The following is a 144,179-nucleotide window of genomic DNA, read 5'->3' as shown; positions in this document are numbered from 1 at the left end:
TAGTTGAATATATCCCTCGAAATTTTATTACATGAGCACTTGCTTCCAACTGCCCCGCCTGGCCAAACAACATGACCTGAATTTTACATTTGGGTTGCTCCGGAGGTTGACGTTGGTGAGAGCAGATATGGAACCTGCTCCTGTCTGAGATAAGACCATAAGAAATAGGAACAAGAGTAAGCTATATAGCCTTTCCAGCCTGCTCCGCCATTTCATAAGATCATGGCTGCTCTAACACTCACTAAGTCCACTTCTCTCCATAACCCTTAATTACCCTAATGATTTTAGTCTTGAAAACGTTGAAGGACTTGGCTTCTACAGCTTCCTGTGGTAAAGAATTCCAAAGATTCACCACTTTTTAAGAGAAGAAACTCTTCCTCGAGTGCATTTAGGACAATTTATTTGTCATGATGATGGAGAAATCCTTTAATTACGTACGATGTACCACTCTTAAATAAATCCTGTGGTTTTTTGAAAAAATGGACATACAAGCCAAAGATGGCTGAAGATGTAAATTCGGTTACTTCAGAATTGTTGGTGGATGATACTGAGAGAGAGACAATGGAATCACATCCTGTTTCCAGACAAGGATACATTAAAAGCATGAAAGTTACAAAGAAACTAATTGCCATCTCCTGTGGAGATAATGACAGTGTATTATCATCTCAGCAGGAATTGTATCCTGTGAGCAATATCCTAGTTTGGATTGTGGACTTTTGCCTTCCAGGAATATACACACACTGGGATTAAGGCCAGCTGCAAAACTTGGTCAGTGTCGACTAGTGGCGGGTGTATCAGTGTGTGACACAGGAGGAAAACCAGCAGCAGACCCTGACAAATTTTACAGGTTAATCTCTCTTTCTCTCTCTGATTGCTAAAGCAATCCAAGTCAACAAAGCCACAGCTAAAAAGGAAACAGGATAGCTTTTCAGAACACTAGAATCTCAAAACCAACTATTCGCCTGCTGAAGTCACCGCTACTGGAATCACAAATAACAACGGCCACAACATTCCACCATCTACTTTTCACTGATTTGTATATTTTTTCAACTTATTTTTGGACTTAATTCTCATTTTTAAGAATATTTTTAATGCCGACAGGTTTCTAAGTTCCAATCTTCCAGCCCCCTCGCTGGTGGCGTAGTGTGAAACACACCGTAGGACACCAGGAATCTCATTTAAATACATAAGCATGTCATTAACGAGCTCTATCTCCGGAACATCCCCCTTGATCGGATATTCAGCTGCTGTCAGCGTAATGTCATGCCAACGCCATTTACAACAGATTCACCGTGGCATGATTCTGTCATGGGGGTCTCCCTGGGGGGTGTAAAATGAGTATAGTCCCCAGAGGAGAGGGATATGGTCAGGCAGGTGGCTGGCACTGGCCCCTGGCACTGCTCCTGACACAGGTTGGCACTGCCAGGTTGGCACCATGCCCATGTAAACCTACGTTGCAACCTGTCCCAAGGGGCAAAATCCAGTGGAAGCCTCATGAGGAGGAGGGGATTCATTTAGATTTGCTTGTGGGCTGGGAGCAGATGGAGGAAGAGAGGATGCCGGCGATGGCCGATTGGGGGTGGTTCATGGCTCTGGGAGGATGGGCCGATGATAGAGGCGTGGAGGAGAAAAGTGCCAACTCTGATTGGGGGTGGTTGGGTGGCCTCTGAGAACTCCATGGTGAGCTGAGAGGGTGAGGGGGTGGGTTATTCCTGTTATGCTTGAGGCATCCTTTAAATATAACGCCCCTTATCAGAGCAGCCGCATTTTGCTGGCATTTTAAGGCCCTGTCCCTGCATGATGGCGTGAAACACGCTGCCATTTTTTGGTAAGAATCCCCCCTGTGTTTTTGTAAGGCCCACAGCACCCTTTCAAAACATTTGCAGTTATTATAAAGTCATCAAGTCTATAATTTATTCTACCTTTAATCCGATAGGAATTCATCAATTTTCTTTTGAAAGATAACAGGACACAGGGCACTCTATAAAGAAGTCAATGATAATAATACACCCCTTCCTTGAGTTAATACAGTGGAGCAGCGTTGTAACGCGATGGTTGGAGTCCATAAAATGTTATCGCGAATGTTATCGGGGTCATGCTAAATCGGGGTCGTGCTAAATCACTAAACCGGAAATAGCAAAAAAAAAGGGTCCATCGCGTCATAACCGATTTCGCGTTACAACGGGGCTCCACTGTAATTAGATATTGTTTGACACTGTCAACTAAAACAGTCCTTTGATAAGCTTGTTAAAGAGCATGCACTGGGTTTTATTTTCTTCTATTTCCTAATATCCTTACAATTCTGCTGCAAACAAATTCATGCAGTATGATCTATTAATAAAAATGAAAGAAAAACTGCCAATCATTGCACAGCAGTGATGATATTCCTTTCACACTTTTCAAGCAGCTAAATTGCTACAACCTGTGCGAATAACATATTTTATTCATTCAGCTGCAACACTATTCAAAAATTATACAACCAAACCTTAGGAAAGTATAGGTTTAACTGGAAGGGACAATGAAGGCAGGTTAGCAATGTTTTTCAGCAGAACACAATTAAGGATTTGGACTACTGGAAGGCCGACAACTTGCATTAGGGTATCAGTGTCAAGAAAATAGTGGTGACGTGAAAATATCTGGGAATCCAAGAAATTGGAATATTGTGTTGGTTCTATATTTTCAAAACTGGGAAAATGTAAGTTGCTTAAGGCAGGGATAGCTTAGCTATGTTAATTGAACGAGTGCCTTCGATATGTTGATAAGCCTCGCAACGCTGCAAACAGATGTTTACCTAAGGCAAGCAGATAACAATGGGCAACAGAATATGAAGGGATTTGAACAAAGGTTAAAGATGCAAAAGAAGGGACAAGGTGTAAAGAGTGGGTCATAAAGTGAGTGCACTTGCATTTACACCTCAACAGCCAGACTCAAGAAATAAAGGTAATTAAGTTTGACTTCTGAAGAAGTTAGCTCAGATAAGGGAAGATCAAAGAGGAAAAAACATATATAAGGAGATAATTGGTGGCACAGTGATTAGCACTACTGCCTCATAGTGTCAGGGACCTGGGTTCAATTCCTGGCTTAGGTCACTGTGTGGAGTCTGCATATTCTCACTGTGTCTGTGTGGGTTTCCTCCGGGTGCTCCAGTTTCCTCCCACAGTCCGAAGGATGTGCTGGTTAGGTGCAATGGCCATGCTAAATTCTCCCTCAGTGTACCCGAACAGGTGCCGGAATGTGGCGACCAAGGGATTTTCACAATAACGTCATTGCAGTGTTAATGTAAGCCTACTTGTGTCATTAATAAGTAAACTTTAAAACTTTAAATTGAACTTATGAAAGGAAGCTGTCATTTAGGACTCAGCAAACAGCGGGAATAGCTGCTAACTCCCAGCATGCAGTATCTGTGAAGAAAGCCTGTCTCAAAAAGCCAGTTGTTTGTTCTACCTTCGAAGCAACCCCAAAGAGGTGTAACTGCCTGGTGTGGTAACTGCTACCGTATTGTTTTTTAAAAAACTCATAAGGTGTTGAGAAACACTTTAGCTCTGAGGGTAGTTTTAAAAAATTCATTCATGGGACATGGGCATCGCTGGCTGATCAGCATTTATTTCCCATCCCTGGTTGCCCTTGGAGGGCAGTTGAGAGTCAACCACATTGTTGTGGTTCTGGAGTCACATATAGGCCAGACCAGGAGAAGATAGCAGATTTCCTTCCCTAAAGGACATTAGAGAACCAGATGGGCTTTTCTGACAATCGACAAAAGTTTCATGGTCATCAGCAGATTCTTAATTCCAGATATTTTTTATTGAATTCAAATTCCACCATCTGCCATGGCAGGATTCGAACCCAGGTCCCCAGAATATTAGCTGAGTTGTTGGATTAATAGTCTGGCAATAATGCCACTAGGCCATCGCATCCTCCAAATAAGGTTGGTTTGGAACTGTATAAGAACATAAGAACATAAGAAATAGGAGCAGGAGTAGGCCATCTGGCCCTTCGAGCCTGCCCCGCCATTCAACAAGATCATGGCTGATCTGAAGCGAATCAGTTCCACTTACCCACCTGCTCCCCATATCCCCTAATTCCCTTATCGATCAGAAAACTATCTACCCGTGATTTAAACATATTCAACGAGGAAGCCTCCACCACTTCAATGGGCAGAGAATTCCAGAGATTCACTACCCTCTGAGAGAAGAAGTTCCCCCTCAACTCTGTTCTGAACTGGCCCCCCCTTATTTTGAGGCTGTGCCCTCTAGTTCTGGTTTCCCTTCTAAGTGGAAAGAATCTCTCCACCTCTAAGGTTCTGGAGTATAAAATTAGTCATTGTCATTCTCTTTGTTAAGTATACTCCTAGTTTACTTTATTGTTCTTATTTTATTCCTTAATTAATATTTATTTTATTTAAAATCATCACAAAACATCTGGGACATAATTCTCTGGATTTCAAACATTTTCTCACATTATGCCAAATTGCAAAAAATACAGTTGAGGGAATTGTTTCAATTTTCCCTTGTGGGATTTGGAATAAATCAGTGTTTATCAGCTATGTCCTTAACAAAACTGGGTCTCTTGGGGGATATTAAAATAATAATTATTTGATTGGTTTGAAATTGATGAATTTAATGGTGACCAGAGTGAAGGGAGAACAAAAACTGAAAACGTTGGAAACTCTCTGGAGGTCTGACAGCATCTATGGAGAGAGAACAGAGCCAACATTTTGAGTCTGGATGAGTAATCTACTCTGCTCTGATGAAGAGTCATCCAGACTCAATGTTTATAAGGGAAAAGTCTTTTCAAGGATTTAAATTGTGAATACGATTGGACATTTGAAAGTAGAAAAAAACTGCGATGGATTTTATTTGTAATGAAGCTTTGGTGTACATCTTCATGTGAATGCATGTATTTTGTAATATAATTATACATAATAAGTAGGAAATGGTTGAAAAATGAAGCCCATTTTTAAAAAATTATGTTTGTTCTGCTGGTTATGTATTTTAAAAACTGTTGTTTATTTTATTGCTTAATAAATATTTGTTTTATTTAAAATCATCACAAAATGTCTGGGACATCAATTTCTGGATTTCATACCTCTCCTCACATTACACCATATTACAGCTGAGGTCAGTTGTTTCAAGTTTTTCTTCCATTCGCAAGACTGCCACCTGCTACTGTCCAGCTTCCGAGTATCATTCTAACTTTTGTATCTTTCGGCTTTCCGTTAGGTCCTGTCAGCAGTAAGAGATTTCTGAAAAAGATTGAAGGAAGACAATCTCCTGATTGCAATGTTGTCCTATAGGTATAGTGTAATTGAGTGTCACAGAAGACAACCCTCCTTGTAAGCATCCCACGTAGCACCACAATCACTTTAGCAGCAGTCAGTGTCAGCTGTTCAGCTGTTCCATTACCTACCTGTACACCTGAGTTCTATTCTCCTTCATTCTTGCTATGATGTGGAGATGCCGCTGTTGGACTGGGGTGGGCACAGTAAGAACTCTTACAACTCCAGGTTAAAGTCCAACAGGTTCATTTGGTAGCATGAGCTTTTGGAGTGCTGATCCTTCATCAGGTGAGTGAAGAGTTGGGTTCACAAACAGGGTATATAGAGACACAGACTCAATTGCAAGATAATGGTTGGAATGCGAGTCTTAACAGGTGATCAAGTCTTTACAGGTCCAGACAATGCGAGTGGAGAGAGGGTTAAGCACAGGTTAAAGAGGTGTGAATTGTCTCAAGCCAGGACAGTTAGTAAGATTTTGCAAGCCCAGGCAAGTTGTGGGGGTTACAGGTAGTGTGACATGAACCTAAGATCCCGGTTGACGCCATCCTCATGTGTGCGGAACTTGACTATCAGTTTCTGCTCGGCGATTCTGCATTGTCGTGTCTTGAAGGCTGCCTTGGAGAACGCTTACCCGAAGATCAGAGGCTGAATCTCCTCGACTATTGAAGTGTTCCCCAACAGGAAGGGAACATTCCTGCCTGGTGATTGTCGAGTGATGTCCATTCATCCGTTGTCATAGCGTCTGCATGGTCTTGCTGATGTACCATGCCTCGGGACATCCTTTCCTGCAGCGTATCAGGTAGACAACATTGGCCGAGTTGCAAGAGTATGTACCGTGTACCTGGTGGATGGTGTTCTCACGTGAGATAATGGCATCCGTGTCGATGATCTGGCATGTTTTGCAGAGGTTGCTGTGGCAGGGTTGTGTGGTATCGTGGTCGCTGTTCTCCTGAAGGCTGGGTAGTTTGCTGTGAACAATGGTCTGCTTGAGCTTGCATGGTTGTTTGAAGGCAACTAGTGGGGATGTCGGGATGGCCTTGGTGAGATGTTTGTCTTCATCGATGACATGTTGAAGGCTCTGAAAAAGATGTTGTAGCTTCTCCGCTCCAGGGAAGTACTGGACAACGAAGGGTACTCTTTCCGCCGTGCCCCGTGTTTGTCTTCTGAGGAGGTTGGTGCGGTTTTTCGCTGTGGCGTGCCAGAACTGTCGATCGATGAGTCGAGCGCCATATCCTGTTCTTACGAGGGCGTCTTTCAGTGTCTGTTGTGTTCCTTTTCATCTGAGCAGATCCTGTGTATACGGAGGGCTTATCCGTAGGGGATGGCTTCTTTAATATGTTTAGGGTGGAAGCTGGAGAACTGGAGCATTGTGAGTTTATCTGTGGGCTTGCAGTACAGTGAAGTGCTGAGGTGACCATCTTGATGGAGATGCATGTGTCCAAGAATGCAACCGATTCTGGAGAATAGTCCATGGTGAGTCTGATGATGGGATGGAACTTGTTGATGTCATCATGTAGTTGTTTCAGTGATTCTTTGCCATGAGTCCAAAGGAAGAAAACGTCATCAATGTAACTAGTGTATAGCATCAATTGAAGGTCCTGTGCAGTGAAGAAGTCTTGTTCGAACCTGTGCAAGTTGGCATATTATTGGCATGTCACTCTTGCTAGCCACTGCTTAGTCCCATCATCATTTCAGACATTGCAAAATGCTGAGAGGTTCAGAATCTGCACCCTCCTTCTCTGATTTGATTATCTTTTTCCTTTGAATTTCACTAGCATGCAATTTTCCATTCCTTGCTGAGTTTTCGTCCTGTACCAAAAGCTATGCAAATGCATTATTCCCAGAAATTGTGTAAAAAGTGCACACTTGAGTCTGTTTAGATATTTGCAAAACCATCAGGTATAAACTACATTGATGTTGGGAAGGCGAAGATTTCTGAAAGGAGGAAAAATTAACAATGACTTTACCTTGCTATTAGTATACGTCCTTTAACCATTATATAATAATAATGCTACTTGCAGATAAACCTGGGCCCAGATTATCTTGCCTTCCATTTTAAAATGAAAATAAATGGTTGCAACTGTAAAATAAAGTGAAAGTAATGTTTAAAAACATACAAAATTAAATAGGGGAACTAAATGCCACATTATAGAGATACAAAAGAAGATTTTCCATTTTCAGGATGCATTACAGAATCAATATTTTATTTAAAATGTAAAAGTTTATTTATTAGTTTCACAAGTAGGCTTACATTAACACCGCAATGAAGTTACTGTAAAAATTCCCTAGTCACCACACTCCGGTGCCTGTTCGGATACACTGAGGGAGAATTTAGCATGGCCAATGCACCTAACCAACACATTTTTCGGACTGCGGGAGGAAACTGGAACACCCGGGAGAAACCCACACAGACACAGGGAGAACATGCAAACTCCACACAGACAATGACCCATGCTGGGAATCGAACCCGGGTCCCTGGCGCTGTGAGGCAGCAGTGCTAACCACTGTGCTGCCGTCATACATGGTAACACGTGAAACTGAACGAATTGAACGAAAGGTTCACTTCTGAACCTTTATTTAAATCTAATGCCATTAAAATCCTTCTCATGACTCAAATTGTAATTTTTTTCTTTGAATGTCATCAACTCAAATGTTAATTCTGTTTTTCTATCTTTACACATGCTGCCTGACCTGCTGGGTGTTTCCAACATTTTCTCTTTTGCTTTAAGTACAGTTGGGGTTGCTGTTCTAGACATGGTGTTCAGGCTCATCCTGAGGATGGAATGGGAGGGCGCTTTACTCTTCAGTTGATTTTGCTCACTTCACTAAAAGTGTTTGATGCTTATATGTACCCAAAACACAAACAACCTCAGTAAAAGAAATTACTCAAAGTTTTAGCTTAAGAAGTTGAAACAAATGTGTAAAAACTCTAGCGTTATAAATGTTATATTTTGAGGAATGCATTTCCTTCATCATGAAAAAGATTTTCCTCTGCTTAAGTTTTTAATGTTACCTCAAACAAAAATTGAGCAAAATATTCAATGTTTCAGGTACAGGTAAAATTTTCACTTTAACACAATTCTTGAAGGTTTTTTTATAGCCATCTGACTATGATGTAAACCGATTGTACTCAGTCACATCCTTCCATGTTTCTACTGTCAACATCTTTTATGTTGTGATTCGTTCAGTTTGATATGTTACCATTTATGCTTTCATTACTATAAGATATTGATCCCATAATGCATCATGATAAGGTGCCCCATAAAAGACTGCTGAAGAAGATTAGGGCACACGGAGTTGGGGGTAGTGTGTTAAAGTGGATTGGGGACTGGCTATCCGACAGGAAGCAAAGAGTCAGAATAAATGGGTGTTTTTCCGGTTGGAGGAAGGTAACTAGTGGCGTGCCGCAGGGATCGGTACTCGGGCCGCAACTATTTACCATTTATATAGATGATCTGGAGGAGGGGACGGAGTGTAGGGTAACGAAGTTTGCAGACGACACAAAGATAAGTGGAAAAGTGAATCGTGTGGAGGACGGAGAAGATCTGCAGAGAGATTTGGACAGGCTGAGTGAGTGGGCGAGGATATGGCAAATGGAGTATAACGTTGAGAAATGCGAGGTTATACACTTTGGAGGAAATAATAACAAATGGGATTACTATCTCAATGGAAACAAATTAAAACATGCTACCGTGCAAAGGGACCTGGGGGTCCTTGTGCATGAGACGCAAAAGCCCAGTCTGCAGGTACAACAGGTGATCAAGAAGGCAAATGGGATGTTGGCCTATATTGCGAGGGGGATAGAATATAAAAGCAGGGATGTCTTGATGCACCTGTACAGGGCATTGGTGAGGCCGCAGCTGGAATACTGTGTGCAGTATTGGTCCCCTTATATGAGGAAGGATATATTGGCATTGGAGGGAGTGCAGAGAAGGTTCACCAGGTTGATACCGGAGATGAGGGGTTTGGATTATGAGGAGAGGCTGAGGAGATTGGGTTTGTACTCGTTGGAGTTTAGAAGGATGAGGGGGGATCTTATGGAGACTTATAAGATAATGCGGGGGCTGGATAGGGTGGAGGCGGAGAGATTCTTTCCACTTAGTAAGGAAGTTAAAACTAGAGGACACAGCCTCAAAATAAAGGGGGGTCGGTTTAAGACAGAGTTGAGGAGGAACTTCTTCTCCCAGAGGGTGGTGAATCTCTGGAATTCTCTGCCCACTGAGGTGGTGGAGGCTACCTCGCTGAACATGTTTAAAGCGCGGATGGATGGATTCCTGATCGGTAAGGGAATTAAGGGTTATGGGGATCAGGCGGGTAAGTGGTACTGATCCACGTCAGATCAGCCATGATCTTATTGAATGGCGGGGCAGGCTCGAGGGGCTAGATGGCCTACTCCTGCTCCTATTTCTTATGTTCTTATGAAAATCTTCTCCCATCCAGACTTGCTATTCAAGGAAGCCCATTATGTTCTGCTTCCCTTCCCCTGAGATATTTTCCCCCGGCAGTACTTCAGTTACTATTGCAAATTGTATGAATTACCAGCAGGTCATACACGCAAACTATTTATCCTCCTCATCAATAACCCTTAGTCTTACAGGATATAAATCACCTCTTTTGGTTAGGTTGCTTGCATTTATCCATTATTGCAGTAGATATTCTTTTGTGACTGAAAGCCATTAACAAATCTACTTCAGCAAAGCAATAGTAGTATCTTGTTAGGTTTCAAAGACTATGATGGGCCTTTTCTGGTCATGCTTTCACATTGGTCTTCACTGGATTTCTTCCTGGTGTAGCAAACCAACAAAATAAAGTAACAGTTGAAATGCAGCCTGACTTCTTCCTCCAGAACCTCAGGTGGTCTGGTGCATAGTCATTGAAGTTTGGATTATGATGTGTCATTGATCCTTTGAATGTACATTAGCTAGACTCTTGGAGTAGATATGTGCTTGACTAAATGGATGGGATTTTCCTCTTCTGCACTCACCAGCCCACAATTTCAACAGTTCCCACTGCAGCAATCTTTTTCCCACAGCTTCCCTTTGAGAGACAGCCTGCCGTTATGAAAGAGCAGGCTGCTTCTGCTGTGTAATCTGTAGCAACACTGCCCTGGCTTCCTGCTGTATGCAGAGTTCACCAGCAGCATCGAAGAGAGAGAGCAGTCAGGAAGTGCAGGAACTGGCACTTAAGTCATTCAGATAAGTGGTGTAGATGAATTTTGTATCTTACCCACTTCAATCCAAAAGTTATAGATAAGACATGAATCATCCCCATCCCCACCCCCACCCTGCTCCCTCCCATCTAGAAATTGGAAGACATGAATTTCATGCACCAGATGTGTTGGGGATAAAAGCTACAGAGTATTAAAAGTTCCAAAAAGGAAGAAATCATACACTCAGAACACAAAGCATTGAGGATAAAATTTGTTTTGACCAACTATTCCTTCAAAAGATCACACTGAATCCACTCATAGAGTCATAGAGGTTTACAGCATGGAAACAGGTCCTTTGGCCCAACTTGTCCATGCTGCCCTTTTTTTTTAAACCCCTAAGCTATTCCCAATTGCCCGCATTAGGCCCATTTCCCTCTATACCCATCTTATCCATGTAACTATCCAAATGCTTTTTAAAAGACAAAATTGTACCCGTCTTTACTACTACCTTTGGCAGCTTGTTCCAGACACTCACCACCCTCTGTGTGAAAAATTTGCCCCTCTGGACACTTTTGTATCTCTCCAGTCTCACCTTAAACCTAAGCCCTCTAGTTTTAGACTCCCCTACCTTTGGGAAAAGATATTGACTATCTAGCTGATCTGTGACCCTCATTATTTTATAGACCTCTATAAGATCACCCCTCAGCCTCCTACGCTCCAGAGAAAAAAGTCCCAGTCTATCCAACCTCTCCTTATAACTCAAACCATCAAGTCCAGGTAGCATCCTAGTAAATCTTTTCTGTACTCTTTCTAATTTAATTCACTCAACCATGGATTCTATTACACCACTTTAATTTCCTGAGAGAAAATTTCGCCCTGCCCTCAAATAAATCAAGCACAATTTTAGAATATCTCCCCTGTCTTCCATCCTACATTATTTGACACACACCAATTCCTGAACATGAGGATTCCATTGGCCCAGTTTTTGCAATTAGTGGTGTTGACGGTGCTCACCTCTGACCTAGGGAGTTAGAGTGAGTTCTGTGGCATAGGTTTCAGCTTTCCCAATGTTACTTTGATTCTGGCACCAACTATAGAAGATCTCTGCTGTGCTGACATCAGGCAGGCTAACCATCCAGCCACACTGAAGAATTCTCACAGAGACCGAGGAAAAATAAATTGTAGTGACTTTTAAAATCAATTTTAGATATCATTTTACGGAGAACAAAATAAAGATTGGGATATACACATGGGATTAAGGATGAAGCTGAAATATCATAAACTTTTAAAATTATGATCTTCAAAGTAATTGAAACGGCACACTTAATTGGGGTGGCATGGTAGCACAATGGTTAGCACTGCTGCCTCACAGCGCCAGGGATCCAGGTTTGATTCCCGGCTTGGGTTACTGCCTGTGTGGAGTTTGAACATTCTCCCTGTGTCTGCGTGGGTTTCCTCCGGGTGCTCTGGTTTCCTCCCACCGTCCAAAGATGTTCGGGTTAGGTGTACTGGCCATGCTAAATTGCCTCTTAGCGTCAGGGGGACGAGCTAGGGTAAATGCATGGGGTTGTGGGGATAGGGTCTGGGTGGGATTGTGGTCGCTGCAGACCCGATGGGCCGAATAACATCCTTCTGCACTGTAGGATTCTATGATAATTAAAAAATGTTAATCAAGATGGAGAAATTTGGTGTTTTACAAATATAACATTAGTTTCTTGGGGCTCGAATGGTTGTTCTGTAATTATGACCCAGTGCGCTGTTGCAAACCCAGTTGTACCTCATTCAACAAGGCATAACTTTGGATGGGATTTTCCAGCCTCCCCATCCACCAGTGGGAAATTTTCTGGCGGCGGACGTGGCTTGCCACTGGTTGCCGTTGATATCTTCCAGTCCCACTGATGTCTATGGCTTTTTGCGTGCCTCACCAACCACACCGTTGGGGAACCCGCTGTGGCTTCAGCAGGACTGGAAGATACCGCAGGCAGGAAGGCTGGTAAATCCCATCTTTTCTCTGGGGTTTTAAAAGTGAGATTAGAGTATAAGAGTGGAAGTTCCCATCAATTCAAGTTATATCTAAAGTGTTCCATTTACAGGGATTTCAACAGTGCACCCTGTAGAGGAGCTGGGAATCACGGACAGCAACTTCTGGTTTAACACATTTAACTGCGCACATGTGGATGCCAAATGTCACTGCTAATCTCACGGTTGTAACGATGGTGAATGTTGACAGGTTCACCATCATTATGACAGCAAAAACACGAGCCAATAACTATAATAATGATTCTGAAAAATGTAACTTGCTTATTGTCAAAAATCCAAATGCCCACATTTTACCATCATTTAAAACCTATAAAGCAAATTGCAAAAGTATTTTTTGCTGACAGCATAATAATGTTAGCAGTATGTTCTCGACCACCACATCATCCATACTAACCAGGGACAGCCGTCTATCTATATTGGCTAAGTGGCCCTAGCCTTTTCCAATGGAGTCAATTACAAAAGCATTGCTTAAAATGTATTAAATGTGCTGGGGTATTTTGGGCAGACACCTTGTTGCTTTCCTTTCTTGTTGTGCCATGTCTGTTCACTCCCATTCAGTTGCATATTCTCTTCTATGCATCAAATACAGTTGGGGGGATCTTAAACTGCACAACGGAAGTCAGGGTCAGGAAATTGCAGGTCTGTAATCTGTCACCTCGAAAGGCCTCCAGTTTTCCTGTTACATGTCATAATGTGCATTGACTCTAGTGGACAAATCACTTAGACGCCAATGTATCTGCTAATATGCTATGTCAACAGGATTGGGTGAATTTGCATCATTTCCTGATTCGCTGACTTGAGACGTAACCAAGTAGTCCATCCAGTTTCATTCCTGTTTTACTTGACTAGCTTTTTAAAAAACCATGTGGTTTGCTATACTATTTCAGAGGGCAGTTAATTGTCAACCATTAGTGTGAGTCTGGAGTCACATCTGAACAAGATCAGGTAAGAATGGTCGGGTTTCTTTTGTAAAATAAGTGGATAGCCAGTTGGGTTTTCACTATAATCTGCCACTTCATGGCCACTTCTACTGGTACCAGCTTTTCATTTCTAAATCTTTTTAAAAATTCTCGAACAGCTTTGGTGGGATCTGTGTCCAAATTTCCTGGATTTTTAATCCCACCCTCTGGATTATTAGTCCAGTAACAACCAGTGCACTGCCATATGCGATGGTGATGTCAGAATACCTGAGTCTCAGCCTCATGACGGCCCATATATTAAAGTGCTAAAGGCTTTGGAGATCGCACTAGCAACTTCAGATTGTTAAATTTGAGAAACATAGAAACTAGAAGCAGCAGTAGGCCATTCGGCCCTTCGGACCTGCTCCGCCATTCATTTTGATCATGGCTGATCATCGAATTCAATATCTTGATCCCCCTTCCTCCCATATCCCTTGATCCCGTTAGCCCCAAGAGCTATATCTAATTTCTTCTTGAAATCAGACAACGTTTTGGCCTCATCTACATTTTGCGATAGTGAATTCCACACATTCACCACCCTCTGGATGAAGACATTTCTCCTCACCTCAGTTCTAAAAGGTTTACCCCTTATCCTCCAACTATGACCCCTAGTTCTGGACTCCCCCACCATTGGGAACATTCTTTCTGAATCTACTCTGTTTAACCCTGTTTGAATTTTATAAGTTTCTATGAGATCCCCTCTCACTCATCTAAATTCCAGTGAATATAATCCTAACTGACCTAGTCTCTCCTCATATGACAAACCTGCCACTCCAGGAATCAGCCAGGTAAACCTTTGCTGTACTCCCTCGATAGCAAGGACATCCTTCCTCAGATAAGGACACCAAAACTGCACACAATACTCCAGGTGTGGCCTCACCAGTGCCCTATACAATTGCAGCAAAACATCCGTATCCCTAAACTCAAATCCTCTGCCATGAAAGCCAACATACCATTTGCCTTTTTTACTGCCCGCTGTACCTGCGTGCTTACGTTCAGCAACTGATGCACAAGGACTCCAAGGTCTCGTCGAGAATCCACCTCCCTCAATATACACCCATTCAAGTAATAATCTGTCTTTCTATTATTGCTACCAAAGTGGGATAACCTCACATTTATCCACATTATACTGCGCCTGCCATGCAAATGCCCACATCCTCAGCCTGTCCAAATCACGCTGAAGTATCTCTGCATCCTCCTCACAGCTCACCCTCCCACCTAACTTTGTATCATCTGCAAATCTGGAAATAACACATTCAGTTCCCTCTTCCAAATTATTAATATATAATTGAACAGCAGGGGTCCTAGCACATGGTTGACAACGACCTCCCTGCACTGCCAAATTGTTATGTGATTTCTTTCTTCAAGGCTAGCAAGGAGGGCTAAAGTTCTTCTGGCTGCTTTTTATGAATAGCGTGGGCAGTATATCATCAGGGTCAAAATGCTTGATAACAAGCCTAACTGACCCTGAATTATTCACTTAAATATAGCAAGCAGGCTGCTGATGTTGGCACCCACCACCCACATTGAGGGGGTGAGCTCAGGGGTGGGCAGGAAGGAGGTGGATGGGCACCCACTCCACTTAACATGCACCCCTCCCCCACCAACCGACAGGTAACACACCCACCGGGGCATGTAAAATTCAGCACAGAGTTTCAAGTCCAGGATCGTTCTTCAGAATTAGGAAGAAAGGTCTTTGACTTGAAACATTAACAGTTTCTCTCTCCACAGCTGTTGCCAGATCTGTTGAGCATTTCCAGCGCTTTCTGTTTTTATTTCAGATTTCCAGCATTCATAATATTTTGCTTTTGTGACTCCCTGTCAGTGTTTGCTTTCCATGTGAACGAATAGTCCCAATTATGTTTACTCACTCTTTCCCTTATCCCTTCAACCCTCTCCCTTCATCCACCTATTTAATCCAATCTTGAATGTTGTATGTTCAACCTCAAATAGTTTGGAAATGATTTCCAGAGTCTCACAACACTCTGTAAAGACACGTCTCCTGTCTTCTGTCCTAAATCTCTTACAGTTAAGCTTGTACAAAAAGAGCAATGCAAAAAATATTTTAGAATAAATTTAGAGCATGTGTGTGTGTGAGAGAGAGGCTAACAGCAAATGTGGTAAATAGTCTAAAATAGTTGATGTGAAGAGCCACAAGTTAGGGGAGATAGGAAATTGATTATGAAGCAGTATGAAGAAAAAAAATCAAAGGAAACAAGATAAATAGGAAGGTGAATGTCTTAGGGTTGTAGTATTTGTATGAAAATGTGCGAAGCATTGGAAATACTTTCACAGAACTGGAACAACTAGTTAGAATGGGGGCATGCAATGTAACTTTTACATAAATAGTATTAGATAAGCATAGTCTGCTTTTTACAAATCCATGCTAACTGTTCCTGATAACCTCAGATCTTTGTAAGTGTTCAATAATTTCAATCTTAGTAATAGCCATTATTTGGCCAAAAATCCATGGCCCTTTCAACATGCTCATATCATTGTTTCAAAGGAAATGAGGGATAGGGCCACGACTCAGCTGGATATGGTAGGTCCCATCCATCCCCGACAGCTTCATTGGGGTTTTGTTTGAGGGAGAGTCTGTCTGTCCCAAACATGGCCCTTCATGTCAGATGGGGCATGGCTGGCAGAGGAGGCTGGCCCAACTCAGCAGCAGTGGGCAATAGAAATCCACTACTGGGGAAGCAGTTGTAGGCAGCACGTCTTACCCGTAGCTGTCCACTTACTGCTGCATGAGGGGCCTATCTGAGGAGCCATACCTAAGCCATGGAATAGTCTCAGAAGACCAAGGAATTATAGGTGGCCTTAGAAAGAACAACAGTTATGTTTTTCTTGGGGGGGGGGGGAAGGTCAAGCAGCACCACACATACTCTGGTAGGATGTACGCCAGAAATCACAGACACCTAATCTCCCAAGAGGCTTAATGGACAGCTCATGCAATGTTGGTTCCTAAAAGCTTGCCTGTAGCAAGGGGAGGGGAAGTGAAATATTTATTGCTGAGCATACAGAATGGCCGATATTCTCCTTCTAATGGTGATATTCTGGTAGGGTGGGATCACCAACTTCTTTGGCACCACTGCATTCGCGTCCCAGTTTCCTAGGTTCCTCAACCATGTGTCATGGCGGAGTTCCTCCTGTCAAGAGCGAGCTCGCCAAGGACTGACTTCAAAATCATGTTGCAGCACAATTGCTGTGGCAGCGCTACAGGAGGCAGGCAGGCATTTAAAAAGATATAGAAGAGCCTAATATGAATCAGCTCATTCGTTTGCTCATCCTTCAGGTTGAAAATGGCCATGTCCATCATTCGGGTGTTTGGTAGGGTTCTGGTGGGTATGTAGGTCACTGCTCAGGTCAAACTATGCCTAGAAGATCCTACTGTAAGTAGGACTGGATGTGACAAACAACTGTGATGATACTGTGCCTTTAAGAAATGTATTTTAAGCATGTTTCTCTGCAGTTTTTCAAGCAGGTCCTCGCACCTTATTGGCACCATTTTGTCTGTAACTGGTGTCCTCTAATTGTTAATGAAGCAATATAATGGACATCATGCTGACTTTAATCTGGACTAATGCAATGTTCTGTGGTTTAATGGTCCTTTGGGGATTGCTGGGTGGAGTTTGATTTGGGGATGATTGACTGGTCAGGTGATATGCCTGGGGACAGTTTCTTTCCACAGAAAAGTCCAGTTTTTAGTTTTGATTCTTAGTTGCTGCTAGAAGCTGGTAGAAGAAGGCAATGGGGGGAGTTTTCCCATCCCACCCACCACAAGATTCATAGCGGGCTGTGGGTGGACCATGCAAAGATCCATTGACCTCAGGCAGGACTTTCTAGTTTTGGGGCAGGTGTGGCCGGAAAGTCCCGAGGCTTGCTGAAAGTTTCAGGACTGGGAAGCCTCAGAGAATTGATCCAACATTCAAAGGACCAATTCAGAGCAGGTGTTAAAATGCTGAAGATCCAGCATCACGTGAGCATACTTTTTTTTGTACCAAGTCTAAAGAAGGTTGTATGTCTGTGGGATGGTGTTTGACTTGGAACAACATAGATAGGAGTTATACTGTGTCATGTTTGAATCTTGTGATTGGTAAAAGTTATGCTAATTCTTTTTGTTATATTTTAACTGTGTACTTAAATAAACTTTGCTTGATAAAGTGAATCACTTGAATCATAGCTGGAGTGAAACACCTTATGCTCACCCATGCCAAAATCAAATGTAAAACTTAGGGTCTAGGCTATCTTCATAAAATACCTAGGAGTTTCTGGTCTGGGTCTTAACACAACTGAATTTTGGAGGTGTTGTTGGCTCGGGATTTCCTCTCCTTGCGATTTCCTCTGGCTCTGACATGCCCTTTCTTTTGAAGGAGGCCACATTGTTTTTATTTGGTTAAGCCAGGTGCTGTGATCATGGGCAAGTTTCTCCCAGGACTCAAAGTTGATGTCAAAACTCCTAAGTTAAACTTTCAGAATGTCCTTGTACCACTTCCTGTGACCGTTATGAGTGCACACTGTTCAAGCACCCCATAGAAGATATGTTTTGGTAAGTGAGCATCAGGAATTCCGTCTACATGACCAGTCAGCTCAGTTGTGACCATCTTAATATGGTTTGAATGTCTGGCACACCAGCTTAGGTGAGCACCTCAATGTCTAATATTTTGTCCTTCTACCTGACCTTCAAAAGCTTCTGAAGGCAGCCCAAATGAAAGCGGTTGGTGTGACACTGGTACACAGTCCAAGTCTCAGAGTGGACAGGATTATTACTCTGTGAACTTTCAGTTTGAAAGGCAGACTTACTTATCTTCATTCCCAGACTGATGTTGGAAGTCTGCTGAAGGCTACACTTGCTTTGGAAATTCTCGCACGTGTTTTGCTTCAATATAGGCAGCTCAAGAGAGTGTGCCATTGATAAAGATGAATGTATCCACTGTTGACAGGTTCTGGTCATGGACTGAAACCTTGGGCTCAAGATAGAGTTTTCCTGGATCAGGCTGGTACATGATTTTTTTTCTTTCTGTTGACTGTAAGGCTGAAGTTGCTGCATGCATTGGAGAACAAGTCCACACTACATTGCATGTACAGATCTGAACTGGCAGCTAGTGCACAGTCATAGATAAACAGGTGGAGATGCCGGTGTTGGACTGTGGTGGGCACAGTAAGAAGTCTCACAACACCAGGTTATTCGGGATCTTGTCTGCTTGGTGTTGTGAGACTTCTTACCATAAACAAACAGGAAATTGCAAAGTATGTCCTTGGAAGTATGTCCTGATGGGTGGCATGGTGGCACAGTGGTTAGCACTGTTGCCTAACAGCGCCAGGAAGCCGGGTTCAATTCCTGGCTTGGGTCACTGTCTGTGCGGAGTTTGCATATTCTCCCAGCGTCTGCGTGGGTTTCCTCCGGGTACTCCGGTTTCCTCCTACAGTCTGAAAGATGTGCTGGTTAGGTGCATTGACCCAAACAGGCGCCGGAGTGTGGCAACTAGGGGAATTTCACAGTAACTTCACTTCAAAGTTAATGTAAGCCTTACTTGTGACAGATAAATAAACTTTAACTTTGGAGATCTTGATCTTTGCCGAGAGTGGTTTCAAATTGAACATCTTCCTGTCCATACAATATCCGATTTTGTTGGCAGAGCCACCATCACAGAAAGCATCGGAGAGCATGGCAGAGAAAAAATGCTGAAGAAGGTTGACACTAGTGCGTAGTCCTGTTTAACTTCATTAAAGACTGGGAATGGGTCAGAAGACATGCACGAGCATAACATCATGGAACAGGCAAATCATTGCGATGAATTTCTGAGGGCATTTCTCCTTCTCTGATGGTCCTCTTGGCTGACTGTGTCAAAGACCTTGGTCAGGTCAACAAATGTGGTGTTCTGTTCTTAGGATTTATCATGGAGCTGTCTAACTGCAAACACCATGGACGAGATTCTCCAGCCTCCCAACCGTGTGTTTCTCGCCGGTGGGAGGTGTCACACTGTTTGCTAGCGGTGGAATTCTCTAGTCCTGCCACTGTCATTGGGAATTTTCATTGACGTCACCCCACGCCATTGGGAAACCCGCGGGCAGGGGTGCGCTGCCAGCAGGACCGGAGAATCCCACCGGCGTGAATGGTTGGAGAATTCCGGCCCATATCAGTGGTTCTACAATTTTTTTCTGAAAGTGCACTGACTCTCTGGAAGCATATAGGAGCATAGAAACATAGGAGGTAGGAACAGGAGTAGGTATTCAGCCCTTCGAGTCTGATCTACCACTCAGTAAGATCATGGCTGATCTGGTTGTGGTTTCAGTTCCACTCTCCTGTCTGCACCGCATAATCCCTTGACTCCCTTGTCTAACAAAAATTAATCTAACTCAGCCTTGAATATATTTAAAGGCCCAGTGTCCACAGTCATCTGGGAAAGGGAATTCCACACTCAAATCACCCTCTGAGAGAAAACATTTCTCCTCATCACTGTTTTAAAATGGAGACCCCTTATTCGTAAACTATGCCTCCAAGTTCTAGTTTCCCACACATATTCACCAGCTCCAGTCCCTTCAAGATTGTATATGTTTTGATCAGATCATCTCTCATTTTTTTAAACTCCAGTGGGTATAGGCCTAACCTTTCTTCATAAGTTAAGGACTTCATCGCAGGACTGAGTCGAGTGAACTTTCTCTGAATTGCTTCTAACGCAATTATACATTTTTTCAAATAAGAAGACTAAAGCTAAACACAGCACTCCAGATTTGACTCACCAATGCCCTGTACACCTGCAGTAAAATGCTCCTACTTACATATTCTATTCTGTAAGTTGAGAGTCCCTTTCAGAGTCTCACTTAGATTCGAAGGCATACTCTGAACGTAACAGAAATGAGTGACTCTGACAAGTATTATGTTAAAACAACAATTTTATTGAACATTGAATAGTGATAATAAGAATTTGACAATTATATTTGATAATGTATATAAAATATATAAGAAAGATAATATATACATATATATATAAAGGAAGAAAGATAGCATTATTGAAAGGAGAAAGCACTTTGGATATATCTGAAGAAGAGAGACAGATGTTTATTTAAACACAAACAATAACCCCCAATTTGGTTTGTTCCATGACAGCTCCCCCAAATTGGCACACACGTTACTGTCCCCTTGATACATACGTTACCAGGTCAGTGAGTAACCCCAACGGATGGGCACTATGGGTCAATCACTCTGTTTCAGATCCTTCCTCCCGTTGTCCGTAACTGACCATCCCACCTTGGCTGTAGTACTGGAACCCTGAAGCATTGTCTCTTGTGAGCTTAATTTCTGGCTCCATTCAAGTCTCTTGTAGCCTACTACAGTCTTTCCCAAAACAAATCTTAGCTCTTAGCAGTTCCATTCACAGGAACTACAAAGCTAAGCAGACTTTGCAATATCCAGATTGTTTATGTAGCTCCTAATGGTGTCTTCTCTTCTGCCATCCATCAGGTGATATGTCCAACAATCAAATTTCAACTTCTGATGCTTCAGGTGACCACACCAGATAAGATTACTCAACAACTTGGTCTGTTGTCATAGAATCATAGAATCCCTACAGTGCAGAAGGAGGCCATTCAGCTCATTGAGTCTGCACCCACCACAATCCCACCCAGGTCCTATTCCCATAACTCCACATATTTACCCCGCTAATCCCCCTGACACTAGGGTCAATTTTAACATGGCCAATCAACCTAATCTGCACATCTTTGGATTGTGGGAGGAAACCGGAGCACTCGGAGGAAACCCACACAGTCACGGGGAGAATGTGCAAACTCCACACAGACAGTGACCTGAGGCAGGAATTGAACTCGGGCCCCTGGAGCTGTGAGGCAGCAGTGCTGACCACTGTGCAAGGGTCACAGAATGCCGTTGAACAGTTCTTCTGATAAACAAAAAAGAACTTATTTTAATAGTCTAGCTTGAAAAAGCAGAAAAACAAAAAATTTGTCTAAACACCAGTTGGCTGGTATAGAAAGCAAACAAGGTTTAGGAAAACAGGTCGCTTATCTTATTATAGATCAATTAATCAAAGCACAAACATAACTGGGTTAAGATCAATGTCTACAAAAAAAATACAAAATGTATTCACCATAGCCTTAACATCAAATCAGAGCAGAAATAAAATACAAAATTGCAAAACGTAATGGCTGCATGCCTCAGACCTACAATTCCTCTTGCAATAAATGCCAACATTCCACTTGCCTTTCTAATCACTTGCTGTGCCTGACTGCTAATTCTATGTGGTTCATGCACCAGGACACCCAGATTCCTGTGTTCCATCGAGTTCTGCAATCTCTCATTTAAATAGTAGAATGCTTTTCTATTCTTCCTGCCAAAATGGACAGGTTCACATTTACCCACATTATACTGCATCCACCAACTTTTTGCCCTCACCTAACCAGTCTACATCCCTTTGCAGACTCCCTACATTCTCTTGACAACTTACTTACTATCTATCCTGGTGTCATCGGCAAATTCAGCTACCATATATTTGTTCCCTTCAACCAAGTAATTGATATAGATTGTAAATAGCTCAGGACAGAGCACTGATCCCTGTGGATCTCTGCTAGTCGTAGCTTGCTAATCTGAAAAAGATCCATTTATCTATACTTTCAGCTTCCCATTAGCTAACCAATCCTTTATCCATGCTAATGTGTACCGTCTACACTATGTTTTCTTATCTTGTATAGTAACCTTTGATGGGGGACCTTATCAGCCTTTTGGAAATCCATGTACATCATATCACCATAAAGCTTCCACTTTATCCGCCTCGAATGTTAACTTCATAAAAAATTCTAATAGATTAGTTAAATAAAATTTCCCTTCCACAAAGCCATATTTGGTTTTCCTAATCACACTGTGACTTTCTAAGTGTCCTGCTATAACCTCCTGAATAATGAATTCTAGCACTTTCCCTATGACAAATGTTAGACTAACTGGCCTATAGTTTTCTGCTTTCTGCCTCCCTCCTTTCTTAAATAAGGGAGTTACATTTGCTATTTTTTCAACCTGCTGGGGCCGTTCCAGAATCTAAGGAATTTTGGAAGATTATAACAAATGCATCTACTATCTGTGCTGCCACTTTTTTTAAGACCCAATGATACAGGTCATCTGGTACTGGGGACTTGTCAGTCTTTAAGTCTAATAGTTTTCCTGGCGATGGTGATAATGTTTTTAAGTTTTCTATCATTTCTTGATTTTCAATTATCTTTGTTCTTTGTTCTTTGTCTTCTACCATGAAAACAGGTGCAAAATATCTGTTTAAGGCCCTTCCATTTCTTTGTTTGCCATTATCAATTCCCCAGACTCACTTTCCAGAGCTTTAGCTACTCTTTTCCTATTCAAATACTTGTAAAAACTCTTACTATCTGTTTTTATATTACTTGAAAGCTTTCTCTCAGACTCTGCTTTCTATTTGTTTATTATCTTTTTAGTCACAATCTCAGTTAAGATATTGCACTGAACAGTTCAGAAGGATTCTGGCAAAGATTTTGTCCGCAATGGAGATTCCTCTATGATTTTTGCAAGATTGATGAGTTCCTTTCTGCTTGTACAATGCTGGACAATGGAGGCATATTTGTATTCTTGCAGAAGCATAGCATCCCTACAGTGCAGAAGGAGGCCATTCGGTCCATCAAATCGTTCCTTTCTCCCACATAGACTGAATGTGCTGAGTGAGCTTTTTGACCATCACTGATCTCCAGCTTTGTAGACCTCAGCTGGGGTAGCATCAGTTATTGGAACTTTGCCATTAGACTGGAGTTTGATTGTGGTCATTGTTTTTAACAGGGTGGGAGGGTGATCAAGAGATCAGTTGATGGCAACCTGTGGTAGCCGATTGATTGTTTTTTCATTGTTGGATGAAGGACAATTGAGGATGTAGTTAAAGTGCTTTGCCCATCTTTCTAGAATTTGGGAGCGGTGTTGAATCAGTGGCACTGAGGATTAGTGATGAACCAGTAGATTGTGGTCCAGACAGATTTCGGAGTGTCATTGAATCTCTACTAGTCTTTGTGGTCTGCATATGTATGAAGTTCATCTGCTTTCTGATTCAGCCAAGCATCTTGCATCTCTCTGAGCTTGCATTGGACAATCCTGCAGATGCTTTGGTAGGCACCATGCTTAAGTATTGATAACTTGTCATTGAGGTAAACCCTGTGGAAGTGATGTTTCTCCTCAGATAGTTTCTGGATACCTCATTGTTTTCATCAAACCAATTTTGATAATTACAAGAGGTAGGGCAAAAAGCTTCTAGAGCGATGGAGTACATTATATCCCTGAAGGTTGTTCAGTTATTCTCAATGGAGTGTGTCAATTTTTGCTGTACACAGGCGACTATTGAGATTTTCTGAGAGATTTCTTCATGACCATCAGTTTAAGCCTTGAGACATTGAGATGCTTGCGGACACACCATGCCCTGGTGGTGTCGAGGGAGATAGATCTTGATTCTTAGTTTTGAAATGACAAGATGGTTTTTGTTACACATACATCCTGTCTGTCCCTCTGCCTGGGAATGACACAGTCGATCAGATGCCAATGAATAAAATGGGAACGCATCCAAGGCATCTTGTTGTGATTAGGGAGGTGGGAAACTGTTGGTGATTAAGAGTTTATGCTCAGCACATATCTTCAACAAGAGGAGACCATTGTTGTTACAACTACAAACCTCATTTTTTTCTGATATCACTTCCATGCCTGGTGATCTGCACTATCTGTGAGTGACAGGAATGAGTTGAGTTGATATTTTAACTGCTTGATAACCCTCATCTGATCTCAACAATGCAAATATTGCAATGTACATGCGTTTAGATTGGGGTTAAAGATCTTGAAATAGGCTTAGGGTGGAATTTTGTTTTTGCCTCAGGATAGTTATATGGAAATTAAGCAAATATTGGATCCTCTTTGATCTTGCACCTGCTAGGAATTTCACTGAGACCGCCTAAAATTGTACAGTTTCTTTCAGTAAGTCAATTCACAGCTTGAGTTGCGATTCTACAATGGGCTTCATGGTTTTGATGAGGGGGAGAGGGGGAGTGACTAGGATCCGAGGGCACAGATTCAGACTCAAGGGAACCGAGATGAGGAGGAATTTCTTCAGCCAGAGAGTGGTGAATCTGTGGAATTTGTTGCCACAGAAGGCTGTGGAGGCCAAGTCATTGAATGTATTTAAGACAGAGATAGATATGTTCTTGAATGGTAAGGGGATCAAAGGTTACAGAGTAAAGGCGGGAGAATGGGGTTGAGAAGCTTATCAGCCATGAATGAATGGCAGAGCAGACTCGATGGACCTAATTCTGCTCTTATATCTTGTGGTCTTATGATGTTTTACCTACTATCTCTTGTGCTGAAGTCACCGAGTCATCAAGCTTGTCTGACTATAGCACAGGGCAATCAAGGGATAGAGGTTGTCATTTATCCTTGACTTCATCAGGGTTGAACATTGTAGGGGCGTACATATTGATGAAAGTTGCTTGATTGTTGCCATGCAGGGGGAGTTTAAACATTAGCATACGATCATTAACACCCAAGATAAGACAAGTCAACTTACTGATGAGATGGTTCATGACAGTAAAGAGGAACATTTATTCTCTGAAGTTTAATTCACACCAAAAACAAGACTGCTTGCTTTCTAAATTGCTGTCTTTTTCCCATCTTTTTTGAATGAGGTTAATGTTTGTTATCCTTGGTCCTTTTCCAAGATTTAGGATAAAATATTGTTACTGTCTGTTCCGATTCTTAGCACTGTTAATCTCCCCTTTTGTTTCTTTTTCAGTTGCCATTTCCCTCTATTTCTCATATGCCTATTTTACAAAATATAACTTCTGTTTTATAGTCTAACCCATCTATTTATCCATGGAGTCTCGATCTTTGATGCAGTCCCTTTACTCTGAGAGTATTTAACTTGTACCTCATCCGTTTCATACTTCCGCACAGTCTGCTGTTTGATATGCCGATTATTTTTTCAAACCAATTAATTTGGGATAGCTCCCCTTTCATGTTACTGAAATTAGTTAATTTCCATTCAAACACCTTTATCTTTGTCTCCTCTTTTCTATTTTCAATGTGAACCTAATTAGACTGTTTCCCAAGAGTTCTCCTATCTTCAGGTCACATATTTGCCCTGTTTCATTAAGCAGAACTAGTTGCAGCACTGTATCATTAATTGTTGGACTGGCAATATTTTTATTGAGAAAATAGTCCTGCATGATTCTGAGAACCCTCTCATAGTTTGACCACAAACACTTGTCTTATCCTATCCATATTAGGATACACTCCCCTATAATTAAAACTCTTACCATTGCAAATCTCTAAATTACCCATCAATCCTATCCTCAATTTCTTTCTCACCTTCTAATGGTTATAAGGTATTCCCACTGCAATTACAGATGCCTTATTATTTATTAACTGCACTGAGACTGACTGGGCTGGATTTCAATTGGCTCTTAGGAAATCAGACAGTGTAGTGATAGAAAAGGGGGAAAATCAGATGGCGAGGTCATATTGCCACCTCCCCATTCCAGCCTCAATTACTCTCCCCCTGCTTCATGGCGATGGTCACTGGCTCTCCTTCCTCCCCCCACAAAAGGTAAGTGGCAAGTGCGATGTGAAGCTCACATCCTGGAATTAACTGTGTTACAACTCTAGTCTGGCCTCTACTGATGTAACTGTGTATTTGCAATCTCTTCTGGGCTGTAAGGGAGGGCTAGCACCTCTCTCAGACGGGCTCACTGCACACTTTGGAGTGGCTCACCGTCTCTTAGTCCTAACCGTCACCCAGCTCTCACCTATGGCTCCAAATAGTTGTGAGCATGTGACAATGGCCACACCTTGGTAAACCACTTTGACAGGCAGGCCAAACCAGATGAAGGGAGCTCAGCGACTTTGAAATTTGTCAACTCTGGCATACGAAGGCTGATTATGACGGCCTGAATGGTTGAGACCAATTTAACGTCCAGTGGTCCTAGAGTGGGGTCAGCATTGTGCTGTGGAAGGTGTAGAGCTGAACAAGACAGAGAAGACATCATCAACCAGTGTATCTGGATCTATCTCCAGTGGTCTAGACTCCTCTTGTCTCTGGACCAAAATAGGTCAGGACAATAGAGGCTGATGATAGATAACTCTGCCTCAGTATAATCCAATTCACACACTAGTCATATTCATCATCTTTCTATTATTTGTCATCCACCATTTATCTGTCACAAGTCCTGTAATGATAGATGAATGACATAGCAGCTGATATGGATTCACTGGGAGCTGTAGCTACAAATCTGCACACGTAGCTGAGGCTATGGCATCATTTTTCATTGACCCTCCGCCTCCCCATGTAAGCCGACAGTGGTTGCCACTCCTCTGAAGATTTGGCCAATTGTTTCCCTATTTGATGAATTGATAACATGTGGCCAGGCACCTCCCCTGCAGTGTCCATTTCAAATGGGAACTGAGCTTATGGAGTGTTGCTCAGGCATTCCACTCACATTAATGTAACTGCTCCTCATTCACGCTGAAACGTTTCAAGCTCTGTATTTGAAAGTTGTGTGTATCAGCTGTTCTGTGATTCTTGGTGCCCCATAATGCACATCAGCATTACGGAGAGCAAAGATTCCTATTGTGCTCCTCACATGATAAAAGACTGGAATTGGAGAAAGAAAAACAAAGAGAAAGGATCACAAACCCTCCAGCAGTATTCATGGAATTTGCTAGGAACATTGATCTTAATAACTCATTTTTAGTTTTCACTAATTCTGCAACAAGAATAGGATTGGGAATATCATTTTTATGCAACATAAGTAGAACAATTTAGAAAACAACAGTATTGTAGATATGACTTGGCATCCCACAACTGAACCGTATGGTGAATGAACAGGCAATTTATTCCCTTTTTTCTTGAAGCCACTTTGTGTAAGTGGCAATGTCTATACCTTTTGGCTGACAAGTGTCATGGTCTAGGGTGTAGCTATACCACCAACTATCAACAGTGACATGACACTCGAATTTGTTGATAGTTCTGCATATCTAAGCTCCACAATCACCAGCAATCTGTCACTTTATGCTGAAATGAATATGTACATCGCAAAATCTTCAGCTGTAATGTCCAAGGGAGTGTGGAACAGCAACAACCTGATTGAGAACACCAAATTGCGAGTCTACTAAGACTGCTTCCTCAGTCACTTCTCACTTCTCTACGGTAGTGAGATCTGGACAACAAATGTTATGTAGGAGAAAAGAACAAAACATTTCCAGCTTCGCTGTCTCAGATACATTCTCAGCATCTCTTGGTCGGACAAGGTTACGAATCCACAGGTCCTGGAATGTGCTAATCCATTCAACATATTACTCATTACTAAGCCAAGTATGTCTGTACAGGCCCAGCTCCATTCATTGGTTGAATGATTGCTGTATACTCAAAGACCTTCTGTAGGTCTGTGAGCTGACGCCTAGTTCAGGACCTGCTGGGTGTTCATACCTCTACAAAGATGCCTACAAGCGAGATATGAAGTTTGTGGACATCGACTGGACATTGACACAGACAACTGGGAGACAATAGCCAACTGCCATGAGCATGCAATTCATTGTAACGGGATTCAAAAATAGCAGATTCCCTTCTTTCTTAAAGAAAATACTGTACACTTTTACAGATTTGAAAAAAAACTAAAGAAATAAATAAATCATACTTTCTCAAGATTCACATGATGAGTTGACCTTCTTCTAATACTCCCAATAGCTTCTTACTGGAAACATTCCTTTCGGCAAAACAGTCAGATAATTGATGGTTTGTATCTACCGATTTTAGTCTGGAAATTTCCTTTTACTTCACCATTTGCTTCAGACTCGCGAAAACAATTCTTAATCTCTTCTCATCCACATTATCCCAAAGGGAACGATTGTCTATGTAACATTTTATTGGTAGTTTCTTTGGCAGCTCCCTGTTGTAGAATTTCCCCTAGTATTTTTAATAAAAAGAATGCCATGTCAATTGCCTTGGCAAGTGCAAGAATTTCAGCAGTCAGGGTACTCTTTACTATTCTCCTTATTTTCTTGACTTCCCAAACCAAGGGGCAACATTTCCCACTTTCTCCCACAAGAAATATTATAAAACCAGCTGTGCTCGAAAACCTATCAGAAAGGTTTGCATGAGAGGAATTATTAAAAACAATCAATTTTATATTCTTAGGATCTTCCAATGGTGGAAATTTCAGCACACATTTCTCCATCTTTAATTTATAAAATGTTTGCTTACCCATAAAATGTCCTCAATTTTTGGATGTTTCATCACTGTACTCAGTTCTACGACATCAGAACTTGCCTTGTATGTTGGCCCAGTCAATTCAGTTGTCCAATTAAACTTTGCAGCTGCTCCACCTCAGCTTTGGAGGCATCTTTTTACTCTTTTTTTTCTTATGATAAACCAAATCACTGGAAATAGAGTCTATCTCCGATGGTTTCTGCAATGTCGCAAAGCTCTCCGAATTTTTTCTGGAACTTCAGCCATAATAGCTTGCCTGTCTGCATGCAATGTATTCAAATGGGCAGAGAAAACAGAAATTCCTCCTAATGTCCGTCTTGAAAAGGAGACCCTTTGAAACTATGCCCCTTAGTTCTAGGTTTTCCCATGAGGGCATCATTCTCTCAGCATCTACATTGTCAAGTACCCTCAGAATCTCATTTGTTTCAATAAGATCACCTCTCATTCTTCTAAACACCAATGAGTATAGGCTCAACCTGCTCAATCTCCCCTCATAAGACAACCCTTTCATTCCTGGAATCGGACTAGTGAACATTCTGTGAACTGCCTTTAATACACGTATATTTCTCCTTAAATAAGGAGACCAAAACTGTATGCAGTATTCTGGATGCAGTCTCACAAATGCCGGGTACAGTAACAAGACTTCCCTACTTTTATACTCTTCCAGCCCCTTGCAATAAAGGCATTTTTCTTCCTTATTATTTGCTGTACCTGTATGCTAACATTTTGTGATTATTGTACAAGGGCACCCAGATTCCTGTGTACCGCAGTATTCTGCAGTCTTTCACCTTTTAAGTAATGTCTTTTCTATTCTTCCCATCAAAATGGGCAACCTCCAGCTGCTAATTTTTTGCCCACTTATTTAACCTACTACATCGATTTAGTGACTCTTTGGGCCCGATTTTACCATTGCGTTGAGCCCGTTTTCGGGCATGAAAACTTGGTAAAGTCAGGCGTGAGGCGAATAGCGCGACGCACGCCCACGTCCGTGCTGATTCCCCCTTTACCAAGGCCCAAAAATGAACGTGATCGGGACTGCGCCTGAAACAGGCGCGACGTCAATTTAAATGCATTTGCATGCATTTAAATTGACTTAATGAGCTGGATGCCCAAACTTACCTGCCTTTCCCCCTTTACCATCGCGTTCGCCTGTCCAGATTCGGCACGAAACAGACATGCTCAGCAAAGATCCGTTTTAGGTGCTCCAGCTTCTGAAGAGGTAACTTCAGAGCTTCCGGCAGCTCTCTAACTGCAGATTGGTGGTGGGTGGATGGGGGTGAGGGGAGGAGGGAGGCCAGATCGTTCTGTGGTCGGGGGGGGGCAGATTGTTCTCTGGTGGGAGGGGCGGCGGAGGGAGGCCAGATCGTTCTCTGATGGGGCAGGCCAGATCGTTCTATGGTTGGGGGGGGAGGAGGACGGACGCCAGATCAGATCGTTTTCTGGTAGGGGGGAGGAGGAGGGCCAGATCGTTCTCTGGTTGGGGGGGGGGGGGGGGGGGAGGAGGAGGGAGGCCTGATCATTTTCTGGTGGGGCGGGGACGCGGGGGAGGCGCGGAGGTTGGAGGGAGGCCAGATCATTCTCTGGTGGGGTGGGGGGGGGCGTGGAGGCCTGATCGTTCTCCAGTGGAGGGGGAAGAAGGAGGGCCAGATCGTTCTCTGGTTGGGGGGGGGGGGGGGGGGGAGGCGGGTCAGATGTATCTCTGGTTGGGGGGGGGGGGGGCAGGGACAAAGAGAACAAAGAACAATACAGCACAGGAACAGGCCCTTCGGCCCTCCAAGCCTGCACTGATCATGTGTTCCTAACTAGACCATCCGTTTGTATCCCTCTATTCCCAGTCTGTTCGTGTGGCTATCTAGATAAGTCTTAAATGATCCCTAGCATGTCTGCCTCAACCACCTTGCTTGGTAGTTCATTCCAGGCCCCCACCACCCTCTGTGTAAAAAACGTTCCCCTCATATCTGTATTGAACCTTGCCCCCCTTACCTTGAACTTGTGACCCCTTGTGTTTGTCATTTCTGACCTGGGAAAAAGCTTCCAACTGTTCACCCTATCTATGCCCTTCATAATTTTATAAACTTCTATTAGGTCGCCCTTCAACCTCCGTCTTTCCAGGGAGAACAATCCTAGTTTACTCAATCTCATCTCATAGCTAATACCCTCCATACCAGGCAACATCCTGGTAAATCTTTTCTGCACTCTCTCCAAAGCCTCCATGTCCTTCTGGTAGTGTGGCGACCAGAACTGGACGCAGTATTCCAAATGTGGCCTAACCAACGTTCTATATAACTGCAACATCATATGCCAACTTTTATACTCTATGCCCTGTCCAATACAGGCAAGCATGCCATATGCCTTCTTCACCACCTTTTCCACCTGTGCTGCCACCTTTAAGGATCTGTGGACTTGCACACCCAAATCCCTCTGTGTGTCTATACTCCTGATGGTTCTGCCATTTATTGGATAGCTCCCTCCTGCATTAGATCTACCAAAATGCATCACTTCGCATTTATCTGGATTAAATTCCATCTGCCATTTCTCCGCCCAATTTTCCAGCCTATCTATATCCAGCTGTATTCTCTGACAATGTTTATCACTATCCGCAACTCCAGCAATCTTTGTGTCGTCCGCAAACTTACTAATCAGACCAGCTACATCTTCTTCCAAATCATTTATATATATCACTAACAGCAGAGGTCCCAGTACAGAGCCCTGCGGAACACCAATCAGACCTCCAATCAGAAAAAGACCCCTCCACTGCTACCCTCTGTCTTCTATGACCAAGCCAGTTCTGTCCCATCTAGCTAGTTCACCTTTGATCCCGTGAGATTTAACTTTTTGCACCAGCCTGCCATGAGGGACCTTGTCAAATGCTTACTAAAATCTATGTAGACGACGTCCACGGCCCTTCCCTCATCAATCATTTTTGTCACCTCCTCAAAAAACTCAACCAAATTTGTGAGGCATGACCTCCCTCGTACAAAACCATGTTGTCTATCGCTAATGAGACTATTCAGTTCTAAATGTGTATAGATCCTATCTCTAAGAATCTTCTCCAACAATTTCCCTACCACGGACGTCAAGCTCACTGGCCTATAATTACCCGGGTTATCCTTGCTACCCTTCTTAAACAACGGGACCACATTTGCTATCCTCCAATCCTCTGGGACCTCACCTGTGTCCAATGAAGAAACAAAGATTTCTGTTAGAGGCCCAGCAATTTCATCTCTTGTCTCACTCAGTAATCTAGGACAGATGCCATCTGGCCCTGGGGATTTGTCTACCTTAATGCTTCCTAAAACACCTAACACTTCCTCCCTTGTAATTGCGATTTGTTCTAACGGGTCTACACATCCCTCTGAGACACTACCAATCAATGTGTCCCTCTCCTTTGTGAATACTGATGCAAAGTATTCATTTAGGATCTCACCTACTTCCTTGGGTTCAAAACATAATTTCCCTCCTTTGTTCTTGAGAGGTCCAACTCTTTCTCTGACAACCCTCTTGTTCCTAACGTATGTATAAAATGCCTTGGGATTCTCCTTAATCCTGTCTGCCGAGGACATTTCGTGACCCCTTTTTGCCCTTCTAACTCCCTGTTTTTGAGTTCTTTTCTACTTTCTCTGTATTCCTCCAGTGCTTCATCTGTTTTTAGCTGCCTGGACTTTATGTATGCCTCTTTTTTCTTTTTGAAGGAGGACGGCCAGATCGTTCTCTGGGAGGGGGGGGAAGGAATGAGAAGGGCCAGATGGATCTCTGGTGGGGGCATGGGAGGCAATCAGTGGAGGGAAAGTGGGGCAGGGGGTCACAATCGTAGTGGAGGGGGGGGGGGGGTGGGTGGATAAGGGAGACAGTTATGTTGTGGGGGTGAGGCAATGTCTATGGGGGCCATTGCTCCCGGGCTGCTTTTTGCGGTCCGGGAGCGATGTGGCAGGGGAGAATTTTTCAAATTTTTTTTTTACTGCGCGTGCGCAGTTGAAGGTTCCAATCGGAGCAGAGCGGTTTGGGCGTGATAAATCCTGCCCACAGCACAATTCAGATTCGTGACTTTTATTTCGGGCAGAGTGCTTACGAGAGTGCCTGAGAACAGGGTTTACAAGTCGGATCTGAATCATGCCCAAATTCAGCACTTAGAATCAAAATGGTAAAATCGGGCCCTTTGTGTGATCCTAACAACTTGCTTTCCTACTTACCTTAGTATCACCAACAATACGCTCTGTCCCTTAATCCAACTCATTAACAGAAGTCATAAATTGTTGAGGGTCAAGCACAGATCCCTGTGGCACTCCAGTAGTTAGTTTCCCAACCTGAAAATGATCCATTTGTCTACGAGCTCTTACCTTGTCTAATAACCTTTTAGGTGGCACCTTATCAAGTGCTGTTTGGAAATCCACATGCACTATATCTACCGGTTCCTTTTTATCCATCCTGCTTGTTACATCCTCATAGAACTCTTAATAAGTTTGTCAAAAATAATTCCCCTTTTATAAAACCACATTGACTTCCTTGATTATTTTATGATTTTCTGAATGCCCTGTTATTACCTCCTGTTAGCAAACCAAAGGTAGTTTTAAGGGATTATTTTTTATGGGTAAACATTGGAAATAAGATAAACTTTTAGGTGGATTTAATTTAATATTCTGTGCCTGAAAGGGATCTGTAGTTAGATTCATGTTGGACAAACGTGTTTGGATGTGTGGGAGTTGGTTTCAATTCCAACAGGGATTCTATTGTGATAGAGAGAGCTAAGGCGTGAACAACTAATAGACGAACAGAGATATGCAGGCATTGTTAGCAACTAGAGGCACTTGTAAGGGAAAAATGCTTCCCTTTGTTCTTAGTTTAACTAGAAGCTAGGGCAGTTGCAGACAGACAGCCGGAGAGGGATCAGCTCCCACAGCTACGTTAAAGGGAGTTGGTGACAGGCAGCTAGAGAGGGAGCATCTAGAAGAAAAGCCATACAATAGAGTAATGTGCAAGACAGCAAGCTCCAAAGGAACTAAAGGACGGTTGGTTCTGGAAACCTGTAAATAGAACAGGATACTGTCCATGGGTATCCCAAAGCTGAGAAGCAATCCGTTGTGGAAAATTAGGAGAAAGGTTTCTAAACTAATCCTAAAATTTGGAATGTCTTACTACTGTCTGTGAAGCAAATTTTAAAGTAATTGGGAGGGTAGTATTGGTTGGATATCAGAATTTGTGTAACAGTGGAAATCAGTCAAGGCAAAGAAATCCTAAAAGGGGTTTGTGTAAAACCTAGAGTGGATTCACTGGTAGAAGTGGAGCGGAGATTCTGTTCAAAAGAGTCCTTACGTGAAGTGGATTTCAGAATGCCACCTGCTAATAGAAAGTGTTATAATGAGAGAAGATTTTAAAGCATGTTTTGGAAGTGGACTTTGGAATCTCTCATATGACAATCATCTGGGGGGAATCTGGGAAGAAAACAGCAAACACTCACTTGGGTTCAAAGTGGAGGGTGTATTTGACCACAGCCATCTAGTGTGTTTAAAAGGGACTTTTGTGTTATTGAGACCATTGTAGTTTCAAAGGTACTTTGTAATCCGTGTTAATCTTAAAATCTGTGTGTATTTGTTAAACTAATTGGGGAGTAAATATGATACATTTTTTCATGTTTACTAAATGTTTTTTTCTTGTTGTTAAAACGAATTGGTGGTCCTGTGATTCTGTTCCTCCACATTTCATGAAAGTAAGAGTTACAGCCTTATGAGCCAGTGTTCCATTCTGGGATCTTCCCGTCCAGTTACAACATCAACTGGGATTGGAACTAAAGTTGGAGCCTGTCCAGAATTTCAAAATGTGGAGAAAAGGTTATTGGTGCTTATTAGTAATAATTTGTTGGGATAATTTGAAACATGGAAAGGAAGTTACTGGATGCTGAACAGTAAAACCTGTTCTAAGATTTATTGTTAAATGGTGGGATCTGTGAATTCTTAAAAACAGTCAGTGGAGTGCTAAAGTACTGGACAAAAACATAATTGGAATTACTGTGAGGTATATTGCATAGGTTAGAATCCAAAATGGCATTGCAAATTGCTAAGACTTTTAAAAGATGCAAGATGTAACTTTAACTGGTTTACAGAAAGTAACCAAGAGTCAGTTAATTGAATTGGCAGATAAACTGGTATTAAGATTGCCTGCAGGGGTAAGGAAAGCTGAGATTATTGAAAGCATAGCGAAACATTTAAAATTACCAGGGTTGCCTGATAGACCAAGTTTTCCAAAAAGTGAGGAAATCAAATTAGCTAAAATTCAATTTCAAATAAACGATTAGAAAGAGAAAAAGAAATGAAAAAACTTGAACTGGAGATGCAAGAAAAAGAAGAAAGGGAAAGAGAAAGAGAAGAAAGAGAGAGCTTTTCAAAAGGAAATTGAAATGAGGAACTTGATGTGGACATGGAAGATTAGCAAGTGAAGACAAAGAAAAGGAGAGAGAGAGAGAATTCCAGCTTAAACTGTGGGAGAAAGAGACACAAGAGGAAGGAAGTAGTTCTAGACATGAACCTAGTGGTAAATATTTAAATTTACACAAGCTCTTCCAAAATTTGAGGGAAAGGATGTGGAAACATTCTTTATTTCTTTTGAAAAGGTAACTAAAAAGATGGAATAGCCAAAATAAATTTGGACTTTATTTTACAAAGTAAACTGGTAGGTAGAGCAGGTAAGGTGTATGCATCATTGTTGCAAGAGTTATCTGTAGACTATGATGTAGTGAAGAAAGTTATCCTTCGTGCAAATGAGTTGGTCCCTGAGACATACAGGCAGAGATTTCTCAATGCAAGAAAACAGCCAGGACAAACTCATATTGACTTTGAGGGAGTAATCCAAAATAATTTTGACCATTGGATACGGATATTAAAGATAAATTCAACGTTTATTTATTAATCACAGTAGGCTTACATTAACACTGCAATGAAGTCACTGTGAAAATCACTGTGATAGAGAGAAACTTGAATACAGGAATTGGGATGTCTTGTTGAAGTTGTACAAGACATTGGTAAGGCCACACTTGGAATACTGTGTGCAATTCTGGTCACCCTATTATAGAAAGGATATTATTAAACTAGAAAGAGTGCAGAAAAGATTTATTAGGATGCGACCAGGACTTGATGGATTGGGTTATAAGGAGAGGCTGGATAGACTGGGACTTTTTTCTCTGGAGCGTAGGAGGCTGAGGGGTGATCTTATAGAGGCCTATAAAATAATGAGGGGCACAGATCAGCTAGATAGTCAATATCTTTTCCCAAAGGTAGGGGAGTCTAAAACTAGAGGGCATAGGTTTAAGGTGAGAGGGGAGAGATATGAAAGTGTCCAGAGGGGCAATTTTTTCACACAGAGGGTGGTGAGTGTCTGGAACAACCTGCCAGAGGTAGCAGAAGTGGTGGGTACAATTTTGCCTTTTACAAAGCATTTAGATAGTTACATGGATACGATGGGTATAGAGGGATATGGGCCAAATGCAGGCAATTGGGATTAGCTTAGGAGTTTAAAAAAAAGAAAGGACGGCATGGACAAGTTGGGCCAAAGGGCCTGTTTCCATGCTGTAAACCTCTATGACTCAATGACTCAACTTAGAGACGTGATTCTTTTAGAATAATTTAAAGATTCGCTTCTTTTAGTTATTAGGACACATATTGAGGAACAAAAGATTAAAACTGCTAATTAGGCAGCAGAGTTAGCTGATGATTACGAACTGGTCCATTGAACTAAATCTTTTCTTTTAAGCATGGGAAGGATAGAAAGTGAGAAGAAAGAAAACAAATAGTCAAGAAGGAGATGGCACAGTTGGGAATGGTCAGGAAATTTTACCTCAGATCAAAAAGTAAGGTGCTAAGGGTGGAGGCATTCAGAGGTCTAAGTGTTTCCATTTGATTGTTGGAAATTAAATGGAAGAATAGTTGCATTAGTAGGAAAGGAAGCACCTGAAAAGAAATGGCTGTTAAAACTGTAGCAGTGGTGCAGGTGAAATGTGCTCTTTCAGAATCAATGAAAAAGGGGAATAGATCTCAAGGTAGCTCAGATAATTATTTGAGGACTAGTGAAAGAAGTCAAGGTATTAGAGATTATGGATGTTTTGTTTCAAAGGGAGAAATATTCCCTTATTTGCCTAACAAAATAAGTAAACAAATTAAAATTTTGAAAAATACAACAGATCAATCATTGATGATAGCTGATGATACAATTTGTACTCCAGGAAATTTTATGAAGGAAACAGTATCAGTAAGGTGTATTAATGGAAGAGATTAACCTTTTTTTTGTGTAAAGTTAATTTAAGAAGTATTTTTGTAAATGAAATTGTTACAGTGGGAATTATTCCTAAATTTCCTTTTGGAGGAATAGATTTCATCCTAGATAATGATTTGACTTGTGATGACAACTGTATTACAACAGGCTGTTGATCATGGTGGTCTTGACAAACCTTTCGAAACTACTGTGGAGAAAAATGAAACACTTATTGAACAAAACAGGCAATTGTAGGAAAACCTGATTAAATTCCACGCATGAAAGAGGAGTTTGTGAATGAGAAAAAGAGAACAATTGAGAATCAGTCAGGGAAAGTGGAACATTTGGCTGAGGATTTGAATTGCCTAATGGATAAACTTGAAAAAGCAAACTTGGCAAAGGTTGATTTTCAGTTAAAACTTGGCAAACTTCAAGAATCAGAAGTATTTGTGAAGTATCCTGGAAAATGCCTTGGACAAAATTTGATTTGATTTATTAATGTCACATGTAATAGTATACAGTGAAAAGTATTGTTTCTTGCGCTGTACAGGCAAAGCATACCATTCATAGAGAAGGAAAGGAGAGGGTGCAGAATATAGTGTTACAGTCATAGCTAAGGTGTAGAGTACAGTTTTAAAAGCATAGAACGAGAGTAAAAGATAGAATTAGAGGGTATGCTGGGCATTGCTAGCCAGAAATTGCCACATTCCGGTGCCATCTTGGCTAATATAAGGGTTCTGGTAAACCACAATAATTGGTTAAATGCAGAATTTTAAAAAAACTAATGAACTGTTAGAACTTTGTCATGAGAACAACAGTGAGGTTTTTGAACTTCAAAGTAAAATGGAGGAAATGAAGAAGAAGATGGATGGTATGGAGTGTCCATATTCAAAAGTTGTTCCTGTGACTAAAAATCTCATGTTGAACGGTGATTGAGTTGAACAAAGAAGTGATACAAGTAATAGTACTGATGTATCAAAGTCAGTAATGGACAATAAGAAAACAACTGAAGTACCTGCAGAATTGGAAATTACGAATTGTCAACCAGAATTACTGAAATTGCAAATTGATCTTTCTGAGTCACTGACCCTTCGTCAGAGCTGACGATGGGACACCCTGACTTGAAATGTTGGCTCTATTCTCTCTCACAAATGCTGTCAAACCTGCTGAGATTTTGCAGCATTTTCTGTTTTTGTTTGAAATGGGACTGGGAGAAACACAAAAAGTTCACAAAAGATTCAAAGAACAAACAAAGCAAGAATACAATATTATTTTGAGTGAATATAAGAAGGATTTAACAACATTCTTGAAACAACTAAAATAGATTTTGTCAAGAGAAGAAATTGTTAATGCACAAAAATTGTATTTTGATTGTGTTAAAGTAAAATGCAAATTTGTCACAAATTTGTGAACTTGGGAAGTGGACTTCAGAATGAAACTATGCCTAGAAATGGCAAAAAGGACAATTGCATTTTAGATTTAAATGAACCATTCTTTTCAGAGCTGACAACTGGAAATCAGAAGGAAAAGAAACACAAGACTTGAGTTATGATAATCTTACTATGTATAGATTCCGATAGTGCTGTTAAAGTTATTGCCTTTGGTTTGGTTAACTCATTGTAATTATATAATGTGACGTGTAATTATGAACGAAGAAAATTGTACTTGTATGATGTCATAAATGATGTGGTTGGATATTTATTGTGCTAAGTTTGTGTAAAGTGGATATAACGCCAGTGTAAAAAAATCTTCATAATTATGAAGATTTCTTTCTTTCAAAGGGGGAGGTGTTAGGAAACCAAGGGTAGTTTTAAGGGATTTTTATTTGTATGGGTAAACATTAGAAATAAAGTATAGATTTAGGGGGGGGGGGGGTTTAATTTAATGTTTCTGCGCCTGGAAGGGATATATAGTTAAATTCATGCTGGATCAAGTGTTTGTATCTGTGGGGTTGGTTTCAATTCCAACTGGAATTCTATTGTGATAGAGAGAGCTATGGCATGAAAGGTATTAGGGCATTAGACATATGCAGGCATTGTTAGCAACTAGAGGCCCTTGAAAGGGAAAAACACTTCCTTTTGTTCTCAGTTTAACTGGAAGCAGGGAAGTTGGAGATAGAAAGCCAAAGAGGGAACATCTCCCACAGTGCTGCTAAAGGCAGCTAGAGAGGGAACATCTCTCTCAGCTTTGCTAGAAGAAAAGCCATACAATGGAGTAATGTGCAAGAAAGCAAGCTTCAGAGGAACTAAAGGACGGTTGGTTCTGGTAAATAGAACAAGATTCTGTTCATGGGATCCCAGGCAAAGGTGTAAAGCAATTGGTTGGTGAGAGTGCTAGAGAAAAGTTTCTAAAGTTGGAATGTTTTACTGCCTTGAAGTACAAGCTCTGTTCAAAGGAATCTTTTGGAAAACGTGGAGTGGATTTTGGAATGCCACCAGCTATCAGAAAGCCTTATTATGAGGGAAGGTTTTAAAGTGTGCTTTGGGAGTGGAGTTTGGAAATTTTCATATGACAATCATCTGGGGGGAGAAAACCACAAACACTACTTGAGTTCAGCGTGTAGGGTATATTTGACCAAAGCCATCTAGTGTGTTTAAAAGGGATTTTTTGTGTTAGTGAGACCTTTGTGGTTTCAAAGGTACTTTGCAATCCATGTTAATCTTAAAATCTGTGTGTATTTGTTGAGCTAAGAGGGGAGTAAAGGAGTATTGTATTATAATCCATTTTTTCACTTTTGTTTTCTGGTCGTTAAAACAAATTAGTGGTCCTGTGACTCTGTTCCTCCATGATACGATCTTTTGAACCAAGGTTCCATTCTGGGATCTTCCTGTCCAGTTAAAAAATCAACTGGGACCGTAACATTCCTTAATAATGGATTCCAGTGACAGATGGTAAGCTACCATTCTTTATTGTTTCCTGTTCTGTCTCCCTCCTCCTTTGACTAGAGGTTACATTTTTGTGGTTTTCTGACCTGCTGGGACCTTTCTAGAATCGAGAGAATTTGGGAAAACTAAAACCAATGCATCCATTTGCAGTGACTTATTTTAAGACCATAGTGTGCAGGTCATCAGGTCCAGGGACTTGCCAGCTTTGGTTTTCCTCATTAACAAGGCTACAGGGAAAGGCAAGGAATGGAACCAGATGAATTTCTCTTGCAGAGCCGAGCACAAACACAATAGGCTGAATAGCCGCCTCCTATGCTCTAACCAACCTTTGATTTTACACATTAAATATGTCCAGATCTGTCTTTAATGTTACTCATTCATTCCTGTACTACTAAAAGTGGTACATGTAAAGTCTTACAGTAGGGACAATATATGAGCTATTCAAAGTACAATTAGATGCCATGGTGTGGCTGAGTTAATGTGATGGTAAGAAAGAATTATTTCTGTGGCCAGAATGAATGGTCTTCTCTCAGCATGGTAAACACATGACAAGGCTTGCATTTAGATGAAGAGGTCCAAATGGAACATGCATGCTACAATGGGCTAAATGATCTTTGCTTATATTAATTTATAGGATGTGGGTATCACTGGGAAAGCTGGTATTTAGCACCTATTGAGAAGCTGGATAAACTGAGTGAGACTTACCAGGATAGTTAAGAATCAACCATTTGTTGCGTGCCTGGAGTTACATGTAGAATGGAAGATTTCCTTCCCCAAAGAACATTTGTGAACTGCATGGATTTCATTGATAACCTAGTAGTTATGTAGTCATCTTTTTTATTCCAGATTCATCTAATTATCTGAATTTAAACTCTGCAGCTGCTATGGTGTTGTGATCATGGTGATTGTCCCTTAACAGTGCACAGCAGAAGAGGGTCACCTGGTTTGAGGGACCAACTGGGATAGAGAGTGCGTAATCACCCCAGGGGGTGGCTTCCTCTCTTGGGCAGAAGACTATTAGAAGACATGTAGAAAACATGTCGGGATTTGGGCAGCCAGTGGGTTGCTCAAGGGCTGTTGGTGAAGCTGCGGGCCTCTTCTCAGTTTTGCCTTGTGTTCCTACTGAAGTCTGTAGCGATGGGATTTGAACGTATACCTCGGGGTTACTGGTTTAATAACATAACCACTGCACTACCATTCCCACCATTATCAGTCTATGCTATGTGGATACTGTGCAACAGAGTACAGGAAAGATTTATGAAAATGTTTCCAGGAATTAGGCGCTTCAGTTACATGGATAAATAGGCTATTTTCTTTATAAAAGAGAAGGTTGAGAAGGGATTTGATAGACATGCTCAAATTCATAATGGTCTGGAAAGAGTAGATAGAACTGCTAATGTTGAAGTGATAATATGAGTTAAAAACAAGATGGATGACGCAAAGGTTGTCATTCCCCACCCCTGGAGCACTGGGAATGCATTGCAGGTTTCGACAAATGGCAGAATCTCTGAGCTCACACCAATGTCAGCAACAAAGATCTGGTGACTAATCCAACAGTAGGACCTCCAGGGTTCAGCCTCCTTTGAAAACGGTAAACAGTGCTCAACAGGATCCACATCTCTATGGAAGAACATTCTCCTCCTCTAAAGGAGTTTCAGGGACAGCCCAGCATAATCGAGATCATACTGTACACCACATTGCGAATAAAAGTGGCCTATGAAAATTAGATGCAGGATTCAAGGCAATCCACCTAACAAACACATAGTGCATGACTTGGTTGTCCAACCTGGACTTAGACTTGTAAAACTGCAAGATGTATGCACAAGAGCACATGGTGTAGGGGTAACATGTTAACATAGATAAAGGATTGGTTAGCTAACAGAAAGCAGACAGTAGGGATAAATGTCATTTTTTGTGTTGGCAAACTGTAACTAGTGGGGTGCAACCGGGATCAGTACTGGTGCCTCAACTATTTACAATTTATATCAACAACTTGGATGAAGCTAAATTTGCCAGTGACACTAAGATAGGTAGGAAAGTAAGTTGTCAAGACTCTGGTCAAGTATAGAGACTAGTTTGCAAAGGGATTTAGACAGGTTAAATGAGTGGGCAAAAATTTGGCAGATTGGGTATAATGTGGGAAAATGTGAACTTGTCCACTTTAGCAGGAAGAAATAGAAAAACAGTATACTATATAAATGGAGAGAGATTGCAGGACTCAGTGGTACAGGGAGACCTGGGTGTCCTGGTACACGAATCACAAAAAGTTAGTTTGCAGGTACAGCAAATGATTAGGAAGGCAAATGGAATGTTGGTATTTATTGCAAGTAGAACAGAATATAAAAGTAGGGAAGTTCTCCTGCAGCTGTACAGGATCTTGATGAGACCACATCTGATATATCGTGTAGTTTTGTTCTCCTTATTTGAAAAATAGATAATTGCATTAGAAGTAATACATAGAGGGTTCACTCGACTCATTCCTCAGATGAAGGGCTTATCTCATGAAGAAAGATTGAATAGGTTGGGCTTGTGTCCACTGGAGTTTAGAAGAATGAGAGGCAATCTTATTGAAACATATAAGATCTAGAGGGCACTTGATAAGGTAGATATCAGGAGAATGTTTTAACTTGTGGGAGTCTAGAACCAGGAGACACAGTATAATAATAAGAGTCTCCGTTCTAAGCCTGAGATTAGGAAAGTTTTCTTCTCTCAGAGGGCAGTGGAAACTGGATCATTGAATTAATTCAAGGAGAGTTTGACAGAAGTTTGATGGACAAGGGAGTCAAAAGTAATGGGGACAGATAGGAAAGTGGAGTTGAGGCCAGGGGCTAGGATTGTCATCTGTGATTAAATGTGTTCCTGGAGGTTTCATCACATGACTTGCCTGCACACTGCACCATCCAACCTTGTGGCGTACTGCCTTCCTACTCCAATTGGAAAGCAATGGATGATGGATGATGCTCGACTGTCAGCCAATCAGACTCCCCCTCCCTTTTCAATATTTTTATATCAGGTAGAGAAATGTTCAAAGAAAATGGAAATAAAAACACAATGTTTTAAAATGTCCTAGAATTGTACAATCTCTACAGCGCAGAATTGAATCTGCACTGACTCTCCAACATCGCATCCCACCCAGACCCTATCTCCAAAGCCCTACGTATTTACACCACTAATCCCACTAACCTACATATCTGTGGACACTAAGGGGAAATTTAGCACACTAAGGGGAAATTTAGCATGGCCAATGCACCTGGTGGTCCTGGTGATTTTTCTGCAGGTTGGTGCACAGCTGTGTCGTGGAGATTGATCTTCAATGCCGCTGCCTCAGAAAAGCAGCCAGGATAATCAAGGAACCCACGCATTCGAGACTAACTCTCTTCCACCTTCTGATTCATGCACGGAACTTGCATGTGATTGCGGTAATGGAGACTTGGTTAAAAGAGAGACAGGACTGACAGCTAAATCTTCCGGGATATAGGTGTTTTAGGTGAGACAGAGGGGAAGGCACAAGAGGTGGGGGAGTTGCATACTGGTTCGGGAACATATTACAGCTGTACTGAGGGAGGACATCTTAGAAGAATCATGTAACGAGACACTGTGGATAGAGCTCAGCAATAGGAAGGGGGCAGTCACTATGATGGGGGTGTACTACAGGCCTCCCAACAACCCACGGGAAGTTGAAGAATGGATATGTAAGCAGATTCTGGAGAGATGTAGAAATAATAGGGTTGTTGTAGTGGGAGACTTTAATTTTCCTCATATTGACTGGAAATCCCTTAGGGTTAGGGGTCCGGATGGTGAGGAATTTAAGTGTGTCCAGGGTTTTTGGACCAATATGTAGATAGTCTGGCTAGAGAGGGGGCTATACTGGACCTGGTACTAGTTAATCAGCCTGACCAGGTCATTAAAGTTGCAGTGGGAGAACATGTGGCGAACAGGGACCACAATTCTGTAAGTTTTCAGATACTCATGGAAAAGGACAAGTATTGTCCTAGGGTTGAGTGTAGTGAGGTACTGAGGAGGGTACCAAGGTTGCAGGAGTGTACCGGCAGACAGGAAGGTGGTTTGAAGTGTGTCTACTTCAATGCAAGGAGTATCCGGAATAAGGTAGGTGAACTTGGAGCGTGGATTGGTACTTGGGACTACGATGTTGTGGCCATTACGGAGACATGGTTAGAACAGGGACAGGAATGGTTGTTGGACGTTCCGGGGTATAGATGTTTCAGTAAGAGTAGGGAAGGTGGTAAAAGAGGTGGAGGAGTAGCATTGTTAATCAAGGATAGTTTAACGGCTGCATAAAGGCAGTTCGAGGGGGATCTGCCTACTGAGGTAATATGGGCTGAAGTTAGAAATAGGAAAGGAGCGGTCACGTTGTTAGGAGTTTTCTACAGGCCCCCAAATAGTAATAGAGATGTGGAGGTAGAAATTGCAAAGCAGATTATGGATAGGTGTGGAGGTCACAGGGTAGTTGTCATGGGGTGACTTTAACTTTCCAAATATTGATTGGAACATTTATAGGTCGAATAGTTTGGATGGGGCAGTTTTTGTACAGTGTGCGCAGGAGGGTTTCCTGACACAATATGTGGACAGGCCGACAAGAAGTGGGGCCACATTGGACTTGGTACTGGGTAATGAACTGGGCCAAGTGTTAGATTTGTTTGTGGGAGAGCACTTTGGAGATAGTGACCACAATTCGGTGTCTTTCATTATTGCAATGGAGAGGGATAGGGCCATACGGCAGGGCAAGGTTTATAATTGGGGGAGGGGTAATTATGATGCGATTAGGCAAGAATTAGGGAGCATAAGATGAGAACAGAAACTGTCAGGGAAAGGCACAAAAGAAAAGTGGAGCTTGTTCAAGGAACAAATACTGCATGTCCTTGATAGGTATGTCCCTGTCAGGCAGGGAGGAAATGACTGACCGAGGGAACCATGGTTCACAAAAGAGGTTGAATGTCATGTCAAGAGGAAAAAGGAAGCATATGTAAGGATGAAAAAACAAGGTTCAGTTGGGTCGCTTGAGGGTTACAAGGTAGCAAGGAATGAGCTACAAAAAGGGCTTAGGAGAGCTAGGAGGGGGCATGAGAAGTCCTTGGCGGGTCGGATCAAGGAAAACCCCAAGGCTTTTTACTCTTATGTGAGAAATAAAAGAATGACCAAGGTGAGGTTAGGGCTGGTCAAGGATAGTAGTGGGAACTTGTGCATGGAGTCAGAAGAGATAGGAGAGGCGATGAATGAATACTTTTCTTCAGTGTTCACCAAGGAGAGGGGCCATATTTTTGAGGATGAGAGTGTGATACAGGCTGATAGGCTGGAGGAGGTAGATGTTCTGAGGGAAGATGTATTAGCAATTTTGAAAAACCTGAGGGTCGATAAGTCCCCTGGGCCAGATGGGATATATCCTAGGATTCTTTGGGAGGCAAGGGATGAGATTGCAGAGCCTTTGGCTTTGATCTTTGGGTCCTCACTGTCCACGGGGATAGTGCCAGAGGACTGGAGAGTGGCGAATGTTGTTCCTCTGTTCAGGAAAGGAAATAGGAATGACCCTGGTAATTATAGGCCTGTTAGTCTTACTTGGGTGGTCGGTAAGTTAGTGGAAAAGGTCCTGAGGGATAGGATTTATGACCATTTGGAAAGGTGCAGCTTAATCCGGGATAGTCAACACGGATTCGTGAAGGATAAGTCTTGCCTCACAAATTTGATTGAATTCTTTGAGGAGGTAACTAAGTGTGTAGATGAAGGTAGAGCAGTTGATGTCGTATACATGGATTTTAGTAAGGCGTTTGATAAGGTTCCCCATGGTCAGCTCATGAAGAAAGTAAGGATGTGTGGGATAGAGGGAAATTTGGCCGATTGGTTAAGTAATTGGCTATCTCATAGAACAGTAAGAAGTCTCACAACACCAGGTTAAAGTCCAATAGGTTTATTTGGTAGCAAATACCATAAGCTTTCGGAGCAGAGCTCCTTCGTCAGATGGAGTGGATATCTGTTCTCAAACAGGGCACAGACACAGAAATCAAATTACAGAATACTGATTAGAATGCAAATCTCTACAGCCAGCCAGGTCTTAAATGTACAGACAATGTGGGTGGAGGGAGCATTCAACACAGGTTAAAGAGATGTGTATTGTCTCCAGACAGAACAGCTTGTGGAATTCTGCAAGTCCAGGAGGCAAGCTGTGGGGGTTACTGATAATGTGACATAAATCCAACATCCCGGTTTAGGCCGTCCTCATGTGTGCGGAACTTGGCTATCAGTTTCTGCTCAGCGACTCTGCGCTGTCGTGTGTCGTGAAGGCCGCCTTGGAGAACGCTTACCTGAAGATCCAAGGCTGAATGCCCGTGACTGCTGAAGTGCTCCCCCACAGGAAGAGAACAGTCTTGCCTGGTGATTGTTGAGCGGTGTTCATTCATCCGTTGTCGTAGCGTCTGCATGGTTTCCCCAATGTACCATGCCTCGGGACATCCTTTCTTGCAGCGTATCAGGTAGACAACGTTGGCCGAGTTGCAAGAGTAGGTACCGTGTACCTGGTCGATGGTGTTCTCACGTGAGATGATGGCATCCGTGTCGATGATCCGGCATGTCTTGCAGAGGCTGCTGTGGCAGGGTTCTGTGGTGTCGTGGTCACTGTTCTCCTGAAGGCTGGGTAGTTTGCTGCGGACAATGGTCTGTTTGAGGTTGCGTGGTTGTTTGAAGGCAAGAAGTGGGGGTGTGGGGATGGCCTTGGCGAGATGTTCGTCTTCATCAATGACATGTTGAAGGCTCCGGAGGAGATGCCGTAGCTTCTCCGCTCCGGGGAAGTACTGGACGACGAAGGGTACTCTGTCCACCGTGTCCCGTGTTTGTCTTCTGAGGAGGTCGGTGCGGTTTTTCGCTGTGGCGCGTCGGAACTGTTGATCGATGAGTCGAGCGCCATATCCTGTTCTTATGAGGGCATCTTTCAGCGTCTGGAGGTGTCTGTTGCGATCCTCCTCATCCGAGCAGATCCTGTGTATTCGGAGGGCTTGTCCGTAGGGGATGGCTTCTTTTACGTGTTTAGGGTGGAAGCTGGAGAAGTGGAGCATCATGAGGTTATCCGTGGGCTTGCGGCACAGTGAGGTGCTGAGGTGACCGCCCTTAATGGAGATACGTGTGTCCAAGAATGCAACCGATTCCGGAGAGTAGTCCATGGTGAGTCTGATGGTGGGATGCAACTTGTTGATGTCATCATATAGTTGTTTCAGTGATTGCTCACCATGACTCCAAAGGAAGAAAATGTCATCGATGTATCTATTGTATAGCATCGGTTGAAGGTCCTGTGCGGTGAAGAAGTCTTGTTCGAACCTGTGCATGAAGATGTTGGCATATTGAGGTGCGAATTTTGTCCCCATGGCTGTTCCATGTGTCTGGATGAAGAACTGGTTGTTGAAGGTGAAGATATTGTGGTCCAGGATGAAGCAGATGAGTTGTAAAATTGCATCTGGAAACTGGCAGTTGACGGCATTGAGTACTGAGGCCGTTGCAGCAATGCCATCATCGTGGGGGATGCTGGTGTAGAGTGCCGAGACATCCATTGTGACGAGGAGTGCTCCTGGTTCAACTGCTCCATGTGTGTTGCCCTCATAAGAACAGGATATGGCGCTCGACTCATCGATCAACAGTTCCGACGCACCACAGCGAAAAACCGCACCGACCTCCTCAGAAGACAAACACGGGACACGGTGGACAGAGTACCCTTCGTCGTCCAGTACTTCCCCGGAGCGGAGAAGCTACGGCATCTCCTCCGGAGCCTTCAACATGTCATTGATGAAGACGAACATCTCGCCAAGGCCATCCCCACACCCCCACTTCTTGCCTTCAAACAACCACGCAACCTCAAACAGACCATTGTCCGCAGCAAACTACCCAGCCTTCAGGAGAACAGTGACCACGACACCACAGAACCCTGCCACAGCAACCTCTGCAAGACATGCCGGATCATCGACACGGATGCCATCATCTCACGTGAGAACACCATCTACCAGGTACACGGTACCTACTCTTGCAACTCGGCCAACGTTGTCTACCTGATACGCTGCAAGAAAGGATGTCCCGAGGCATGGTACATTGGGGAAACCATGCAGACGCTACGACAACGGATGAATGAACACCGCTCAACAATCACCAGGCAAGACTGTTCTCTTCCTGTGGGGGAGCACTTCAGCAGTCACGGGCATTCAGCCTTGGATCTTCAGGTAAGCGTTCTCCAAGGCGGCCTTCACGACACACGACAGCGCAGAGTCGCTGAGCAGAAACTGATAGCCAAGTTCCGCACACATGAGGACGGCCTAAACCGGGATGTTGGATTTATGTCACATTATCAGTAACCCCCACAGCTTGCCTCCTGGACTTGCAGAATTCCACAAGCTGTTCTGTCTGGAGACAATACACATCTCTTTAACCTGTGTTGAATGCTCCCTCCACCCACATTGTCTGTACATTTAAGACCTGGCTGGCTGTAGAGATTTGCATTCTAATCAGTATTCTGTAATTTGATTTCTGTGTCTGTGCCCTGTTTGAGAACAGATATCCACTCCATCTGACGAAGGAGCTCTGCTCCGAAAGCTTATGGTATTTGCTACCAAATAAACCTGTTGGACTTTAACCTGGTGTTGTGAGACTTCTTACTGTGCTTACCCCAGTCCAACGTCGGCATCTCCACATCATATCTCATAGAAGACAGAGGGTGTTGGTGGATGGAAAATTTTCAGACTGGAGACCAGTTACCAGCAGTGTACTGCAGGGATCAGTGCTGGGTCCTCTGCTATTTGTGATTTGTATCAATGACTTGGAGGAGGGGGCTGAAGGGTGGGTCAGTAAATTTGCTGATGACACCAAGATTGGGGGAGTAGTGGATGAGGTGGAGGGCTGTTGTAGGCTGCAAAGAGACATTGATAGGATGCAGAGCTGGGCTGAAAAATGGCAGGTGGAGTTTAACCCTGATAAGTGCGAGGTGATTCATTCTGGTAGGACAAATTTGAATGCGGATTACAGGGTCAACGGCAGGGTTCTGAGGAATGTGGAGGAACAGAGAGATCTTGGGGTTCATATCCACAGATCTCTGAAGGTTGCCACTCAAGTGGATAGAGCCGTGAAGAAGGCCTATAGTGTGTTAGGTTTATTAACAGGGGGTTTGAGTTTAAGAGCTGTGGGGTTATGCTGCAATTGTACAGGACCTTGGTGAGACCACATTTGGAATATTGTGTGCAGTTCTGGTCACCTCACTATAAGAAGGATGTGGAAGCATTGGAGAGAGTGCAGAGGAGATTTACCAGGATGCTGCCTGGTTTGGAGGGTAGGTCTTATGAGGAAAGGTTGAGGGAGCTAGGGCTTTTCTCTTTAGAGCAGAGGAGGATGAGAGGCGACTTAATAGAGGTTTATAAGATGATGAGGGGGATAGATAGAGTGGACGTTCAGAGACTATTTCCTCAGGTGGATGTAGCTGTTACTAGGGGGCATAACTATAAGGTTCATGGTGGGAGATATAGGAGGGATGTCCGAGGTAGATTCTTTACTCAGAGAGTGGTTGGGGTGTGGAATGGACTGCCTTCTGTGATAGTGGAGTCGGACACTTTAGGAACTTTCAAGCGGTTATTGGATAGGCACATGGAGCACACCAGAATGATAGGGAGTGGGATAGCTTGATCTTGGTTTCGGACTAAGCTCGGCACAACATCGAGGGTCGAAGGGCCTGTACTGTGCTGTACTGTTCTATGTTAAGGTCTAAATTTGGGGGAAGGCTAACTACAACCAGATTAGGCAGGATTTGGAGGTTGTTGTTTGGGAGAGGCTGTTTGAGATTAAATCCACATCTGGCATGTGAGAGTCTTTAAGGAGCAGTTGATTGGAGTGCAGGATAGGCATGTGCCTGTGAAAAGAAAGGACAGGAAAGGCAGGATTCGGGAATCATGGATGACCAGGGAAATCGTGCGTCTAGTCAAAAAGAAATAGGATGCACACAAGGTCTAAGCAACAAAAAACCGATGAAGCACTTGAAAAATGCAGGGAAAGTAGAAAAGAACTAAAACAGGGAGTCAGGAGGGCAAAAAGGTGTCACGAAATGTCCTTGGCAGGCAGGATTAAGGAGAATCCCAAGGCATTTTATACATATATTAAGAACAAGAGGGTAGCTAAGGAAAGAGTTGATCCACTCAAGGACAAAAGAGGGAAATTATATGTGGAACCAAAGGAACTGGGTGAGATCCTTAATGAGTACTTTGCATCGATACTCACAGAGGAGAGGGACACGTTGATTGACGGTGTCTCGGAGGAATATGTAAACCCTCTAGAGCAAGTCATAATTACGAGGAAGTGTTAGGTGTATTAAAAAGCATTAAGGTAGACAAATCCCCAGGGCCAGATGACATCTATCCCAGATTACTGAGGGAGACAAAAGAGGAAATTGCTGGGCCTCTAACAGAAATCTTTGTTTCCTCGTTGGCCACAGGTGAGTCCCAGATGACTGGAGGATAGCCAATGTTGTCCCATTATTTAAGAAGGATGGCAAGGATAACCTGAGTAATTATAGACCAGTGAGCTTGACATCAGTGATAGTGAAATTGTTGGAGAAGATTCTTAGGGATAGGATCTATACACATTTGGAAATGAATGGTCTTATTAGCGACAGACAGCATTGTTTTGTCTCACTAATTTGATTGACTTTTTTGGGGAGGTGACAAAAATGATTGACGAGGGAAGGGCCAGGTCCCTCATGGCAGGCTAGTGTAAAAGGTTAAATCACATGGGATCAAGGGTGAACTAGCTAGGTGGATTCAACACTGGCTTTGGCCATAGAAGACAGAGGGTAGCAGTGGGAGAGTGTTTTTCTGAATGGAGGTCTGTAACTAGTGGTGTTCCGCAGGGATCAGTGCTGGAACTTCTGTCGTTTGTAATATATATAAATGACTTGGAAGAAAACGTAGCTGGTCTGATTAACAAGTTTGCGGATGATACTAAGATTGCTGCAGTTGCGGATAGTGATGAAGATTGTCAGAGAATACAGCAGGGTATAGATAGACTGGAAAACTGGGCGGAGAAATGGCAGATGGAATTTAATCCAGACAAATGCGGGGTGATGCATTTTGGTAGATCCAATTCAGGTGGGAGCTATAAAATAAATGGCAGAACCTTCAGGAGCATAGACACACAAGAGAGATCTGGGCGTACAGATCCACAGATCCTTACAAGTGGCAGCACTGGTGGAAAAGGTGGCAAAGAAAGCATATGGCATGCTTGCCTTCATCAGCCGGGACATCGAGTATAAAAGTTGCCAATTATGTTAGTTACATAAAACATTGGTTCGATCACATGTAGAATACTGTGTCCAATTCTGGTCACCACACTACCAGAAGGGAGTACAGAAAAGGTTTACCAGGATGTTGCCTGGTATGGACGGTATTAGCTATGAGGAGAGAATGAATAAACTGGGATTGTTCTCCCTGAAAGACAAAGGCTGAGGGGGCGACCTTACAGAAGTTTATAAAATTATGAGGGGCATAGATAAGGTGATGTGGAGATGCCGGCATTGGACTGGGGTAAACACAGTAAGAAGTTTAACAACACCAGGTTAAAGTCCAACAGGTTTATTTGGTAGCAAAAGCCACACCTTTGTGTGGCTTTTGCTACCAAATAAACCTGTTGGACTTTAACCTGGTGTTGTTAAACGTCTTACTATAGATAAGGTGAACAGTTGGAAGTTTTTTCCCAGGGCAGAACTGACAATTACAAGGGGGCATAAGTTCAAGGTAAGGGGGGGGGAAAGGTTCAGTAGAGATGTGCAGGGGAAGTTTTTTCCACAGAGGGTGGGGGGGCCTGGAATGCACTGCCAAGTGAGGTGGTTAAGTCAGACACGTTAGCGATGTTTAAGACTTATCTGGATAGACACATGAACAGGCGGGGATAGAGGGATACAGGAGGTTGGTCTAGATAAGACGCAATTGGCGCAGGGTTGGTGGGCCGAAGGATCTGTTCCTGTGCTATACTGTTCTGAGAATAAGTACCAACTGACTCAAGAACAGCTTCTTCCCTGCTCCCATTAGACTTCCTTATACTAAGTTGATCTTTCTATAACTGTAATACTATATTCTGCACCCTCTCCTTTCCTTCTCCCCTATGTACTCTATGAACGGTACATTTTGTCTGCATAGCGTGCAAGAAACAATAGTTTTCACTGTATCCCAGTACATGACAATAATAAATCAAATTAAAGAACCCCTACAGTGCAAAAGGAGACCATTTGGCCCATTGAGTCTGGACAACTCTCCAAAAGAGCATCCCACTCAAGCCCTATCCCCATAGCCCCAGATATTTAGTCCGGGAATTCCTCTAACCTACACATTTTGGGACACTAAGGGGCAATTTAGCCTGGCCAATTACCCTAACCTACACATCGTTGGACACTGAGGGGCAATTTACCATGACCAATCCACCTAACCTACACATCTTTGGACAATAAGGGGCAATTTAGCATGGCCAATCACATCTTTGGACACTAAGGGGCATTTTACCACGGCCAATCCCCCTTGCCTAAACACCTTTGAACACTAAGGGGGAACATAGGATGGTCAATCCACCTAATGTACACATCTTTGGACACCAAGGGGCAATTTAGCACGGTCAATCACATCTTTGGACACTAAGGGGCATTTTACCATGGCCGAACCCCCTCGCGTAAACACCTTTGGACACTAAGGGGGAACGTAGGATGGTCAATCCACCTAATGTACACATCTTTGGACACTAAGGGGCAATTTGGCATGGCCAACCCACCCAGTGATTTGTCTCCAGGTTGGCGCACAAGCAGCATCCTGGGGGACTGATCTTCAATCCCTGGGAGAGTGTGAGTAAGCACAGTAAGAAGTCTAACCACACCAGGTTAAATTCCAACAGGTTTATTTGGTAGCAAAAGCCACTAGTTTTCGGAACAGGCTGTTCCTTCGTCAGGTGGGTCAGACTCCTCATAATGCCCCTCATAATTTTAGAAACTTCTATAAAGTCGGCGCCTCAGCCTTCCCAGTTTATTCATTCTCTCCTCATAGCTAATACCCTCCATACCAGAGTAAGAGTGTGAGTAAGGCAATTCTTTGGAAGTGGGTCGTGGCATCCATCCCTAAGATGTCCTCCTCCTCACGCGCTCCAACCATTGCTCACCTTACCTTAGCCTCCAGAGCGTCCGCGTGGGCAACTGACAGTTGGAGCCGGGGGGAGGCGGGGCTGGTGGGCGAACGCCATGACGCGTAGGGCGGGGCGGGTCAGGATGTGACGTCATGACGTTCACCCCCCTCCCCCCACTTCCAGTTGGGTTCGGTTTGCGAAGGAGCGGACCGAAGAGAGAGAGTGAGAGGGCAATACACAGAACAGGCAGGCAGGGAGGGAAGGTGCTCGGTCCGGTACTTGCTGGTAAGCGGCACCTTTTATCCCCCTCCCCCCCCCCCTATATATATATATATATGCACACAAATTCCAGCCAAAACCCCATTAATTTCCAGGTTAATTCGAGGTGTGTTTTTGAAGGAAGGAGACATGGAGAGGGACAGAAATAAAAAGGGATTTCTCTTAAAATGGACGGTTTTTTTTGTGTGTGAGAGAGAGACTGCTGAGTGAAATCTGCGGCTGGGTTGCGGCAGGGCTGATCCCCCTCCCCTCCCCCCCCCCCTTTTCCAACTTGACTAATTAATTAATGGTTGAAGGGGGGAGAGAGAAGGGTTGCGGAGATTTATTTGTTTACTGGGATTGTTCCCGTGTGTGTGTGTGTTGGGGGAGAAAAATAACTATAATAAAATAAAATGGAGGTTTGCTGAGTTTGGCTGGCTGGCGCAGGAGCTTTACTTGGTCACTGACTCTCCATTCCCAGAGAGAAGATGAAGAGCTTTTTCTCCACCTCAGGAATGCAGTGAGGCGCGCAAATGCTCGCATTTTTTCCTTTTTTAAAACAAAAAGCAATGAATTTACACTTTTTTAAAAATTTCAACTAATTTTTCATTTTTAAAAAAATGTTAACTTTTTTAAAAAGAGAATTCAACTATTTAAAAAAATATTCTTTTCCACTCATTTAAGGCAGTAAGCTATTTCTTTCTCCACTATAGTACATGTTCTCTTCAACACCCCCCTTCCCTCTTCTCTCTGGCAAATGTTCTCTTCTCTTCCCCCTCATTCCTTATTCTGCCAAATGTTCTCCTGTTCCCCTCTTTCCTTTTCCCTCTGGCAAATGTTATCTTCTCTCTCCCTCCCCTCTGGCAAATGTTCTCTTCTCTTTCCCTCCCCCCTCTTTTTCCCTTTCTCTCTGTCTCCCTAGCAAGTCCAGCGAGAAGGGATAGTTGTATAATTTTTTTCTGTTTTATTTTAAAATGGACGTTGTTAGCTTACTTACAGACGCATGGTTGCATCTAATTAAAGTAAAAAGGCGATTCAACCAGTCCAGCGTCGATGAATGAATAGCTGCTGATCGGTCGGTCGGTTTGTTGGAATTGTTTTCTTTGTGATAGCTACAATATTTTTCTCCCCTCCTTCCCCCCCCCCCCCCCCCCCAATAAAAAAGCTACCTATGTGAAAATGGTCGGGATCCTTCTACTGAAACCCAGCTCTGCAGATGCATAACCATGTTTGGTTTTTTTTTAAAAGCTAAAATATATTGTCATTTTTAACATGAATGTTGTTGCATATAATCGTGTGGATTGATTGTAGAGGGGTGCCAGCACTTTCAAAATCCTCATTCCTGCTGTTTTGGCAGCATGATACGAATGCTCAAAATGGACGGGTTATGGCTGCTGCTTGTAAGAACTGAAAGACATTAAAATCTGATCGTTTTATGAACGATGTCAGTTATATTTTTGTGCCTCTGCCATTTGGTGCATTTAGTAGTTTCCCGCTAATTTGTCCCTTATTTAAGCATTGGGAATAGCTTTCCTAAACTCAAGAGACAGTTTGCATTGATCTTTCGATTCTCTTGGGTCTGAAAATTCCTTCAGTCCCCCCCCCCCCTTTCTCTGATGCAACTGCGTTAACTCGCACGTCAATCCGTTTTGTCTGAGTGTATATATACATGCATCGAAATGACACAAGTTTACCCCTAGTTTCTATTGTATAGATGCCTACTCGTTTCAAATGGAAGAAATTGACTTGGAATTTTTTTAGTCAGAGGAGGCTGCCGGAGAGGTTCTTTTGGCCTTGGTGTACTGTATATCCACTGTGTATGCAATGCCGCTGCCGGGCTTGGCACATTTACCATGCAATTTTTTTTTGCTTGGCCGTGGCTTTAATAAATGCGCTCACTTATTGATTCTGTATTTGAGTTGTCTGCCAAAATGATATTTTATTAAACAGATGTGAAGCTATTTGCTTCAATAAATTAATTTTTTGCTGCTGGTGATTTTCTTGCATCAATTAGATTTTTTTTAAGTGTACAAGAACGGCCTGTAGGGATTTTATGATTCTATTCCACAAGCTGCTGTATCTACCTTTGTATCCACACGGTTTGTTTTGGTCCGCTGGCCTCATTTTGTATACATCTGATTAAGAAGACAAATGGAATTTTGTCCTTCATTGCTAGAGGGATGGAGTTTAAAAACAGGGAGCTTTTGTTGCAGCTGTATAAGGTGCTGGTGAGGCCACACCTGGAGTACTGTACAGTTTTGGTCTCCTTACTTGAGAAAGGACATACCAGCACTGGAGGAGGTGCAGAGGAGATTCACTAGGTTGATTCCGGAGTTGAGAGGATTGGCTTATGAGGACAGACTGAGTAGACTGGGACTATACTCATTGGAATTTAGAAGAATGAGGGGATACCTTATAGAATCATATAAGATTATGAAGGGAATAGATAAGATAAGAGAAGCAGGGAGGTTGTTTACGCTGGCAAGTGAAACTAGAACTAGGGGGCATGGCCTCAAAATAAGGGGAAGCAGATTTAGGACTGAGTTGAGGAGGGACTTCATCATCCAAAGGGTTGTGAATCTGTGGAGTTCCAGTGAAGCAGTTGAGGCTCCCTCATTGAATCTTTTTAAGACAAGGGTAGATAAATTTTTGAACAGTAAAGGAATTAAGGGTTACGGTGAGTGGGCAGGTAAATGGAGCTGAGTCCACAAAGATCAGCAATGATGTTATTGAATGGCGGAACAGGCTTGAGGGGCCAGATGGCCTACTCCTAGTTCTTATGTTCTTAATATAGAACTTGCAGCATGAAAATGTAGATTGTCAGCTCTGTGGCTTGTCAGTTTTTTAAGATGGGGAGATGAGGCATGCACTATGACGATGGAACAGACTGATGCACTCAGATAGCACTTGCAGATACGACCAGCATTCTGAGAGATATTCATTGTTGCTCGAGTAAATGCTATCCATATTCTCTACCCTTCATCTAATTGTTGCAATTGGCCCATGCCTTAATCTGTAATTAATTGAATTTCGTGCATATTGCATTTCCCTTGAACATTTTTACACCATGGTAGTTAGAAGAGGGGAATGGTCAGTGTAACACTCATACAGATTTAAATTTGTTTATAGAATCAGAATTCTTTTTTGAACTAGTAGTTTTTAGTTTCACTGCAGGGTTCTCTGGGGTATGCTCTCGCTATCTGGGACAATTTAACATGTTGAAAACCTGACTTTTGAATCTAGCTCTTTAGTACCACAGATCAGACAGACATCAGCATGGTTGGTCTCTGACTAAAGGTCAGTATAATAAAAACAGTCGGATTTTGTTGCTTGGCTTGTCCTAGGCTTAGCTGGACACTCCTGTAGCTCTGAACTGAATGTTCCAACCTACATGGTTAATGTTCCATATCAAGAATGGGAGTGTTGGGTTGAATCTCAAGTTTTGACCGGAATAGAATCTGAACTACATTCGTTGAGAACTTAATATTATGAATGATATTTTTTGAAATTGGCAACATATAATAATGTACCCAGTTCTGTGTATACCTTTCCAATATTTGTATGCTCAGTTATCTGCATTATTTTAAAATTCCAATGTCACTCCTAACTGATCATAATATCCAAAGAATATTTAAGACCCCAACAGGCTACTTTAGGGTTAGAGAAGTTAGGATTATTGCCTTCATTGCATGTTTTCATAAGTAGAGCAGTGTAAGTGTAGATTGGTGAAGTTGAGTGTGTGTTATCTGCATCCGGAATTATGTAAGTAATTAAAATTGGGTGGGTACCACTACGGGTAACAGTAAAATCCATAATTAAATTAATTATTAAAATTGGGAGTCATATTGTAATTTGGTTAAATATTTATAACATTTTAACTGCTTGATCAGTAAATCCAGCTCCCGACATCAGATGTGCTGGCTTGCTTATTTTCAGTGCCATCCTCAGTACCACTTGCTATGGGCTGTGCAACAGAGTTACTAGAGCGACCTTTATCTCAAATTACCTGTTTAGTGGGGATTGGTTCGATATGGTTGTTCTTGCACAAGTGTGTAAATGCATGTGACTTGGTGTGCTGGCGAGCTTCCTTTTAAAATTTTATAAGAAGAATTTCATAAAAGTAGTTATGTTTACCTTTTAACTCCTAGAAACGTGTATTAAAGGGTCATGGTTTGATTGTAAGGCTTGACCTTTTAAATTTGTTCTCAAGACTGATGTGGTTGCTCAGGCGTGTTCTCAACTGAGATTTCATTATCTGGATGCTTTGGGTCTGCTTTAATCCAGTGCTCAAACTGGGGGGAAAAAATGAACACTGATTTGAGAAAATAGTTGTATTCTGTAGTTCAGGGAGTTCTAAATCAAATGAGATGAAATGAAGCTTTACTGATGTGTTGGATAAATAGCCTACCTGAGAACGTGTTTTAATGTTATCCATGTGGATCAAAGACACCTGAGGCTCAACATTAATGTTGAAGCTACAGATGCTGAACTAAACCCAGATAAGGGTACGGTCATGATTCTTGGTGTGTCCAGCTAGGGAAGCTATTGGAGCTCAGTCTCCAGGTCCCCCCCATGCATTTGGGAGCAAGGAGGAAATATTTATTGGACATTCCCAATTCTGATTTGTTGGAAAGCATATATACATTGGTGTCCACTGAGAAACGAATCTGGCATATAAAGAGGCATATTTAAGATATTTCCCAATGTATTTACATCTGCACAGACATGATGGACCAAATGGCCCATTATAAATATGCAGAACTTTTAGTTGTACAGCTGAGAATGTACCAATGGAGTCAGAGTTTTGATATTTAGAAATACTGAATGGTGGAACATTTAATTTTGAAAGAAAAACAGACTTGCTTAGCTTATCAAAAGGACTGATGATCAGGAGACAAATGTGTGATGATGTCATTTGAGGAAGATAAGTGAATTCTCAGGAACAAATCTCAAGGCATTGTGTGTTTGAATGACAAAAAGATACTTCTAAACCTTGGATGACCATGTCCCAGTTTCATGTTAGGCACATGTTGTCTCTTTCCCTCACTGCTAACAAACATCAGGAATCTACCTATCAGCTAAACCTCTCATTCCAGTCTCATTCAGCTGAATCTGAGGTGTGTCGTTTGAAGTTCAAACCAGTGAAATACCTCAACAGAGTGCTGTGAAACTTGAGGACCTGTAGTCCATTGGTACCAAAGTCCAGGACCACACTACTCCCCTTCATTTTTGGGTAAGTACCAAATGTTGAACTCCACTATTACACTGACCAAACTGATACATGATATCTGTGGTTATGTTTCTACTCCAGTACACCAAGAAATAATCCACTGCTATGACTTGGTGTACTATCTCTCCATCCTTTTAATTTCTCTGCAGCCTTTTATTGAGTTAAACACATCATCCTCCCAGCTTGGGACCTCCCCTGCTTCCTTCCACTTTTACTCATTCCTTTATAGCGATACTGTTGTGAGCAAAGATTCCTCTCCACATTCCTTCACTCTTCTCTGGTGTTCCCTAATGATCTGTTTTTGGCCCATTCCTCTTTCTCATTTACATGTTGCCTTCTGGCAAAATTACTCAGACATAAAGTCAGCATATGCTGGGTCTCTGCCTCCGCCACCAACTTGGACAGAGAATTCCAGTCACTCTGTACCCTCTAAAAAATATTCTTCCTCATGACCCCTCTACACCTTCTGCCACTTATCTTGAATTTGTATCCCCTGCTTCTAGAATTCTCCACCAAGGGAAACAATTTTATCCTGTCCACTCTAACTCTTCCCCTCATAATTTTGTACACCTCAATCAAGTCACCCCTCAGCTGCCTTTGTTCCAAAGAAAATAACCCCAACCTATTCAATATCTCCTCATAGCTACACTTTTCTAGTCCTGGCAACATTCTTGTATATCCCCTCTGCATTCTCGCCGAAGCAATTGCGTCCTTCTGTAATGTGGTGACCAGAACTGCACACACTACACCAGTGTTTTATACAATTCCGACATTATATCCTTACCTCTGTCAGTGAAAGAGAGCATTCCATATCCCTTCTTTACAACCTTGACTACTTAAACTGCTGCCTTTAGGGACCTGTGTACTTGTACGTCAAGATCTTTCACTTAATCTGTCCCTCTTAGTATATTTCCATTTATTGTGGATTTCCTGTACCTGTTTGACCTCCCTAAATGCATTGCCTCACACTTTGTTAAAATCCATCTGCCACTTTACGCCCACTCCACCAACCCATCTATATCATTTAGGAGATTAAAGCTATCCTCTGCACTCCACAACTCAGCAACCCTTTGTTTCCTGTTACTCAGCCAACTTTTTATCCAGTTTGCCACATTACTCTGTATCATCACCCCCCCCCCCCCCCCCCCGAAGCTTTTACTTTTTTGACCAATCTTTGTCAAATGCCTTGCTAAAATCCATGCACACAACATCAGCTCACTATCTTCATCAGTCCTTGTCACTTCAAAGAATTCAATAAAATATGAGGCAAGACCTTCCTTTAACAAATCCATGCTGACCATCCCTGACTGGTCCATGCCTTTCTACACAACAGTTAATCCTATCTCTCAGGATTGATTTTACTCATGCCCACTGATGTAAGACTAACTGATCTATAATTGTTTGGCATTTCTTTCGATCCCTTTTTAAACAATATAACTACATTTACATTTCTCCAGTCCTCCAGTACCTCCCCTGTATCTAGTGAGGATTGGAAAATCATCCTCAGAGCATCTATTATCTCCTTCCTGACCACCTTCAGCAGCCTCGGAAACAATCCATCTGACCCTGGCAACTTATCAACTTTCAATGATTCCAACTCTTCGAGTACTTCCTCTCTCTTTATGATTATCCCGTTCAATATCAGTATTCCTCCTGGACTGCTATATCTGCATCATTCTTTTCCTTTCTAAACATGGAGGCAAAATATTCATTTGAAACCCTTCTCACAGCATCTGCAGACAAGTTCCCTCCTTCAACTCTGATAGATCCCACTTTTTCCTTAACTTTTTACAATTAATATATTGGTAAAACATCTTTGGGCTTTCTTAACCTTGCTAATCTTTTTTCATGCCCTCTTTGATTTCCTTGTATCCATTTTTACTTCACACCTGCACCCCCCATATTCATCTGGGCTATCTGCAGTGCTTAGTTCTTTGTGCTCATTGCACGCTTTCTTTTTCTGTTTGTCCTTCCCCAGTATTCCTCCAGACAACCGCGAGGGGGTCTAGGTTTGACAGTACCACTCATTTTTAGAGGGGACATTTCTATTTTGTACATTAAGGATCTTGCTTTCCTAGTCCTTCCCACTGATTTTCCACTGATTTATCTTCTAGCAGTGCTGTGCTCCACCTTGCCAAGTCCCTTCTCATTCCTGAAAAAGTTCAAAACTCTTACTCCTGCTTTATCTCTGTCCTTTTCCATTGTAACGCTAAAGCTAACTGAATTGTGATCACTATCCCCAATATGCTCAGCAACTGTTACTTCACCCGCTTGCTCTTCTTTGTTCCCAAGATTAGAATTGCATTTCCTCTCGTTGGGTTTGTCACTAATTAGTTGAAAAAGTTTTCCTGGACACACTGCATTAATTTTTCAACCTCATATTGTTTGAATCCCAGTTAATAGTAGGACAGTTAAAGTCTCCTACTGTTGTCCTCTTGTTCTTACAGGCAAAAATTTGCCTCCATATACTTTTATCTCCCTTCCCCAATTTGGGGCCAGTAGTGTGATTGCCCCTTTCTTCTTTCTAAGCTCAACACAAAAAGCCTCGTTTGTTGATCTGTTTGGTATATCACCTCTTCTAACAACAGGAATTGATTCTTTAACCATTAGTGCTATTCCCCCTCCTTTTTTATCTCCCACTCTGTCGTGTCTGAAGATTGTATAACCGGGGATATTGAGCTGCCAATTTTGCTCCTACTTTAGCCAGGTTCTTGTTATAGCAATGTCATCCTGCTGCCATGTGTCTACCTGTGCCCTTAACTCATCTACCTTTTGTAATACTCCTTGCATTGAAGTATAAACAGCATTTAACCCTGTCCGTTTCTCTTGCTTGATACTTTTTAAACTTTGCTTCTATTGCTACATCTTCTCCATCACTAGCTAATGTTCTACCTCCATTTTCCTGATCTGAATCTGACCTCCTGATCCTACTCCTGGGTTCCCATTCCCCTGCCACACTAGTTTAAATACTCCCCAGTAGAACTTGCAAAAGCCCCTGCAAGGACATTGGTCCCAACTCCCTGTCTGGGTGTAGTCAGTCCGCTTTATACAGGTTCCACCTTCCCCAGAACTGGTCGCAGTTCCTCAAGAAAATGAATCCATCTTGGCTACACCATTTCTCCAGCCACATTCATTTGGTCTATCCTCTTATTCCTGCTCTCGCTGGCATGTAGAACTTAAAGTAATCCTGAATACTGTATTTGAGGTCCTGCATTTTAATTTATCTTCTAACTTCCTGTACTCAGCTTATAGATTCTCATCCATTAGTTAACCTATGTCATTAGTACCAATGTGTACCACGACCACTGTCTGTTCACCTTCCCTCCCCAGAGTGCCCTGCAGCTTGCCTCTTTGAGCAGCAGAGCCAACCACAGTGCTGCTTTCCCCTGAGCAGCCCCACCTCCCCCTGCCAACAGTATCCAATATCCTTTTGAGGGGGCGGTGACCACAGGGGACTCCAACACTACCTTCCTGTGTCTTTTACTGCCCCTGATGGTCACCTGTTTCCTTTCTGTCTGTGTAATCCTTACCTTCGGTGTGACCACCTCACTAAATGTGCTATCCACAACTTGCTCAGTATCGCAGGTGCTCCACAGTGAGTCCATCTGCAGCTCCAGCTCCAAAGTCCAGTCAGCTAACAGCTGCATTTGGACGGACTTTCTACACACATGGTCATCAGCATCCCTCATTTCCCACATTGTGCAGGAGGAGCATATCATGGATCTGATGTTTTCTGTCATGACATCCCTCTCGATTAAGCTAGTTATTCCCTTTTTAAAAACTTGTTAGCTAGGGGCCTTAATAATATTAATTAGGAACCTTGTTTCTTACCACTTAACACTTCAATTATAATTGTACAGCACTATAGTTTTTTTTAGATCCTATCTCCCCCTATTATGTATTAAGCAATGAATTGCTTTAGTGGATTGGAAATACCAGGACTTCCTTGCCAATCAGCTGCTTTGGTTGGTCCCACATTATTTTCTGGTGTTTGTTGACTGCTCTTCCTCCTATTGAGCACTAGGTCCTCTGCAATCTCCTCCTCGGTTATGGTGACCAAGCCGAATTTTTCCAGATACTTCTCAGTGACCTGGGATAAGAGGAGCATTTTCAGGATGGCAGCCTGTAACTAGTGGAATGCACAGCGCACAGATTTGGGGGTTCTTGTGCATAAATCACAAGGCTAGCAGGTAGATGGGAAGGCAAATGGGATGTTGGTCCACACTAGTTAGACCACACCTAGAATACTGTGAACAATTTTGGTCCCCTTTTCTCAGATATACTGGCATTGGGGGCAGTCCAGAGAAGGTTGACTCGGGTGTAGAGGGATTTTCTTAGGAGAGGTTGAGTAGGTTGGACCTATGCTCAGTGGGGCTTAGAATGAAAGGCGACCTTATTAAGACACACCGGATTCTCTGGGGCTTGGCAGGGTAATTGTTGAGAGTTGTTTCCCCTTGTGGGAAGACCTAGGACCAGAGGACATAATTTCAGGGTAAAGAGTGCTCATTTAAGACAGTGATGTGGAGAAATTTCTTCTCTCCAAGGGTAGTGAATCTGTGGAATTCATTACCGCCGAGGCTGGGTTGTTAAGTATGTTCAGCGCTGAGATGGACAAGATTTCTAACCAGTAAGGGAATCAAGGGTTATGGGGATAAGGTGGGGAAGTGGAGTTGAGGATGATTAGATCAGTCATGATCCCATTGAATGGGGAGCAGACTAGTTGGGCTGAATGGCCTACTTCTATGTCTTATGGTTTAGCCAAGATCTTCACTTTATTCTATAAATAATTGACTGTTTGCCTCCTGGCATGAAAGTATTGATTGTGTGCATAACACTCAGTAATCTGAATGGATTAAAATCTGTTGAATTCCTTATTCTAGTCCTAATACAATACCTTACCCCGAGCCCCAATAATGTAGGATTAGAACTAGTGTCTACAGGTGCTGGGCAAATACCCGGGAAGGGCATGAAAAAGCCCGTACTTCTGCAGTCTTGTAAAAATGTACTTACAAATCACTATTTCTTTTTTCAGACAAATTCTCACTTTATGGTTCTTACATTAAGGAACCAAGCACTAGAAATTCTTTCTAAACTAGCAGCAAGCAAATAAATCAAGGCTGTTGTCTTTAAATGTTTGCTCAGTTAATGTTGCTTGCTTCCAGTATTTTAGAAATGTGTAAAGTACTTTCATATATGTTCAGTAGAATGCATAGACTTTTTTCTCAAAGTAACAGGCTTTTAACTGTTGGCAATATAATTTTTTAACGTATGCTGTTTTGGTAAGTTGTAGTTTTTAATAACACAATACCGTATAAGGGCATGATCAGCTCTGTTTGGTGAAATTTTGCTGCTCATGACATTTTGGAGCAAGATTCTAATAAATACTCTTTTTTTGAGCAGCTTATGTGGCACTGAAGTTTTCCCAGTTGATATTAGAAAGGTACTGTTTTGCTTGATTAAGTTTAAGTTCAGGCAGATGGTGATTTTAAATCATTAAGGCTGGCTGTAATTTGCTAATCACTTTGTGGTTGAGTAATGCTAACCAATGAAGAGGAATAATTGTACGGTTTAGAAATCTGAAGTGAAAATATAAAATGGTAAATGAACAGGTCCAGCAGGTCAGTCAGCACATAAATGCTAGGTTATGTATGGCATTTGGTGAAGGGTACGTGTCCAAAATGCCACTATCTATTTAACTCGCCGTCCATAAAAATAATGAGAATTTCCAGCATTTTCTGGGCTCTTGTCCCAACACTGGTAGTTGTGCATTCAACCATCTCAGTCTGAAACATTAATCTTTTTCCTAAACCGTTGTCTTTCTGTTTTCTTCAAACCCTTCTCATTGATCATGTTGTACATTGCCCCCTTCCAATATCTCCTGCTTTTGATTTGTTAATTTTTACCTGATTATGCCAATGTGAGGCTTCTTGGAATGCTTTTCTACAAAGATATAATGCAAATACAACTTTATAAAATTTTTAGTTTATTGTAGTAACCTGGAAATAGACATTATATTCAGAACCAGTATTGTGAAATACTGATAAAAGCAAAATATGATGCTGGAATTTGAAACAAAAACAGAAATTGCTGGAAAATCTCAGCAGGTCTGACAGCATCTGTGGGGAGAGAATAGAGCCAACGTTTCGAGCTTAGATGATCCTTCATCAGGGCTCTGACAAAGGGTCACTGAGACTCGAAAAAATGGCTCTCCTCTCTCCCCACAGATGTTGTCAGACCTCCTGAGATTTTCCAGCATTTTCTGTTTTTGTTGTGAAATAGTGAATTGAGTGGCTGTTGCTGAGTAGCACTTTGGAAATTTGTTGTCAGTGTGGAAATTCAGTGTCATAGAAGGAAAGTTCTACCCAACATGTTTGTTCTTGAGCATCAAAGCATAGAACAGCAACAAGGTTGGGAAATGTTCATTTCAGATAGATTGATAAATAGTTGAAAGGCTATCGTTCACCTTTAAACTTTTTAAAGGTATCAACCTCTGCTTCAGTGGTAGCAATCTCACCTTGGAGGCAGATGGGTTTAAGATCATTTCTTACACTTAAATAGGTGATCTGACAGTGCAGAACCAACATTTATAGATTATTTGGTAATCGCTCATTTATTTTGTTGGGGCGTTGTGTAGATTGGTGTTGGTTAAGGGATAAATATTGGATGGGACACAGTTAACAGTTTGGACCTTGATCTAATGTATTACTTGTACGATAAACTCTCTAAATACTGTGCTGACCTATCAGCCTATTGTGGATTTGGGTCTGGAGTGGGGCTTGAATGAGTACGCCAGCGCGTGTAGATGTATTGATACTGAAATGTGATTTAAAAAAAATATATATAATTTTTTGCCAAAAAGATAGCTTGATTAAATTTGTTTTATAAGTTATCCAACTCTGTTAAATAAGTTTCGTTAGTGTCTGATTAATCTGATTATTAATCCATAAAATTGGGTATTTTAATAAACTAGCCATGAATGGGGGATATGGTATAGTCTTAGCATAATCTTACTGGGCTAGTAAAAATGTACCCTCTAATTTTCTTTTGGAATGTGGGGTAATTTATTTAGGGATGCGGCTAGATAAGTACTATTTAATAACTGAATTGAGTCCCATCTCTGTTATATGATGTATTTTAATCGGGGAAGACAATTGTGTTGAGGCACAGACGCCTTTTTCTGTGTCCTTATACTCAAGGTCAACAAACATCAAGTGAACTGGCAACCTGTTTTCATATTGTTACAACTTGGATGCATGCAAAAAGCAAACTGACAATCCCTCTGATTTTCCCAACTCTAATGATCTCTGTTCAATAATTGACCATGTGGTCAATTGCAGGTATCATCCTGCGCTTCCAGCTGTTATAAATGTTAAATTGATAGTTTTGTCATATGGACCTATTTCCTCTGCTGGGCGAATCAAGAACAAGGAAAAAATAATAACTGGAGCTAGGTTGGCTATTCAAAAGCACAATTGGGAAGCAGCCTTTCCGCACAAGCTAGTGTAAATCTGGGACTTGCTCCCAAAAGACTGAATGCTAGAACAATTGGAGTTTTCAGGCCAGTAATTTTAGGCGTACATATGAGTGGATATGGAACAATGGTGGTTGCATGGAGTTGAGGTGTCAATAAGGCCTGTTCCTAAATTATTGGCACTGTATTTGTGGTGTGTCACACTTGCCTATTGTGAATAAGATGTGGGTAGCAGTTTGTTAGATTGAGAAATGTAAGAATAATAGAAGATCAGTCTTGGGGAAAGATTTGGGGAAGGTGGAAGGGAGAAATGAGAGGGAGAGTTAGTAGGTATAGTAACTGAGATATGAATATGTTTTGAAGGAGGAATGGTGAGTATGGAAAATGATTGAGAATGCCTCTGCCCTCCTGCAGCAAAGGGAGGCTCATGCTGGGACAGTGAGCAAGCAACCACTCTTTACACTGTGTGGGGTATAATTTATGTAGCTTTGTATAGCTCATACACATTTTTGCCTCCATTTTAAAAGGTTACACAGTCTCAGGAGATGAAATTAGAGAATACACAGCTATATGCCTTTGATACAAGCTTCACACAGAGCATGTCTAACATATCTACCTTTATGAAGACCTAGCAGGATGATGGCATTTGAGTACTAATTCATTATTCAACATTTCCTTTTGCTGGTTAGTTGCCTAGGTGAATGCAGAAAGATTAAAGATCAGTCTTTTGTGTATAAAGGATCATTTCCTGAAATTAGAGGGTCAAGAGCTTGAACTGAACAATGGTATTTTGATGTACTGTACATTTTAAAAACATTGTTGTACATAGCTTAGAAAGAGGTGGGATGATGGTGATGAGAAAGCCACCCCAGGGTTTGAATACAAGGATGAAAAGAAAGAATTTATATTTATATATCCCCTTTTTGTGACATCAGGGTGTCCCAAAGCTCTTCATGACCAGTTAAATATTTTTGCAGTGTAGATGCCAAGTGAAGACTAGCAGCCAACTTGCACAATTAGGAATGAGAAAAACAACCAATAATCTGTTAATGTCGGTGGAGGGATAAATATTTGCCATGCTACTGGGAGAATTCTCCAGTTCTTCAGATAATGAGGTGGAATCTTTTGCATTTGCTCGAGAGGGCACACAAGGTTCTGGGCTTACTGTTTCATCCACAAGTTGACAACTCCACTGCCACATTCAACAATGATTTGTATAGCACCTTTAATGTAGTAAAACATTTAAAGCATTTTGTGGAGGCATTAAAAACAAAATATGATACCAAGCCACTAGGACAGATGACCAAAAACATGGTCATAGAGCTAGGTTTTGAGGAGCATCTTGAAGGAGGAAAGAGACTTGTATAAGGATGGAATTCCAGTGCTTAGGGCCTAGGCAGCTGAAGGCAAAACTGTTAATGGTGGAGCAATTAAATTCTAGGATGGTGGAGACAAGATTTCAAAGAGCACATGTATACCTGAATGTTGGAGGAGTTTAGATATAGGGTGGAGTGAGGCATGGAGGGCATTGAAAGCAAAAGTGAGAATTTTAACATTGAAGCGTTATTTTAACTGTGTGTAGGCCAACCAACGCAAGGATGATCAGTGAATGAGATTTAGTGAGAGTTAGTTCATGGGCAGTATAGTTTGGCTAACCAAGTTTACCAAGGGCAGAATGGAGGTGGCCCAGGAGTGCATTGGAATTGTAAGTCTATTTATTGATCACCGGGTATGGATTAGGGCTGCAATAGCAGATAAACTCATGCAGGGGGAGGAGTTGGGTGATATTGGAGGTGGAAACAGGCAGCCTTGGTGGCGTGGAAATGCGGTTGAAAGTTCATCTTGGGATTATATGTGGAAACCTAGATTGGACAGTCTGGTGGTTCAAGCTCAGACATTTGCCAGGGATAAAGATAGACCGGTGGCTATGGAGTAGAATTGTGTGATGGGGGCTGAAGGCAATGGTTGCAGTCTTCCCAGTATACGATTGGAGAAAATTTCTCATTCAGTGGTGGATAAGCAGTCAAACAATTTAGAGACAGTGAAGGGGTCAAAAGAGGTGGTGGTGTGGTGGTTTGGGTGTTGTCAGCACATGTTACTGTAGGACTGCACACATGTCTTATGTAGTACTGTATAGTGTCAGCCAGAATGGAGCTTTGAACTCACGACTTTCTGACTGAAGTGCTGTTGTGACCAGGTCGACCGAATACCTAATTCAAACCATAATTGTAATATTTCAGCTACACTTTGAGTATTGCATTCAGCTCTGGGCACCATAGCACAACATCCGGGCTCTAGAAGTGGTGCATAGCAGGACTGCGAGTTTGATCCCTTATGTCAGAACTAGATTAGGTGTTAGATAAATGAGGACTCCTTAGAATTATCTAGAATACATTAGTGGAATGGAAATCCAGAGCACTATTAAACTGAAACTGGAGCATAAGATGATATGAATAGAAAGTTTAAAAAAAATGAAGTTCAGGACTGATGTCAGAGAGCGGCTCTCTTGCTTGGAATGTTCTAATTCTGGAATCATTGAAATGAGTATTTGCTACTGTTACGATACTGTAAGGATGAGCTCAATTATAGTTTTGTTTATACTTGTTCTTTGGATAGCAATAAATGACAAATTTGCTAGACAATTAACAGGTCAGGACTGGCAAAGTGCACCTTGTTTCAGTAAGTTTGCGTTCATGAAGGAGAAGCACTGTTGCATTTAGGTTGCAGTCAGAAAACAGGAAACATCAAAAACAACACCCCAGTTCCTGGGTTAATCGAGCAGTGTTTTGTAATAAATTGTGTTGCAAGTAGCTCCCAACAGGTTTTTAAATATTTCATGGATTCACATTTTTGATTGACTTGACTTTTTCCTAATCAACAAAAAAAAACACTCTAAAGTTAAAGTTTATTTATTAGTCACAAGTAGGCTTACATTAACACTGCAATGTAGTTACTGTGAAAATCCCCTAATCGCCACAATCCAGCACCTGTTCGGGTACACTGAGGGAGAATCTACCGTGCTAATGCACCTAAGCACGTCTTTCGGACTGTGGGAGGAAACCGAAGCACCTGGAGGAAACCCACGCAGACACGGGGAGAACATGCAAACTCCGCACAGACAGTGGCCCAAGCTGGGAATCGAACTCTGGTCCCTGGTGCTGTGATGCAGCAGTTCTAGCTACTGTGCCATCATGCTGCCCTAGATCTGGTGTTTGGGACTGGGGTAGGCTTAGTGGACTAAGTGCCTATGAGGAACTCTTGAGTAAGAGTGATCATTGTGCCATAATGTTTAGATTAGTAATGGGGAGGAGCAAGGAACAATCTAAAGTAGAATTTCTAACTTGGAAAATAACCAACTTCATTGGATGTGAGGGGATCTTGCTGGGGTAAAATGGAACCAAAGACTGCCAGGAAAAATTGTGACACAACATTGGGTAATTAATGTTTCAGGTACAGGCTAGGTACATTTTAACAAGGTTGAAAGATAAGGGAACCAAAACCTGGGCTCTTTGGATGGCCAGGGAGGTAGAGAATACTGTATGATGAAACTAAAGGTGTATGATGCATGTCAGATATTCTAAGCAGGAATAAAAATATGAAAAGTTGCGAGGGGGAGTGAAGAGGAAGATAATGTAAAAGAAAGATCCTGAGAATAGAATGGCAGTTTGTGTAAAAGAAGCCAAAAATCTTTTACTGGCATGCAAATAATATGCGGCGAGGTGGTTTTGTTGGGGGCAAAGAGGGTAATATGTGTAGGGCAGGGCTAGAGTACTTAATGAGAAAGAAGATGTGGATAAAATATCAGTAGAGCAGAGATGGTGGAAGTAATAGATGGGGTGAAAATTTGCTAAGGATGCATTGGAAAGGCTTGGATATGCTTAGAGTAGATAAGTCACTTGGTCTGATGGCTGACGTCCAAGGTTGCTAAAGGAAGTGGGGAGGAGATAGCTTAAGGGCTTTCCATAATGTTTGAATCTTCCCTAGATATGGGGGAGGTGCCAGAAGATTGGAGAAAAGCAAATATAACACTGTTAAAGGGTGTAAGGATATTCCTAGTAGCAATAGGCTGGTCTGTTTAATATCTGTACTGAGTAAGATTTTGGGAACAATCAGGGAAAAAGGCACTTGGAGAGGATCAAGTTAATTTAGGATGGACGGATGAATTGCTTGATGAATCCAATTTAATTTTTGATGAAGCAACAGGGAAGGTTGGTGGATTTTAATGAAACCTTTTACAAAATACTGCATAAAAGTCTAGTTAACAAAACTGAGGGTAAGTATCAGGTTGGATTTTTAAAAACTGGCTAAGAGTGAGTTGTGATAAATGGTTATTTTTGAGACTGTAGGATAGGCAGTGGTGTTCCCCAAGGGTTCGTGTTAGGAACATCTTTTTGATGTATACAAATGACTTGAATATTGAAATAGGAGCATAATTTATTGATGAGGATGATACCGATGGACTGCAAAAGATTTGGGTTGGAAGAATGTGGCAGATGGTTTTTAATATGGAGAAGTGAAAGGTAATAAATACATTTTGGCAACAGGAATGGGAAGAGGCAATATAGACATAATGACAGTTCTGAAGAGTGTGCAGGTACAGAGGGACCTCAGATCTTTGAAGGTAGCAAGACTTTTATTGAGTAGTTAGCAAAGCATATGGGATTCTGGGCTATTCATAACTATAGTTTCTGAAAGCAAAATCAGGCAAGTTTTGCTGACCTTTTATAAAGCTTTGGCTGGCCCCATCTTGAGTATTGTGCCAGTTTTAATGACCACACTTTAGGATAAATAGAGGGTGCACTGAGAATTTGCCAGAATGATTCCAGGGATGGTGGATTTTAGCTACAAGGTTGGGTTAGAGAAGCTAGGTTTGTTCCCCTTGGAGACATGAGGTTTGAGGAGATTTTGATAGAGATGTATAAGCTATGAGTGAGCAAATCAATAGCAGATGCAGTGTAATTTGGATAAATGCAAGGTTATTCACTTTGTAAGCAAAAACAAGAAGGCAGATTACTACCTGAAAGGCTGTAAATTGGGAGAGGGGAGTGTGCAGCGGGACCTGGGTGTCCTTGTGCACCAGTTGCTGAAGGTATGCATGCAGGTGCAGCAGCCAGTAAAGAAGGTGAATGGCATGTTGGCCTTCATTGTGAGAGGTTTTGAGTACAAGAGCAGGGATGTGTTGTTACAATTATACAGGGCCTTCGTGAGGCCGCACCTAGAATGTTGTGTGCAGTTTTGGCCTCCTTTTCTGAGGAAGGATGTTCTTGCTCTTGAGGGAATGCAGCGAAGGTTTACCAGGCTGATTCCAGGGATGGCGGGACTGATGTATGAGGAGAGATTGACTAGGTTAGGATTGTTTTCGCTGGAATTCAGATGAATGAGGGGGGATCTCCCAGAGACTTATAAAATTCTGACTGGACAGGGTAGGTGCAGGGAGGATATTCCTGATGGTGAGTCTGTCCAGAACCAGGAGTCAGTCTGAGGATTCAGGGTAGCCCATTTAGGACGGAGGTGGGGAGACATTTCTTCACCCAAAGAGTGGTGAGCCTGTGGAATTCATTACCACAGGAAGTAGTTGATGCCAAAACATTGAATGTATTCAAGAGGCGGTTAGATATAGCACTTGAGGCAAATGGGATCAAAGGTTATTGGGAGAAAACAGGCTTAGGCTATTGAGTTGGATGATCAGCCATGATCGTGATGAATGGTGGAGCTGGCTCAAAGGGCCAAATGGCCTCCCCTTGCTCCTATCTTTCGATGATAGATTTAGGTAAGGTAGACAAAGAAAAGTTGTATTTGCTAGTTGATGGTAAAAGGAATAGGGGACACCGATTTGAGGTTTTGGGAAGAGATATTATGGGTGGATGTGGACATGAACCTTCCAACGCAGCGAGTGGCAATGACTTAACGGCAGATGGTTTACATGACTGATAACTGGGGTGATGGGATTGTTTTACGAGGAAACGTTGGATAGGCTGGGCCTGTATCCATAGATGATTGAGGGGCGATCTTATTGAAATATACAAGATCCCGTGGGGACTTGACAGGGTGGATGCTAAAAGGATGTTTCTTCTTGAGAGAGACAAGATTCTGGGGAGACTGTTTAACAATAACGGGTCTCCCCTTTAAAACAGTGAGGAGGAGAATTTTTTTGAGGATCTTTAGTGTGTGGAATTCCTTTTCCCAGAAGTGGAGCCTAGGTCATTGAATATATTCAGGGCAGAATTAGGTAGATTTTTAATTGACATGAGAGTCAAATGTTATGGGAGACAGACAGGAAAATGGAGTTGAGACCCGTTTTTTAAAAAGGGATCTCCCATTTAGGAGATGAGAAGAAATTATTTTTTCTGGTTGTGAATCTTTGGAACACTCTTCCCCAGAGACTGGTGGAGGCAGGGCCAATTAATATTTTTCAGGTAGAGGTAGTTAGATTCTTGATTAATGAGGATTATCACAAGTAGGGTGTGGAATGTGGAGTTGTGAAATCAGTCAGATGATCTTATTGAATGGTAGTGCAGGCTCAAGGGATCCTCCTAATTCATATGTTGGTATGCCTTGGAAATTGGATGGACACTTAAGGGAAATAGGTTTGCAGGATTATGGGACTAGGGCAGGGGAATTGGGCTGACTAGATTGCTCTATAGAGAGCATTGACTCAGTGGGCCAAAGAGTCTCTTACTGTGCTGTAATTACTCTTAACTCTAATGTCTCTTTGCCTTTCTTTCAAACTTATGGAAGAGCCACAGCTATTACAGGAAGGACTGCAGGACCTGTGAACAGGCAATGACTTGTGAAGAATTGTTTTTAAAGCTTCATTGGTATAAACTGTCAGGTGGAGGAGGAGAGACAAACATATTAGGGATGTCCAGAGTCAGGCTTAATGATGTAATGGGCAAAATTTGGATATGTAAAGGGATGGAATACAATGGGTGGAATAGCCTTGTACATTTGTGTTGACACAGTTGCTTTTGAAAGTTGCTCATGATTACAAATATAGATATTTAAAGATGAATGTGATATCAGATACCTACTTGTATTAAATGCATCTTGAGCATGTCATGCATATATTAAAATTCCCTTTGGGCCAGACTCCAATTTTATGCTATCTCTGGAGTTGTGAAAATTTGATCTGAGCTGTCTTCTCAAGTCTGTATTCCTGAAATTGTGGCCCTTTTAATTTTAGCTATAGTTTGATCTGGGACATGAAGCTGAGAGTTGCGTAAAACATGCTGAGCTGAACTCCAAATATCGTGGATCTTGATCTGTGCATTTCAATGTGTCAGGACCTTGCATAATGCAGATATGAACAGCTTGTAATTGCAGAATTGCAATTCAATATTCATTTTCCAGCAAGTTGAGGGTTAGCTTTCTTTTCGATCACTTTGTCCCAAGCCCGGTGTGGTAGTTAAGTGAAATAAAACTTAGTTTTAATTAGCTCCTTTTGGAAAAAGAGAAATATTTCTGAAAGAACAGGATTGTAGATTACAACAACTTGCATTTACATTGCACCTTGAACGTAGTAAAACCCCCACTACACTTTAAAGGAGCGGACATTGGGCCGCATAGTGAGATATGAAGGAAGATGACCAAAGGCTTGGCTAAAGTGCTAGATTTTAAGCAGTGTTTTAAAGGGAGGTAGAGAGTAAACAGGGAAGTATAGACCAGTGAGTCTAATGTCAGTGGTAGGGAAGTTGCTAGAGTCCATTATCAAGGATTTCATAGCACAGCACTTGGAAAGCAGTGGTATAATCAGACAAAGTCAGCATGGATTTACGAAAGGGAAATCATGCTTGTCAAATCTACTGGAATTCTTTGAGGACGTAACTTAGACTTAGGGAGAACCAGTGGATGTGGTTTATTTAGACTTTCAGAAGGCTTTTGACAAGGTCTCATGTAGCAGATTACTATGTAAAGTTGAAGTGCATGGGATTGTGCATAGTGTCTTGATGGATAGAAAACTGGTTAGCAGACAAGAAGCAGAGATTTGGAATAAATGGGTCTTTTTCTGATTGGTAGGCAGTGACAAGTGGGGTACCGCAGGAATCTGTTCAAATTATATATTAATGATTTGGACATGGGAGCTAAATATATTATCTCCAAATTTGCAGATACAAAGTTGGGTGGGAAGGTGAGCTGTGCGGAGGATGCAGAGATGCTTCTGTGTGATTTGGACAGGTTGAGTGAGTGGGTATATGCATGGCAGAGGCAGTGTAATGTGGATAAATGTGAGGTGATCCACTTTATTTGATGAAGCAGCATGTACTCCTAAAACTTGTGATTTCAAATAAACCTATTGAACTATAACCTGGTGTCGGGTGGCACCTCATCTTGTCCACCCCAGTCCAACATCGGCACCTGCACATCATGGTTATCCACTTCAGTAGCAGAAATAGGAACGCAGATTATTATTTGAATGGATGTAAATTGAGAGGTGGATACTCAGTGGGACCTTGGTGTTCTTGTGCATTAGTCACAGAAAGTAAGCATGCATGTAAAGAAGACAAATGGTATGTTGGCCTTCATAGCTAGAAGATTTGAGTATAGGAATAGGGATGTTTTGCTGCAATTGTGTAGGGTGTTGGTGAGGCCATACCTGGAGTATTGTGTACAGTTTTGGTGTCCTTATCTCAGGAAGGATGTCCTTGCTATAGGGGGAGTGAGCAAAGGTTTACCAGGCTGATTCCTAGGATGGTGGAACTGTCATATGAAGAGAGACTAAGTCGGTTAGGATTATATTCATTGGAGTTTAGAAGAGAGAGAGGGGATCTCATAGAAACATTCTAAACAGGATTAGACAGCGTAGATTCAGAAAGAATGTTCCAGATGATGGGGGAGTCCAGAACTCGGGGTCATAGTTTGAGGATAGGGGGTAAACCTTTTGGGACTGAGGTGAGGAGAAATTTCTTCATCAAGAATGTGAATCTGTGAACTGCACTACCACAAAGTATTTGAGGCCAAAATGTGTGATTTCAAGAAGGAATTGGATATAGCTCTTGGGGCTAAAGGAATATGGGGGAAGATGGGTTCAGAGTACTGAATTTTGATCAGCTATGATAATGAATGGAGGAGCAGGCCTGAAGGGCAGAATGGCACTCCTGCTTCTATTTTCTATGTATGTTTCCACGTACAAAAGGAAAGAGCTCGAGAGGCACAGGGAGGGAATTCCAGAGCCTGGAGGCATGGCTTCCAATGGGATGTATGTTTTTATTGCATGGGGAGACTCTAGAAGAGGCCAGAATCAATCTCACTGAAACATCTTTCTCACAAGGATTTCCAATCTCCACATTTGAAGTTCTTGCCTTGGAATTCTCCCCAAAATTTGCTCCCGTTTGTAAGGTTTCAACAACTGCTTACCTCGCAGTTCCAGATACTTTGCCCCACATTTCTTGACATTCAAGCTTCACCTTTCAAGCAGAATTTCAGTTCTTCACCTGTGCCAAACATAACACTGTTCTAAAAGGGGTACTTTTGCCCCAGTGGCCCGCAGCATGGTGTCACCGAACTTTGACTGCCGCCTTGGATCTTCAGGCTTCTCTCGCTCCCACATCACTCAAAGCCTGCTCCCTGTAGCTCTTTAATTCTCTGCTCCTTTCACCTTAACCGAAAGGGACATTTTACAACCTCTTGCTGTCCCCTTCCCTGATTTGGGACCTATACCTATCCCCCTTCTGTGTACTGCACCCTGGAACGGCTACACAGCAATGGCACTCCACACCAGGTCACCTGACCTGTTTTTGTTCACGCTGTCATTCTTCTGTGCAGCGGACAAGGCCGGTCATTGGCCTGAAGAATTTAAAACTAGTATTGCACATATATAGCCAGTTTCTAGCTGGTGTAGGTGGAAAAGATCTGAAGATTGGGATTTGGAGTTCCTGACCTCCAAACAGAAGGTGAGTTAGGTTTCATCATAACAGATCAAGTGTTAACAGAATTCACCAATTTCTGTGCTTCTGAGACAGTAGAAATGTGAACTGTGAAGTGCATTGTTGGGTGAGTACTTCTTGAGTTGTTCTTGTGACAATAGAGAATGTTTTAGTTTTGCTTCCTTTAGTTTGCCTGAAACCTGTTGGTCTTCCATTACAAAGTGTGGTCCCTGACTGTTGCAGACTGGCACATTACAAAGTCCAAGACCACATGCTGAGGGATGCACTTTAAGCTTGGGGCAGCCGCTGCAGAGATGCAATGGGGGAAGGTCATTGCCCAAGCCCTTTCAGCCATAATGAACTGAGGGGAGTGAAATTGTACAGAATTTACCCCTCCCGCGAAATACCTTTGCACCATTTTGAAATGTCTGTAATATTTCTTAGATTATATTGAAGCACCTCAGAGTGCAAGATGACCTACGTAGAAACCTGTATATTACTGTATTTTGTGTGAGGGTCATTTTAAAATGTTTGTAATGTTCTTTCAGATCCTTTATAAAGTATATTTTTGTCAAAACAAGTTCTTCCTTTTGATTACGTAGTATATAGTTCGTTGAAAGCAATGTCACAGGTAGACAGTGGCAAATAAGACATTTAGCACACTGGCCTTCATCAGTTAGGGCATTGAGTATAGGAGTTGGGACATTGTTACAGTTGTATAAGTCGTTGGTGAGGTCGCACTTGGAGTATTTATTGTGTACGGTTTTGGTCACCCTGTTATAGGAAAGACATTGATAAACTGGAAAGCGTGCAAAGATTTACGAGGATGTTGCCTGGGCTAGTGGGCCTGAGTTATAAGGAGTGATTGGCCAGGTTAGGGCTTTATTCCTTGGAACATAGGAGAATTATACACCTTTATTGAGGTGTATAAAATCATGAGGGGCATAGATAAGGTGAACAGTCTTTTTCCCAAGGCCGGGGAATTGAAAACTAGAAGGCATAGGTTTACGGTGAGGGGGAAAGATTTAAAAAGAACCTGAGGGGCAACTTCATGCAAAGAGTAGTGTGTATATGGAATGAGCTGCCAGAGAAAGTGGTTGAGACAGGTTCAATGGCAACATTTAAAAAGCATTTGGATAAGTACGTGGATGGGAAAGGATTAGAGGGATATGGGCCAAATGTGGGCAATTGGGACTAACTGGGAGGGCACCATGGTCGGCCTGGACTGGTTAGGCCGACAGGTCTGTTTCCGTGCTGTATTCTTCTATGACTATTAGTAAACTCTTTCAAAACAAAATTTGAGTCCATGTCCTAACTTGCAGTTGGTCTGAGTGATAGGAGCATGCTTGAGAGACTAAAAGGGCTTTTAATTTCCCAAGTTCCTTATCAGCATTTTATGGATGGAAAAGGAACTGTTTCCATATTTATAAACTATTGAAGTGGCTTTCTTTGCACTTCAGCGAACCTTCATCCAGGCATTGTTTTGATTTTCCAAATGAATATTTTCTATTAGTTATGCAGACCAATCTTAATTTTTATTGATGCAATTTTTCTCCCATCTCTATCGTAACTTAAAATGTTGCTAAAACAAAAATTCTAAGGGAAAGCAACCAGAATAGCATAAACTTTTAGACTATGATAGATTTCCTTTAATAGAGATGAAGGAACAGGAAGTCATTGTGCTAAACATGAACATTCCAATTGCTACTGAACTCCTGATAGTTGGCATTTCCTGTGGCTTATTATTGAAGTAACACAATTGGTTTTCATTATGGCCAGAGAATTTGTATGGCTGACACAGCTCAACATTTTATATATGTTAGGAAATTGACTGCTAAATAACACAGCAGTTTGTTTTGGCCATTAAGTACTGGAGTTAATACGCCCTCAAAAGCCCCTAAGAAATCCTGGAAAATTCAATCATGGGTACCTAATCACAGAAAAAGTTGCATCAGGTTGGAGGGTCAGGATGGGGTAAGCAAGTCTTCTTGGCTATGGGATTGGGAGCAGGTCTGCCGAGGGACGGGGTGGGACGGCTTGTCTGCCGAGGCTGGTGGGGAGGCAGAGGGAGAAAAGGAGGCTGCGAAAGGGGAAGAGGGGCTGTGAGAGAGAGATCAGTTTAAACTTGTGAAAAGGCAATCTCAGCTAACTAGGAGCTAGGAAACATGAAGTCACTGAGATAATGAATTCTTGGCAAATGAATGTGGAGTCTCTAGCTTTAAGGCTGCATAAGTTCAGGAGCTACTACATGGGGAAAAATGTGGTGGGTGCTTTAATACTAAACCATTTTATTTTGTAAGATGATTTGCACTTGTGTTATCACATCTCAATGTGAATTTCTTAAGGTGCAGTGACAGAGATAAATGCACAACTATTTTGCATATATACTTGGCATATGCAATGATTCGAAACAGTAATGAATAGCTTGCATTTTTACAGTGCTTTTTATGACCATGGGACATCCCAAAGTGCTTAAACTCAATGAAATACCTTGGAAATGTTGCAGAGAAGAATATGTAATGAGGTAAATTATCAAGTAATTTAGGGGAGTCTAGGACTAGGGACCTGAATACAGATGGTAATGGTACTATGTTCGCATTTAGTTCAAAGCGGAGATGTGTGGGTCGAAAAGATTAGTGTTATCATAAGGGTAAGAAGGTAGAGCCAGTTAAAGTGAACTCAGAAACTCGGTTAAAAGATAGGATAGTAAAGATGCAGTGGCAGAGATGCTTAACTTGTGGCAAAGGTGAGGGAAAAAAACTGAGAAGGATGCATTGACCGTGACCTTAAGGAAGTTAAGGGTGGCACCAAATTGAAAGAAACACTGTATAAATCTGCAACGGTTGATGGTCAGATGATTGGATTTTAAGAACCAGCAAAGAATGATTAAAAAATAGAGGAAGATAGAGCATGTAAAAACATAATAGCTTCTACAGGTATCAAAATAGGAAAAGATTAGCTAAAACTAGCTTAGCTTAACTAGAGAAAGCCTGGAAGAAAGGAAAAGATGTAGGTGTTGGAACAGGTATTTTATATCTGTCTTCTGCGGAAGACTTCAAAAACCTCCCAATCAAGAGGTGATCAAGTGGGAGAAACTTAAATCAACCACCATCACTAGGGAAAAGGTGCTGGAAAACCTATTAATCCTAAAGGCTAACCAGTCCCCAGGACCAGATGGCTGCATCCTAAAGTCTAAATAGAAGTGGCTGGAAAGGTAGTGCAGACATTGGTATAATCTTCCAAAATTCCCAAGATTCTGGAAGGGTCCCAGCAGCTTGTAAAATAGCTAATGTAACATCTTTATTCAAGAAAGGAGGGAGGCAGAAAACAGGGAACTATAGGCTGTTTGGCCCAGTCTCTGTCATAGTAATGGATTTTAGCAATTTCCCTAAAATGGTTATAGCAGGGTACTTAGAAAATCATCATGTGATCAGGCAGAATCAGCTTGACTTTGTGAAGGGGAAATCACACTTAATCCATTCGAGCTTTATAAGGAATTAACAAGCTTGGTGGATAAAAGGGAACCTGTAGATGCGGTGTTCTTGGATTTCCAAAAGGGATTTGAAAAGGTACCACATCAAAGGTTACATAAGAACTAAGAGCAGGAGTAGGCAATTCCACTCCAAGAACCAGCTCCGCTATTCAATACAATCATAGCTGATCACATCTTGGCCTCAGCTCCACCGTCCTACCCGTACCCCATAACCTTTCATCCCTCTACTAATTAAAAACTTTCTTTTCAAATTTGTGTAGTGTTCTGGTGTTCACTGCACTTTGGGGTAGAGAATTCCACAGATTCATGACCCTTTGACTGAAGTAATTCCTCCTCATTTCTGTTTTAAATCTCCCACCCCACAGCCTAAAACTATGATGCTATGTTCTAGAATGTCCAACAAGAGGAAACATCTGCTTTGTCTGTCCTGTCAATCCCTTTAGCATCTTGTATACCACCAACGCCTCTACTTTCTCAGAAGACTAAGGAAATTTGGCATGTCAGCTTCGACTCTCACCAACCTTTACAGATGCACCATAGAAAGCATTCTTTCTGGTTGTATCACAGCTTGGTATGGCTCTTGCTCTGCCCAAGACCACAAGGAACTACAAAAGGTCGTGAATGTAGCCCAATCCATCATGCAAACCAGCCTCCCATCCATTGACTTTGTCTACACTTCCCACTGTCTCGACAAAGCAGCCAGCATAATTAAGGACCCCACGCATCCCGGACATTCTCTCTTCTACCTCCTTCCGTCGGGAAAAAGTCTGAGGTCACATACCGACTCAAGAACCACTTCTTCCCTGCTGCCATCAGACTTTTGAATGGACTTACCTTGCATTAAGTTGATCTTTCTCTATACCCTAGCTATGACTAACACTACATTCTGCACTCTCTCGTTTCCTTTAAGAATGGTGTGCTTTGTCTGTATAGCGCGCAAGAAACAATATTTTTCACTGTTAATACATGTGACAATAATCAAATCAAATAGGTTACCAAATAAAATAAGGGCACATGGTATAGGGGAGTAACATATTAGCATGGTTAAAGGATTGGATAGCTAACCGGACATAGCGAAAAGGAATATAAAGGTTTTTTCCAGGTTGGCAAGCTGTAGCTAGTGGATGCCACAGGAATCCGTGCTGGGGCCTTGACTATTTACAGTCTATAATAATGATTTGGGATGAATGGACTGTTGCTAAACTTGCTAATGACTCCAAGATAGGTAGCAAAGTAAGTTGTCAAGCGGAGGTAGAGAGTCTAGACTATACAGTCTGCAACTGGATTTAGACAGGTTAAGTGAGCGGGCAAGTATAATGTGGGAAAATGCGAATTTGTCCGCTTTGGAAGGAAGAATAGAAAATCAATTTTCTTATTTAAATGGGGAGAGATTGTGGAACTCGTGGTAGAGAGGGATCCCAGTGCGCTGATACATGAACTGCAAAATGTTACTATGCAGGTACAGCAAGTGATTAGGACGGCAAATGAAATGCTGCTTATTGCAAGGGGAACCAATATGCAAGTAGGGAAATTTTACTCCTATAAGGGCCTTGGTGAAACCACTTCTGGAGAACTGTGTGCAGTTTTGGTCATCTTGTTTGAAAAAGGATATAAATGGTTAGAAGCAGTTCAGAGAAGGTTCACTCGATTTATCCCTGGGATGAGTGGTGTAGACTTTATTAGGAAAGGTTAAGCAGGTTGGGTCTACACCCATTAGAGTTTAGAAGAATGAGAGATGAGCTTATTGAAACATGCAATTCCTGAGTGGAATTGACAGGGTGGATGCTGAAAGGATGTTTCTCCTTTTGGGAGAGACTAGAATTAGGGGAGATATTTTTTAAAACTAAGGTTTAAGATGGTGATGAGGATAATTTTTTCCTGGCGATCTTTAGTGTGCGGAATTCCTTTTCCCAGAAGTGGAGCCTAGGTCATTGAATTTATTCATAAAGAAAAAGGCAACAGGTGGATGCAGAATCGATCAGTGGATTCAAGAAAGAGATAAATATTTGATCGAAAGTGGGGTAAAGGGTTATGGGGAAAAGGCAGGGAAGTGGAGTTAGAATGAATTGGAGATCAGCCATGATCATACAGAATAACGGAGTGGGCCTACACTCGCTCCTAATTCTGATTTTCCTATGGATAGCTGCACCAAGTGCTGGCACAGGCACGATGAGCTGAGTGGCCACTCCCTGTGCTGTATAATTCTACAAAAATCTAGTGGCAGCAGGATGAACTGCAGACAGATCTAGATGAGATTGGACATTGTTGTTTAAGGCGAAAAGGCTTGGTGAATAACTTGTTTAGAAAGATAGACTAGAATGTTCATCTGTTTCTAAAAGTTAGAGACACTAAACTGTTTGTTTTATTTAGTAATCACGTCTGACTTCATGGGCAAGCAAGTGGAGAAAGGTGGGGAATCTGAGTTTCATGTATCAGTGCATGTTTTAAATTATTTATGTTATGAAGGCAGATTGCATAAACTTGATTTGTATTGAGTTTAGACAGTTGAGGAGATTCCTAATAGAGATCTTTAACTGCTGGGTCACTCTCAAAAATAATGAATAGTTAGCATGGATCTCAAAAGGGAAAGTCTTGCTTGACCAACCTCATTTTATCTTTTGGAGAGTTAACAGAGAATAGACAAATAATGTGGTAGATGTGATTTACCTAGATTTGCAAAAGACCTATGATAAAGTACCATAAAGAATAAGGTCAGAGAATGGGGAGTCAGGAACAAGTAGCAGAATGGAATGCTAGCTGGCTTCAAGACAAACCATGTAATGGATAAAGGGTAGTTATTCAGAGCGACGAAAGGAAATGATGTTCCCACAAGGATCAGTGCTGGGAACACTGTTGCTCACTAATTTGTAAATTTGCTGATGCCTCCAAATTTGGGATGGGTTTTGGGGCAGTCTGTACTGAGGACTGCAACAGTAGATATTAAACTTGCCAAATGAGCGCATAAATGCAAATGATTTTCAACATGGATAAATGTTACTATATTTTGGCAAGAAAAATAAGATTGCATATTAGCTAGAAAATGAGGCTCCAGCTAGGATAGAGGAGCAAAGGGATCTGGGAGTACAAAAATACAGATCACCAAATTAACAAGGCCATTAAAAAAAGCAAAGCAAGAACTAGGATTTATTTAGAGGGATAGAATTGAAAAGTAACATTGTGCTAAACTTGTACTGAATCTTGGCTATATTATAGAAAGAGGCACTGGAACAGATGGGGAAAAAAAGATTTACAAGGATGATGCCAGAAATGTAGGGGTATAAGTAACAGAAGAAAATCATCAACCTGGGTTTCTTTTCTCTGGTGGCCTAATGAAAGATTTTGATGGAGTATACACAGAATATTACTATTAGTGGGGAGGAGAAATACTTAAGGCCATCGATGTGTGATAGTCGCCAAGAAACCCAATAGCGAATTCAAAATAAACTTTATCCAAACTACTGAGAAATTGGCACTTGATCCCATTGAGTGGTTTAAGCAAAGGGTATAGATGCATTTCAGGGGAATCATAAGAGGGCGAAAGAATGAAAGGGTTATTGTGCTGCTAGAATTACATGAGGTAAGATTCGAAGAGGCTTGATTGGAGCATCACCACTGCCATGGCTGGTTAGGCCAAATGGCCTGTTTCTGTGCTGAATGTGCCATGTAATTGACATTTTAAAGACTGACATTAATAAGAGATGTGGATAAAGGGTGTAAAAGTATATGGACCAAAGTGATTAAATGGAATTGGGCTAAAAAAAATCTGCATTTTGCAATCATGGGATTTATCAAAGCTCTTTGCAACCTGTAACATGTCTTTTTGAAGTGGTGTCACTGTTGTGCTGTTGGAAACAGCATCCACTTTATGCACAGTAAACACTCTCTAACAGCAATATGATGACCAGGTAATCTATATTTACAATGTTGATTGAGGGATAAATATTAGCCAGGATATTGGGGTGATTCCCCAGCTCTTCAAAATTGTGCCAGGCATCTTCCATCCAAGATATAGCAGATGGGGTCTTGTTTTAATTTCTCATCTGAAAGATGGCACTTATGATAGTACTGCAGTTGGAGTGTCAGCCTTTTTGTTTGGGGTCTTTGAGTGGGACTTGAACATTTGTTATAACCTATTCCTTTCTGAATCTTTGTCACATTTAAGATGCCTGTACACTTGTGTTTTCCTTTTGTTAGTGGTGATGCTGTAAATTTAGGGAACAACTCATATTCTCAAACTAACTTTGCTTCCCAAATTGCTGTATGATTTGCTGCTTAAATAATCAAGTATTGTATCAAAAGAGGACAATGTATAACCTTAAAATAGAGATTAAATATGCAGATATTAGTTTTGATGAAATAGTGAATTTTTATGTTCAGGTTCAATTATTATTCATCCTTGCCCACCTTCAACTGAAGGCTGTAATTGGTCTTCACTCCCTATGTGCAGTGCCAAAGGAAATTGAGTTATTAAATACATGCATATATAAATATACAATTAACCAAATATGATGAAAGAAATTACACAATTATGGTTTGAAATGCATTGCCTGAAAAGTGGCAGTAAACTTACCACAGCGAATTGAATAAATACACGTTGGGAGAAAATAAATTTGGGGAAAGAGCAGTCAGTAAGGATAGGCAACAACACCACCTCCATGATCATCCTCAACACCGCTGCTCCTCCAGGCTGTGTCCTCAGCCCCTTACTATACTCCTCCACCTTTGACTGTGGCCAAATTCCCCTCCAACTAAATTTTCAAGTTTGCTGATGACACCACCATTGTGGGTCAGATCTCAATGATGAGATAGAGTCCAGGAAAGAGATAGAGAATCTGGTGAATTGGTGCAATGACAATTTCTCCCTCAATGTCAACTAAATGAAGGAGATAGTCATCAACTTCAGGAAACGTAGTGAAGGGCATGCCCCTGTCTACATCAATGGGGACGAAGTAGAAATGGTGGAGAGCTTCAAGTTTTTAGGTGTCCAGATCACCACCAACCTGTCCTGGTCCCTCCATGTGCATGCTATAGTTAAGAAAGCCCACCAACGCTCCTCCTTCCTCAGAAGACTAAGGAAATTTGGCATGTCCGCGACAACTCCCAACTTTTACAAATGCACCATAGAAAGCATTCTTTCTGGTTGTATCACAGCTTGGTATGGCTCCTGCTTTATCAAAACGGCAAGAAAGTACAAAGGGTTGTGAACGAAGTCCAGTCCATCACTCAAACCAGCCTCCCATCCACTGATACTGTCTACACTTTCCGCTGCCTTGGAAAAGCAGCCAGCATAATCGAGGACTTCACGCAGCCTGGACATTCTCTCTTCTGTCGGGAAAAAGATACAGAAGTCTGAGATCACGTACCAGCCAGCTCAAGAACAGCTTCTTCCCTGCTGCCATCAGACTTTTGAATGGACTTACCTTGCATTAAATTGATCTTTCTCTACACCCTAGCTATGACTGTAACACTACATTCTGCACCTTCTCCTTTCCTTCCCTATGTAGGTATGTTCAGTCTGTATAGTGCACAAGAAACAATACTTTTCGCTGTCAGAGTGTGGAACTAATTGGATGGCTTTTCCCCAAAATGATCCCTCATGATGTTCTGATTGTATGATCAGCCCTGTCCTACTTTCATTTATTGTTTGAACTGCTGAACCAATGGTTGAAATCAGCCAAACTATTATGGTGCAACATTATTTTCATCAAGTTGCACCCAACTCAGTTCAAAGCCTCTTGAGCAAAAGCACAACCTTGCGTGAAATTAAGCTATACTGATCAGAGGAATCTAATTTAATCTCTTGTCTGAGTTAACTGGTTGAATGGGGTTGCAATTGGGTGATTCCAAATTGACCTCACTGCCCAGATTATGGCAAAGAAAATCAGCCTTGTTGCCTGTTCCTAACCATGCCCAGTCACTTGATGTTTGGACTGACTTGGGTGGTGGGGTGTCATCATAGCTAAGAGCTTGATATTTACTTGAGATTCATAGAGAAAAAGGCAGCAGGTGGAGAATGTACAGGGGTTGAGCTCATACCTTGTACTTCATCTCTCTGGAAGGTGGCAGAGGTATATTTCCAATTTGGGGTGGGTGGTGTTGTCAAGTTTCATCTGGACAAGGGACTGGAACAGGCAAGAGCTGTTCAGCACATGGATGAAAAATGTGTTTGAGGCATGTTGGCTTGAGTAAGGTCTTGCATCTATGGAACTCTATCCCAGCATTGGTGCCTTGAACAAAAGTTAGGTGGTGGGATGGGGGAGTTAAAATCTGTTGCTAGAAAGAAAGTAACCGAAGTCTGAAATGTGTTTGAGAAATATCTCCCGTTCTTTTGTTCTGGAAACACTAATGTGCATTAGAAGGAAAATTTTGGATTTTTTTCAAACAGGTGTATTTAAGCTTGTAGTGCATAGAAAACCTTTCTGTTTTACTCGCAAAGTGTGAAACGTCCCTTTAAAAATTTTTTACTCCGTATTATTGCATAATTTGCTGATGACACCAAGATTGGTGGAGTAGTGGATGAGGTGGAGGGCTGTTGTAGGCTGCAAAGAGACATAGATAGGATGCAAAGCTGGGCTGAAAAATGGCAAATGGAGTTTAACCCTGATAAATGTGAGGTGATTCATTTTGGTAGGACAAATTTAAATGTGGATTACAGGGTCAAAGGTAGGGTTCTGAAGACTGTGGAGGAACAGAGAGATCTTGGGGTCCATATCCACAGATCTCTAAAGGTTGCCACTCAAGTGGATAGAGCTGTGAAGAAGGCCTGTAGTGTGTTAGCTTTTATTAACAGGGGGTTGGAGTTTAAGAGCCGTGGGGTTATGCTGCAACTGTACAGGACCTTGGTGAGACCACATTTGGAATATTGTGTGCAGTTCTGGTCACCTCACTATAGGAAGGATGTGGAAGCGCTGGAAGGAGTGCAGAGGAGATTTACCAGGATGCTGCCTGGTTTGGAGGGTAGGTCATATGAGGAAAGGTTGAGGGAGCTAGGGCTATTCTCTCTGGAGCGGAGGAGGCTGAGGGGAGACTTAATAGAGGTGTATAAAATGATGAAGGGGATAGATAGAGTGAACGTTCAAAGACTATTTCCTCGGGTGGATGGAGCTATTACAAGGGGGCATAACTATAGGGTTCGTGGTGGGAGATACAGGACGGATATCAGAGGTAGGTTCTTTATGCAGAGAGTGGTTGGGGTGTGGAATGGACTGCCTGCAGTGATGATGGAGTCAGACACTTTAGGAACATTTAAGCGGTTATTGGATAGGCACATGGAGCACACCAGGATGATAGGGAGTGGGATAGCTTGATCTTGGTTTCAGATAAAGCTCGGCACAACATCGTGGGCCGAAGGGCCTGTTCTGTGCTGTACTGTTCTATGTTCTATAATTAGTCAATATGCATTTCTGCAGGACCTCAAAATCCTTGTTGCTTTTAAGCATTATATGCATTTTGCAAAGAATCAAAGCATTGCTTTATTCTATAGACTGCAGCTCCTAGCCCTTTTGGATTTCATTCCCAAGTCTTCACTCCTTCAAGCACATCACACACAAGCTATGTTTTCTTTTATTGTTGCTGGCTGTCTTTTTGCATATTCCTGGTCCCTGTGTGCAGCAATTTGCCCTTGCCCTCAAACACATTTTTCATCCATGTGCTGAACAACAGCTCTTGCCTGTTCCAGTCCCTTGTCCAGATGAAACTTGAAAACACCACCCATCCCAAATTGGAAATATACTTCTGCCACCTTCCAGAGAGATGAAGTATGAGCTCAACCCCTGTACATTCTCCACCTGCTGCCTTTTTCTCTTCTCTTGCCCCTTCCCCTTTCCTGCCTGATTCCAATGATTGCACCCTGAATGTGGACTTGCAGGGTGATTGGCTATGATCTTGGAAAGCATGTTTTGTCCTGACTCTTTTTCAAGTATACTCCAACAAAGGGGACATTATCTCTAAGCAGCCCTGTTCAAAGCTGTGACATCCCTATTATAGCAGCTCCACTTCTGTAGCTGGAACAATTCAGCACTTCAGTGCATTTTGATTTTGCTGGAATGTCACCACAGGGTGCCTACCAATAACTGCTTGACAGTTCTGGTGTAATACAATTGTGAATTATTGTTCAATTTCTTGCACTGAGCTTGGATGAATCATCTAAAGTGCTTTTATTTGCTTGTAATCTGGAGTGGTATGCCAACTGTTCAGTGCTGTCAAATCTGGCAGTAGTGTGGCAGACTTGATGATAAAATAAGGTTCTGGAGCGAATTCCTGTGGTCCAGGAAAATCATAGCCTTGCAATCAGATAACAAATGTCATCCTACAGTGAAAAGAATGATGGGTTTTGCTTTGCAGCCTTAATTTTAAAGGAATATTTGCAACAAAATTGCCTAACCAGTTTGTTTTCAATCTGTCCCATCTACTGCACTCGGGACGGCTAGTCTACATGGTTACTATTGAACTGAGTTTTGTACGGTAGTGATGTCACTGGACTAGTAATCCCAAAACTAGGATTAATGATTTAAAGGCAAAAATCCCACAAAGTTAGCTACATAAATTTGGAATAACAAGCTCATAATCAGAATAATAGCGACCATGAAACCAACCATTTATTGTAAAAGCCCACCTGGTTTATTGGTGTGCTTTAGAGAAAGAAATCTGCTGTCCTTGCCTGGCCTGTATGTGACTCCAGAGTAAGAAGTCTCACAACACCAGGTTAAAGTCCAACAGGTTTATTTGGTAGCAAAATCCTAATTGGATTTTGCTACCAAATAAACCTGTTGGACTTTAACCTGGTGTTGTGAGACTTACTGTGTTTACCCCAGTCCAACGCCGGCATCTCCACATTGTGACTCCAGAACCATAGCAAAGTACTTAACCCTTAATTGCTCTATGAAATCAAGCAAGCTACTCGAGTGTGTCAAACCAAGAAAAAAGTTGAATAAGAATAAAAGAGGGCACGCCATCAAGCATCGACCTAGGCATCAGGCAAGATGAAAGCACATCCAATGCAGTTGACCCTGCAACATTGTCCTGTCTGACATCTAAGAAATAGTGTCAAAATTGGGAAAGTTATCCCACACTGTCTAGCAACAACTGAAATAGGCCTACTCATCAAATCGCACCTCAGTCAAAGTCCCAGACTGCTTCACTACTATCCCTGGGTGTATCCCATCCCACTGGAAGGAAAGGCAAACCAGAGGTGGTGGCACAGAGATGTATAGTGGGAGGGAGTTGTCCTGGAAGTCCTCAACTTTGACATTGTACACCCGAGAAGCCTCATCGTATCAGGTCAGATACTAGGCAAGAAACCCTCCTCCTGAATGCCACTACTGCCTTCTCAGCTTTATTTCTCCATGTTGAGCACCACTGGAAGAAACATTAAGGGACAACATTGACGCAGAATGTACTCATCAATATCTGTCACTAGGAGTTACTCGGCAGTGCCACTCTTAACAGAGCCAGCTGAGTCCTGAAGGATGCACCTGTCAAACATGGGAGTCACCATTGGCCATAAACTTAAACTAGGCCAACCAAACATGTAACTCACCTAACTCCTCAAAGCCTTTCTACCATCTACAAGGTCAGAATCATTGATGTACAAGATCACTCTGGCCTCTTTGTACATCAATTTCCCAAGCTATCACTATTGCTTTTCCTCCTGAGGTTGATAACTTCGCACTTTTCCACGTTATACTGCATCTGTCATGTATTTGCCTACCTGCTCAGCTTGTCTAAATTGCCATGAAGCCCCTTTACTGCCTCCTCACCACTCAAGTCCAGACTGTTGTCAGCGGAGTTGAGGAGTTTTTGCAGACACATCATTTTTGGTGAAGGCCATGCCTGTGGAACTGTAGTTGGTTGTGCATTGTTGTCATTTGTGGATCAGGCTAAATCCTAGAAGAGGACCTGAAATTCTTTGAAGAAAACAGTTTTGAAGGAGTCTGATATTGAAGACATACATGCCGAGTGGATTGCTGAACTAATTTGTAAAATCTTTTAGTTATATTTGTCACTTAATGTGTAATAGTTATAATCAATCACAATGTTGATTTTGAGTATAGATGATTACCCAAGGCAGTATTTAGATTGTTTCATTTGGCTCTTGAATAGTAAAACATTGTTTTCAACCGTGGAGTCTTGAGGCTTCATTCTTTCAGTAAATAACTGACATTTTGGATTTTTATACTAAAAAATTATTGATCTCGACCGAGTGAAGATGTCTGGGATACACTGAGTGGGATGTTTTAGTGTTGAACGTGCCATTGAAAAATAAGTTGTTGTGGTGCTATATAAATGCAAGTTTTTCCCTCCTTTTGAGGTAATTGAATAGTTACAAATTTCATTTAGATAGTACTCTTCTCAGACATCTGATACTTTAACATGTAGAAAGCAGCAGGTAACAAACAAGAACAAAAAAAAGGTTAGGGAGGAGTGAATTCCTGGTTGGAGATCATTTTTAAAGAGGGCTGTTGAAAGAAAGAAGGGAAGTGGAAGGGCATGATTATTGGATGGGAACGTGGTGCTAGGTTGACCTTCTGGTATCTTGAATATCCCAAAAAGGCCTTTCCCCTATATAGCATTAACCAAATCGGGGCAATAAATCTTTATTCTTGAAATCTGCCTTTGATCAAGTGCATGTGGGGGAAAAAAAGTAGTCTCCAGGGTAATACTTGGTAAAATAATCATGAATTCCTTTTGATACGGTTGAACAGGTTGTTTTAATGAGATTTTTTAAAAATCCATAACACTTTTCTGTTGAACGGTTAGAAATTCAGTAAGATTCCCAGTCAGTTGTGCAGTGCAAAAGAACTTGTGATCACTGGTGTTTATAAGATTTAAAATAGCAAATGGATTTGCAGGTAAATGATAACTAATTGTGCTGTTGCATTTGTCAAAGCAGCTTGACAATGCCTGGCATACCTGAACCAAGAAGTACTTGCACTTCGATAGCTCCTTCAACATAGGTAGAGTTGCAGTACTCTTCACAGAAGCATATCAGAGAAGTATTGAAACCAAGCCATGTAGAGATATTGAGAGGGATGATCAACTTTGTTAAAGAAATAAAAGAGGAGAAAGGCAAAATTCAAGCTTCAGGCCTTAGATGGCTGAAAGCAGCTGTGCCAGAGTTGCCATGTAGACTTTCTTTAGCTGGTTCATGTTCACAGTTGCTTCCATCAAATTAATGCACAAATCCTGGCATTCCTTTGGTCAGAGAAATGGGTTGCTTGGCCACTATACATTAAAAAATGTATAATTACGGTTACAGTTCTGATTAAAATTTCAATTTACTATGGTCAGCCTCGGTTTCTCATACATTTATTGAGTGAGCCTTTTTTCTAACGGTGTTGATATCTATAACATTTTATCTAATTGTATATTGAACAGAACATTAATATTCAAATTGATTTTTCCTTTCTCAATTTGAATTTTTGTTTCCTAAAATATTTAAAGTTCTGGTGACCAGCATTTTGGTGCATTAAATTCTCAACATTCCGGATTAGATCAGATGAATGAAAAGGAGTTAAAGGGGTACAGGAACAGGTAGCTTGTGATTCCAACCATTCGCTTACATGTAGATTGTGTTGAAGGATTTGCTGGGGAACACACTAAAATTTGGAGCAGCCATCGCAAAGGTTTGGTGGGGAAAGCACACTAAGGTCCACCTGCCATAGTATACCAAGGGCTGAAACTGTAAACCCCTCAGCTTGTGCCTTTGTCATGGAATTTTTCACGTTTGTCATAGAATTTGTTGTATATCTCTGCAGTTGTATTGAGCCACTTCAAATGCTACATGCTATATGACAAGAACTTGAATTGTATTGCACTTTTGGTAATGTCCCAACATGAACTGTTTAATTTCAAATTTCTATGAATAAAATATATTATTGGAAAAAAGACTGAGTCAAATGGCCTTATTCTGTAATAAAAACAAAGTACTACAACAATGCTGGAGATCTGAAATAAATAAAGAAAATGCTGGAAAAATTAAGATCTGGCAGCATCTGTGAAGAAACAGTGAACATTGAGTCCAATCTGACTCATTCGAACTAGTAACCTTATACGGAGCATTATTCTGTGTTGTTCCTTCATATATTTTTAATTGAGGTAAACTTTTGCTATTTAAAATATTTTTAAATGTCAGAGCTGTTTGCTATATGAAGAGATACAATTTATAAATGACCGCTCTTTAAACGTTTAGATTAGACTCTGCATTGGAGACGGTGGCTAATTCGTGACTTGATCCCTAATGTATTTCACACCTTGTAGACTTCAGCTGTTAGATCAACACCAAATTATCTAACCTCACTGATCGTAACCTTTAATCAGCTAGCTTTGCTGAAGGTTAGGGGCCAAATAACTTCTGCAGAGCCATCTGATTAAGGAGTAATATAGGAAAAAATGAGTTGATCTGAAATAAAAACAAAAATGTGCATGCATGATCGGATGGTCACTATCTGTTTGTAGAAAAGGTCGATGCTCTTATTCTGCTGGGGGGGCGGGGGCGGATTTGCCTACGTTATTGAGCACCAGAGCTCTGTTTATAATAATTTCATTCCCACTCAGATAATAAAGGTGGGAATAATACAATTGCTAAGAAGAGAATCTATTTCATATATGTACCATTCTTGGCCACGTTGTGGGAGGGGGGGGGGGGGGTGGTGGGAATAAAATCATCCCAAGTATTGAGATTAATTAACAAGCTTGTGTACCAGCCTGTTTGTATCTCTAAGCATCCCTCTGTCCTTTTGAGAGTATGTAGAGTAGGGTGGCACAGTAGTTAGCATTGCTGCCCCACAGCACCAGGGACCTGGGTTCGATTCCCGGCTTGGGTCACTGTCTGTGGAATTTGTACATTCTCCCTGTGTCTGCATGGGTTTTCTCCGGGTGCTCTGGTTTCCTCCCGTCGTCCAAAGACATGCTGGTTAGGTGCATTGGCCATGCTAAATTCTTCCTCAGTGTACCCGATTTTCACAGTAACTTCATTGCGGTATTAATGTAAGCCTACTTGTGACTAATAAATAAACTTTAACTTTATCTTAGTTCTCCAAAAAATGATGGAAAACGGTGAGAAAGGGGAGGGTTTCTTGTGATCTATTCAAGACATTTTTCTTAGTTCAGGGATTGGGTTTTCAATTTATTGTCCAAGTATAACACTGATTTAGTATGACGGTAATATATTCCTGTCATAACCATTCAAATAAATTCAATTATATTTGCACCAGAATCAAATTAGACTATATGTAAGGTGGAACGTGCTACACTGTTGACCTGTGCCCTAATTAGATTGTATGCATATTGTGATATTTAATGTGATAACACTGAAACTTGGCTTAATGCGGTGTTATAGTTGAACCAGAAAATGTGTGCATATCTGTTTGATTCAAGTTGGGTTTTTTGCCAACTCTTTCATACAAAAATTTAACTAGGCAGCAGGCATTTTTCCTGCATTACCCATTGGGTCGCATGGAAAGGTGTTCATGGTCATTCCTGCTGACAGTATTAAATTAATTGCATTGGACAGGTATGGAGAAATAGGGATCCAAGTTAAGTTAGAATCATAGAATCATAGAATCTCGACAGTGCAGAAGGCCATTCGGCCCATCAAGTCTGCACCAATTCTCTGACAAAGCATTTTATCCACGCCCTATCCCTGTAACCCCACATATTTACCCCACTAATCCTCCTAACCACACATCTTGGGACACGAAGGGGCAATATAGCATGGCCAATCCCCTAATCTGCACATCTTTGGACTGTGGGAGGAAACCAGAGCACCCAGAGGTAACCCACGCAGAAGAACATGCAAACTCCACACAGTCACCCGAGGCTGGAATTGAAACCGGGTCCCTGTACACTGAGAGGCAGCAGTACTAACCACCGTGCCACCCATTGTTCTGGTTTTGCTCATTGGCACAATGGAGTCTTTATATCTGCTCTTGTAATTGAGTTGCAATGCTGGAGATAACTTGAAATATGTTCTGTACTTAAAAACATGAACTAAACATTTTTGAATGGTTTGTCCACCTACTAGTCATTGCTTTTCTTTTTATAAAGATTTCTGTTTTTCCTGTGTTAATAGCCAGAATGTGGCTGCTTGCTTCATAAGTAAACAAATCGAAAACAATTTTTGCAGCACTTAAATGATTACAGCAGAGAATCTAGTATATAGACAGTTTTCAGTTTATCTAAAGCTGCATCTTCTTTCCTCAGAGTTCCTAGTCTTCCAACATGAACCCTGTTTACAGCCCCGTTCAACCTGGGACTCCTTATGGAAATCCTAAGAACATGGCTTACACAGGTAAGTTTGCTTTATTTTAACTGCATCGCAGTTCACGCTCCCCTTGGTTTAAGGAGGCATCAGTCTTGGGATCATCGTGTTCTGAAAACACAACTGTTTAAATGAAATAACTTTGCATTTATTAGTTTGTGATTATACCCTTAACAGTGGAAATATATGCATTTTCCTGTAGATGAGTAACATCAATGAGTTTTATTGTAGTTCCGATGGCTCAGTTCATTAGAAGCTACTTTATATGTACTTTACCAAGTGAATGACATTGTATTACTTTATCAAACAATCAACAAATGCTAACCTTGACATCATACTATAATTGCTTCCTTAGCTATAAGAATAAAAATACTTAGCTAAAGATAGTTTTTTTTACTTTTTGCGGAGCCAGCCCATGTTGTAAGATTTTGTATTTGGCTATTGGATTCCTCTTGTTTTGAACAATTGCTGTATGGGCCAAGATGGTCTTGAATTTTATTTAAGACAATAACACAAGAAATGTGACCATTCAGCCCCTTGGGCCTCTACTATTCAATACATGGTTGATCTGGCTCGATCATAACTTTCTGCCCAATCCCCATATTCCTCGATTCCCTGAGAAATCAAAAATCTATCCCAGTCTTAATGTATAGAACAACTTGAAATGGCTAAATATGGTCACGGTTAATGTGGTCAGAGCAAAATGTTTAAGAAAGTTTGAGGGGATGTTTCAGGCCCCATCCTTCATTAAAATTGACATTTTGATGTAATGTGTGTTAAGTGAAGAAAAAAGACTTGTGCATTGTGAGGGGACTAAGACCTTGCCTTGTATATTCTGATAAAGTATATATATCCTCATGGCTATTTCTAAAATTTTAAACACTGGACAAAGACCTTTTAAAATGGCTGAATCTGTGTTTGCCTTTGACCGTCGCACTAAAGAAGCTGCCTGGCAGTATTGTGGAAACTTGCAACTTGTTATCCCCGAAGAGATACCAACAACCATCTGTGGGCTGCACAGACCAAATTCAGAGTTATACAAAGGCCATCTGAACAAAAAACAAAGAAAATTGCAGCACAGGAACAGGCCCTTCGGCCCTCCAAGCCTGCACCGACCATGCTGCCCGACTGAACTAAAATCTGCATTTCATAATTAAGGTTGGCCAACCATAGTCTACTTGTCTGATGGGACAAAGGGCCCTGAAACCTTCCTTTTAAGTCTTAATGGTTGAGACATTTAACCATTTTGGAGACTCAGATGATGGGCACGCATCCCTTGTCAAAGACAATGTGGAGTTATGACGGGCCTCTAGCTTGTGGAACCAGTTATATTGCCTTGTTCTACTGTAGACTCAGTCTGCCATTTTAACATATAACTAGCAGCATCACAGAAAAGCATCCCTGCCAAGGTTGAATATCTGACCTCATGTATACTGTTTCTGTTGGAACTTCTGTACCATTGCCTACTGATTCATTTTTGTACATCTATCTTCATTAGGTGTACAAAATGTACACCTAATGTACTCCATCAGAAAAGTGATGTAGACAGCCTGAATATCTCTTTGGACTTTGACCCTGGACGTGGAACCTATGCGAAACTTTTTGTGGTCTCTGCACTATAAACCTTTCTATTCTCTATCCCTCTTTACTGTATGAATCCAGGGGAGGCAGAGGCAATGTTGCAACCCTCCTCCCATGTTTTGTGTGTGTGCAAATAAACTGAGTTCATTCTTGAGTTTGCTGTGGGATTATTAATAAAACATTGGACTGCGGTTGTGAAAACACCTTTCTGTTTATGGATGTGTGGTGAGAAGAGAAATTTGTGCTGTTTAAATTAAATCACCACCTGTCCGTAACAGGATAATATGTGGGCCCTTTGATGGATATCTTTGGGTCTTTGCAAAGCATTTTACAGCTCATGAAATTCCTTTGAAGTAGTTATTGTAATATTGGGAAGCATGGCACCTAACCGTTGCACAGTTAGGCCCCATAGTCCCATAAAAATAAATGTTTGAGGAATAAATATTGGTTCAGAAATGGGAGAGAACTCCCCTGCTCTTCAAAATGGCACTTTGGCATTTTTTAGAAGCACTTGAGAGCAGACAGAGCCTTAACTTCATGTTTCTTCCAAAACAAATGGTACCTCCAATTTTGCAGCACTGCACTGGAGTATCAACCTAGATTTTTGTGCTCAAGACTATGAAGTGAACTTGAACCACAATCTTCGGACTCAGATGAATGCTACCAACTGAGCCATGGCTGAAACAGGCAGCAGCTATAGTCTTAAAAATTAGACCTTATCTTGTGTATTACATTTGGTGTGGCACCTTGTTGATTACTTTTTGGTAATCTAAGTGACCACATCTAGTGGTTCCCCTTTACCTTAAGTATGTCCTTGAAAATCTTGATTACATTTGTCAAACACCATTTCCTTTTTGTCCATGTTCTTATTTCCTTGGTAACCTTGGATAATTTGGGAAATTAAGTAATAGTTTCTGTTACTATCAGTACATGAATTAATGTTTCTTATTTTTCTTGTATTGACCGAGAACCTATGAAATAGGAGCTGGAGAAAACCACATGACTCATCAAGCCTGCTCTGCCATTCCGTATAATAACTGATCTTGGGCTTGAGGTCCCCTTTCCCATACATTCCCATATCCATAAATTTCCTGAGAGCCGAAATCTCAGCCTTAAGTATATTCAGTGGTGCATTGCAACCTTTTTGGGTAGAAATTTCCAAAGATTCTCAACAGATTGAAGACATTTCTTCCTGTCTTGATCCTAAATGATCAGTTCTTTATCGTGAACCTGTGCCTCCTTGTTGTAGACAACACCTTAGTATTTACCCTGTCAAGTCCCTTCATAATCTTGAATGTTTCAAGGCAATCACCTCTCATTCTTCTAAACCATTTACTGAGTCGTCCTCATAAGGCAACCCTCTCATTCCAGGGACCAATCTAGTGAACTTCTACTGTACTGTCTTCCATTCAAGTATAGTATGTCAAGTCATGTGTGCTGCCCAGAGACAGGTAGTTGGCTCATTGTCTGATGTTGCTTCATCCTAAGCCTGGCAAGTTATTTTGTTAGTAGCGTTTTGTCACTGCCTCCCACTCTCAAAGGCAGTGCAAGTAAGCAGGCTCCAAGTTTACCTCTGCTGGAATGGGAATCAAACTTGTGCCATTGGCATTATTCTCAACTACAGACGAGCCATCTAGCCACGGAACCAACTGTTCACCAGTGCAAGAATGTCCTTCCTTAATATGGTGACTAAAATTGCCATGGTATTCCAGATGTGGTCTCCGCAAAGCCCCATACAATTGTAGCAAAACTTATTTATTGTACAACATGCACTAAAGGCCAACGTGCCATTTCCCTCAATTGCTTGCTGTACTTGCATGCTAACATTTTGTGTTCCTTGTGCAAGTATACCTAAGTATCCTAGAACATTAACATTTACAAGTTTCATGTCTTTTGAAAAATATTCTACTTTTCTATTATGACCAAAGTGAATAACCTTGCACTTACTTGCCCATGTTATACTGCCACCTTGTTGACCACTCACTTAACCTATATCACTTTGCAGCCTCTTTCTGTTCCCTTCACAGTGTTCCCACCTTGCTTTGTACTGTCAGCAAACTTGGATACATTACTGTAATAAAAGTAAAATATTTGCGGATGATGGAATAAAAAGCAGTGATTTTGATTTGATTTATTATTGTCACATTTATTAGTATATAGTGAAAAGTATTATTTCTTGCATGTTATACTATACATAGAGAAGGAAAAGAGTGCAAAATGTAGTGTTCCAGTCAGTTCGGATGTAGAGAAAGATCAACTTAATACGAAATAGGTCCATTCAAAAGTCTGATGGCAGCAGGGAAGAAGCTGTTCTTGAGTTGGGAAAAACTCAGCAGATCTGAGACAGTTCTGCAGAGGAGCCATGTTGGACTCCAAACATTAACTCTTTCTCTCTCGATAGATGTTGCCAGACCTGCTGAGTGTTTCCAGCACTTGCTTTATCTTAAGTCAATTATATAGATTGTAAATACCTGGGCCCCAGCACTGATCCTTGCAGTATTCCAAAGCCTGCAACTTGAAAAATGCCCCATTTACCTCCTATCTGTTAAGCAATTCTCTTGGTCATTCCTTGTTTGTACAATGCTTGAATGTGATAAAGAAATCCTTGGTCTAGCATGTCTGACTTTCCTGCAGCTACATAGAAAAATCAGATTGACCAGCTGAAATGTTGGGGTGCATCAGTAAAAATGTTTATTATTCTTGTGCTGTATTGTTACCAGTTTATTGGAAGGTGATGAAAGTCATGCAGTTCTAAATATCCTTAAACCATTGAAGCACAGCTAGGATTTTCTATGTCTTCCTAGTGTTTCTTTCCCAATATCACTATGTTACAATACTCAATTAAAGTTGCTGGAAAAATACTGTAGCTGCCTGTGGAATATTGTTCCTTTTACCCTTGATAAAATGACCCTAATTTGGAGCAGGTTCTTATCCCCATTTGTTGATGCTCAGCACTATTTCATCTGAGAAGTATGGCTTGGAATTTTAATGTTGCTGTGGCCAGCTATGATTTCAGAATTCAGCCTTTGCTCAAAGTGCAGGAAGAAAATGTTGCCACAGTGGGATTTTTTGGTAGTGCTAGATTAAATTAATGCTGAAAGCATACTCGGTGTTGATTCTCTTCGACCTGTTTCGCACAGAATGGACAGTCTTTTTAAAATGGAATATAAACTGCTTGGTAATTTCCCCCCTCCAGATTATTATACTTATCAATCAGTCAAATATTTTTCTGAAAGAAACCTGGAATAAAAGTGTTTATTTCATACTTAACAGGATCTGAAGTCATGAAAAATCACTCATTTTTAAAGAAAAAGTTCCAATTATCATAGCTTTTTATGTACATTTTGAGCTGAACCACAGTTCTTCCACAGTTTCTGAAGTAGAGAACCTCATGAGTTTGCCGTTGCGAATTATTATGGACAACATATTGGAGGAATGGAGATATTTGGAAGTTGTAGGGCAATGGAACAGCTAGGATGATCGGAAGGGACCGGAATTGTGGAAGAAAAGCCAGCAACAGCAAAGCAAGCGCACATGAAGGAGGTGAGGAGGAGAGTACAAATTACTAAATGGAAACTGAAAATGAAATTTCTTGCCACTATAGAGACTCCCAAAAAGGGTTTATCTTCCTGTGTCATGAGCAAATGAGTCTCAGAACTGCCCTGGAAACCCTACTGCATTTCTAGAAGCTGGTTCAGTGTGTCTCCTACTTGAAGTCTCAACATTGGAGAACAAGGCAAAAATTACTGAGCTAAAACAAAATGTACTTTCCGAACACTAATCTGAATAAAAAGTAAACTTTCAGTTTTTTGAATTTATTTTGAAGCCTTTTCCGTTAATAAATTGAGGACCAAATCAGTCAGGCCAGGTTGTTCCTTCATTCTATATAGACAAGTTTCCCAGCTGAAGTGTAGGTGTGAAATGCAAACGCAGCACTTTTTGTTTCACTTGAACCAGTGGAACACCATTTTTTTGTCTTCCCAATCGCTCACCTTAATCAAGCATTTTTGCCCTTTTATCATAAAAGCAAAATTCTGCAGAAGCTGGAAACCTGAAATTAAAAACAAAATGCTGTAAATACTCAAGTTTGGCCACATCTGTAGAGATTAACAGTTAAGCAGAGTTCTGAAGAACAGTCATCATAGAACAGTCATATTTAACTGGGAACATTACCACACTTTCTCTCACCATAGATGCTGCCAGCTTTGCCTTACTGGTTGAAATCTTTGCAAATTTTAAGGGTTACAAAATTGATTTCCATTAAAAATGAGAGCATTTGAAATTAACTGGGTAACTTTGTGCTCTGCAAGCTGAGAAGCTTCTGGCTATTTATAAGCAGAAAGTACCAGATCAAGCTAGAGTCCTAGGCTAGCCATACGGACACTCACCAATTATGTTCTGCACAGCATAACAGGCTACAAGATAAAAACATACAGAATCGCCAGCAACAATGCACTCCTCCCCGATGAGCTCAACTCATTCTATGGCCTTTTGAGCAAGAGGATGTCTTCTGCTCCGGAGGTCACCGTCGCAGGCCTCAGATCAGCTGCCTTGAAGTTAACCCACAGAAAGCGACTGGCCTTGATGCAGTACCTGGACAATCAATCAGATCCTACATGGACCAGCTGATGGGGTTATTCGCAGACATCTATGACTCTCTTACACCAATCTAAGGTCTCCACCTGCTTCAAGAAGATGGCCATCATCTTCGTATCAAAGAAAAGCCAGGCAGCATGCCTTAATGACTGTCGCCCGGTGGCTCTCACATCCATGGTTATGAAGTGCTTTGAAAAGTTAGTCATGGCATGGATCAACTGCAGCCTCCCAGATTGCCTGGATCCACTACAGTTTGTCTATTGCCATAACAGGTCCACAGCAGATGCCATTTCCCTGGGCGTACACTCAACCCTGGAACACCTGGATTACAAAGACATCTATGTCAGAATCCTGCTTATTGATTACAGCTCAATCTTCAAAGCCATTATTTCTTCAAAACTCATCTCCAAACTCCATAGCCTGGGGCTCAGCTCTTCCCTCTCTGACTGGATCCTAACCATGATGTGGAGATGCCGGCGTTGGACTGGGGTAAACACAGTAAGAAGTTTAACAACACCAGGTTAAAGTCCAACAGGTTTATTTGGTAGCAAAAGCCACAAGCTTTGGGAGCTCCAAGCCCCTTCAGGTGAGTGACTCACTCACCACTCACCTGAAGAAGGGGCTTGGAGCTCCGAAAGCTTGTGTGGCTTTTGCTACCAAATAAACCTGTTGGACTTTAACCTGGTGTTAAACTTCTTACTGTGGATCCTAACCCACAGACCACAATCAATAAAGATAGGTAATGGCACCTCCTCCACAATTATGCTCAACATTGGTGCCCTGCAAGTCTGTGTCCTTAGCCCTTTACTCCTTGACTGTGGCCAAATTCTTCTCCAATTCCATTTTCAAGTTTGCTGATATCATCATCAGTGGGTCGGATTTCAAACAATGAAGAGATGGAGTACAGGAAAGAGTGAGAGAATCTGCTGAAATGGGGCGATGACAATAATCGATCCTCTGTCAGTAAAACGAAGGAGATAGTTATCGACTTCAGGAAGCGTAGTGGAGGACTTGCCCCTGTTTATATCATCAGGGATGAAGAGGAAATGGTCGAGAGCTTTAAGTTCCTAGGTGTCCAGATCACCAACAACCTGTCCTGGTCCCTCCACATGATGCTATAGTTAAGAATGCCCACCAACGCCTCTACTTTCTCAGGAGGCTCAGGAAAATTAGCATGTCCGCTATGACTCTCTCCAATTTTTACAGTTGCACCATAGAAAGCATCCTTTCCGAATGTATCGCAGCTTGGTATGGCTCTTGCTCTGACCAAGACCGCAAGAAACTACAAAAGGTTATGAACGTAGCCCAGTCCATCGTGCAAACCAGTCTCCCACTCATTGACTCTGTCTACACTATCCGTTCCCTCAACAAAGCAGCCAGCATAATCAAGGACCCCGAATTTACTCTCTTCCATCTTCTTCCATCGGGAAAAAGATATAAAAGTCTGAGGTCACATACCAACCAACTCAAGAACAGTTTCTTGCCTGCTGCCGTCAGGCTTTTGAATGGATCTACCTTATATTAAGCTGATCTTTCTCTACACCCTACAGTAACACTATATTCTGTGCCCTATCCTTTTTCTCCCCTATATACCCTATGAACGGTATATTTTGTCTGTATAACCCGCAAGAAACAATACTTCACTGTATCCCAATACACGTGACAATAATAAATCAAATCAGTGGTAGCTCAAATTGGGTGCAAATTGAAACTCCCTTGATCCTGACTTTCAGTAATGTATTATAACCTCAATTTCGCTGTTTTTTTTCACATCCCGCCTTTCACCTTTTGGTGTGAAGTTGCAAAATCTACATTGTTCAGCAACATAATGGCACCTTTTAATATAATATAATGCCTCGAGCCATTTCACAATAAAGGAAATGTGACTCAGATATTAGGGCTGGTGACCAAACTTGGCTAAGGACGCAAGTTTTTAATGAGCTTCTTAAAGGAGGAAAGTGGCGTTGAGGGGTGAAAATGTTCAGGAAGGAAATTCCAGGGCTAGGGTGGAAGCAGCTTGTGGCACGGCTGCCCTTGATAGAGTTATAAATAATCGAGACTAGAATTATAGGCGTCAGGTATGAGTGTTATGGGTTTAAAAAAACGTTAGATGGGGAAGGGCGAGACCAAGGAGGGATTGGAGAACAATTAAAATGTTCAAATTGTGTTGTTGAATTGGAGGCCATGGTAGGCCAGTGACCACAGGGGTGATGGTTGATTGGGATGTGGTACATTAGGACATAGGCAGCAGAACTTTGGGTGACCTCAAGCTTACAGAAGATAGAATGTAGGAGACTGGCCAGGAGTGCATTCGAGTGGTCAAGTCTAGAGGTAACAGGCATGGTGCGAGGGTTTCAGTAGCAGCTGAGCTGAAGCAGGGTTGGAGTAGGGCAATGTTAGATGGAAATATGCAGTTTTAGTGGTGACACGGCCACGTGGTTGAAAGCTCATCTTGGGTCAAACACAACACCCAAGCGGGAGCAATCTGTGACAGCCTTGGACAGTTGCCTAGGAGTTGGGCGGAGTTTGTAGTGGGGACCGAAGTCTATGGCTTTAGTGTTCCCAACCCAAACTTGGAACTCTTTCCTGCATCAAACTTGAGACAAGATTTAACCCCCCCAAAAAAAATTTCTGTATGATTGCATAGTATACAGCTTTAAGTGGTACTCATTGGAAAAGTTGTCACTGTCTTTAGGAAAAAAGATGGCGAGGCAAATTTGGTATATATTCAATCTAACACCTCCAACTGCATTGGGTTCTTAACACCAGTCACTATGACCAGGCAGCTGCATTGCTTTCAGGCCCTTATTATGGTTTGTACGTGGTTACTAAGTGAGCTAGCCTTCAACTTCTACTCTGGGATCTAACAAATGGGATTCCAAAGCTACTTTGTGCCATAATACTTTGGAATATGCTATCAATTTAAAAAAGTCTCATATCTTTCACATAATTACACAAGATTTTTAATCAAAATCTCTTGTGTGCAGTATATGAGAGGCTCTTTATTATACCCACTGATGCACAGCTTAATCTCTTTGGGTTTGATTGACCCAATTGTTTTGCTAATTTTGTTTTCGTTAATTCAGTGTGGATTTTATACGGTCACTTGCTGAATTAGATTTTCTCTTAAATGCAGAACTATCCAGCAACTACAGGCCAGCCAGTTTAACCTCTGCTGAGAAAACTTTCCGTAATGATAAATGGGGACAAAATTAACAGTCACTTAGCCAAGTGAGGATTGATTAAGGAAAACCCAGCACAAATTTGTTAAGGAAATTATGTTTGATTAATTTGCTTGAGTTTTTGATGGCATAACTGAGAAGGTAGGTGAGGGTAATGCACTGGATGTGATGTACATGGACTTACAAAAGGCATTTTGTAAAGTGCCATGCAACAGACTTGAGATCAAATTGGTAGCTCATCGAATGAAGGGACAGTAGCAACATGGATGTGAAATTGGCTGATAGGAAATGGAGAGTAACGGTGAACAGTTGTTTTCCCAGTTGGAAGAAGGTTACATAGTGGAGTTCCCCAGGAGTTGGTATTAGGACCCCTGCTATTTCTGATTTGTACCAATGATGTCGACTTTGGTAGAAGCGACAGTAATTTCAAAATTTGCAAATGACCCAAAACTCTTTTGTGAATTGATTGGAAGATGGTGTTAAATTTTTAAAACACAGGCTGGTGGAATAGACAGACTAATAGATGAAACAATGCATAAAAGTGTCAAGTGATTCATTTTGGTACGCAAAATGGGGAGAGGCAAAAGTACAATTGTAAAGGGGATGGGGGAAGCAGAGACCTGGGCGTATGTATGTACAAATCATTGAAGGTGACAGGTTAGGTTGCAAGAGCCATTAGAAAAAGCATATGGAATGAAGAGACTTAAGTAGGGGCATAGAGTATAAAAGCAAGAAAATATGATAAACCTGCAGAAAACGACTGGAGTATTGTGTTCAGTTCTGGGCATCACACTTTATGAAGAATGTGGAAGTATTAGAGCGAGTGTAGAAAAGATTCAGGAAAATGGTTTCAGTTATGAGGGACTTCAGATTGGAGAAGCTGGGCCTGTTTGCCTTGGGGAAGAGAAAGTTGAGAGGTAATTTGACAGGAGAGGTGTTCTAAATCATGAGGTGTTGAAACAGAGTCGATAAGGGGAAACCATCCCCATTGGTGGCAGGTTGAGAATCTAAGAACACCAGCAAATTGGCAAAAGAAGCAATGAGGACAACATGAGAAAAATGTTTTCTATGCAGTGAGTGGTTAGGATCTGGAATGCACTGTCTGGTGGAGGCAGATTCAATTATTGCTTTCAAAAGAGAATTAGATCATTATTGGAAATGAAAGTATTTGCAGTGCTACGGGACAAAGGTTGGGTGTTTGTGCAAAGAGCTGGCACAGGCAACAGGCTCAATGACTTCTTTCTGGGCTGTAACTGTTCTATGATTCCATGATTACATATTAAATGTTGAATCCAGAATATAGAATCGGATCATAGAAATCTACAGCACAGAAGAAGAGCATTCGAACAATGTGTTGGTGCCAACTAAAAAGAACGCCTAATCCCACTTTCCAGCTCTTGGCCCATTGTCTTGTAGGTTACGACATTTCAAGTGCATATCTAAACATTTTTTAAATGCACTGTTTCTGTCGCCTTTTGGGCAGTGAGCGTTAAGCCTTGAACACCCTCTGTGTTGTCTGTTTTATATCTCAGATCTTTGCAGAGGTGATATTAATTAATGTGCATAACAGGTTTAATTCACAGTTCTTTAAAATGGCTACTCCAAGCTGGCTTCCAGCTCTTTCTACAGTTTGTTCACATTGTTTGAGTCCACATCCAGGCTTAACCAATCAAGCATCATGAACATCAATAGTAAACAGACTCTCAAAATCAAACACAAAACATTACACTCTGAAAATAATTCTTCTCATCTCAGTAATATTTCTACAAATTATTTAAAGCCTAATTAATTTAAAAGGACTTGCATTTATATAGTGCCTTTCACAAATTCAGGACATCCCAAAGCACCTATAGGGTACTTAAATTAAGGTGTAGCCGCTTTTATAATGTAGAACATTGGTTCCCAACTGTTGTACATGGCACACTGGTGTGTCTGTGCCGTGAGAAGCATGCAAGTGTGCCATGACTGGGGCAGATTCCAAGCTCTGGCTGAGGAAATTCATGATGTGGAGATGCTGGCGTTGGACTGGGGTGAACACAGTAAGAGTTTTAACAACACCAGGTTAAAGTCCAACAGGTTTATTTGGTAGCAAATACCATTAGCTGAGGAAATTCAGCCATAGCAATGCCTCAGTGTATACCTCAAGTCTGCACTGTTCCCATGCTTGTTGTTTTCCATGGTTGTTCCTACTGTCTTTTGTTTAAAGTGCCGATTCCCAGCAACTAGGACCAAATCAGGGCGAGGTAACAAAACCAGCAGAGAGATTACAGGACAGAGTGCTCAATATTGTGAGTTCAGAGGAGGGAATCAGACGCTCAGGCCAGAATTTGCTTGGGGATCCAAACATTTTGAGGATATCAATAGTTCAATTGATACGATCATTGAGACCAAAACGTTGCCTGGATTGAGGCTAAAATGTTGTCTGATTTCAAGAAGAAATACATAGAAACACGACAGTGCAGAAGGAGGCCATTTGGTCCATCGAGTTTGCACCGACAACAATCCCACCTAGACCCTATCCCTGTAACCCTACATATTTACCCTGTTAATCCCTTTAACCTACGCTTCCCGGGACACTAAGGGGCAATTTAGCATGGCCAATGCACCTAACCCGCACATCTTTAGACTGTGGGAGGAAACCGGAGCACCTGGAGGAAACCCACGCAGCCACGGGGAGAACGTGCAAACTCCACACAGTGACCCAGGTCCCTAGAGCTGAGACACAGCAGTGCTAACCATTGTGCCACCATGCCGTCCAATAAGATATAGCTCTTGGGGCTAAAGGGATCAAAGGATATGGAGGAAAGGGAGGGGGGGGGGGGTTGGTTGGTGGGGGAGAGATCAGAATATTGAATTTAATCAGCCATGATCAAAATGAATGGTCGAACAAGCTCATACGGCCGAATGGCCTACTCCTGCTTCTAGTTTCTATTGCAGTTTCTCAGCCATAGTTTAGTTTGTATTCCTTTTCAATTGTTGGGTGTGGAAAGTCTTCGTCTTTACATCAGTGACCCCAAAAAGTCATCTGTTGTTGTGCCGCGCTGTTGTTGTGTACGCTAACCGATCCAACAATTAGTCGAGAGGTCAATGAACCAAAACACAGTAAAGCACGTCAGAGGAACGCTGGGGAAAAAAGCGAAAATAATGCTCAAACCCAGTGGTCTGGGCACAGGAGTCTAGTACAGCTGACTTTATTCGACTTCACTGTTCTCAAGTTGAATTGGCTGTGTGAAGGTTTTTCTGACTAGTTGTGAGCTGCAGTTAGAATTCCTCTCTCCTTTCAGGCTGAGGCATCGATCATCTTGTACTTTGGGGTTCTGCAATGTCTTGATGCTAGGTGGATGTTCATCACCGATCGGACAAGTCAATCTATCAAGGCATCAGTCCCCCACATGGGCCGAGAGATATAAACATCACTTAGATCTTGAGTTGAACAGTGACATAATTGAGGAGGTGCCAATACTTTGGTCAAGAATGCTTCTATGGTGGATTTATATTTCTCCTACCGACATGTTTTTTTAACTCAAAGGTGCAAAGCCCGTGCTCAGAGTGGACTGGGTAAATCCATTCCTTGCTCCAAAAATCAAATTCGAGTTTAATCCAATTCAGGGTCCCCACAAGAGAGAAAAACAAGATAAGGCATTGCACCCCATCTTGGGCTTGATCTGATGCTTAATCTTGGGCAGAAGGCCGAGAGGGTGTTTATTATAAGGAGGCCATGCTGAGCACATTGCGTCAACAGAAGTACATAATTTACATTGACTTTATCCACCCCGCTTTTCATAATGGTTCCCCTCCAGACATAAAAACATAAAAAATAGGAGCAGCAGGAGACCACTTGGCCCTTTGAGCTTTCTCTGCCATCCAATATGATCATAACTGATCATCCAACTCAGTAGCCAGATCCCGCCTTCCCCATATCCTTTAATCCCCTACACCTCAAGTGCTATTTTGAGCTGCTTCTTGAAAACATTCAATGTTTTGGCCTCAACTACTTTTTGTGGTAGCGAATTCCATAGGCTGACTCTCTGGGTGAAGAAATTTCTCCTTCTCTCTGTCCTGAACTATCTACTCTGTATCCTCAGACTGTGACCCCTGGTTCTGGACACCCCAACCATCATTCTCCTAAACTCCAGCGAATACAATCCTAATTGGAATTATATCCAGCCCTGTCATTCAGATTTCCCCCAGAAAGATGATTTCCTTTTGTATGACAGTGAGGACTTCCAGGGTCGAATAGATCTTTTTCCTAACATCGTCATCTCAGTTATGGGTCGGGGCATAAGTGCTGTTAATGGTAGCATATTGATTAGAGCTGAACTGTAGGTGAAGCATAACAAGCCTTTCATTTTAACAATTTGTATAAATACAAGGATTAGTACCTAGGCCTCAGCTATTTACAATCTCACTGGCTTGGATGAAGGGGTGGAGTGTAACATGACAATACAAAGTTAGCTGGGAAAGTAAGCAGTGAGAAGGATGCAATTAGGCTTCAGAGGATATAGACAGATTGGGTGTGTGGGTAAGAACACAGCAGATGGATTACAGTGCAGCAGAGTGTGCAGTCATATACTTTGGTTAGGAAAAAAAACTTTTTGCATGGTGAGAGACTGAGCAATGTTTTCATTCAGAGGGACCTGTGTTCTTGCATGTGAACCACAGTATTCATTAGATTGGTTCTTGGGATGAGGTGGTTATTCTATGGGAAGAGATTGAATAAAGAAGGCTTATATTTCCTGGAGTTTAGAAGAATGGCAGGTGATCTAATGGAGACGTGGGGGATTTGACCAACCAGATGTTGAGAGAATGTTTTCCTTGGCTGGGGAATCTAGAACCTGGGGGTCACAGTCTCGTAATATGGGTCAGGACTGAGCTTGAGAAATTTTTTTACTTAATTGGTTTTAAGACCATAAGACACAAGACATAGGAGCAGAATTAGGCCACTTGGCCCATTGAGTCTGCTCCGCCATTCAGTTTTGAATCCTTTGAATTTTTTGTTGAATTGATAACTCTGGAATCTGATCATTTCTTAATTCAGCATTCTCAAAACAAACTGAGCATTTTAAAATTCAAAGTTTTGTTAAATTTAAGTGGGTTAAGTTGAATTTTTAAATTTCTGTTCCAGTGCACAGAAGGAGAAGAGTGTTCTGAATGTAGAACCTTCAGTTTGAGAGAATTTTCTATGCTGATGTATTTAATTTATCTGATGGCATTCATTCAGCTGTGGGCACTTGGAATGTGTGGTTGAAGCAGATCTGTTTCAACTATTTCAAAAGTTATTTGTAGCTTGCTGTTAATGTGCTGAGAATGTAAAAACAGTTTTTTAAAAAAAGGATTTATGTGGATCTAATTGACTTGTTTCTGGGGATCGCGTAATTAGCATGCCAGTGGAGAAGTGGTTACTATGGCAGTAGATATCAGTGCAATATAGTTGATGCAAGCAAGTTCATTTGAAGTTGCCTAAGGCAGGGGCAACATGTTAACCTGTCTTAGTTCCATTGAATTTTGATCATTCCCACCTGAGCAAAGTGTGCTGGGTTTTAATTTCGTATGAGCTGTATGTGTGCATTTTACAATGGGTGAATTTAACAACAAAAATTGCATTTGTCTTGAAATATAATTGAGAGGAGCGCATAAATTTGAATGTCAGTACACCATTGATGACTAGAACCATCTTCTGTACAATACAAATGAACTTCACATGCCCAAAACAGCTGAGAAACTACAATACTGTACCAGTGACTGTTAACTACAGGAATCCATAGTCTGTGAAGGCAAGGTCAGATATAGGAGCTGGTGATAGAGCATGTTGCTGCAAACAACTTTGAACGCTGCTAACATAACTCTATGCTTAAGAAATTCAATTTGAAAGTCAGACTTCTGTGCAAGGAGCTCTATGGATAACAGTCTCGAGGAGGAACCCTGAACATAGCAAGGATAAACAAAAGAAATTCAGATTTGAAGAGTTTGTATTTTAGGAAGGAGTAGATGGAAATAGAAATAGTGCATTAATTGAGTAGAACTTTTTATTTTTGCTTCCAGAATGAGAACGGGAGCTGTACAGGTGATTGAAAAGGGTCTAGAACAGGATGGGTGCAACTGTCAGTGAATGACGCAAGATTATTTCGTTTAGAGGAGCTTCAAGTTTTTTTTTAATATGACCTGAGAAAATGGAAGATGCTTTTTTTAAAAAAAGCTTGCAGTTACTGATGCTGTCACATTCTCAACAGTCTCACAATGAATTGGATAATTTTGCAGCACAGCCACTCTTGTACAGAAATGATGGCCCCACAAACAGCAGAGACAAACTGGCTCTGTTTTGTTAAGGCATTGATTGAGGAAGGAATGTTGACCAAAACACCGAAAGATCTCCTTGTTCTCGAAATAGTGCCTTTGAATCTTTTAATACCCATTTGAATAGACAGAGCCTTGCTCATAGAAACATAGATGATAGGAGCAGAAGGAGGTCATTTGACCCTTCGAGCCTGCTCTACCATTCATTACGATCATGGCTGATCGTCCAACTCAATAGCCTAATCCTACTTTTTCCCCATGATCTTGATCCTGTTCGCCCCAAGTGCTATATCTAGCTGCCTCTTGAATACATTCAATGTTTTGGCATCAACTACTTCCTGTGGTAATGAATTCCACAGGCTCAATACTCTTTGGGTGAAGAAATGTCATCTCACCTCTGTCCTAAATGGTCTACCCTGAATCCTCAGACTGTGACCCCTGGTTCTGGACTCCCTCACCATTGGGAACATCCTCCCTGCATCTACCAATTAATGCTCCCTTAATACTCAGCTGAGAATCAACTTTGCTAACATTTTTAAAATTCGAAGGTGAGTTCTTAAAAAGTAGCCTAGCTGACAAGCTTAAGATGGATGCTTGATGACAGGAGGATAACTGGGCATGTAGTCCTCTATTAATGAAGGTGGAACTAGCTGATCTAAAAAATAATACTTTAGAAAATGTAAAAGATTGTGTTAATCAAGAAAACAGACCAATTCAGTGAATTGCAGCCAACTATTTACTTGTAATTTAACATTGTAAACTCTTCGCTGTTAGGTTCATTTTTAGGGACTAAGTTTCAGAGCTTTCAGTTGAGTACTATCTTTCGGCAGTGAGCCAAACCTAAGGACATTTAAATTAACATGCTGTGTAGATTATACATTTAGAAAGTCAAGATTTCTGATCTATCAGAGAATTGAGGGATATGAGGAGCAGGTGGAAAAGTGGAATTGAGGCCGAAGACCAACTGTGATTGTCTTGAATGGCAGTGCAGGTTAAAGGGACATTGATCCATTATGGCCCTCTGTATCATTCTGCTTTACATTTATCAGCAAGAATTGCAATTCAAGACATTTGAGATCCAAAGAAATGACAGAAGATAATTAAACAGTTGAACACTAATTCAAAATCTCACCAACTTTTTATAATCTGCTTCCCATCCCCTTCACCCCATCTTTGAACCCTGAATGGAATAATGTCTGTTCCACCTTAATACTTAAGTTGAACTGTGGCCAACTGTGAGTTGATGGTTTTTGAGCCTTTTTCTAAGGCTCTAGACTTCTGTGATTGACCCCTGAACAATATCAGTTCCCTCTAAATGGATGGAATTGAAAAGCAAGGAAGTTGTGTTCAACTTGTATAGAACTTAGACCGTACTTGGAATACAGTTCTTATGGTCTTACTGTAAAAAGGATATGCAGTCACTGGAGGTGGTGCAAAAAGTGCCAGAACTGAGAGGTTGCAGACGAGAGGGGAGCGGGTTTATTGAAAAGTTCAATGAGGTAAATGAAGAGAAGGTCTTTCCACCAGTGGGTGAGACCAAAATGGCCTTCAGGGAATTGAGGGTAAACTACTTTCTGTATTCTAACCACTTTTTCTGTGTAAAATGCTTATACAAAGAGTAATTGAGGTGAATTGCATAGATGCATTCAAGGAGAAGCTAGATAAACACAAGGCAGGAAGGATATGCTGATAGTGTTAGATGAAGGGTGGAAGCAGGCATGTGTGGAACATAAAAGACCAGTATTGACTTGAATGATCTGCTTCTGTGCAAGTGTAATACTTTGTCATAGTCTATTTAGTATAGTCGCTACAACTGAGTAACAGAGCAAAGATATGACTTGCATTCGTCACTCATCGTTTATCTTTTGCAATGTGCCATTAACACTAATTTGAACAAACAAAGAAAATTACAGCACAGGAACAGGCCCTTCGGCCCTCCAAGCCTGCACCAATCATGCTGCCTGACTGAACTAAAACCCCCTACCCTTCTGGGGACCATATCCCTCTATTCCCATCCTATTCATCTATTTGTCAAGGCGCCTCTTTAAAAAAAAGTCACTTTCGTATCTGCTTCCACGACCTCCCCGGCAGCGAATTCCAGGCACCCACCACCCTCTGTAAAAAATAAACTTGCCTCGTACATCTAAAGAACAAGATGGGCGAATAGCAGGAGGTATGCATGTTCTACTAGCCTTCCTGGCAAAATTAGGGATCCAAGAAAATTATGGCACTCTAGGATCTGGAATTTCCTCCCATTTATATTGGCTGCTGTAAGCAGATATACAGCATGCACATTGTCAAAATATTCATGTAAAGCTGATGAAATAGAATGGGAGAACTCTGGAAGTTTTTCTTTAATTTTCTGGTCGTAGGTAACTTAATGTGTGCTTCAGTGCTAGTTAGTATTTGATTTTTAAAGTGTTCCTCTTCTGTCATTGAGTTCACTGTTATTTGGCATTCATCCATTCTGTCTTCTAATTCCTTTCCAGGTTATCCCGCAGGTTACCCGACAACTGCTCCTGCCTATACTGCTAATATGTATGCTAGTGGCAGTCCTGGATATCCTCCTGGTAAGCTTTCTATTTTGTTTTTAATCCACAAAATTTAAAAAATATTTCACCGTAATGGTTCATTTGTTATGGCATCATGGCAAATAGAGAATTCTAACCATAGTCGGCTATAGATGAAATTCAAATCTTAATCTCCATAAGGATTATAGCATATCAGAATTTTCTGGGTATCTGGGAATTTGAGATGGAATCTCCTGCAGTAAAAGATGGTTGTGTCTAGGATAACTGGCATCAAGGATATGCTCTGGTTTTAAGGGATCTCTGGGTGGGGAGGGAGGCTTGTATTTATTAAGCACTTTAATTCAGAATATTACTCGGTTCTAACCGAAGATTCCTACAAATTAGGAATAGGTCTAATCCATTTGGTCCCACAAGCCCACTCCACCATTTGATAGGATCATGGCTGATCTGATTGTGGCCTCATCTCTACATTCCTGTCCACCTTTGATTCTTGACAAAAAAGTCAATCTCACAACCTTGAGACATATTAACTGACCCTGCTTCCACTGCTCTCTGGGGAAGAGAATTGTACAGACCAAGGACCCTCCAAAAATATATTTCTTATCTCTCAAAAGGGAGACCCCTTATTTTTTAAATGTATCACATAGTTCTAGTCTCTCCCACAGGGGAAAACATCCTCTTAGCATCTATCCTATGATAACCGAGGTGACCTGTTTGTGTTCTCTCTGCATTGATTTCCATATAGGAATAAAAATACTTGTGTCAAGAGATGCAAAAACATTGCATTTAAATGGTGTGTGTCTCAAATGCCTGTGCTTCATGTACAGCCACTCTTTGAAGTGCAGTGACTATTGTATGCAAGCACAATTGTCCTTTTGTGTGCAAGAAGGTTCCACACATATCGAGATGAATAATGGGTTGATCTTTCTTGACACCAGTTGAAGGAGGAATATTGGATAGGAAGCCAAGAAGCACTCCCTTGAATAGTTCCAAGCACACTAACAAGATGGCCACTGTTCAATGACTTGTCTACAGAAAGGTAGTGGTGACAAGTATCGCACCTCCATTTGTTATGACAGAGCTAAGGACTCTGTTCTGAGCCTTTGTTGACGGAGAATTATTTTTTTTAACTTAAGTGACGTTCAGCATAAACGTCACTTTCAATCTCATGGTTTTATGATCAGTAAAGCTTTTGAAAATTAATTTGGAAGGTATAGATCTGCAAACCTGGATCAAAATTAGCAGTAGAGCTACGATATACTCAGTGTTCATGCAATCCAGTTTGGCCGTTACTTCTCTAGTCTGAGAAAGATGTTTTTAAAACAATCATCAATTAATGATTAATTTGCCCCAAATAGGTAAGCTAAATAAATGCAAATTTAAATGGTTTATAAACTCTTTTGGAACATAAGCTCCATTTGGTCAACATTCGAACCTATGGCTTTAACCTGTTTCTCAAAACCACTGTACTAGCAGCTGACCGGAAAATAAAATGCATAAAACAAAGAACAGAATAAATCTTTATTTGGGATGGTTTCAGAGAATTGAAACACAATTAAAATGTAATTTGCTGTCAGGCTTGTGTGCATGTGGTACTATTCATTTTGTTGAACTTCATGGTGACTCGAGGAAATGCTGATTGTACCCAGGCCATTGATGTTATGGCTTTAAGAAATGCACTATTGCACATAGTTCCGTTTCTTGGTTTCTCCCATGGTCCTGACTATTTAGAAAGCAAAGCTTTTTTCCTCAACTGTGTTGCTCAAATGCAACACAGTATGCAATTTCTGCCCAAGTTATTGCCTTTAAATGTTTTTTGATGATTTAAAATGTTAGTGTAAATCTGCCTCCTAACTTCATGCTTCTAAATAGAGCCTGTGATTATTGACATTGTCAAACCCATCTATTGTGTTGATTTCCCCCATCGTAATATGTAAATTCCTGGTAGCACGTACACGCACAGAAGTATGCTCTACTTCATAAATATCTACCAGTAATTCGAACACTCTTCTCAGATATTCTGGCTGTTTATCTTTTCTAAAGAAAGATCGTTGTGTCATTGTATGATAGTGTTCCCTCAGTGTTATATATCTTCCTGCAGAATAGATATGTAGTAATTGGGCTTCATGTACAGGCGCAGTATTAATGATGCGTTGTGAGCATCGCTGTATCTGTCATGCTGTATGCATTTTCTTGTGGCTTCTAAAGATAGATCTTGTTGCAAACTCGGGTGCATGATTTCTGGTATTCTGAGAAGCTGCACCAAATCTAAGCATATTCCGTGTCCGTGTGGGCTTGCTTCAGTTTCTTTAAATTGTTAATGTTCTCTCTCGTGCTTTTGTAAACTGCACTATGCAGTCGCAGTGTAAATTGTGAAATTAAACTGAATTGTTGGTGGAAAGATGATGCAGTACCTATCATTGTCTGACTTTGCTTTCATTTGATAATATAAAAAGGTGAGTTTATCTAGGTTATTTCAGTGAAAGAAACAAATATGACAAAATTATGCTAATATTAAATCAGAGGCTACCTAACATCCAATCACTTCCAGGTCTGACAACAGATCAAAGCGACAAAAGGATTACACCATCAAAATTGTATTGGCATCCAAATAGTTTTTTAAAAAATATGAACAAAGAACAATACAGCACAGGAACAGGCCCTTCGGCCCTCCAAGCCCGTGCCGCTCCCTGGTCCAAACTAGACCATTCTTTTGTATCCCTCCATTCCCACTCTGTTCATATGGCTATCTAGATAAGTCTTAACGTTCCCAGTGTGTCCGCCTCCACCACCTTGCCTGGCAGCGCATTCCAGGCCCCCACCACCCTCTGTGTAAAATATGTCCTTCTGATATCTGTGTTAAACCTCCCCCCCTTCACCTTGAACCTATGACCCCTCGTGAACGTCACCACCGACCTGGGGAAATGATGCTTGAAGAAACCATTCCTTTTGTTCTAATGGTGCAGTAAACTTAGCCCTCCCACCTCTGGGTCTGAATACAACCCAGGTTAATAGGATAGAATCATATCCAGCTGTATGGCCTATAAGAATTTGGACAATCATAACCAAATATGCTTCACTAATGCGCTGTCTCTAATCAGTTGGATACGTGACTCTTGGAGTTTAATGCTGACATTGAGTGTCCAGCATTGATACTTTTTTGGACTGGACACGTTTTTCAAAAGAAATCTTGCAGAAAAAGATTCTACTTTAAGCTTAGTTGCCCATCTATTACTGTACCAGAGTATGGTAGGGTTCCCATTCTGTATTGTGCAAATCCATGTAATGAATTGATCACATTAGCTTTGACTATTTGCACCTCCCCTTCTCTGTAGAAAGGGAAAGTATGAACAGCACTTTATCATTATGTACTTCTGGTAGGATTGGCATGAATCTGAAATGGATTGCTTCACAATGTTCAGTTTAAAAAGGAAAAGCTTACACTCGTGTAGTGCCTTTACAACCTCTGGGTTAAAGTGCTTTACAGCAAACAAAGTACTTCAAAGTGCACTCACTGTTGTAATGTAGGAAGCTTTAGTTGGAGAATGAAGTATTCCATTGAAAGACCAGTTGCCTGCATGTCTTTAAAGTATAGCATCCAGTGCATCACTTGCAATAGCTTCTCTTCATGATTCTGCACTATTACCTCTGGTGTCCTCTATAGGATCTATTGTTGGCCACCTCCTATTTCTCCTGTGTATGTTGCAGTCTTTCGGTAGTTTTGACTGACTTCACTGAATAGTTACCAAGGAAATGTCTCCTGGGCAGCTACAGAACTGTCAATCACTCTCATTTGCAAGGCATCCCATAATGCATCCTCCAGGGTGCATCAGTGTCTGCCTGTCCAGTGACCAGAATATCTAGGACATAAAACCAGGAATGTGCAGGTGCTAACTAGCCAGTCTAGCTGACCCAGTGCTTCTGAATCCACGTGCAGAACATGATCGCTTTCCCTGGTGCAAAGCTATATTTTACTGTGTTTTAAATATTACCTTCCAGTGAGTGCTTGAAGAAATTAGGACTGCTCTCTCAAGACAACTGAACAATGTCTTTAACACATTGTGCAAATCTAAAGAACGATTAGATACAAATTTCTCCTAGCTATCAGACTTCAGCTTTTTCATTTGAACAAGAACAAAGAACAATACCGCACAGGAACAGGCCCTTCGGCCCTCCAAGCCCGCGCCGCTCCCCGGTCCAGGATTGAATCCTGAATCCAGGATCCCCGCCCAATTTTCCAGCCTATCTACATCCTAATATCCTATCCACTGAGCTATCCCTCACAGCTACGATGCTTTGTTCATCACAACCTATTAACTCACCCCCACCCCCCCATTCCAGACCATGTGATCTCCAGGGAGAGGCGAAAACCCAGAGTGAAAACCCCAGGGCCAATATGGGGGGGAAAAAATCTGGGAAATTCCTCTCCGACCCCCTGAGGCGATCGAAACGAGTCCAGGAGATCACACTGGCCCTGATCAGAAAATTTGCTTGCCTGATTGACTAACAAAACTAAGCTGCTTCACTGATACCAGGAGATAATTTGGATACATTCAAATGCTATGTTTTTGTATTAGGAGAAATATAGAAATTACCAATGGGAAGTCCTCTTTTTCCTCCATGACTGTGTACTTGTACTATACCTTTCAATGGGACAGTTTTATTGAGAGCCTTTGGAAAACAGTAATAGGGATGACTTCATGACAAAGGGCTATAAGAAAAAAGTAACAGCATTGATGAGCTCTTACTGACCAGAATCAATTTCTGGGGCAGGTAATCTAAGCTTTCAAAATGCTGATGGGTCATGACTCATTGCACTGTTTAAAAATGTTGAGACTAGTTTTGTTTTGTAACACAATTTTCTGTCTCTGTGCAAGCTTTATTCATGATGAGGCAGAGCTGGCCACAGACATCAACTTCTGGTGCCTCTGAGGGTACTTATGACCTCCCAGTCGATGCTGGTACTGAGAGCAGAACTTTCCAAGCTTCTTCTGCATCATTCAGTAAATAAAACTCATTTTTCTCTTTTATACTTTAGAACTTGATAAAACTGATTTATTTTTATATGATGTGTAATGTGCAGAAGAGTCTTGGGGAATAATGAAGCATCCTCTGAACACTCAGTCTTAAATTTGGGTTCGGAAAAGCAGGCTGTGGGTATCAGCTTATTTTAAGATAGAAAGCAGTTTACTGTGTGTTGTAAGTATTAAGTTAGAGTGCACAAGTGATGAATTGGATGCTGAAATAATAGATCATTGTCGAATTCATAGTAATTTTGCCACTTATTTTTCTATATATCCAAATATATTAAACTTGATCATTAGAAAATAGAGGCTAGAACAAAATCCATTTTATATTCACAAGCTGATTCAAATGCTTATGTTTAGTTTGTACAGTACTTAAGGAGATGAGAGAGAAGGCAACTTAAAAAATGTTAGTAAGATCCATGGATGATAAATAATTCTGCCTGCCTACAAACTATCTAAAATTAAAGTGAAAACCTTGCCCAACCTTATTTAGGCCATGTCTCTTCTGCACATATTAGAGATAGAAACGCATGTATAAATAAACTCTTGAGAACAGAAATGACTAAGAATCTCAAACTACTTTCTGTGCTGCTATCTGCCTAACTGCAAATACAATCCTTGCTTTCTGAAGTAAACTTGGGATAGAATAAATGCAAAATCTGTTGCATAAGTCATACTTTGCCAAACTGAATTTTTGAATTCTGCAGTAAATGTTTATGTCCTGTATACTGGCGATGTATTAAGTAAAATAAAATCACTAATATTACATTAATTATTGAGAAGCCTTATTCATATGGGGATTTGAATTGAGATGAATCCAGAAAAATACTGCAGCTCTGGCAGAGTATGTAGCATCAAAGTCCACAATTTAAAAATAATCTCATACTGTTCTACAGATGTAGACCGTTACCTGACATGAAGATTTACTCTGTTAACTTTCAGAATTGTAGCTCAGTTTTATCTGACCAAAAAAGCACCTTGTTCTATCTAAACTGGTGCAGTATTTGTTTGCTGTTGTGCTCTAATATACTGGCGAGTCCGCAACAAAGTTTGACCTTAGAACCTAATTTTCTATTCGCCTGCAATCTCGTACCTTGGTGAAAAGAATGAATTCTGAGAGAGAAGCACCAGTGAAAGGGAATTGTTGTGCAGTGCCAACACAGTTGTGAATTCAAAAGAAAATTACAAATCAGTTCGCATCTTGGAGCCCTTAATAAAGGTCCAATGCAGCATTTGTAAATTTATACAATTTTCACTTAAATGTGCTATTTGTGAAATAAAAATTCAACCCCAAAATAAAGTGCAAGAAATTAAACCTGATTTTCTATTTTGGCAATATTAGTAACTGGTGACTGGAAATGGGACTGCATATCTTCCAAAGTAAGGATTATAGTAGTATTTTTATGTCTTTCCTCTACTTAGATATTAAATTCTTGCCTGGTAGGAAATATTTGTATTAATCTGCTTTTTCCCTGTATGTCTCCCCTTTCCCATCCCTGTCCACCCTACCTCAACAGACTCCTCCTAATTTCACGTTGAAACAATGTACTGATCCACTGAACTAGTTGGTGCACAGTCCACAGGAACTCCTCAATGTCAGGACACATCAGAGCTGCCATTGAAGGAGCCCTCTCCCTATTACTTGTGGAGAGTCTTTACAGAGAAAAAACATTGGAAATATTCATAGCATCCAGATTGAAGGGTCTCTATTTTTCTAATTACTTTCAGAATACCTAGCTGGCGAAAGCAATTTATATTGTGTCTGACCTAAATTCCATTTTCCCTAATATAGTGAAAATTGGGCAGGGCCAAATATTTTAAAATGATTGTAGATTATATTTGTGGACAGGTTGTACTGTACGCATGACTTTTTCCAAAAGGCTGGCCACGTCCAATTTCTCTACATGAAGCAGGTAAGTCCTTTTTAAGAGGCAAGGTGATTTGCATTACCTAGTTAGTTGGGGTGTGAATGTATGTATGCATGCGAGAGAGATTGGATATTTTAAATGTAAAGTAGCAGATAGACTAGATGTTGAATTATATTCGGCCTAGGGGAGTATAATAACATTGAGCCTGGCATATAAATTATGTACTGGGTGCAATACTCTAAGTCTCATCCCAAGACCAAAAGGCTGTATTCAAGCAGATTACTTGCAGGAAATATGAACTGAAATATAGGATTATGTAAAATATATTTTAAAATGTATAAATGCATATTGCAGTCAGTTGCAAGTTCCAGTGTACTTACAGAAGATTAAGATGAGGCTTGGACCTAGTAATTTTTAGCCAGTAGAAATTAGGAGAATTCCCATGCATCTGATCTAGCACTCTTATTGCTGACATGCAACAATAGGGAAAAGCTTAAAACTGTAGTAACCTGGTTTGAGATTGGGATCAAAAAATTCAAGTGAGTACAGTTTTCCCAGTCACCTGTAATGTCATGGTAATTTGTAATGCAGGATTTCACCACCAGAGAGAATCATGCTCAGATAACTTGGATTTGTTCCCAGTCTCCAGTTAATTGTTGGATTGAACTGTAATTAACAACCTTCCTAATGCTGGATGCCTATTTTAAGTTTTTTGAAGGACTTTGTTCAGCCTTGGAGCACTGCGAAACAGTGGGTCTAGGTGCCAAAATCACCTGTCTCAGCCAAAATGGGATCAACACTTATTGAATGTAATGATAATCAGCCAGAATTAGAACTACTATATGAATCATTTTTTGTGGGTTTTAATGGTTGATTGATCCAACAACTCATCTACAGAAGGACAATCTTTCCTTATTTTGTTTCCCCTGTTATTGCTTGGACATGGTGAAAAGACCTTGAATTTAAATTGCCACGTCCCTAGAGCGATATTTCATTTAGAGACGTGCATGTAATCAAGGGTCTCTATTTGTCCCTGCTGTTGTTCTCCACTATCATTTTCTCTTCAGGTTTCCTCAGGTCACAATTCTTAGCAGTGGTAGTCAGTTGATCTGCTTTCAGGCATCTATTAATATTGCTTTGTAAACATTCACTGATTAATGCAGTTTTCCCTTTATTCTGGGGGGGGTGGGGTGAAATGTGATCTCTATTCATTGCCACGTATGACAGATGCATAACTCAGTCTGCATCCTGTTGCTTTTTGAAATGTAGATGTTCTGTATAATTTTTTGTCAAGTTTTTTGAACATTTTCTTTTGCAACACAGTAAGTAGTTTGAGATGTTTGTCATTAAAAGATATTGCAGACCTTTATCACGAAGATATACTATAGATTGAAAACAATGGCTATATAATTAAATGTAGAGTTATCTTGCGTAAAGTACACGTACAAGTTTATCCAGTATGTAGGATTCATTGTAAAACACAAGTTGTAATGCAAAATATCCTATGTTAAAATTATTTCAACTGTAAAATGTTCAGAAACATAGAATAAAACTGGAATGAATGTGGAATAAAGTAGTAATCCAAACTTCTAAAAAATCTATATTTTGAATAATTTTCTATAGGGACAAATAGAATTAGAGGCTATGCGGGGCACAGCTCGCAAGAAGTCGGCATACTCTGGCGCCGTCTTGAATCATAGCTCATTCTCATCTTATGACAAATGAACTTTACTAAATTCTAGATTCTATTTTAAGCAAGCAATTCTTATAACAAAAACCTCTTTAGTCATAACTCACTTGTATCTTGGTAATGTAATCTGATGAGATTCTGAACTTGGGTTCCCATATTGACCCAGAATTTGTTGGGATAATGAAGGCCAGGTTTTCATGCATATGCATTATTGGTGTATAAATAACCCTGCAACCTATAGTAAGGTATGGATACCCTGTGAGTTGAAAAAGCCATAAATTACTGGGTGATTTGTGTTGGCCTCAAAAAATACAAGTGCTTGTCATCAACCTCCATGATTTTCAAGAATTTGCAGCATTTGCACTGTTGAAGTAAATTAAACTCTACAGAAAGTTAGGGATGGTACTTGTGACATGGGGACCCATTATATACATGCAATGCCACTCAATTCCCCCTAACCCAGAATACAAACTTTTGAAACTATAGTAAATTGTTCCGAGCGATTCTTTAAATACTTTTTTCCCTTTATTTTCCCCTTGTCTCTTTTTCTCTCTCAATCCAAACTTCATTTCTTCTGTATTTCTCACCTGTATCTAAATTGACTGACTCACTGCTCCTTGTCATTCCTATTTCTTTATTATTGGCTAAGGAAAAACACTGTTGATCTTTCATTTCACCAAGAACCCAGTTGCCCTGTTATCAACTTACACTTCCAGTTACCTACAGTACGGACATTTTTCAGGCTGGGAGGGTTGGGGAGTGAAATCTAAAACCTGTTGTCCTGGAAGATGTCCTGTTACCTGTTCCCTCCCTCTCTATTCCCCCAGCCCCCACCAGCGAATTCTGGGCCAGTATCTTTCCTAACCAAATTGTGTCTCAGCAGGTATCTTAAAGTATGCTAAAATTGTGTGTGGCAGCATCCTTTGGGATGAGTAGAAATTTTACTGCATGCTCTCCATAAGTTAATTATTAAAGCTTTCGCTATTCCAGTTATGTTTCATTATTTTCAGTTTAGTGTTGCTTTTTAAATATTGACCATTTAGCTTTTGATTTCTGAATTCGTGCAAATTGAGGGTCTGATGCTATTATTTACTAGATTCTAAAGATTTTTAACAGAGGAATCCTGTTATTTGAATTGAACAGTGGTAATGGTAGTTGAGAAACTGTGACCTGAATTAATGCTTTGGAAACCTATCAAATTTAACTTCAAAACCATCCCAGTAAGAGTTTGTTACAAATAAATCTTGTATTGAAAGCTTGCTAGTCATTTTAATTATGTTTTTATCTTTTTAGGGTACACTGGAGGAACCCCTTACAAGGTAGCACCTACTCAGAGTAATGGTGCACCTCCCCCATATTCTCCATCTCCAAACCCTTACCAGACCGCCATGTATCCCATTCGAAGTGCCTATCCACAGCAGAATCTGTATGCCCAGGTAAATACTGTAACAAATAGTGAAAATGTGCCACATTTGGTATAGATGTAGTAATGTATTGTGGTAAGATTGATGCAAATAATGTGCTTATGCTGTAAACTAATGGTATTAGTTACTGTGCTGAAAGATGTATGTAATAGCCAGGATTGTTCATAGAAATCATAGAAACCCTACAGTGCAGAAGGAGGCCATTCGGCCCATCGAGTCTGCACCGACCACAATCCCACCCAGGCCCTACCCCCACATATTTACCCACTAATCCCACTAACCTACGCATCTCAGGACTCTAAGGGGCAATTTTTTTTTTTTAACCTGGCCAATCAACTTAACCCGCACATCTTTGGACTGTGGGAGGAAACCGGAGCACCCGGAGGAAACCCACGCAGACACGAGGAGAATGTGCAAACTCCACACAGACAGTGACCCGAGCCGGGAATCGAACCCAGGACCCTGGAGCTGTGAAGCAGCAGTGCTAACCACTGTGCTACCGTGCCGCTGTTGGGAGCTAAATTATCCACTCTCCCTTTTGTTCTCTCTCCTCTCTTGTTTACTTTCCTTTAATTAGTTCTTCTGTTCTCTGTCTGTAGCCTTCAACATGAAAAGCTGCTCCTGAGGGTTGTTTCTCTGGATATGGCATATTATGCACTCTGGTCTCCTTTTGTCCTGTACTTTCTTGAAAACCATCTTGACATTCCCAGATCCAACCTAAACAAAAACCTTGAATGTAAATTTTTACTGACTTTTTTATTGTTCACATTCTCCCTTTCCAGTTCTTTTAGAGCCAAAAGGACTCGATGTTAACTCTACATTCTTTTCTTACAGTCATTGCCAGACCTGCTGAGTTTTTCCAGCATCCTCTGTTCTTATTTCAGATTCCAGCATCTGCAGTATTTTGCTTATTTCGGTGTCCTATCTTGTGTTCAGTTTAGTTACAAATAGAATCATAGGATCTCTACAGTGCAGAAGGAGGCCATCGAACCTGCACCGACAGCAATCCCAGTCAGGCCCTATTCCCGTAACCCAACGTATTTACCCTGCTAATCCCCCTGACACTAAGCAATTTTTAGCAGGGCCAATCAACACAACCCACACATCTTGGGAGTGTGGGAGGAAACCAGAGCACCCGGAGGCAACCCATACACTGGGAGAATGTGTAAACTCCACACAGACAGTGACCCGAGGCCGGAATTGAACCCGGGTCCCTGGTGCTTTGAGGCAGCAATGCTAACCACTGTGCCACCATATCGCCCTTGAATTTTATCTATCACCAGCATTCCAGCAGAGAGTTCCATGTAGCACATACGTTGAAGTCAATCATTTTGTTTCTGTAATTGTAGTATTTGTGTAATTACTACAGAACTCCATTCAAAACTGTTTCAAAAATTAATTTGGATATAAAGTTAAAGTTTATTTATTACATTAACACTGCAATAAAGTTTCGGTGAAAATCCCCTAGTCGCCACACTCCGGCACCTGTTCTGGTACACTGAGGGAGAATTTAGCATGACCAATGCACCTATCCAGCACATCTTTTGGACTGTGGGAGGAAACCGGAGCACCCGGAGGAAACCCACGCAGACACGGGGAGGAGGTGCAGATTCCACACAGTCACCCAAGCTGTGAATTGAACCCAGGTCTCTAGCGCTGAGAGGCAGCAGTGTTAACCACTGTGCCCCCATGCGGCCTATATAGAAGCTCATAACATTTAATTTGATTATTTCAAACCCCGGGCACTTTAAATATCAGACTTCAGATATTAAGAATTGCGCAGTTACCGGTACTACTTTTTGGGCAGGGAGTGTTTATTAAATCATTAAAATCAACTTTGGCCCATGTCATTAGTTTTGTATCTAGAATAATGATGAAGCAAGGAGATAATGTTCAGCTTCTAATGTTTGCATTTGTATAGAACCATTTATATAATTGCCCCAAAGGGTTTCACAAAAAGGTGCAAGGAAAACTGACCACCTGGATGGACAGAAAATTTGTTTAAACTCAGATATTGTGACTTGGAATTTATTAATAGTAGGACGAGTCAGGTTAAGCAAGATGTACTGAAGTTCAGCCAAAGGGAGTATTCAGAACAGTAATAGTGGATGAGATTGCAGAGATAATGGAAAGAGAGGTGCATTTTTCACAACTTCGAGGTGTTAAAAGACACTTTAAGCCAATTATGTATTTTTGAAGTGTGGTCACTTTTCTCTAAGAATTGTAGCAACAAATTTGCAAGTCTTCTCAAACAGCAATGTGATAATGACCACTTTGGTAGGAATAACAGATGTGTTGAGTATAGGGCTAACGGGAGGACTTTGAATAGTGTGGAGGAGCAGAGGGATCTAGGTGTATGTGTGCATAGATCCCTGAAAGTTGGGAATCAAGTAGATAAGGTTGTTAAGAAGGCATATGGTGTCTTGGCGTTTATTGGTAGGGGGATTGAATTTAGGAGTCGTAGCGTTATGTTGCAACTGTACACAACTCTGGTGCGGCCGCACTTGGAGTACTGTGTGCAGTTCTGGTCCCCACATTACAGGAAGGATGTGGAGGCTTTGGAGAGGGTGCAGAGGAGGTTTACCAGGATGTTGCCTGGTATGGAGGGGAGATCCTATGAGGAGAGGCTGAGGGATTTGGGATTGTTTTCGCTGGAAAGGCGGCGGCTAAGAGGGGATCTTATTGAAACATATAAGATGATTAGAGGTTTAGATAGGGTGGATAGTGATAGCCTTTTTCCTCTGATGGAGAAATCCAGCACGAGGGGGCATGGCTTTAAATTGAGGGGGGGTAGTTATAGAACCGATGTCAGGGGTAGGTTCTTTACCCAGAGGGTGGTGAGGGATTGGAATGCCCTGCCAGCATCAGTAGTAAATGCGCCTAGTTTGGGGGCGTTTAAGAGATCCGTAGATAGGTTCATGGACGAAAAGAAATTGGTTTAGGTTGGAGGGTCACAGTTTTTTTTTAACTGGTCGGTGCAACATCGTGGGCCGAAGGGCCTGTTCTGCGCTGTAATGTTCTATGTTCTATGTTCTAAATCATCAGTTTTTAGCTACTGAGGGATAAATATTGGCCTGGGCGCTAAATGGTGGGATTGATCTCGCCTGATCTCTTCAATACAGTTCCATGGGATCTTTTATGTTCATGTGAAAGGACAGGCAGGTCCTCAGTTTAACATCTAATCCAAAAGACAGTGCTTACTGCGCTGTAGATGCATCGTCTAGATTTGTGCTCAAAACCCTGGTGTAGGATTTAAACCCTGCGACCTTCTGATGCACTGGCGAAACTGCTACCAACTGAGCCACAGCTAATAGACTGGGAGAAATTGAGAGTTGGAGGGAATGACAGACACACAGATTTAAAAATTAGAGGATTGTACGCATATGTTACCCTCTTATTCAAAAGAGGGCATAAGAATTAGCCCAATATCTACAGGCCAGTCAGTTCAACCTCAATGGTGGAAAAGCTTTTATAAACAGTAATTCAAGGCAAAATTAACTGTCACTTGGAATATGGATTAATTAAGGAAAGCCTGCACAGACTTGTTATGAGCAAATTGTGTTTAATTGGATTGAGTTTTTAAAATATTTTTGTTGAAAGCTTTTACATTTACAAATAATGCAACAACCTCTGAGATTGGTACAGCACAGCAATCTATGTATACAGAAAAGATGAGCAAATATTCATAAAATTATTATTGTAGTCAGCCCCTCCTTGCGTATGGATAATGAAAGGTGACCAGAAGAGTGGGGATCTCGGTAACAGGATAAAGCCATGAACATTGGTACCATGGTGCATGCCCTCCCCTACAGGATAACAAGGACAGAGTTTCGCAATCTAAAGGATTTCTAATGGGGTAATTACAACTAATTGGGGCCTAACCAGACATCCCAGGGCATCCAGGCAATAAAACAATATCCTAGAGAGAGGAGCAGCAGGATACTCCCATCAATACAAAACATGGTGTGACAGCATACATTCACACACTGGAGACCAAAGATTCTTACCCAAAGTGATCTCAATCTAAGGCAACGCTCTGGCCTTGGCATCATGTAGAAATCCTGAGCCATTTTCCAGCAAGGAAACCCCACCAACAAGTCGAAAAAAACCTGTCAAGGCACCCATCAACTGGATATCTCGGGGAGAGATACAACTCTCCTCCGACAAGATAGGGAAGCCCTCCTTGTTAAACATAACAAATCAGAGCAAGGAAGCCCCAGAGAAGAACATCAGGGTCAGTCAATGGATGCAAAGTATGGTCTTAGTGATGTCTACTTTCACAAAAAAGACATCAGGAAGAGTAGCAAAACCTCATAATAAACAGGATATACCCACACCCCCAGGGGAGTCCACACTTCAAGAAGGAGAACAGTTCAGATGTCTACATATAAAACCACCTGGAGGAGGGTATCCTACTTCCAGCCCTTTCTCCAACTGAAGAACAACTCCAATCCCCAGGGGAACCAAGTCACCGAAGGAGAACAGACCAGAAGCCCCCCAAAAGGGGGACATCTTGGGGAGGGTGAATTTGGTGTTTTTATGTTTTCAGTGGGGAAAAATGCCATGTTCAGTATTTTGATCTTCACTTGAAGGTGGTTGTGACTCATTCACAGGAATGTTAGACAGGTAATCTGACAGAATGGAGGCAATCGAGAGAAGGGCAACAGCATACATATGGAAGCAGCTTCTATCCCTGGGGGAATGGTGGTTTTGAATGGGAGTGAGAACTACGGGCACACTATCAGCCAACGTGGGAGCTAGCTGTTGGAGTATTGCATCCATTGTAGGAATGTTGTAAAAAGCACTGGTTCAAGATGTTGCTAGGACCAAAATATTACAGTTGTGGAAAGAGATTAAAGGAGATTGTGCTTTTGCTTTTCCCTCCACTGGAGCTGGGACAGTTGAGGAAAAATAGGTTAGGATTGGTTCAAAGATTGCCTTGCTGAACCGTAGAAGCAATAATGTAAGGTCATGAATTTAAGATCTTGCACAGCTTCAGGGAAGCTGAGAACAAAAACACAATGTGTAGTTAGTCTGCAGTTCTCTCATGTAAATGGTTACTGTTAATAAATAGTCGAGTTAATGTAGAATAAATAAACAATTGTTTTAAAATGGAATTATTTACTTGGATGAATAGGAATAATAAACAATATGGAGAGCCAACAGGACTAGGATTAAACTGTGACTAGGGGGAAATACCAGCACGTTTTCTGTTCAGATAAGTGGCTATTTTTGTGTTCAACGGTGTCCATTTTCAGGAAAGATTATGGACAGCGATTGCTTTAATGGAGACTAGTCTGCTGCCCTCCCTTTGCTCGCCCCTCATCAGGAAGGTGGTTCTGTGGGTGCCATTAGCTTTTAAAGTGTCTCCCAAAATGATCAGTTGTATAAATTTGGGCAGAGTGCTCAGTGAAGAGGTCATCATCTGGATTTTGTGCTTACCATTGGTCACATAGAATATAGAATCCCTACAGTCCAATAGGAGACCATTTGGCCCATCGAGTCTGCACCGACCACAATTTCACCCAGGTCCATAAATACCCCACGTATTTATCCTGCTAATCCCCTGACTCAGGAGCAATTTAGCATGGCCAATCAACCTAACCCGCACATCTTTGGATTATGGGAAGAAACTGGAGCACCTGGAGGAAACCCACGCAGACACTGGGAGAACATGCAAACTCCAGAGAGTCATCCAAGCTGGGAATCGAACTCTGATCTCTGGCACTGAGGGTGCCACCCTTTGGTCTTTTCAGCTGCATCAAAGCACAGAGTGGGAAATGAAATCAGTACATTTGAAGTGCTTCACTTGATGTCAGTCTACTTGGCTTTGAACCCATTGGTGCTGCGATCTAAAAATAAGACATGGAAACTGTAAAGCAGGGCACTCCGTATCTGTATAGGGAAAAGACCAATGAGGACTCGGCCTGGTTTCTGTCACTCGGATTCAAACGAGCTTTCTTAAGTAAGTGTCCAACAAGGGAAGCAAGTGTTTAGAATTAATATAGAATCATAGAATCCCTATAGTGCAGGAGGCGGCCATTGGGCTCATTGAGTCTACACTGACCATCTTATCCAGAGCCACTCCACGCCCTATTCCTGCAACCCCACAGATTTACCCAGCTAATCTCCCTAACCTACCAATCTTTGGACACTAGTTGACAATTTAGCATGGACAATCCACCTAGCCTGCACAGCTTTGGACTGTGGGAGGAAACCGGAGCACCCGGAGGAAACCCATGCAGGCACGGGGAGAACGTGCTACCTCCAAGAGACAATCACCCAAGGCTGGAAATGAACCCAGGTGTCAGGTGCTGAGAGGCAGCAGTGCTAACCACTGTGCCACCATGCCATAAACCAGCATAACTGCAAAAGCTGCTTAATTTTCCCCTGATTCTGTGTTCATTGCCACTAGAGATCTATATTTTTTAGCATGCTTGGATTCTGGCCATCACTGTCAAGAGCAGCATTTCTTGCATGTCACTAATTGCCTTAGTGATGGTGGACCACCTTCTCGAATGCTATCATCTGTGTGGGGAAAGTGTTATTGTTGAACACTTGAAGCTTCTGTTCTCGGCCTATCATTGGTTTTTGAAGTATGACATACTCCAATATTGTCTAGGATTTTAGCTGATCTCTGCTTTGTTTTTCAAGCAGGGGGCCTATTACACACAGCCCGTGTATGCAGCACAGCCTCATGTCATCCACCATACCACAGTGGTGCAACCCAATAGCATTCAACCTGCTATTTACCCAACTTCTGTCCCTGCTCCACGCACCAATGGGATGGCTATGGGAATGGTTGCTGGGACTACCATGGCGATGACAGCAGGTAAGGTGTACAGTACTTAATTAGCTACTATTGTAAATGTAAGCATCACTGTAATCACTCTTTGATATGTCACCCAAGGTGCAAAACTTAGCCCATATCTCCTCTCAGAAGATATGAATCATGAGGAATTCCGTTCCCCAAGGTGGACTGCAGTACTTGGTTACCTGGCTGAGAATTGAACCTCTTTGAGATGGGTCTAATTAGAGATTGTAAAACTAATGGCATGAGAAAGGCCTCTTTGACCCAAACATACTCTTCCATTCTGTTGGAAGGTCATAGGCCAAAAATGTTAGCACATTCTATTAACATAAATGCTGCCAGATCTGCTGAGTATTTCCAGCATTTTCTGTTTTTATTTCATAATGTAATGGCTTCTAGTATATTTAACCACCTAAGGGAGTTTTAACTATTCCAAAAGCTGGTATTGTTAAATCTGCTGGATTTCAGTCTAATCTGAATTACCTCAGCTAGTTTACTGCATCTATAACTCCAGCAGAGAAGCTGTTACATTAGAGGTTTGTTTCTAAACTACTCGTAGTAACGGAAACTCCGGGTAACCATCAAATAAGGCAATAAATTATTTATTTATAAACAGCGAAACTATTTTTACAGGATACAGCAATCCATGCGCCAACTGTGCACATAGTCCAGACTGGGTTTAAAGCCCCCCACCCTCCTATAGGCTGCGAGCACTCCCATTTTATTGGATGAGAAGTCATGTGGTCTCTGAGATTTGCCGCGAAACCATCCAAAGATCATCCTGAGCCATAATCACAGAATGCTCACAGCACAGGACATGGTCCACTGAAGAAGCAATTCACCTAGTGCTACTCTCCTGCCTTTTTCTCATACTGTAACATTTTCCTTTTCACAGTTATCCAATTTATTTCTGAAAGCCTGAATTGACTCTTCCTCCACCATATTCTTAGGCAGCACATTCTAGATCTTAACCACTTGCTACGTGAAAAGGCTTTTCCTCACGTTGCCATTGCTTATTTTGCCAACTGAATCTGTGTCCTCTGGTTCTTGAGTCTTCCACCAGTGGGAACAGTGTCTCCCTATCTACACTGTCTAGACCCCCTCATGATTTTGAATACTTCTATCATATCTCCTTTCAACCTTCTCTTCACCTAAGAACACAATCCCAACATCTCCAATCTATCTGCATAACTGAAGTTCCTCCTCCCCAGAATCTTTTCTGCAATCTCTAGAATGCCTTTGCATCTTTCCTGAAACATGGCACCGGAGTTGGATGCAATGCTTTAGTTGAGGTCCAACCAGTGTTCTATACAAGTTTAACAACTGTTTTTCCATTCCACCAATGAATATATTGGTGCCATTTCATGCTCTTGTCTGGACTTGGAAAAATTTATTGATTTTTGTTTACAATTTCCACCCCTTTCTCATGGTCAATCTCCGACACTTCCCTTCCTTTTCCTCTCTGGTGATAGATCACCAATAATCATTACATGCCTACTGACTCCCATAGCTACCTCAACTGCAACTCCTCACACCCTGCTTCCTATAAGGACTCCATCCCATTCTCCCAGTTTCTCATCTGTTCTAATGATGCTGCTTTCGAAAACGGCGCTTCTGTCATTTCTGGCTCTTTCCTTAACCAAGGTTTCTTCCCTTGGTTGACAGTTCACTCAACCAGATCCGACCCATTTCCCACACCTCTGCCCTCACTCCCTCCTCCAGCTTCTGCATTCAAAGAATCATCCTCCGCCAACTCCAGCATGATGCCCATGTGAAACACATCTTCCCCTTGCCCATTCCATAGGGACTGCTCCATCCCTGATAGCCTGGTCCACTCCTCCATCACCCCCAACTCCTCATTCCCTTCCCACAGCACCGTCCCTTGCAATCACAGAAGGGGTAACACCTGCCCCCTTTAGCTCCTCTTTGCTTGCCATTCAATGCCCCAAACACTTTCAGTTAAAACAACATTGCACTTGCACCTTCAATTTAGTCTTCTGTATTTGCTGCTCCCACTGTGGTCTCTTCTACATTAGGGAGATTAAATGTAGAGTGGGTGACAGCTTTGTGGAACACCTTGGCTTAGTCTGCAAGCATAACCCTAACTTTCCTGTTGCTTACAATTTTAGCTCAGCACCTTGCTCTCATGCTCACATGTCCATCGTTGACCTGCTGCCATGTTCCAATGAAGCCCAACGCAAGCTAGAGGAGCAGCAACTCTTCCGATTTGGCACCTTACAACCCCCAGGCCTCAGCACTAATTTCAAAAACTTTAGACTGACCTTTCTGCTCCACCTTAACACAAACCCCCACCCAACTCTCCCCCAATAGGCCATCTGTCACTTGTTCTAAGTTTTGTTTTCCCCACTGAGCACTGACCTTGGTTCTCCTATTAACACATTCTGCTATTTTACCTTTATGCAACCATCAGCACCTTCCATAGTCCTTCACATTCATTAACACTTCCTCTGCCTTGTGCCCTCTGCTTTGTTGCAATCTCTCCTAGCTCCTATCTATCATTGACCACCTTCTTGCTCCACCCCCTCTTAAACAGTATATAATCCATCAAATTTCTCCCTCTTTAACTCTGAAGAAAAGTCATATGGATTTGAATCATTAACTGTTTCTTTCTCCCCAGATGCTGCCAGACCTGCTGAGCTTTCCAGCATTTTCTGTTTTTATTTCAAATTTCCAGCATCCGCAGTATTTGTTTTTATTTAACCTGACTTCCTTGCTCATGTATTCTAGGCACCTATTAATAAAGCCTATAATGCCATATGCCTTATTAATCTCACACACAAACTGTCCTGCCACCTTCAGTGATGTGTACACATTTACACCCAGGTTCCTGTGCTCCCACACACCATATATTGTCCTTCTGCATTCTTCCTACCAAAATTAATTGCTTCACACTTCTCTACATTAATTTTCATAATCATCCATGTGTCTTTAAACTGCCCCGTACACCAGGGTCTAAGTAAAGTGTGGAGTTTGCCCATTCTCCCCGTGTCTGTGGGTTTCTTCCGGGTGCTCCGCTTTCCTCCCACTGTCTAAAGATGTGCGAGTTAGGTTGATTTGCCATGCTAAATTGCCCCTTTAGTGTCAGGGGGATTAGCAGGCTAAAACGTGGGGCTAAGGGGATTGTTGGTGCAGGCTCGATGGGCCGAATGACTGTCTTCTGTACTGTAGGAATTCTATATCAAAGAATAAGAACCTGAACACCGACATCTGGGGGACTCCATTATAAACCTCTCCAATCTTTAAAAAAAAAACAACTGCTCACCTCTACTCTTAATATATCTGCCTTTTATTTGATGAGCTCTAACTTTGACTTGAAGACCATGTGCAGCACATCAACTGCATTACCCTTATTATTCTATTACCTCATCAACAAGTTGGTTAAACACAATTTGCCCTTAAACCCATGCTAGCTTTCTATAACCCAAATTTGTCAAGTAATTTTGGCCCAAATTATTGTCAGAAGCTTCCCCACCACTGAGGTTAAACTAACCTGTAGTTGCAGTCTTTTACACCCTTGTTCAAAAAATGGTGTATTGTTTGCAGTTCTCCAGTACCCTGGCATCATCCTCGAGTCTGACAAGAATTGGAAAATTATGGCCAGTGCCTCTGTAATTTCCACACTCGAGTCCCTCTGCATCCTTGGATGCATCTCATTCGCCCCTTCTCCATTGTTAACTTCTAAGTACAAACAGCCTTTCCAATACCTTGATCAACTTTAAACCCCTCAAGTGTGTGAACTGTCTCCCGTCTCACCATGATCTGGGCAGTATCTCCTTTGGTAAAGACAGACGTAAAGTATTAATTTAGTTCCTCAGCCATGCCTCCTACCTCCAGTTGATCCCCTTTTTGGTCCCTAATCAGTCCCACTCCTTTCCACCTTTTAATTTATGTCTATAGAAAATATTTGGATTTTCTTTTGTGTTACCTGTAATCTTGATGAATTATCTTGTTAATATGCTGTGTCTAAGCTTGCACATGAATGGCCAGTCTCTTGCTTGAGATACCACCAGCTATTCGTTGTAATGATTTGACATATCCCGTTTGTGTTCTTAAACCCCAAGCATTATAGCGTCATTGCTGATCAAGTGAAAGAAAAAAGAATGGCTTGTATTTTAAATGCGGTTTCATCACACCCCTCAAGTATCCCAAATTGTTTTATGTGCAATTCATTACTTTAAAATGAACTGCACAGTGACTATTACAGTGAAGCCAGCTTTGGAGATGACTCTTCTCACTCGGACAAGAGCGCAACCAAGGCAGTCGACCTATGTGAGGAATGCGATGGTAACTTAGCACAGTAGTAGGAACTTTAACTTTTGAAATAGGTGGTATGTTGAATTCCTTCGCTACCTACATCTTCGGTACATTGTGGCAAAAGAATGCCAACATGGCACAAAAGTGGGAAGGCTAAGAATTTGAGATCTAAAAATGGTAAGTCTGATGCATCAAAAAGCCTATTCCTTTCTAGTCATAGAATAGGCATAGAATCCCTACAGTGCAGAGGAGGCCATTCGGCCCATCGAGTCTGCACCGACAACAATCCCACCCAGACCCTATTCCTCTAACCCCACATATTTACCCCGCTAGTCCCCCTGACGCAAGAGGCAATTTATCATGGCCAATCAACCTAACCCGCACACCTTTAGACTGAGAGGAAACCGGAGCACCTGGAGGAAACCCACGCAGACATGGGGAGAATGTGCAAACTCCACACCAGACAGTCACCTGAGGCCGGAATGGAACCTGGGTACCTGGCGCTGTGAGGCAACAGTGCCACCGTGCTGCCCTCCTAATCACTCATCTACATTTAAAAAAAAAAAAATCTGAACAAGTTTGAAAGCCATTAGAATAAATGCTCAAGGGAAATCAGTTGAAACTTGACTCGATTTGTGAAAATAACTTCCCATGTGGTTTAAAATTTGAAATAAAGAATTGTTGAATATCCTTATTACCTGCTGTGCCAATTCCATTGTGTACGTCTTAATGTAGTGCAGCATATTTATTACAAGGTTCATAGAATAATTTTTTCTGTCTGAAAGAGTTGAGACAAATTTCTGTACTAAACTGAAGTTTTGATTTCCCCTGCCTCAAAAGGGACTCTGCTGACTACGCCACAACACACCCAACTAGGACCACATCAAGTTTCTGTGCCAACGTACAGGACTCAAGGAACACCTGCGTATAGCTATGTACCTCCACATTGGTAAATTCACAACCAATTCATGTAAGTTAACATGCAATATTAGTAAAGATTTGGTGTGTATATGTAAACTAATGTTTAGTGATGACTTGCCTTGATTGGTTCCAAAATGTAATTTGTAAGACTTTTTATCATGTTAACAATCTCTCAACACTTGGCTTCAGGTTTGAACGTAGGATCTTCAGCTACTCATCGTACTTCACACAATTACCTGAGAATATAAAAGAACAATTTCTGCCATCCCAATATTTTTGTTGCAACATCACATGTATTGTTTCTTTTTCATGTAATCAGTATAAAATCTGGAAAAGCAAAACTCTGTGCTTTCCAAGTGCTGAAAATTTTTAACATTTGCTTCAACATTTGGGAATAGGAAAAATTATTTGGGCTAATCGCAATGTCTAAATTGTCTGATTTTTTTTTTTAAAGTCTTTGCCTGTGTGAACAATGTGTACAGGTTATCCACCCATTTGATATAATGTTGAAAATTTCTATTCACAAATAAAATCCCCTTTCCAATGAGAACATAAATTTACACAGAGGCTGCAACACCGAAATGGCCAAATGCGCAACAGTCCACCTTCCATGTGGGTAAATATTTCTAATCATAAAATTGATGGGAGTTTATTTCCTGTTTGGCTCTGAACTCATTTCTTAAGTATCCTGTAAAAGAATACGGTATGTTTTATGTTGTGGAGCAGTGCTGTATACAGTATTACAGTTGGAAGCATAACCATTGTCTTATGTATGTCTCAATTAATATTCTACCCCTCTGCTGATGCGTGACATATTACTTGCGCCACTTCTTTGCAGCTTAGTACTAGACTGGTTTAAATGATTTTCAACAACAGCATCCAAGTCCCTGCCTGATCTGTACATCCTGTAACACCATTAAATCCATGCACTGACTCCCTGCTCCCCTTAACATGTGCCTACATTGAGCTCCATTTGTTACCTAATGGAACAACTTACTAAAAGATTCAAATCTTAATCTGGATGCATTCTTTCTTCGTTCTGTCTCCAACATAATATTTGCAAAATTGGATATCTATGCATGCGTTTCTAAATGAGGAGAAGCTGCTTCCCAGTTTTAGAAAACTGGGATGTGAGTAATCTGAATGTGCTGTCTTCATGATGCTGCTTCTGATTCTTCGGTTCAAACCAGTTTCTTACCCTCTGAATTGCTGTTCACACTAAATTTAAATTTAAGATCTTTATAGATCTAATTAATTACACCAATATTTTATCCAGTAGACCAATGTTTCTCATTTACAATTTTAAAATAATATAAATATTGCCAATTTTAATTCAGGTCACCTTGTTGCACAACTGGCGAATCTGCACTATAACTGCAGCTACATGATGAAAGCACAGTTGCACCCCCCCACCACCTCCTTCATGACTGCCTGAGGCTGAAGCAGATACTTCACAGCTTTGGGGTTCTATTTGACTCTCAACTAAACCCCTATCCTCACCATCACGGAAAATGCCTACAGTCACGTCATTAACATTGCCAGGCTCCACCTTGCCTCCACTTATCTGCTGCTGAAGCTTTCATCCATACTTACGAGCACCTCCAGACAGGATTTTTTGAATAGTGTCCCGGCTGGCCTCATCATCCACTTGGCAAAAAGAGTTTGTTCAGGGCTGTCTTAGTTTGGTTTCATTTATAAATATCCAAGTTTCTAGATTGAGACCTTCAGCTTAGAATTTAAGATTTAACATTTATGTACAAAAATGCAAATAAAGCTTTACAAAATCATTGCTTATCATGTATATATTTTCAGTAGAGCTAAGTTAGTTACACACAGATGGTTTTCCTCATATTCAAATTAACAGTTTTTCAGATGCGGCATAGCATGATTTAAAGTTATGGTTCATTTTTATCTTTCTGCAGATCTGGAGTCAGACATTGTATGCAACTACTCAAGTCTTACGTTGGTGCTTGTGCATTGAAGCCACATGGCACCGAATCTGTTTGCAAGAACAAAGTGCAAAGGTCACTTTATGCATCATTTAGTGTTTTTTTTTGTAAAAGCTGCTTTTCTCCAAACTTCTGCCTCATTTAAGTTCTTTTCCATCATAGCTACTCAAAATTGTTACAGACCAATGTTTGTTATCACAAGCGAGGCTGTGGCCAAAGAGGCCTATTCAATGGTGAGAATACATGTCATTCTTTTAAAAATGCATGTTTCACCATTTCCATTACTGAGATCCTATAAGGAGATTTATATTGAGATTTAAATAAATGAGTCCAACCTGAATATGATGCATCATCTCCAAGAAAGGCAAATACGTTCTTTCAGTTTAAAGAGAACAATGGTTATGTCTCTTTAATCTGATCTGTTGGTGTTCTTGATCTTGCACATTCTGATCTTACATATTAACCATAAAATCTTAGACATTCAGTTTGGACATTAGCCTTGCTAGTTGCATTTAAAAGGCATTATCAAAATTAGCACTCACCACTGAAACGGCCTTTAATCTTTTTTTAAAATTTTTGACAGTAGAATTCAGGAAAGCTTTGAGGGTTTAAAGGGATAAAGAATTAATGGAGCACTCCATTCATTGCTACAGTGCAGTGAATTCTTCCGATGACTTAAGTAATTCAGCATCATTTGTTTGAGTTGGTTGGCCGGACACTTTGTTCAAGATAAAGTGAGTGGTTGAGCACCGTTTCTCCCCGCCCACCAATCCATTACAGCTATTTAATCAGCATTGTGTTCTTTAAGTTCTAAATACAGGTTGCACTGTATCAGAAATTGGGAATTCTATGGCATTGGCTTTCTTTGTCAGGAATGTTACGAAATCTGGATTCACTCTACAAGACAAGTACATCTCCTTGAACCTGAGAAGTCCTGCGCATTATGATACTGTTGAGCTCCTTGGAATTATTTTGGATTTTATTATGCAGTATCCCTTTATCAAATTAATCCGGTTGTCAGTTTGTTAAAGTCATCAGCTGACAGTATTGCAATTTTTTGAAAGAGGTGAAAGTACATCATTTAAATATTGTATAACTTTAAGTGAAGTGATAAGGTTTCGAAAGTGAAGGCAGAGTTTTCTTATCCTTGTCTTGATGAAAGGACCTGGGTAGAAGAATGCTGCAGCTCTAAAGCTCTTGAAGGTCTTAGTTGACAGGAATTTGTGGGACAATACCATCCACGTAGAATGGGGACAGTTTGTTTAAAGTCATGGAAGTGAGGTGAATATTCGTGTCTAGCAAGTGAGTTCTTTCTGCCCTGTATGGTAAAGTTTTTGGAAATGAATGTATATGACTGGAGAGCACTGACAAGGATATGAGATAAAGCAAATTGAGATTTAGGGAGCGTATATTTTCCTTCAACTTAGAAACGGCCACATATCAGAATTCTGTCAAAATACAGAAGCTAGGTTATGTTGCACAATACATATATAAAAATAATCTATGCTACTAAACAGGTACAAGACTTTATACATGAGTATATATATATATATATATGTAACACACCCATATTGTGTTTGTGGTTATAGCTTAATAGACTGATTCCTGAAAAAAAACTGTATGAGACCTAGATTTTAAATAGAAATGTAATCAAATATATTAAACTCCGTCTGCTGATGCAGAAATTTTTACGTTCAGATCACAATAGAAAGAGGGACTTAAGTGGTTAATTTCCAAAAATACTGGTGGGTGCATTATATGCACCCTCTGCAATCTCAGCCGAACAGATCTTAGTTGCATGGAGCAGCATTCTGCTAAATGTAACCTTGTTTAGTCAAGGTGGGAAAGAGGGTATATTCTGCAATATCAAATGCCTTTCCAGTGCTGAAGTTTTAAGATGGTCACATGCAAATATAATTGTTCAGATTTGTGGGCAGTCAGGAATACCTGCTGCATTCTCAAAAATGAGATATGCCTCTTCAAAACAACATTGCTGCAAAGATGTGATTTAAAATCTTGGTGCTTCTATTTAGCAGTTTTAAAACTAGTTTAAGGTATGCACTTGCATCAGATCCATTTACTTTATATGTAATTGTGACATTTTTGAACAACATTCCATTTGAAAACTTGAGCTCTCTAAAAGTTACATTGGCTTTTTAATCCAGGTTATTTTTCCAGAACAAATATTTGGTCCACTATTTAAAATTGCTGGATTGCCTGAATTTTAGGAATGGATCTCTTATTATGCCATAGATTTAATTAAATAGCTAATTTCTCAGTGAATTTTTTGACTAAGCTTTACTGACCCATTTACATGAGAAAATGCAACTCGGGCTGACTGTTCGGAATGCATTGGTTTTCCATCACTATATTGTTAGAAACATCACGGTGGTTATTTAAATGTTGTCCTTCACTTAAAAGATTGAAGTACAAATTGATAGAGAACAACTTGAGTCCCAGCAAAATGGGAAGGGGGAAGTTATGGTTCTTAATTTAGACACTCTAGAACTGTTGAAAAACTGTCTAATTCCGATATAGAGATCACAAACATCAGGTATGCAGAAATTTTACATTAATACAGATTGATAATAAATAGAAACGTGACTGTCTTAAATTGAAACTGGCGAGCTATAAAACTGAGAATTGGCAAGTACGGATTTTCAAATATTTCAAATGTTTATTATTCAACCTGGAAACTAGAGGGAATATTACTGCAGAATACCAATATTTCAGCAATTAGTCGGAGGAACGCAATTCTGAACAGAGCCACTAATGATGCAAGTGATTATCTTGAAGTTGTTTTCAGTGAAATTTTATTTCATCTCACTGAGAAATCATGATAACATCATCACAACCTTAATAAGATTTTGATATAACTGCACTTAAGATCAGCAGAGCATTAGTAATAGGGCAAAAACTTCAGCATCAGGTTTGGTACAAAGTACAGTGTGCAAAGAGGTAGTGGTATTGTAGTAATTGTCTTCAGGTTGAATCTCCCACTATTAGTTTTGTATGAATTGAACTGGCAAATGGGAACTATTTAGTGTGACATTAGCTGGTTTAGGTCCTTTTGACTCATCTGGTTTTAAGGGTCTGTGAAGTTGTAGTTCTTCAAAGAAGTTCTGTTTGTGTCTAGAATCACGAAGTAAAATCTCCCAGCTGATTGCAATTGTCTGAGTTCTGACTGCCCTTTATGTTGCTGATGTCTTTGTAAATGAAGTTGCTTTAATTAAACTGATCCATTAATTGGGGACAAATATTTCAGCCACATTTGATTAGGTCAGGTTCAGATTAGCAACATTTACTATACTAAAAATGTAAAGAAAATGAATACATAAGGGAACACTTGCAAAACATTCTGATACAATTTGATTTGTACCTGATGGAAATTTACCCTGCAGTCTTTTATTGCTAGATAGTCTAGTTGACTTTTGGCCTTTAGGTATGCATCACTAGATATTCAACTTTCCCAATTTTCTCCTGTTTGTAAATCTCTTATTTGATCTTTGTGTGTGAAGAGAGAGGTTCAATTTGGAACAAAATCAGAGTACAAAGCTTTCTTAACTTTCGCACTAATTTGTACTGAATGAATGATTTATCCCTGGTCAAAATAGCTGCTACGCTTGTACCGTCGGGAGTGCTGGTCTAAATTTAGGACAAAGTTGAGTGCTTTATTCTCCATCAAAACTACTTTTTTTAGCTGACCTGGTAATGATTAATGCATTGACTGGATATTAGAATTCAAATGTTGTCTATTTCCCCAGCACTATTGACCTTGATGGTGAAAAAAATTCACATTTCTTCGTTTTAAAAAATTGCTACTGCTGATATGCTTTATATGGGCATTTTTGAAATTAATTCCCAGTCTTTCACACTTGCTATACATAAATATAGCTGATTGATCTTGGGCAACATTATTGCTGATCACCAGAATACTTCACTCATATGTCAGATCAGTATTTTACCAGCAGCTGTCAAGATGTTTGTGCGGAGTCTGCAAGTTCTCCCCGTGTCTGCGTGGGTTTCCTCGGGGTGCTCTGGTTTCCTCCCACAAGTCCAAAAAATGTGCTGGTTAGGTGCATTGGCCATGCTAAATTGACCCTGAGTGTACCCGAACAGGCGCTGGAGTGTGGCGACTAGAGGATTTTCATAGTAACTTCATTGCAGTGTTAATGTAAGCCTAATAGTGATACAAACTTCTTTAAGGTATTTTGATATCACCCACAGTTGAGCTGATCATCTCACCACAGACCACAAAGACTTTGATGCCTATTTTGATTTTTAAACATCTGTGCACTCATTGCTATTCCCCCTGTAACTTAAATCAGGCAAATGTAATTTTCTTGAATATAAAAAACTTAGTTAGCTGCCACTAATGTTTGTAAGGTAGCCACTATACCATAAAAGTTTATATTGATGTGTGCAGAGAAATATTGCAAACGTTATGTTTGGCCTGTCAATGAAACACAGTGACGGATCACCATAATTATTTTCAAGCTGTGGTAGGTGGTAGCAATGATGTTCTGTCTATAACTCCTTTATCACACCTTCATAGTTTGTTCTTTAAAAATTTGGATTTCCTTTGACTTTGCAAAACCAATAGATTATCTTATTTGTCTGTTAAGTCACAGTAACAAAAATGTATTGGAAGTGTTCCCAGCAGCTCTCCTGATGATCTGTTTTTATAGTACAGGCTTGCGATACAAATACATGATGTGCTGCATAGTACATTGACCTGAACCTGCACCAACGTTGCCATTCATGTATATTTACCTTTTTTTGTTCCTGCTTACCAGCTTATGAGCTAAATCAGATTTCTAATTTTAACTTTTTGCCACATTTTTGAAAAGAAAAATTGTTGCCCAAATTTCAACATGTTTGCATTTTAATTGGACTGAGACTTTTCTTACTCAATAATCAAGCAAATTTTTAAAATTCACATTTCAAAATATTGCAGAATTAACATTGGAAACTTGCAGAATTAACATTGGAAACTTAATTTCAAATCGAACTGAGGTATTTATAGACTGTTCTTTGAATGTTGAATGGCTGATTGGATACTGCCAGATGACTAATATAGTTAAGACAACTATATTATTCTTGACTGTTTAGCTCATAACCAGTGTGTAACTGTATGCAACAAGAGAAAGCATACCAATTAAAACAGGGCGTCTGTTCAACATAATAACCAGGTTTACCAGTTCAGTTGTGATTATACAAGACCTTTTAACAGATTTTTTGTACATCTTTGCTAAATTAAAAAGTACTGTAATGCAAGACTTGAACAATGCATATTAACAGTTGTACTGGCCCAATTCAATGTCATAAGTACTTCAGAATATCAGACTTAAATAGGAGAGATTAAACGGTGTGTACGAGTGTTGCTCCTGTATTTTAAAGAAAGATAACCTAGGAAACCTTTGCAGTTCAGATATGTAATTTAAGCGCTTTTTACCATAAGTGTTATTTAAGTTGTTTAATGATTGATGTTTATTATTCTTAATAGAAAAAACTTTATGGTTTAACTGAAGTTGGATGCTTCTTTGAGCTACAGGGAGCATTTCAGAACACAAGTCTGTGGGCTTTCCTTTTACTGTATTTCAATTGCAGTTTTGGACTTCCTTATTTTGAATTCTATTGGAACACTAATAAAGCAAGAAGAGAATTATGGAAATGTCATTGTCTTCCAAGCGTAGTTCATAGAACGCAAGTGTTTTAATAACGCAGATTAGAAGTTACTTATGGAACCTGAAAGACCCACAGTTTACACTTGTGACTATGAAGTGTAATTCTGTTTTTTTATTTTGTTTTTTGGAAAAGATCAGTTAGTGATCTAAGTGACAGAATTAAGCCAAGAGTTTGTAATTGTATATTTACTGTAAGATGTAGAACATTCAATAACAATTAAAATGTTTACAAAAAAAACACTTGGCAATTTTCTTTTGGTGTTTAATTACTTGGATAAAGTGTCAGAAAATTAGATATAATTCAAAACTAAAGAAAATTTAAACTTTTGAGGGTTGTTGCATGAGTTTTTCTTGGAATCCTGACTTCAGTTTCAGATCTTGACAATGGTTCAGAATTTTTTGAACAGTGAGAATGGAATTTGTGTGTGAAAGTCTGTTGGAATGAACTGCTCCCAACACCACAAAATTTAATACGAAAACCAGGAAGCAAAGTCCATTGAAAAGAAACACCACTTAATTCCTTGTGCAAAAGAGCACTGGTATTCACGTCATGCCAGCAGCAAGCTAACACGATCTACTTGAATATCGCAGTATTTATTTTAATGCTTGCCCCTCAAAATTTGCCCAAATGAAATGTACAATACTTAATCTTACATGTGCTTTAAATTTGTTTGCCTGAGGGGACCAGATATTCTCTCTGCTTCAACATACTTGAATTATAGAATGAAAGAAGAGAAGCGGGCTATTCAGCAGATTGTGCACTTTGTAGTACTTCGGAAGAGTTCTCCAATTTATCTCTCATTCCTGCTCTTTCCCCAGAGCCCTGTAATCATGTATTCAGTTCTGTTTTGAACGTTACGATCCAGTTTGTTTTCACCATCTTTTCAAAGAATGCATCCCAGATGGCAATCATTTGCTGTGCAAAAAAAAACTTGCCTTGGGTAAATCACCTTAAATCAGCTTCATCTTGACCTTTCTGCCACTGGAAGTCGGTTATTTTCTCTTGCAAAACAATTCATGACTTTGAACATCTCTGTCTAATCTCCTGTTAACCTCTGCTCTAAAGCAAATAACCCCAGTCTCTTCACATAACTAAACACACTCATCCCTGGTACCTTTCTCGAAAATCTCTTCTGCATCCTGTCCAAGGTCTTGACCCCTAAAGTGCAGTTCCTAGAATTGAAAGCAATTCTCCAGCTGAGGCCTAACCAAGTGTTTTGTAAAAAATTATGATAACTTTGCTGTACTCAGTTCCATTGTTAAAGCCAGGGACCTCGTGTGCTTTAACATCTCAATTTATTCTGCCACCTTCAAAGATTATTGTACATCTCAATTTCTGTTCCTGTAAACCCATCCATTTAGTTTGTGTTGCCCTTCATTCTTGATGCCAAAATGTATCATTTCACCATCCCCCGTGTTACATGTCTGTGCATTTCACTAGTCTGACTGTCCTTCTGAAGGATATACTTGCACTGGAGATGGTACAGCAAAGGTTCACTTAAATTGGTCCCTGGGATGAGGGAGCAGTTCTATGATGAAAGGTTGGGTAAATTGGGCTTGTATTCCCTGGAGTTCATGATCTCAATGAAACTTACAAAATTCTGAAGGGGCTTGATAGGGTTGATGTTGAAGTTTTTTCTTACTGAGGAAGCCAAAACATGGGGCACCATCTCATTTAAGGGGCTGATCATTTCTGACTGAGTTGGGGAGAAATTGGTTTAATCAAAGGGTGGTGTATCTTTGGGATTCTCTACCCCCAATGGGTGCAGATGCTCCATAGTTGAATACTTTTAAGGCTAGGATAGACAGATTTTTGGTGTATCGTAGAATCAAGGGATATGGGAAGTGGATAGGTAATGGGAGTTGAAGCTGAAGGTCGTATTGAATGGTAGAGCAGGCTTGGCAGGCCATACTCCTATTGTATTTTGAACAAAGAATAAAGAAAATTACAGCACAGGAACAGGCCCTTTGGCCCTCCAAGCCTGCACCAACCATGCTGCCCGACTGAACTAAAGCCCGCTACCCTTCCAGGGACCACATCCCTCTATTCCCATCCTATTCATGTATTTATCAAGATGCCCCTTAAAAGTCACTCGTATCTGCTTCCACTACCTCCCCCGGCAGCGAGTTCCAGGCACCCACCACCCTCTGTGTAAAAAAAAAACTTGCCTCGTACATCTTTAAACCTTACTCCTCGCACCTTAAACCTATGACCCTGAGTAATTGACACTTCCACCCTGGGAAAAAGCTTCTGACTATCCACTCTGTCCATGCCACTCATAATCTTGTAGAACAAACAAAGAACAAACAAAGAACAATACAGCACAGGAACAGGCCCTTCGGCCCTCCAAGCCCGCGCCGCTCCCCAGTCCAGGATTGAATCCTGAATCCAGGATCCCCACCCAATTTTCCAGCCTATCTACATACCAATATCCTATCCACCGAGCTGTCCCTCACAGCTACGATGCTTTGTTCATTACAACCTATTAACTTACCCCCACCCCCCCATTCCAGACCATGTGATCTCCAGGGAGAGGCGAAAACCCAGAGTGAAAAACCCCAGGGCCAATATGGGGAAAAAAAAATCTGGGAAATTCCTCTCCGACCCCCTGAGGCGATCGAAACGAGTCCAGGAGATCACAATGGCCCCGATCGGAAAATGCTTCCCAACCCTAGTCATTTCCACTTCCACGAACACCATATGAATCCCCTGCCCCCGAGACAGGTTCCCAACTATCCGCAGTATCACTCTGTACTGGCACCAGTAGACTTCTATCAGGTCACTCCTCAACCTCTGTCGTTCCAATGAGAACAAACCAAGTTTCTCCAAC

The 144,179-nt window shown here is 41.3% G+C and overlaps 1 protein-coding gene across 8 annotated transcripts; it reads left to right on the top strand.

Moving 5' to 3' along the window:
• The first annotated feature begins 53,109 nt into the window (after positions 1-53,109).
• Positions 53,110-141,578, top strand: fam168a (family with sequence similarity 168 member A). Of its 8 annotated transcripts, none has more exons than XM_078222351.1 (9): positions 53,110-53,222; positions 58,292-58,428; positions 93,455-93,542; positions 111,655-111,735; positions 116,574-116,699; positions 121,575-121,717; positions 128,363-128,537; positions 133,632-133,761; positions 135,635-138,972. In XM_078222351.1, the coding sequence occupies exons 3-8, from the start codon at positions 93,473-93,475 to the stop codon at positions 133,742-133,744; spliced, it is 708 nt and encodes a 235-aa protein (XP_078078477.1). In that variant the 5' UTR covers positions 53,110-53,222; positions 58,292-58,428; positions 93,455-93,472; the 3' UTR covers positions 133,745-133,761; positions 135,635-138,972. The 8 variants fall into 8 exon arrangements, with proteins under 8 accessions (XP_078078477.1, XP_078078473.1, XP_078078478.1 ...); XM_078222347.1 differs by having other exon boundaries at positions 128,360-128,537; positions 135,635-135,787; XM_078222352.1 differs by lacking the exon at positions 135,635-138,972 and adding an exon at positions 133,902-135,499.
• Positions 141,579-144,179: the final 2,601 nt, after the last annotated feature.

Source organism: Mustelus asterias, chromosome 10 (assembly GCF_964213995.1).
Source record: "Mustelus asterias chromosome 10, sMusAst1.hap1.1, whole genome shotgun sequence".
Lineage (NCBI taxonomy): Eukaryota > Metazoa > Chordata > Chondrichthyes > Carcharhiniformes > Triakidae > Mustelus > Mustelus asterias.
The sequence above is the reverse complement of the archived record's forward strand: the minus strand, read 5'-3'. Positions and strand labels throughout refer to the sequence as shown.

What these genes read in the sequence shown, in the direction of transcription:
- fam168a (XM_078222345.1), top strand. Translation starts at nt 93,473, where the DNA reads ATGAACCCTGTTTACAGCCCCGTTCAACCTGGGACTCCTTATGGAAAT. An exon ending in TAAGAACATGGCTTACACAG is followed by an intron (nt 93,543 to 111,654) that starts GTAAGTTTGCTT and finishes ATTCCTTTCCAG; the next exon opens with GTTATCCCGCAGGTTACCCG. An exon ending in AGCTTCTTCTGCATCATTCA is followed by an intron (nt 116,700 to 121,574) that starts GTAAATAAAACT and finishes TTATCTTTTTAG; the next exon opens with GGTACACTGGAGGAACCCCT.